Source organism: Lynx rufus, unplaced genomic scaffold (genome assembly GCF_022079265.1).
Source record: "Lynx rufus isolate CCGP_SWC_20201006 ecotype Redwood Valley unplaced genomic scaffold, mLynRuf1.p SCAF_16, whole genome shotgun sequence".
Classification (NCBI taxonomy): domain Eukaryota; kingdom Metazoa; phylum Chordata; class Mammalia; order Carnivora; family Felidae; genus Lynx; species Lynx rufus.
Genome location: NW_025814830.1, coordinates 24,190,546 through 24,317,407, shown reverse-complemented (window position 1 = coordinate 24,317,407; position 126,862 = coordinate 24,190,546). Strand labels below are relative to the sequence as shown.

Genomic DNA, 126,862 nt, shown 5'->3' with positions numbered 1-126,862 from the left:
CTCAGGCTTTCTCAGCATCAGCCCAGGAACTGGTTTCTGTTCACTCCAGGTGCCAGGGCGCAGGCATGGCCCCGACCCTCTTCTGTTCCTCTCAGGAACACCTGCCCTCCTCCCCATGGGCAGGACTCCTCTCTGGTGCTGCGGACACAAATGTGACTTGGACACAGTCCCCATCAGCCAAACCCCCAGGCTGAGACATGCCCACAACAGCTTGCCCAAAGGTCTGGGACAACCACCCATAAAGACAAGATACGTGGTCCGGAGCTCAGGGCGGAGAGACCTCAGCCACCTGGGAGCCACAGGCTGTAGAAAGTGGCAAGGCCATGAAACAGTGGGCAAGAGGGCGTAACACCGTAGCAAAAACAAGGCAGACAGGGCTGTCAGGCGGCCAAAGGACAAATAACGCAGAGCCCGGAGCCAACAGCTTGGCCTCGTTTGACACCAGATGACAAGCCCCTCCCTCGGGAAGAAACCCCATAGCACCCATCGCATTTTGGACTCCAGGCAGGCTTCTGGGAGGGGGTGTGAGCAGGGAAATACTTTTTCCTTCCCCTAAAGTCAGGGGGCTCACCATACCCGGAAAGGGGTCTGAGCAACCAGGCTGGCGATTTACCAAGCCAGCCTCTTGTCCCACGGATGCGAGATGAAGAGGCTTCAGAGCAACAGAGTCAGAGACCCCCTGAGCAACCTTGGCAGCCCAGGAACCCACCTGTAAAGTCACCCAACTCCTCAGAAGGCTGGGAGGCTTATGTGAGAAATGCGTATAAGGCACATAGTAAGCGCTAAGTTAAAGTCAGAAGCGGAGGGAGGCCAGAGGGTGTTCTCTCAGTTCCAAACCCCAGATCCCACTCCACTGCATGCCTGCCCTGGTCAGAGGCCTTCCGTGGCTTCTCTGTGCCTCCTGAGTCAAGTCCTGGCTCCTCCTCCCGACCCCCTACAACTCATCTTTCCATCCTCCCTGATTAGGAGTTAGAAGGCCCTAGCTCCATCCTGTAACTTGTAACCAGTTGCATGACTTCAGCCAGCCCCTTCTCCCCTGGAAACCCAGTTTCCTGCCTGTTGAGTGAAGGAGTGAGCAGAGCGTGTCCCTATGTTCCCAGCCTGGGAAAGAAAAGGATCCCAGCACATCCCCGAGCCCACATTCCACACCTCGTTCTTTCATGTCCCGACTCAGACCACCAGGGCACAGCCAAAATGAAATGGTCAAAAATGCCACCCATTGGGGCGCCTGGGTGGCTCAGTTGGTTGACCGTCCGACTTCGGCTCAGGTCATGATCTCACAGCTTGTGAGTTCGAGCCCCGCGTCGGGCTTAGAGCCTGGAGCCTCTTCAGATTCTGTGTCTTTCTCTCTCTCTGTGCCCCTCCCCTGCTCACACTCTCTCTCTGTCTCTCAAAACTAAATAAACATTAAAAAAATAAAAATGCCACCCATCTTGCCAAGACAAGTACAAAGGTCACCTCTTCCAGGAAGCCTTCGCCAGTGTCCCATCATTACCGCCTTTGGGCCACACAGTGCCACGGGCCTCTCCAGAGACGGTTTACAGTGCTACCCTCCTTCTGCAGCATCCACTTCCACTCTGGTAACAGCTCCTTGTTCCTGTGGAGAACCAGCCCTCCAGGGGTGGGCCCAGGACCACTGTCCAGTGAGGAATGGGCATGGAACTTGATCGAAGTGGCCCAATGAGATTCAGTTCTGGGACTTTCGTTGGAACTATGTGGGAACAAGATGCTTGCCATCTCTGCCACTCTGGTAGTCCGCCTCCAAACGAGGCCGACTCAGTGTTCATGCCCCTCCCGTACTACCTTCAGAAGCAACAAGATAGTGTAGAAATCACAACGCGTGACTTCTGAGGTCACGAAAGACACAGTGGCTTCCACCCTGGCCCTCTCTTGGCTCACTGGCTCTGGGGCAAGCCAGACACCATGTTGTGAGGACGCTCAAGCAGCTCTGCGGCAGGGAACTGAGGCCCCTCCCTCCAGCCAGCCCCACACCGCCAGCCCTGTGGCTGAGCCACCTTGGAAGCAGAGCCTCCAGCTCCGGTCACAGGTAGAATGACTCCCTGTGGCCACAGCGGCCCTGCCTGCTCAGGAGCGACCAAGTATCACCTCTTCTCTCCCATGAGACACACCTCTCCCCAGCACCAGGCACTCCAGAGGCCCTCAGGGACATTTCTGCCTAATTGATCCACACTCAGATTCTCCCAACAAGAGCATAGAGCAGAAACCCAGCACCCCCTCTGTGGCACCAGCAGCACGTATGTCCCCTTTTGCCCACCTGCCTGGGAAGACAGAGCAGGCTGGCTTAGCACTGGGAAGGCCCGTCTACTGGCCCCAGCTCTTCCAGGCTCTTGGGCAGGAGGGCTGTGGTGTGATACCCATGGAGGGTGACTCGCTGAAGCAGACACAGCCCTGTGGCCCCATTACTCACCCTACTCCCAGAATCATCTTTCACACTCGGCGGGGCCAGGGGTGAGGGGGGGGGGTGCATTCCAAAGCATCGACTCACCTCCAGCCCCTCTGCCTTCATCTCTTCCTGGCTGTGGCCTCAGGGATGTGCTGGGATCCTTTTCTTTCCCAGGCTGGGAACATAGGGACACGCTCTGCTCACTCCTTCACTCAACAGGCAGGAAACTGGGTTTCCAGGGGAGATGGGGCTGGCTGAAGTCATGCAACTGGTTACAAGTTACACGATGTAACCAGTGGTCCTGAGGGGCGACTTGGGGTGAGCCTCAAAGCCACTCCAAATGAACACATGTGCTAAGTAAACAGCACCTTAGCTATTAAACTCAGCTTCCCTCAACCACTGTCCTTCCTTGTGCAGAAATTTGCCGCCTGTCATAGGGCCAATGCCAGGACAAGGAGAGATGAACAACACTACATCATGTTGGTGGCACGGCCTACCAGAGCCCAGGGGGCTGGCTCCCACGACCCCGACGGCCCCAGCCCCTGCCAGACCCGGGCGATGGGGCTTTGGAGAAGGAAAGGGGCAGCCAGGGTCACAGTGCGTTGAGCAACAGCAGAGAATCCTCAAAGAACAGATGTGAAAGCTACCGCCCTGCCAACCAAAAGTCCTGATTTCCTTTGAAAAACTTGGCAGCTGGGCCTCACCAGCAGCCGCCTGTCCTCCCCCACGCCCGGCTTTGCTGTGAACTGCTAAGGGGCAGGGAGGAAGGCCATGCTCCCCGCTACAGTCCCCGGGAAGGAGGTGACCACCATGATGCCGCAGCGGGAAAACGCCAGCCCACGGACCTGCACGTCAGGTGCCATCTCTCATTTAACAACACCACAGACGTGCATATAGTTGTTTGCACACAAGAAAATCTAGAAGGATGTACGTAAATCTTGGGCGTTATCACCAAGTGACAGAACTTAGCAGTTTTATTTTCAGATCTGTCTTATTTATGACTTTTTTCCAATTTTCTCTAAAGAAAAGAAACTACCCATGTTATTAAAAGGTACCAGGTAAAACTACTGTGAAGAAAAAAAACAGGAATAAAAAAATATATAACAACATCCCGAGCTGGAAGTACGACCCCAACGCCAAACTCAGCCCCACTTGTAACCAGGTGGAAAACGGAAAGGTTTATAATTTAAAATGCTACTACCTTAAAGCCACGGGGCATCATTGGCTGCCAGCATCACAAAGGAGATGCAAACCTCCCAGCAGAAGTCTGCAACCCTGCCTCTGTCTCCAGCGTACTCTTGTGCAAACCGAAACTGAATTAGATCAAGCCTCCAGATCCAACTACACATTTCCAGGAGGTTCACAGGAAGAAGGAACGTGTTACACATGATAGAAGCTCTACTATAGGAAAAGGGACCCAGCTTCTGCTTCAATAAATAGATAGATAGATAGATAGATAAATAATAAAAAATAAAAGATAAAAAAAATCAACATGGCACCTAGGAGAGAATGAATGAGTATCAATCCTACAGAGGAAAGAAGACTTGAGAACAATACCATGCAATCTCATTATATAGACTTTATTTGGACTCAAATTTTTATTTTTTTTATTTTTATTTATTTATTTTTTGGACTCAAATCTTTAAAAACTAAAATACAGGGGCACCTGGGTGGCTCGGTCGGTTAAGCATCTGACTTCAGCTCAGGTCATGATCTCACGGTTCATGGGTTCGAGCCCCACATCAGGCTCCATGCTGAACACTCGGAGCCCGGAGCCTGCTTCGGATTCTGTATCTCCCTCTCTCTCTGCCCCTCCCCTGCTCATGCTCTCTCTCCTCTCTCTCTCAAAAATGAATAAACATTAGGAAATTAAAAAAAAAAATAAAATATATATTTGATGTGTATAGAACAATTGGAAATTTGAACTTTGAATGGATACTTACAATCTTAAGAGACTATTGCTAGGTTTTAGGGGTGGTAATAATACTGGGAGGGGGGCTAGTCCTTATCTTGTAGTAACATATATGACAACTTTAAATTTTCTTTGGTGTTTGTTTATTTATTAATTTGGGGAGAGAGAGAACATGAGCAGGGGAGCAGCAGAGAGAGAGGGAGAGAAAGACAGAATCCCAAGCAGGCTCCACAAGGTCAGCACAGAACCCAAAGTGGGGATCTCACCAACCGTGAGATCATAACCTGAGCCAAAATCAAGAGTCACATATTCAACCGACTGAGCCACCCAGGCGCCCCTATATACACTACAATTTGTACAGAGTAAGTGATAGGTCTGGAGGGGACAGCAAGTGGGAGCAGGGATGACTCCAGGCTGGCCAAGAGCTGGAAAGGGTGGCAGCTAGCGGATGGGTATACGGGGGTGGTCACGCTATTCTGTCTTCCCCTGTAGACATGTAATTTTTCCACAGTGAAATGCTGAAACAGCTCTGGCACGTGTCGTCTCATTTGAGTGTCAGCAGTGAAGGGGTCCACTCACGAGCGGCGGGGGGGGGGGGGGGGGGGGTCATCTCAGAACTAGAACCTAGTGACAAAACCAGACTCACGCCTGCTCCCTGCTGGAAGGGGGATGGGGCTGGGCGGAGACAGCTCCCCACCCCGCAAACCACCAAACCAGGGTGAGCTTCCAACCTGAACCCCAGACCGCTCTGCAGGAAGCAGGGGCGGCTGCAGGGTCCCAGGCTCCAACAGTCACCACCAGCACCGGGCACAGGCACACGGCCTCCTTGGCCTCCGCCTCCGCTCACCTCCCCCACGGGAGCTTAAAGGCTTCCAGTACCAGCCAGCGACAATTAACCCCTCTCCCCGCAAAGCCCCTCCCCGTCTCATCCTCTGACCACAAAGCAGTTTCCAGGGAGCGGAGCGCCCTCCACGCCCCCAGACGCCGCCTTCCGCAAACCTGCGTCCTGTCTGCAAAGCCGCCCCAGCCTCATTTTACCTTCCGGGAGAGAATCCCCACACCTCGCTGCCGGCTCTTCAGGGGACCGCTCCTACTGCAAAGCTATCAGGCACAACCTAGATGTCCAGCCACAGGGCACAGAGAAAATCCACCAGGGCGGCTCGTGTAGCAGATGCTGGGCCGGCCTGAGGGGTCTGAGAAGCCCAGCGACCGCACTCACAAAGCATGGGGGCGCGTTGGACACACCGAACTTTCCTTAGAGGACAGTGAAGAAACTTGTCATGAGCAGTTTGTTTTCGTGTCCTTTGTTTAAAAAAAAAAGAAAAAGTCCTCTGGAAGGACATACGCTGGTATGTTAATGGGTTACTTCAAAGAGTACAGATTCTAGTTTTTGTCCTCACTTTATTGCTTAAGTTTTCTGATCTTTCAATAATAAATGTGAATTATTTCTGTAATTAACATAAAAAATTAAAGCCACTTAAGATGCCAGCTGATTTTGTCCTCCTCCTGGGAACACAGCACAGAGCCTTGGGCCGAGGAGGGAGAGGCTGAATGGCTATGGGCCATCTGAAGGTCACATTGCCTTGCTAAGCCTCAGTTTCCCCATCTGTTGGGGAGACTCACCAAGTGAGCTCCTCCCACCATCCCCATGGGGCCTGCTCCCTCCTCTGTGAGATGGGGACTCTAAGGCATACATACCTACAAGGTCATGTGGACAATGCCTGCCCAGCCTTGCCCTCCTGCAGTCCCTGTGGACAGGCTTGCCCATTTCTGACCTTTGTGTATGCCTTCTCCTCCTGGGCACCTACTGACCCTGCACCCAGGCTGGTGGGGAACCAGGGGCTTCGGAGGCTGGACACTGGGGTGAACAGTCTGAAGACTGTGAACAGCCACATATGCAGAAATCCACCCTGCTCAAGGCTGACATGCTGGCCCCTTGAATCCTTCTGATCACCCTCCAGAAAGGTGGTAAAACCCCATTTTATGGAGGAAGAACTAGGGGTCCAGGGGGGATAAATGACAACCCACCTACACACACCAAGCCGAGATGAAGACTGCAGGCTGGGAACCCTTCAGTGAGTTCCTCCAGCACTCAAGTCACGGGGCAGGGGGAGAGGGGTGGTGGGGTGGGGGTGTCAGCCAACCATTCCATGCATCCCTTTGGAAAAGCCAGGCACACTGCTTAGGGCTGCAGGTAGGATTGAGGGAGGACCGAGCTATGACAGGGCATAGCAGGCTGAAGCCACAAAGCCTCAGGCTCCTCTCCCTCCTCCCTGGCAACCCCCAGCGCCGCCCCCCCCCCCCCACACACACACATACACACAGTGGTTACTTGAGTATGGGCCCTGTAGCACCCACTGGATGGAGAAGGGTGTGGGAGGATGCTCTGGCCACTATGCTGGAGGGGACCCCAGCCTTGGGCACGACAGGACGGCAAACTCAGAACCCCAGAGGCCAGACAGGATATCACAAGTGAGACTGGCTGGCCTCGTGGGAATGTAGGCAGTGCTACAGGCCCTGTGAATTGGCAAACGAGACTAGAAATCTGGGTTTTTGTGTAGAATCCCATAATTATGGATTCTGGCAACGAATCCAAACTAATTTGTACACAGTTCCCCTATCAGCGCTCTGGACTCACTGCTGTGTGACCTGGAGCAAACCACTTAACCTCCCTGGACTTCAACTGTGTCATCTATAGAGTGGAAAAATCACACAGGTTACTGTGACAATAAGATACACTTTGCCCATACTAATGACAATAAAAGGCAACAGTGACAATAACAGCTAATGTGTCCTGAGTGCCAGGCACCATTCTAAGTAACATGAATCAATCTCATTTCACTCTGACCATTAGATAAGCATTTTTTTTTAATTTTTAACGTTTATTTATTTTTGAGACAGAGAGAGACAGAGCATGAACAGGGGAGGAGCAGAGAGAGAGGGAGACACACAGAATCCGAAACAGGCTCCAGGCTCTGAGCTGTCAGCACAGAGCCCAACGCGGGGCTCGAACTCACGGACCGCGAGATCGTGACCTGAGCCGAAGTTGGACGCTTAACCGACCCGAGCCACCCAGGCGCCCCGATAGGCATTTGTTTTTAACTCTGTATTTTGAAATAAGTACTACTTTCAGAAAAGTTATAAGAAAGGCACAAGGAGTTCCCCTACACTTTTTTTTTTTTTTTGCAGTTTTGCCTATTTCTGTCATTTTGTCTCACTTTATTATCTGTCTGTATAGGTGTTTCTCATCAATATTTGAACTGTGTCCCTCTACCCCTAAATACTTCAGTGCATATTTCCTAACAACAAGGACCCATATAGATAGTTACCAGGATATTTAACATTGATACAATGCTTTTTATCTATAGTTCATATTCAGTTTCATCAACTGTCCCAATAATGTCCTTTACACGATTTTTTTTTTTTTTTTCCAGCTTGGGTTTCACATACTGTGTTTGGTTGTCCTGTCTCTTTGGTCAACTTTAATCTGGAACCGCTCCTTGGCCTTCAAGATAATTGCTCTTAGTGTCCCCATTTCATAGATGAGAAACCAGCTCAGAGAAGTTGAAGCACTTGCCCAAAGTCACACAGCCAGGAAATGTGGAGCTGAGACTCAAGCCCCAGAGGTCCCCTCCAGAGGTTGCCTTCTTGTCTGACAGGCACAGGCCTTGCAAATAATAGCCTTTGTTGTTAATAGCTGAAAACAGTGGCTCCCTCTGCAAACAGCCACCTCACTCAGCAGGTGGTCATTAACTGAAGGAGTGGCCTCCTGCTGCCAGCTCTGTGCACCTGGCAATGGCCCTGGCCCAATTCTCACCACCGCACCCTGTGGTGCTCCATTTAGCCCCCTCTATAATAAGCTGGAAGACAGAGAGGGCAGTGGAAGGCTGAGGGTGGAAGGGAACCAGGGCTCCTGCCTTTCTTCTTCCCCCTCTTAAAGTGACAATTCAGGCTCAAATGTCCATGTCCAAGAGGCAGAGAAAGGCAAATGTCCCAGAAACAAAGCCTGAGGTCAAAGGGGTCCCCAGGCCAGGTCCCTGACCCACCGACCCAACCCCCCCTCCCCCCGCCAGCACTGAATGGAACCCCTGAGGTCAGCTGTCTAAGAGGGGGCTGATCCCACACAGTCTGCTTCCTCAGTGAGGACCCTCAGGGATATGAAGTCATCAAGTGCTCTCTGGGCCCAGAGCCCCTATCCTCAATTCCAATCTAGGCCAGGCAGCAGCTTAGGAAACCACTCTCTTTGGCTCCCAAATGGATGTGGCTCAGGGCCTGGAAGCTGCCATCACCCCTAGCTCCCATCCACCTGCCAGCCAGCCCTCAGCAGCCCCCCAACAGGTGGTCGTGAGCCACAGATGCCCTCCGGACTCACAGTGGGAGAGACAACACTGCCAACAAGAAGGTCTGCAACAGACCAGCTAGGATGTGGTCTTCTGCTTGAGTTCCAGGCAGTTCTGTTAGTTCTGAGGCTAATCTGTGCTGAAATATTCAAAATCCTAGGACCTTCCCATTGGACACCCTATTAAATTTGCAAGTTTATGTCTGCCCCCAGACCAGACCTGCAAACTCTGGTGAAAGTTCCAGAGCCAGCAAGAACTGCCAGAATTTCTCCAGAGCAAATGAAAAGGGAAGAACGTTTTGCCTTTCTTCCTCATTGCAGACAACTTTGAAAACACAGAACGCATGAATGAGAAAATGATCTATCACCAGATTCCCCCAAAGATGTCCCAGTGTGGCCTCTCGCTGTCCATCCTCCTCCACTGTCCAGTGCACAGACTGGCCCGCCTGCTGTGTGAGGCTCTCCCTACAGAGGTGCTTGGGGTCAAGGTGCAACCACTTTGTCTCCCCAGTGGGCTAATGGACTTAGGAGGTCAGGTCCCCTGCCTAACTCAGCTCTTTGCCTCCTGCCCAGGCTGGCCACTTGAGGCTCCCTTACTGGAGTCAGCCATGGACCACTAGAAGCCACTATCCCCCAACACCAGTTCCTGTGTGCCCAGGTACAGAGGAAAAGGATCCAAGAGGTGGGGATCAGCAGCAAAGCCCCACAGCACCCTCAGGTAACAGGTAGGAACAGGAGGAAGGGAGAGGTGGCCAGGCAATGTGTTTTCCCCTTGGGGAGCATTTGAGACTCTTCCTGTTGGGGTGGGGTCAGGCTCCTGATGTATACTCCAACAGATTTCACCAGAGCCACACTAGAACAGGATGGAAAAACCAGGAGGCCAGGCCCTAGTCCCAGATCCAGGACTGACTTGTTACGAGACCTTTGATGACCTCAGCTTTCGCACCTATAGATGGGGCTAGTCATTCCAGCCCTAACTCACAAGATCAAACGATACAAGGGATGTTCCGGGGCCCTGTAAGCCATCTGGCCTCAGAAATCGGAGAAATCCCACCTCTCCCTGCCCTCCTCCATAAAGGACCCAAGAGCTCAAAAGCCTGAGAACATCGAGGGCTGAGGGAAGAGAACCCAACGTGTGTGTGTAGATCCTGAACATTCAGCACTAGGGGAGGCACCTAGTATCCACCTCTGCTGCCCCCACCCCACCCCAGGCGCAGCTGGCCCCTTCTGTGCGGCCTCCTAGCTACACCTGGGGTCTGCCCCGCACAGACCAGGTCCACACCAGACAAGTTCTCCTCCACTATGAAGGCAGCTGCCCATGTGTCAAAGCAGGGACTGAAATAACAGCCCAAAGCCCCCTCAGTCTCATGCCCTGAGACCACTGCAGTCCTGTTGGTCATTCATTCGTACCTCTGTTGAGCATCACCCCGGACCAGGTCTGAGGGTGCTTCAGTACGCTGGTCCAGATCTGGATGTTCTCTGCACAGCCCAACCACCCAGGACAGCTGTGTTCCTCATCTGAAAGGCTCCAATTCTAGTAACGGGGCCTAAACTCTCATGTCCAGCCTTGACTCAGAAAGCACATGAGTTCTTGGCCTTTGAGGGAGGGGACCCCACGTAAAAACCAGAGAGAAAAGACGTCAAGCCCCATTGAAAAAGGCTCCAGCATCTGGGCCCCAACCAGGGTCAACCCACTTTCTTCAGTGAAAGGGTTAGGTTTTAGGTTTCCCCCAGTGGGGATCCAAGGCAGGGGCCAGCAGCTGCTTGCCTTGCTGGCTTTCCCATCCCCGCCCCCCATTAATTGGTGAGGGGTCCTGCTCACCCTGGGCTGTGGTTGAATTGCATCCAACCCCATGCCCGGGTCTGGACCTCACTGAGCCTTCTCCCCTCGAGGTATTTTTACTTTAAACAGCTCTAATGGCCCCCAGAGTCCCGGGCCTTGTCCAAGTCTGGGAAACCTAACCAACCAGCCCCCTCTGTACCATCACAAGCCAACCAGCTTGCCAACAGAGGTCCGAAGGTGACGGGCCCGGGGTGGAGGGCGGGGAAGGCCCACAGCCGTGTCTCTCTGGCAGGTCTCAGTTTTGCCATCCGGAAAGTGGGGCTGGGCCCCAGCTCCTCCCAGCGGGGTCTCTGTCTGGGAAGCGTCTCCCGCCGCCCCAGCTGGGAGGGGGTAGAGGGCCCAGAGAGGGAGCATCCGAGAAGACCCACCCCAAACCTGGGGAGGAGGAGGAGGAGAGCGCAGGGAGCGGGGATGACTCCGAGGGTCTGGGGGCCGCCCCGCCCGGCCTCCGGCCTCCACTCCCCCTCCCTCGGAGGCTCCGCCAGGCGACACCGCCCCCACCCTACACCCCCCCGGGGTCTCCGCCTGGGTGGGGCCGGGCCGTCGGGCGGCGAGCAGCGCGCAGACACCCCGTGCGACACCCCCCACGACGCGGGGGCCCGGGGACGCGAACGGCGGCGCACGCTCCCCCCCACCCGGGGCCGCCGCCGCCGCGCCTCCCCCTCCGCTGGGGCCGGACCTCAGCCGCCGCCGCCGCCGCCGCCTCGGCCTCGCTCACCTGCCGCCGCCTCTCCCGCTGGCGCTCTGGCCGCCGCCGCCGCCGCCGCCTCCGCAGCCCGAGTGGCCCCGCCGGCCGCGGGCGGGATCCTGCAGCGCGGGCGGGGGCGGCGGAGCGGACGCAGGCGCCCCCAGCTGGCCGCCCGAGCCCCGAGCCCAGAGCCCCGGGCCGCGGCGGGGTCCGACGCCTGGTCCCCATTCAGGCGCCGCGGGCCACCGCCCTGCTCGATTTTCACCAGAAATGCCGAGGACGACCACCGTGGCCCCCCGCCCCCCCGCCAGGCCCCCTCAGAACGTGAGCAGGAAACCAAACCTTTTCCAAAATTAACTGTTTTCTCGAAGTCCCGCACGTGTTTGGACGCACCTGGTGCTGCTCCACCCCCAGAGGGAAACACTTTCTAGCAAACTCGTTCAACTGTTTCTGCTCTAGATCGGTCCTCCCTCCCTCCAGGAACGCCCCTTTCTAGAAGGAACTATAGACTTCAGGCTAATGCACTGCTGCCAAGATGAAGGAAGCTTAGGTTGAAACTTTCTGCCTCTCTCAACTCCTGGGGGGTCCGGAGGTGGGAACCGCCCTGAGCACCGGGAGACAAAGCCGCCTAAGAAAGTTAGGTATCCTCGGAAGGTAGGCGGCTAACCCCATGGTGACCCCACTCACAGCTGCCTACAACCCAGGGTGGGGCCCCAGAGTTGGCAGCAAAAACATCTGCCCTGTTTCCGAGGCACCCAGGCTGGGTGAGCAAGAAAGCGCTCCTGAGTCACAGCTGGGAGGGACAAAGGAGACCGACTGAAGGGGTAATCAAGACCAGGAGAGCGCTTAACTGACACCTTCATGAGTCCACTTGTCCAAACAGCACTTATGCCTGTTACGGAATCCTAGATGCCCACTTGGCTGAGAGTGGGGTCACGTGGGCAGGTGTGAGGCCCGTTTCTCCGGTCCCAACCCTAGAGGCCCCAGCCACAGTTCCACAGGAAAGATTACTGAGAATGTGCAGTTTAACAAACACGCAGGTGATCCTATGGCAAGCAGTTGGAGAAACTCTGGTCTACTAGGTGCCCCGTGATGAAATCCAGGAGCCGGGTACATTAGTGACCCTACAGGGAAGAGACACCCAGGGTCTGGTGGTTGTGCCTTGACCCTGCAGGAGGCCTAGAAGCCAGCCCAGAGGACACCTGCTTTGGAACTAGGCCGAGGAAAGGAATCGGATGGTGGGATGCTGAAAGGTGAAAATCTGATTTGCACCCCAGATGGTCCCCAGCTGAGACTCCTAGCTCTTAAATGCAGCAAAAGCGCCCTGATTCCCTGAGTTCAGTTCCCACTGCCTCTGGGCGTCCAGAGGGTGGCACTTGGCCTTGCGGGCCGGAGCTGGGCCCCTACCCTGGCGAGGTCACTGCTGCGTCCCAAGTGCTCACAGGTGAAGATCTGAGCAGCTGGAGCTTCCCTGCGCGGGAAAATGGGAATCCCCGCTGGGGGCGAGGTGGTGGGCGCACCTAATCTTCATCAGCCCGCTTCTGCACCTCGCCCCGCCCACCCTGCAGCTCCGCCCCCGAGCAGAGCCCAGGAAGTAAGTTTGCCCCAGACCTCAAGATCAGCGGGTGCCTCAATTCCGGGCTGGTGTGACCTGCGGGCCAAGGACAAGCCTGAAGAGAGTGAAGGGTGAACCCTGGGCCCCGGGATGGACGTGCCGGGCTCGCCCTCAGGTCTCTTCCTTCTGCCTCTTCAAGCACAGTGCAGGGAGCCCTGGGCCCTTTGTGGCACATGGGGGGTGTGGGGAGAGATGCTGTGACTTCCCACCCTGTGGTGTGTGTGTCATGTTTTTGCAATTCTATGACCAACTCTCCTGACAGCAGACAGGAAAACGGAGCTGGGGAAAGCGAGTTCAACACAATGCTTGCATCAGTGCGAACCATTAACTTACCACTAATTGCTGAGCGGGCTCCACCCTCTGTTCTGCGGCCAGCTCCCAGTGCCCCCTTGCATGTTGCCCTCGGTTAGTGACTGGAAAACTGGAGCCAACGTCAGAATGGAACGGAGGCCTGGTGGAGACACACATTGCTGGGCCCCACTCGGAGTCTGATTCAGCGTGTCTGGAGTGGCTACCAAGAATTTTAATTTCCACCAAGCTCCCCAGGGGTGCCAGTGCGGCTGGCTGTCCGGCCAGCCTGGGAGGCAAGGCTCGAAGGCATTGATTTCCAAATACAGTTGGAGTCCCACTCCCAGAGGTTCTGATCCTGGGGAGGGGTCTGCAAATATGCGTTGTTTAAAAATCCAGGTGAGTTTATTTAGTGACAAGGAGGGCACTTCAAATCCTAGAGGAAAAGGAGTGACTTCTTCAGTGTCTAAGTGTCGCATGAATTGCCTACCATTTGAGGAAAAACTGTCAGCGGGACACCATCAAGTCATGATCTCACACAGTTCATGGGATTGAGCCCTATGTCGGGCTCTGTGCCAGCAGTGCAGAGCCTGCTTGGAATTGTCTCTCTCCCTCGCTCTCTGCCCCTCCCCCACTTGCGCTGTCTCTTTCTCAAAATAAATAAATAAACTTAATTAAAAAAAAAAAAAGAGATGGGGCACCTGGGTGGCTCAGTCGGTTGAGCATCGGACTTCGACTCAGGTCATGATCTCACAGCTCGTGAGTTCAAGCCCCACATGGGGCTCTGTGCTGACAGCTCAAAGCCTGGAGCCTGCTTCAGATTCTGTGTCTCCCTCTCTCTCTGCCCCTAGCCCACTTGCATTCTCTCTCTCTCTCAAAAATAAATAAACATTAAAAAAATTTTTTTAAAAACAGTATCAGCTACCAACCTCACATCATACTAAGACAACAGTAATCAACCAATCGATGAAAGATCTTTGTGTTTGAAAACAAACCTTGTGAAAAACATTTTTTAGTAATTTTGGAGCAGAGAAGTCTGCATAGGGAATCAAATCCACACTGAAGGGCTGTGGTTAAATTTCAGTGTCTCTATCCAGGTGAGGGGGTAGTCTCCAAATGTCCACATCTACTGTCTGTGATCTTAATTATCCACTCTGTTGGAAAACTCCAGAGCACGTTTGCCTGAAGAGTCCCTTATTAACTGGCCCAGGGGCAGTGTCCACCGTGGGAGGCCAGCTCCTGCTGCTAGAGAACCATCAGCATTCGTTGCCTGAATGAATTTCTGGGGCAGGCAACAGTTCGGGGGCCTTGTCGCACTTGTGCAGAGAGAAGACTTAAAAACCTAAAATAAATCACTGTCACACAAGCTGTGAGTCACTTATTTCAGCAAAACCAGCCCTTCTCTTTAGCAGGCAACGGGCACTTCAGCCAAGGCGGACAGCGCACAAGGTTCCCGAGGGTGGTGCTGATCGCTTCGGTCCTGGTTCAACCTCTCGCTCATCACTACGTGGAGCAAAGCTGGCCTTCCCAGCCTGGTGGTCCTCGTTCCTCACCCCTAAGAGAGGAGGAGCTTCCTTCCATGAGGACCTATGGACGGGCTATGCAGCTAAGGAGTTTCAGTTAGCAGGGGGTTATGTACTTCACAGTAGAAAATGAAACAACCCAAAGATAAGAATTGGAAATCGTCTCCTCCATGCCACTCCCTGAGGTAACAGATTTTTAAGGCTTGAGATAGACTCTTTCTCTACCCTTCTCCCTGGCAATCCAGTTTTAGGTTAGAACACCAGCCAGGTCAAATCATTATGGCACACACCTTGAACTTACACAGTGCTGTATGTCCATTATAACTCCATAAAACTGGAAAAAAAGCAAATTGGCCAGAAAAGATGGTGGATTGAACCCATCATCTACATTTACTGTTCCCTTAAGCCCACTAGAATGGGTGTTAGGGTTCCAGCGCCCCTAAGAACGGAGGAAATGAGAAGAAACAGCAGTATGAACGTGAAAGGAGGAAAGTGAGTGGATCGGTAATACTGCCTTGGGAGACACAAGAAACACAGCCCTAAACCTGCGGCTGGGAAAACTAAGAAGCAATCCCAGTTACACTGGGGAAGCTCCAAAGGCTCAGAGACTGGAAGTGCCAGCTATCTCTGGCCACAGGGCAGAGCTAAATCGAAGTTGGGGGAGTGGAGGGGCACCTGGGTGGCTCAGTTGGTTGAGCATCTGACTCTTGATATCGACTCATCATCTCACAATTCATGGGTTTGAGCCCCCCATCAGGCTCTGCACTGACAGTGCAGAGGCTGCTTCGGATTCTCTCTCTCTCTGCCCCTCCCTCTCTCAGGCTCTTTCTCTCTCTAAAATAAATTAATTAGGGCATCTGGGTAGCTCAGTTGTTAAGTATCTGACTTCAGCTCAGGTCATGATCTTATGGTTAGTGACTTCCAGCCCCACATCGGGTGAGCTCAAGCCCCGCTTCTCTCTCTCTCTCTCTCTCTCTCTCTCTCTCTCTCTCTCTCTCTCTGTGTGTGTGTGTGTGTGTGTGTGTGTGTGTGTCTCTGCCCCTTGCTCACTTGTGCCCTCTCTCTCTCTCAAAAAAAAAAAAAAAGTCTAATTAATTAATTAATTACAGGCCAGAGGTTGAACATTTAAGGAGTGAAGAATCCCAATCTCTGGGGCACCTGGGTGGCTCAGTTGGTTAAGTGTCCGGCTTCGGCTGAGGTCATGATCTCAAAGTTTGTGGGTTCAAACCCCACGTCGGGCTCTGCATTGATAGTGCAGAGCTTGCTTGAGATTCTCTCTCTCTCTCTCTCTCTCTCTGCCGCTCCCTGACCTGTGCGTGCTCTCTCTCTCTCTGAAAATAGATGAATAAACTGAAAAAATAAAAAAAGACAACAGAACGAAGAAGTTCACAGAGACAAGGCAGGCAGGCAAAAAACTGTATCATTAATATCTGCAGAGATTCAAAAAATGTATTGTAATCACGAAACCAAATAGGATACTGTTTTTTAATGAGGAGCATCTGAGGACAAAAACAGAACTCACATGAAAAACATGGGAGCAGAAATTAAAAACCAACAGAAAGGTTGGAAGTTCAAGTTGAATAAAAAGTCAGAGATGGAAAATAGGTTAGAAGAGATAAGAAGACTAGAGGCTCAGCCCAGGAGACTCACTATCTGAGTAGTTGTGGAGTCCAGAGAAAACAGAAAGGAGGAAAATAAAAATAAGAATTCCAGGTTTCCCCGTCATCCAGGACATGTGGTGCCAGATGGAAAGCATCCATGCCACCAACGGCCTGGTACAATAGGCGAAAACAGACCCACCTAATTTCTGTAATAGTGACAATGCCAGAACATTGGGAACCAAAATGAAGACCCTAAAGGTTTCAAGAGAAAAAAAAAATAGGTTACAGTTAATTTTCTCATAACAACACGAGGAAGGATGAAGCAATGCTTTCAAATTCTGAAGGAAAAATGTTTTCCAAGCCAGAATTCCGTGTCCGGCAGAACTATCAGTTGACTCTAAATGAAGAACAGACAATTTGAGGTGTCGAGTGCCTGTGCATCCTTCCCCAGGGAGCCCCTGGGACTGTGCACTAATGAGAGCTTATCAACAAAAGAGGGAGACACGGGATGCAGAGAACGGGAGCTGACCACGGGGTGTGTGAAGGGGACCAGGTGCTGGTGGAGAGAGAGCAGGGCGGTGCGTATGCACCGGGCATGGCTGCTCAGAAGCTCCAGGCGTGGAAGGGGTTGGAATCCCTGAGCACCTGAGCATTTACAGAGGCTTAGAATAATAGTAGCATTTGGGGTGCCTGAGTGGCTCCGTTGGCTTAAGTGTCCGACTCTTGATCTCAGCTCAGATCTTGATCTCAGGGCTGTAGGTTCAAGCCCTGTGTTAGGCTCCATGCTGGGCGTGGAGTCTACTTGAAAAAAGAGAAGAGAAGAGAGAAGAGAGAAGAGAGAAGAGAGAAGAGGGAAGGGAAGGAAAGAAAATGGCAGTGTTTAGGGTGAATTACTAAAGTACATGGAAAACTAAAACCAAAAAAAAAAAAAAACCTCGAGAAAACAAACCAAAAAAACTTGTACAGAAAAGAGAAGAGGAAAGGAAAGAAAATGGCAGTGTTTAGGGTGAATTACTAAAGTACATGGAAAACTAAAACCAAAAAAAAAAAAAACCTCGAGAAAACAAACCAAAAAAACTTGTACAGAAAAGAGAAGAGGAAAGGAAAGAAAATGGCAGTGTTTAGGGTGAATTACTAAAGTACATGGAAAACTAAAAAAAAAAAAACAAAAAACAAAACCTCGAGAAAACAAACCAAAACAACTTGTACAGAGAAGAGAAGAGAAGAGAAGAGAAGAGAAGAGAAGAGAAGAGAAGAGAAGAGAAGAGAAGAGAAGAGGAAAGGAAAGGGAAGGAAAGGAAAGAAAATGGCAGTGTTTAGGGTGAATTACTAAAGTACATGGAAAACTAAAACCAAAAAAAAACCAAAAAACAAAACACAAAACAACAAAAAAAACCTTGAGAAAACAAACCAAAAAAACTTGTACAGAAAAAAAAAGGAATCTTTTTTAAGTATACAGCTTAATTGGTAAGAGCAGCATCTACACAGTCACGATAATGTAAACACTGAATATTGTGCTAAACAAAATCCAACGTAATTATTTCGGGAGGTGGGGGCACGAAAGGAGTTTGGGGGTGGTAAGAAGTCAAAACATAATTTTTTTTATGTTTATTTTTGAAAGCTAGAGCATGAGCGAGCGCGGGGCAGGGTGGGGTGTGGGCAGAGGATCTGAAGCAGGCTCAGTGCTGACAGCAGAGAGCCCAGTGCAGGGCCAGAACCCAATAAATGTGAGATCGTGACCTGAGCTGAAGTCGGGCTCATAACTGACTGAGCCAACCAGGCACCCCAAAACATAATTTTTAAATTTTATTTTTGAGTAATCTCTACACCCAACGTGAGGCTTGAACTCACAACCCTGGGACTAAGACACACATGCTCCACCGACTTAGCCAGCCAGGTGCCCCGAAACATAATTTCAGTAACTGAAAAGCAAGAAGTGGCATTAGAGGTACATCATTTAGAGACATCGAGGTAAACACTCCACCCGCCCCAAACCACCGAAAGTTGGAAGTGGCTGCCTCAGGACAGGGAAAAAGCAGAGGGAAGGAAGGGATGGCAAACAGACTTGTAGAACCTTTTGACTTGATGACAAAACTGCCGTCCTGCCCCATCCACCTGCTCTTCACCAAGTCCCCACGCCCCTCAGCCCAGCCCTGCCTGCCAGCCTTACACACACCTGTCTCCACAGGCTGCTCGTGTGTGACTTTCCCCTTACCTTCTGTGTTCCGGTGGCAATGTCTTGCCTACTTATGTGAAAGCACCGTTGTCTTGAATTGGACTTTAAAAACCAAAGACGCATGATGTAATGTACCTTACAGCTATTTTGAGTCCTTGTGCAAAGCCACATTCCTGAAGATACCTGCCAGGCGATTTAAGTACAGAAATGGTTTGCATTTTTGCACGGGTGAGCTACAGCTCTTTTGAAAATTGACACACCACTTAAACAGGTCATTTGATACGTTTAACCCTCTCCTGTTTCGTGTGAATAATGTTGGCATTAAACCTTGACATGTTTCTAACGGGTTTCTCTTCAACCCTGTAATCCCGTATTTTCACATAGGAGTCAGTTACTCGCTTTAGAAACATACACACATAGACACAAGTTTATGCCATTTCCTAGATGGATTGTATCATGGATTAGTTTGTTTGGGTTTTTTAAATGGCTTCTTAGACAAGCAACAAGTATAAAACGTTTTTTAAAGGTGAAGAATGTTCCCATTTAAAAGTCGTTGCATTCTTAAACTGACCTAACCTGGTAAATGTAGAACGTCTCACAACAGGTTTTTCTGAACACTAATGAATAGAAATCACAGCAGAAATTCTACAAACACATAATGAGAGCCTAAGAAAACGATTTCAAGGAAAATCTCTCCTAAAAAAAACACCACTCTGTTCCTAAGGATTAGGGAGATCACTGTCTGGAATTTCCCACAGCCACCTTCCATCCTCTTTTTCCAACAAAATTTTCCAGCAGATTTCCCAAACAAAATTCAAGGCAGCTCTCTGCCTTCTCTGACCCAAATAACTGGCTCCTTCTTCTCGCCAGAGTCCGCTCTCTTTGCTCACCATACGAGTCATTCTACTTTAAGACAGATAACTTCTTTTTAGAGACTTTCAGTTGCTGCTTGCCGTTGTTAAAGGACCTAAAACCTAAAATATCAAGTTTTGGGGGGCAGATGGTGGAGAATGGTCAATAACTGGTTTTTCAGCATCACTTTTGTCAACGGCAACATTTTCTAAAAAATTTCACATGACCACGTTGTGTTTACATTTCAATCTTAGCAAAAGTACCAAAGATGAAACACTTCTCAAAGCAACTCATGAAAATTCACCTAAAAGAAGATAAAACGGGGGGAATTTTTGTTTTTTCCTCAGAAAGCTCAGTTCAGAAGTAAAGTGCCATCAAATAGCAATACTTTAATAAAACTCCTATTCAAGATAAGCTCAAGTACTGGATATTTCATAAATCTATCAGTTTAGAAGGGCTCTGGGGTATCTGACATGTTAATGTACTAAAGCTACCTGCAAACAAAAGTCAGCATCATAAAAGGAATGAAATAGACCTCTGTCTGTGTAGAGAGGGAAAGAGCTCTCTGGAGGGTAGGGGGATTACAGAATACCACAGTATGTTACCACTTATGCAAAAGGGGAAGAGACTCCCTGACATGTATGTGCAGATAGGTTTATGTATGTAAATACATTTTAAAAAATCTAGGCAGCTACATCCGCAAATATTAAAACGGTAATGGGGCGCCTGGGTGGCCCAGTCATTTGAGTGTCTTGACTCTTGATTTCAGCTCAAGTCATGAGCCCAGGGGCATGGGATTGAGCCCCGTGTTGGGCTTTGTGCTGAGTGTGGAGCCTGCTCGGGACTCTCTCGCCCTCTAAAAATAAAAATAAATAAATAGAGCAGGTAGCTCCAGGGAGCTAGGTGGGATTAGAGGATGAAGGGTAACCAGATCCTTACATTTAGATATTTACATATTATTTACATCTCTTCACAATGGAGCATTCACACGTTAGTTGAGAAATTAAGTAAATGCACTGTGTCTAGGTAGATGGATAAAGTCGTCCTGTATATTCAGTTCATTCTCTAATTTACCATTTGAGCAACTTCTGGGATGCTAACAAGATATTTTGATTATACTCTTTAAAAAAAAAAAAAAAAAAGGGACATTTCCAGTACATGTGCAAGAAGAGACCAGGCTGGGGAGGGGGGCGGGAGAGCTGGCTTTACCAGCCTGTTGTCTAGACTGCTGAGCTACTCTTCACTCTAAGTCAGCTTGTGATGATCTGGAAGCAAACTATCCAGGATTTTCTTCACCACCACTCAGCTGGGTTCCAGGCAACCACCGTCAGTCCAAGTCCTAGGGCTGACGCTCCCCCCTTGGGAAAACACGCTCTGGTTGCACTTGGTTATTAACCCCACTTCTTTCTCTGTTCTTTGGAGAACCAAACATTTTCATTATTCTATTTTTAGTCTGTGTAACTCGTGGCTCCACAAAACCTACGGTTAAAGTATCTCAACTTCTTAGTACAGCAAGCATAACCCCTTGCGTCAAAGCAAAGGATACAAATGGGGCGGTATTTGCGAGTAAGCAGACTGTGGGGAGTTGGCTTCAGTCTTGCAGTGGCTGTGGAGACCCGTGCAGGAGAGAAAACAGCATCTTAAAGCATCTCCCACTCCATGACTGGCATTACAAAGGCTGGAAGCCCACAGAAATGCTATCTATGTACAGAAGAATCTCTCATTGGTCTAAACAGGGTCGTCTTTAGAATTACAAGATAATTTTTTTAATAGCCATTCAAGTCTTACATAAAGGCTCATACCAGAGGTTTTGAAGATAAATGAAAGCACAAAGCCTTTATTGAATTGCAGATTATGAATAATAAGCCCAATGGTAAGCACTGGGGGCAGATGTGCGTAGAAATGCAATTTATAAAATTTTCGAGGCAAACAATTGATGTCTTTGAAGAAATCGTCGTGAGCTTTAAAAAAAAAAAAAAAAAAAGCAAGCTTCCAGGTGTGCAACTCATTCATAGTATTGGTAACTGGTGCCCAGTGATAATGACCTCAGGAAATGTCGAGATTTCATAAACCATTTGTATCAAATCTCTTTTTCTGGTAAATTCCTTAGTGCCTCTGCAGCGGTAACTAGACAAGAGTGGAAAGCTTTCAAGATGACTCAAACCTCCAGCACCTCACAGGAGTCCACATTTCTTAACACAGAAGGCAATGCTGATCAAGGGAGGAAATAAACGAAAAGGTTATTAAAAACAAACACTGGCGGGCCAAACTTCTAAATATATACATCTATGTATATTTCCCTAAAAGATGTTTATCTCCATAGCCCTTCACGTTTTATATCCAGAAACTATACTTTCACCACACTGTGCGATAAGACAGTGCTTTTTAGTGGTGAGTGCAGTGAACACTTTGATACTCTTGTAATAAGTCTTTGGAATATTTTAGGATTATAGGACTTTCAAGAGACTCTTTTTTAAAAAGTGACTCCTTAAAATTTAAATATGTAAAAACCAGAGCAGGAGCTTCCATTTTGGAGATTTCAGTTTAGGGACAAAGAGACAGGTTATGACAGACTGCAACCAAATATAAAAGGTAATCACAAAATGATTTAGGCAACAGCCACGAACTGCACAGAACCCAAGTTGAAAGGGGAGATAAATTTCAACTCAAAGAATCTGGCTGATAACCAATAAATAATTTCATTCTCTTTGGAAGGTACAGGTCACTAATCCATGAGAGACGGCTTCACCAAGTCACTGGCTTTGATAGTTTCTCCTAGGCCTCTGTCTCCCCTCCCCACCCACCACACGATTCTGCTAATGCCCAGCTTGTGAGACTTCACAAGCTCTCATTATTACAGCATCTTGAAGGTAAAACAACACTCCTAACAAATTTATCCAGACTGTTTTCTTAGCGGAGACCCGGCCTGTAATCAGGCCACATGGAAACTGCTGCTTTGACCAGGAGTCAAGGCCGTGTAGAACCACAGAGACTTATGTTAGAATGCAAAAATAAAGATGATGTGCAAATACCAACAAACACTTTCACTGAAAATACACAAATTAAGAGACTGTCTGTTATTGTCTGTTCTTAGCGATAGGGCTAACATTTCTCTCAGCAAATCCTGGCGATTCCTCAAGTTCATAACCACCAAAGGGGATGTGCTATCTCCATCTGTCTGGTTCAGTCTCTTCTACGGTGTTCCCTCCTTCTGGCTAGTAGACTGTGGACTAGGTTACACTTAATAGGGCATACACTTAAGTAGAAAATGTAAAGGCCAAATACTTAAAATCAAAACCCTGCCTAAGAGTAAAACAAACATTAGCAGTGTATTAACTGAAAAGCTGCCCTTAAGTAAATATTTAATTCTGGATGTCAAATACATCCGCAGAGTTTATATAAAGCAATTCTTCTGCTTAATTCTGTCAACATTCAATTTATACAGATATTTAGGTCATTATCTTTGATGAAAAAAAAAAAAAGGTGCTCAAGGCATAAAGTTAAAACAGCTCACAAGAAGACGGTAAAGAACAAGGCTTCTGGGTCACATCAAGTTTCCGAGCCATGCAAATAACTTCCACAGTCAACTCGGACTAGTTTCTCAGTTATGTTAAATATCAAGTAGCGTATTAAAATATGTTCTTTTAATGTTCATTCCGCCCATAAATATTTTGATAAAATAGAGTCTTGAGGTTCAGAAGCTGAGGCAAGATACAGACGTCACTTCCAAGAACTGCTTTTACACATCTTTGTTCCCACTGTGATGCTGCACCATTCTCTAAATACATCACTAGATGAATTAGGTCACTGATGAAAATTAGGATAAAGAGTAACTATTAAATATAACTTCCTACTCAATTAAGTTCAATAGAGCCATTTATGGAATATTTTTCCTCACAAAATACTTGATGAGAATGTTACTCTCCACTAACCGAAGTCATTTAAATGAGCTCAGAGAGCAAGAACTGATGGATAAGAATAAACTCTTCTAATCATTAATTTAACATTTCAATATTTATCACAGGAAAATTAGGAATGTCTTTTTTTTATATGTTACCATTTAGTTCTTGAAAAGTTAATTGAGAAACAACCAATCTCCTATCAACATTCCTAGTCAGTGACTGAAACACTAAGAGATCAACAGCATGTAATAATCAAAGGAACTGATCAGTTTTGAACTGTACATCCACATTAAAATAAAATTGAAATGTAACTATGAACAAAAAAAAAATCAACAAAACTTATCAATAATACCCAATAATGATGATTTCTAGGGACTTCTACAGAGCAACCTTGATAACTACATCCTAGTCAGTGGGGAGGTCTTTGCAATGAACACATTGCAGTAAGAGGGCCCTACAGCTCACCGTGGCCATCCGCTCTCCTGGCAGGCCTACAGCTCTGGAAACCCCAAACACAAGTCCATAGGTTAAGACAAACACAACTCACACTAACCATGACACAGGGAAGGGAACGAGAAAACACATGGAGGTACGAGACTTCAGAGGAGAAAGACTATTAGTAACGCTCTCCCTCGCATGCATGTTTTTACCCTGTGAAGACTTTACCCAGGAATATCTGGAGCCACAGCAAATAATCCAAGTATTAATGACAGGCTCAAAATGCAAGTAAAAGTAAAACACACTCAAAATAGGACAAAAAAAAAAAAAAAAGAAAAATAGGCTGCTGAAGCCTGTAGGGCAACTGTATGTAAAACCAGTAGATCCCGAGAGCAAAGCTAGATTTGAAAACCACATGCAACATCTCCAAACAAGACAAAGACGCTAAAAACCAGGCTCCTTCACGGACACCTCAAAACTGCAGGAAAAAAATGCATTTACCTTTGTCATCAAAACATAACCATTCAAGTTTTATGCTGACGTGTCTATGACCCATCAACACTTCTGAAAAACAGTACTGAAATGTTCATCAGAACTTTTCAAGGAGCTCCAACACCGACCAGGCACACATACATGACTCCCCGAGAAATGTCACCACAGTGAGGCAGAATTGGTGAAATCCCATTCTACAAGTACGAGCAAAGGAAGGTTATGACTCATGAGTATGGATGGACTATAATATTTAAATGACACATTTCTGATATACTCACAAAATCTTCATAGAAAGTATTAAAACTCAAAAGAGAAAAAAAGACAGGAGTCAAATACAGAGATGAAATGTACAAAACAAATGAGCAGGCAAACTAAAAGTTCTTGAAAGTATTTTACTTCAGATTGAAAAATGAACAGCTTCCACACTGTTCATTGCAAGATACACAGTATTCACGAATACAATGCTGGTCATTTGAGGATATGTACACACCTCAATTTCTCCTTCATGCTTTTTCTTTTAGAAAGATACTGTTTACCAAAAAGAAACTTCAGCAGTACAGGAAAAACTATTTTCCCAATAAATTTACGAAAACCTAAGATTCCCAATGGAATCAAGATTATCTTCCCGCTACCACCACCTTAATATAATCACATGCTTATTGGAACGCTAATATCTGCACCCTAAGAGTACATTTACTTTCAACAATGAGGGTGATTCTTAAAACAAAACAAAACAAAACAAAACAAAACTTCAGTGTGGTAAATGTAACAATGGATCTCTGCAAGTATTAAGTGTCTGAAATAGGCAGCTAATACTGGATTTAATATCATTTTATAAATAATTGTTCCCTTAGCAGTAAACATAAGTCTACACATTCACAATAGTCCTAGAAAATAAATACTGTGATTAAGCACAATATGTTATGACAAACTAGTTTCAAAACACAAAAGCTCAACATCTTGATAAAAATTCTGATCAGAATAAAATGTGACTCTAAAATTTAAAACATTGTCAAAATAACATCACATTTAAAATTTTCCACGATTTACACAAGTATCATGAGTTTCCAGTTGTGGAACACATTTTCCCATTGTGAATTAAAATACGAACATATTGAAAACTGTCAATTTCAGTGATAACATCAGTTTTGGTCTTACTTTAGCATTATTTTCTTTATAAAAAGTTGCACTAAGTGTCCATTAATGATCTGATTGGTCTTCAGTATTTCATAAATGTATATAAAAGAAATTCCTAAAAGCCAATAGTACTTTATATGTATATATATAAAAGAATCTCATTTCCCAAATGGCTGTAATTAACAGAGCCACATACACTGATGCTAAACACAAGAGCCTTCACATTGAAAGAGAGCATTTTCAGAAATGTCACTTACATCCTATTATAGTCAACATTCCCGAGTTTCAGACTCAACATGTGATGGGTAACAGAATTATACATCTCATTTGCGCTCAAAGCTGACCACAACCAAAATTTACAGTATGATTGAAACAAGCCAATGTTTTAAAAAGTTTTAATTAAAGATAACAATTCCATGGAAGGAGAGGATAAAGAATGGGATGACAAGAAGTATTTGGTCTTAATAAGGCAATACAAAATAGATCCATTATCAAAGACCATTTAATTTTTAAAGATCAACAATACCAAAAGCATAAAGTGGAGTATAAGAAAATAGTTTTTTATAAGTATGATTTAATTAAAGCTGTTTACAGTTAATCTCTCCCACAGTAGTTAAGCATGGATTTAGAAAAGAAGAAGAGACGAGAGAACCAAGCACACGCTGCACACAGGGTTGGGAGCCAGCATGCAAAGTCTGTGGGACTCGGGGTTTCACCGCAACAGGAATGGGACCAGACGCGGGCGGCCTTTTTTTTTTTTTTTTCCCCTATTAGGAAGAAAAACAAAACAAAACAAGACTGCAAAGGAAACAAACACAAAGTCATGTAATTGCCCATTGCCCAAGACGACAGCACTATAGAAAACAGTTGCAAGTTAATTCTTAGAGATGACTAGAGCTTTTCAGTGTTTACACAAAAGTACATAGTACGTTTTTTTCTTTTTTCTTTCTTTCTTTTTTCTTTTCTTTTTTTCTTTTTTTTCTTTTCTTTTTTTTTTTTTTTTACAAAATAAAACGTCATTTGCCACCATAAACCTTTTCTTTAGAGGAAAAATTTTTGCAGCAGGTCACAAGGGTTCTAGAGTAAGTCATTTCAATGCTGAGGAAAACAAATTGAGTAATAGAACTAATCACTTCCCTATCTATGGATGTTAAGATGACAATTCAGATTATTTTTGAAACTAATCCTGAGAAAAATCTGTTTACAATTTAAACAGTAATGTTATGTAAAAAGTATTAACAAATCCACTATTACAAATATCAATTTCCTATATGGTCATCTATATATACACACAATAAAATGGTAAATATATGCAAAAATATTAAAAAAAAAAAAAGAAAACATGCACAGATCACTTTCCCCTTTGGAATCTGGACTTCCTATAAGATACTTTTGTTTTCTTTCCCCACCCCATCCTCTGAAATTGGTTTTTGTTCCTATCACCCTACCCACACTGAATATTATTCCCTATAACTCTGCATAAAGCCAATGAGAAATATATTTATTTTACATTCAAGCTTTAAATCTTAAAATGACCCTGTTGTAGCATATGACTTATCAAATGAGCAGCCTTTTTTTTTTTCCCCCTTTTTTGCTTGCTTTTTGTTTTTGCAGTTGTCAGTCTTCATGATCCATTCCGTGGCGAGCTGGGAAAAAACGCAGTTGCTAAATCAAAGTCTGAACAGTGTAAGGCTCCCGAGCGCCAGGAGTCCCTATCCAACTGTCCTGAGCATGAGACCATTGCACACAGAAGACAGTCCATCGCACAACGCCGACTATCTACAAAGGTCTGAGAGGGGGGCATCCCTCTTGTGTTTCCTCTTTTTGCCATGGTAATACTGATTATTTGATTTGCCTTGATGCTGTTTGTTTGTCATCAAGGAACCATGGCTCGTTTGAGTTGTACCTTGGAAGCCTTTGCTGGAAGAACGAAAGAGCCTTGCTGATCCATGCTGCAGAGAAAGAAAGCGGTCAAAGAGACATCAGTATTGTGAATTCAGCGGAGCACTCACTAAGACCTGACTCAGGGAGCTTTCAAATGAGGAATATGCCAAGTTACCCAGCAGGCAAAAAACGATACTTCAGGGATTCACTCTCCTGAGCTCTAAAACTTTTGTTTCTTTTTTTTCATGGAAACACTGGAAAACACAGACCACTGCCTTCCTTGCCTTGCCCTCTTCCCTCTTCAGAGTATATGGAATGTGAAACTTTTCTCAAGGAACCTATCCATCAATATGCCACATAATAAACAGCATTACCGAAGAAGCTCTTAGACACAAAGGTGTGCTGCCAGGTCAGGGGTCATCACGGACCCCTGATCACTGTCAGGTCACGGTCATCTTACATCCTGCTATCACCTGTCACTTTGTTGCTGTCTCTACATGGATGTGAGTTTGGTGCACATGACCAAGGTTGTATAGGTAAAGTAGATTCTGGGAGTCAGGCATGAGGTGACCGATGTAACAGTCCATCTCTACTCCAAGAGGCCTTCCCCAGGGTCTCCACCGTACTGAGAGAGGGTGAGATGGCCTTGGGTCAGAGCCCAGTATGAAATGGCTTCTTTCCTCATTTTGGTTCCTTACTCATGATTAATAAAATTTTAGACAACTACAAAACTGAAAATAGAGTATTCTCTGTGGCCTAAGTCAAAGCTGATGTTCATCGACAGCTGACCCACTATCTGATCATTTCAACACAAGCAACTAGGTACTGAATATTAAAATATAAAAAAGGTGAGGGTGCCTGGGTGGCTCAGTCGGTTGGGCGTCTGACTCCAGCTCAGGTCATGATCTCGCAGTCCATGGGTTCGAGCCCTGCGTCGGGCTCTATGCTGACAGATCGGAGCCCGGAGCCTGCTTCTGATTCTGTGTCTCCCTGTTTCTCTGCCCCTCCCCTGCTTGCTCTCTCTCTCTCTCTCTCTCTCTCTCTCTCTCAAAAATAAATAAACATTAAAAAATTATTTTAATATCAAAAAGGTAAATAAACATTAAAAATAAAGAAAAGAAAATATAAAAGAAGGATATATTACTCCCAGATGTGCACAACATTGCCATGAGGTCATGCAAAAGCTTATAGTGGGCTTACTTCATGTACAACTGAATCTTTTAAAAACTCAGTGCAATTGTTTAAATGCTGAGTCTGTACTAAGGTGGGGTGGCCGGGACGTCTTATGAGGACCAGTCGCTAAATGCCCACAAAGGTTTACATTACAGTGGCGTCTCATAATGATCTTCAGGACACCCTGTTACAGGAAGCATTGTGCTTTGGAACCTCTTAGAACAAAACAGGTTTGTTCTTCCAACCTAGAGTTTTCTTCAAACCCACAATGTGTATATATATTCACGCTTGAGAAATTCTAAATAGTCTGTATTGAACATGAACAATTAAAAACACACAAATTCCACACACCTGAGATTTGTTGGTGCTGTTGGAGGTGTTACTGGTCTGGGTGCTCTGCATTTTCCCAACCGCCTGGGATGATTCCAAGGACACATCCTGCGACCCTACCCGGTTCCCAGTGGACGGACGGCAGAGCAGCTGTTTCGGGGTTTTGCATGGTGTCGCATCAGAATCCTAACATAAGTCATATGAGTTATTATGTGACGTATTAGTAATTCAGATATTCATCTTTTAGACTAAATTTCGCCATTTGGGAGTTAAGGGAAGCACCTTGACGAATTAACAAAATTAACCGCTTGAGTTGCCTCCACAAATTTCCCTCCAAACATCTTAGGTGGCTTATTTTATCAGAAGGTTTCTGTTCGTTGTTAAACCTATTGTCTAGACCTGACCTTGTTAATAAGCCTGGAAGGGGCTCACAGAGGTCCAAGTTTATCTGCACCTCCACTGATAGGAAATGAACCACGGTACAGTGCAAAGAGCACGGCAAAGATAAGGCCCCAGGTCCCGGACTCAACGTCTTCAACCAAATACAAAACGACTGATTCAAAAGACTCAATTTCTGCGCATCTGTGATAAACAATCAGTGAGTGCTCCAACCGAACACCCCGCGTGGTTAAGAACTTCTCGGAGACGATGGGCTGAGCCCCACCTGTTTCTGGGCTGCCTGGGACACAACTGTGCTACTTCTCTGCTCAGGTCTACCCTTCACCTTCACACTCATAGTCCCTAAAGCTCGCTCTTGAGGCTGTCTTTGTGTCTGCCCCACTGTGTCTGTGACCTCTAGCTCAGCTCCGTCCTCTAGAACTCTCCCCTAGGAAGGAAAAAGGCACGCAGGTAGATGGTGCATATGAGGATTCATGATTCCATTACGATCCGTGGTCATCGCCAACAACATAAAATGATGTCCTTTCCACAGTTAGATTACTCTATATGTCACAGACTTAATAAAGTCAAAATTCAAATAATGGGTAAGCCCATTTTATATCTCAAGGAAGCATACTCACAATTAACCCTGATGAGGAACAGTAACTGTAGGTATAACTGTAAGTTAGAGTCAGAAAGCAGAGGTGGGGCTGCCGAGGGATTCGGGGAGGGAGGAATGGTTAAAGGTGGCTGATGGGTTTCTTTCAGGAGCGATGGCAATATACTGGGCTTAGTGGCAATGGCTGCACAACACTGAATATACTGAAAACCACTGAACTGTGTATTTTAAAATAGTGAACTTTATGTTATGTGAATTATACCTCAACTTAAAAAAATTCAATCAAGAAGTTCAAAAACATTACTGAGTGGAAGAAGCCCTACACAAAGGAGTATACACGACAATGATTCCACTTATGTGAAATTCTGGAACAGACCAAACTAATCTGTGGTATTAGAAAATCTTAAGAGTGGTTACCTCTGGGGTGGAATTCGGGACTGACTGGAAAGCATCATGAAGGGCCTCTCTGGGATGATGGTAACAGTCTGTACTTTGTTATAGTTGGGGTCACACATGTGCACACAGTGTTAACATTCACTGATGCACAATTTAGATTTCTTTGTACATCAATTTTGGATCAAAAGAAATAACGAACCAAATAGTGAATGCTGGTCACTAATGAGCACACTAGAGTATTTTAGGGGAAGTGTACAGATGTTTGTAGTTTACTTTGAAATGTATCAAAGGATAAGATGAATTAGTGGATAGAGGGATGGATGGATGGCTAGCTATGGGATAAGTACGTAACATGTTAATGGCAGAGTCTAATGGCGATGTATATGGATGTTCACTAAAATTCTCTCACTTTTGCTGTATGCTTCAAAATTTTAATCCAATGTTGGGGACATGTACAATCAATATAAGTTATTAAAATTTCCCAGTAATAAATAAGAAAAGGAATTAAGTTTAGCCCTCTAGACAGCTATCCCCCCAACAGAACTCCTAAGCATAGGTTCAGAAAAGCCACGTCCTCATACTTACGACATCACTAGAGCTGGACTGTGTGGCAGAAGAGGAAGACACTGGACCTGATGAAGAGTTTGAAGAGTGTTTACTAAGAGATTCCGAAGTTTTACTTCTACATTTTCCAAGGGCTTCATTTTCTTCAGATAGATTATTATTACATTTATCTAACTGCTGAGTATCTACTATCAAGGTAACACCATTTCCTGAAAGAGTGGCAAAAGATTGGAAAACGTTTCTTCCCATTAAACACACACAACACAGAAGAGCCACTAATGTTCGGTCAATCAATCAATGAAAAACTCTTACCATTGCATGAAGGCTCAGGCCTATTCTGCAAGCCCCACTGTTTTGATATCCAATCTCTGTACGTGGCAACTTCATCCGTTACTCTAATTATTCTACCTAATATGCTGCATGCGTTTAAAGAAAAAAGAGGGAGTACGTTAATTCGGAGATACGAAGCCACAACCAATTTTGACCCAAAGGGCTGTCTTTAGTTAAGCCTTTACCTCTCCGTTTCATTGTTGGGATAGTATTTCGCTATTGGTGATACAGCATGACTCAAAACAACATAGGCATAATCAAAGGCCTGTTTCACTTGCATGGCCCCATATGAACTCCTTCCAACATCATTACCTTTAAAAGAAACATATATAGAAGATAGTAAGCGTGACCAGTGCTTAATAAGAACTAAATGTGCACAGGCCCTCTTCCAGAAGAGCAAAGGCAATTGCTTTCCTTATACAGTTGCACAAAGAATCTGGGCAGGGCGGGTGGCCATCCCCACAACTCCCCAGGCTCTGAATGTGTGTATCCTGCAGTAAGTACATTATGGCATATAAATTGCCTCAATGTATTCTGGCCCCACAGGGACTATCTCACATACAGTCATGCAAACAAAGGAGTTAACTGCCTGCTCTCTCTTAAGAGTGAAACCAAGCTAAATGAGATATCCCTGTCTTTTGTTTCTATTAGCTATCTAAATATCTCCAGCACTAAATTATAAGCTCCTGAAGCAAGGAGCATCTTGCTGAAAATCTTTGTGCCCTTTACATAGAGAAGCTTCCTGATAAACATTTCCTCCATGAATGAACACGCAGAACTATTAAGGTTTATAATACGGCACAATAAGCCAGAGAAGGGCCCCTAGATGACTACTCTCTTAACTCCCTTTCCTTAATCATTTTCAAAGTTAACACAGTGAAGCAAACGACTAAAAGCATCTCCACTGAAGTCTGGTAATACAGAATCTAAATATCCTACAATGATAGCAAGAAAAAATACTGCCCAGAAAAACTAGGATACAAGCAAACAAACACAACCCCATGACAGCAAGGAAGGAATCTGCTGTTCCCTTTCAAGCCACCATGAAGCTGGAAAAGGCACAGGGAGACTGTGCAAAATTAAAAGAGGAAAGAAGGGGCTCAAAAGGAAAAGAGTCTCTTTGAACCCTTCTGCTCATCATTTCTGAGCTGTATTACCATGTTTATTGCCTCTTAGGGCTTCAGGAACCTCGCTCAAAGCCCTGACTGACAATGGTCTAAAATCAGGGCCAACAAGGTCACGACAAAGAAGAAAAAGGCCTGCAAACTGGAGACACGCACAAGGCACCCAAACCAACAGCTAGTATCTATACTCCTTTGCCTCTCAGGGCCAAACGGCCTCTACTCCCAGTTCACTGGGAATATGCAGCGTGTTTTTCTGGTGTGTGTGTTGTGTTTTCATGTTTTCTTGCAAGATATTTTGAGGAAAAATAATGAGTACAATTAGAAGTTAATTTTTTATTTTCACCTAAAGAGAGTTGTGGAGGGGCGCCTGGGTGGCTCAGTCGGTTAAGCATCCGACTTTAGCTCAGGTCATGATCTCACGGCTCGTGAGTTCAAGCCCCACATCAGGCTCTGTGCTGACAGCCTTGGAGCTGGAGGCTGCTTTGGATTCTGTCCCCCTCTCTCTGTCTGCCCCTCCTCCGTTTGCACTCTGTCTCTGTCTCTCAAAAATGAATAAATGTAATAAATGTTTAAAAAAAAAAAACCTATAAAGAGAGAGAGAGAGAGAGTGAGTTGTGGGGCTTTTAAAAAAGATTTGTTTAGTTATTTAAGTAATCCCTACACCCAACATGGGGCTCGAACTCCTGACCCCAAGATCAAGTCATACGCTCCACCTACTAAGCCAGCCAGGTGCCCCTCTTCTAAAAAGAGTTTAAAGTATAACAGTGGCAATGCCCTTTCTTTGAATGCCCACAAATTTACCTAATTTCAATACCTGGTTGTAAAGGATCTTCAATATAAAGCATCGATGGCCTGTAGCCATCAAGCATATTTTTCTGTACTTCATCTTTGGCCACATACGAACCACCATCCTTTATCCGGATGCCAGTCTTTAAATAATTGAAGTGTCGTCCGTATAATTCAAAAAATTCTATTAAAAGAACACCATAGTTTGTATTGGGGATGCAAGCATCTTCCCTGGGATGTAACTAAAACCAGGAAAAAAAAAAAAAAGAAATTATATTGGATTTTCTCTCAATTATCAAGGTGGGTAAAATAAGAGACATCCTCACTCCTACAAAACAATACTATTAGGATTCTGGTTAGGCTAGCAGCCAACAGGGAACTGGAGTAACGGCAGGCTGTACTGCTTCAGACAACACTAAAGCCCCACTGGTACAGAACTGGTGGGGGAAAATTTATTTACAAAATTCAAGGCTGAATTTCACAGCTGCCCTAGGATGCTAACAGGGCTGGCTTGGCCCAAAACGTCAGGGAATCATTCTGACTCATGAGCGGAGTCGGGCCGTTGATAGCACTGCGGCTCATGAACACATTCACAGACAACATTAAGACTTCTAAATCACTCCACCCAGATAGCAGATCTCCATTCCAGCTAAACTTCCAAGATTTGTTGCTTAGAAGATACTATTTTTGACATTTATACTACCACTTACACTTACAAAAAGCACGCCATACCTATGCATATTAAAATTTCAGTGAAAATTCTTAAAACCACTAGAACATATGGGGTTAAAAACAAACCAAAAATTATTTCCTGAGATTTAAAAATACTTATTTATAAAATTATAAAGAGTCCCATTTTAAAGTGAAAAGTCATAAGTAATTAAGGGAAGCATTCCAATTAGAGCTTGATTTAAATTTTTTTCCAAAATGATTTCCTGATGGATTAATTTTATTTTAGTGTACATGAGGCATGATATATAATCATACAACTTACCTGAAGGAAACTGACTGCCATTAAAAAGAGACTATAAGAACCAATTCCACCTGTAAATACTTCATTAAGGTCCCTCTGTAATAAGAATTGTTTCAATACTAAAACCAAGTACGGTAATACAGGATATTTCTGAAAAAGAAAATTGTATTTTCAGTGAATTCCTACATCAGTAATCGTGCTAAGCATCAACAGGAGCATAAACTGGGTCCTTATATTAACAGACTTTAGTGGAGATATCCAACACACTTAATTTTCTATTTTAAGAGCAAGCTATAAAAAAGTAAGCTATAAATAATTAAGGATTTTCTCCTCACAACGAAGGATCTAAAACATGTAGATGTAAATAATGGCATCCAAGCACTCACTATGGGACAGAAACACTAGCAATATATATTTGATGACACTGATTTATGGCCATTACCATATGATAATTCACTTGTAAACAGGTTAACACCAACAGTACACAACAATTCTCAACTTGTAAAGTACTACATCAGTGGGGTTTTAAAGAATCACTTTTCTTAGGTGGCCCTCTACCAAACAGACCAGGGTCCTTCAGAGGACGGTGCACAGCCCAGGAGCAGGGGCACTCAGGGTCCTGCCTGCCGCCTTCCATGTGGGCAGGTGACCACGCTTTACAGAGATGGTGAGGACACCTGAGCTGGCAAACATGAAGAGTGTGAGTCCATCCTTCACTCATGCACATACTCATTAAGTGCTCTCCACAAGCCAGGCCCTAGCTAAGGACACTGAGGGGAATACAGCAGGCCCAAACATCTAGAAAGAAGTCTTAACAGCCATCACCGAGGAGTGGTAGAACTACTAGTGACTTGTAGTTTGTTCTTGACACTCTGAACACACACTGGTACTGCTTCCAAAAGAAAAAAGTCTCTACTTTTGCAAATCATGTCAAAGTCGGCAAGCATGAGAAATAACTACAAATCTATGGAGAAATAATCATTTTTAAACGTTATGGCTGAAGTTGTAAACAGTCTCTTTAAAGAACAATCAGGCACATTTCCACCAGACTTTGATCTGCATGTATCCTTTGACTGTGAAATTCCACTTCCAGAATCCTCCTACAAACATTTTACAAGTGTAAAGAAAGATGGCAGGTATGGAAGGATGTTCAAGCACTTTCTACAATAGCAAAAAACCCTAGAAACATCACTAGAGGAATGCTACACAAAGCATGACATGTGCTGACAAAAGACTATTGTGTCGTCAAGGAAAAGAATGAAGGAAACCTGTCTGTGCTGATACATTAAGTATAAGACAATGTATACATAGCATGCTATTCCTTTTGTTAAAAATTTCAAGAGGATAAACAAGCAAAAAAGAGGATGACTGGGGTGCCTGGGTGGCTCAGTCAGTTAAGTGTCTGACTTCGGCTCAGGTCATGATCTCACAGTTTGTGAGTTCGAGCCCCATGTCAGGCTCTGTGCTGACAGCTTGGAGCCTGGAGCCTGGTTCAGACTCTGTGTCTCCCTCTCTCTCTGCCCCTCCCCCGATAGCACGCGTACTCCCTCTTGCTCTCTCTCTTAAATGAACATTTTTAATGTTTTTTAAAAAATTAAAAAAAAAAAAAAAAAGGTTGATGATGGCACATCCCATGAAACCGATCTAAGCATATAAGGTATAAAGTGACTTGCTTTTCTTTTCCTTTGATAGTGGTAAATTTTCTATCATGCACATTATTCTCAATTTTAAAAAGGTTTCCTTTCTGGGAAAAAGAAAATTTACATACACCCAATACCTCCAAAAAGAGTGGGATTATGGACAGTATTTTTCTTTTTCTGCTTTTCTATACTTTGCGCATTTACATGAGAATGTAATGTTTACAACATGACAAAGTAGTTAAATTTGTTTCTTACATGAAGAGAAAAAGGTGAATCTGTAGAGTTGATAAAAGTATTGTGAACGGACAGAAAAGATATTCTACATAAACCAAAGCAGTTAACATTTTTAGCTTAATGAGAAAAAGGCTGACACGTCTAAGCACGTGAATGCTTTGAAGATGTTGACAAATTCTACCCCATCTTGACAGAACCAATGAAAACAGACATTCTATCACTTCAAGACAAAGTCAGGAAACCTGCAGGAACTACCTTACAGGTGATTTGGGGGCCTACGGAGGTGCTTCACCTAAACTCTTAAGAGATTAAAGCAGATGACAAGAATCAACTGTTTGGCACGATTTCAGCCCTTGTCTCCCTAAAAGGAAGGATCTAGAGCAGAGAAGTTCTTCAAAACGCTTTCCCAACCTTTAACCTTAAGTCACGTTATAAATTACTGATTATTACAAGCAGATTCAAGGAAAGTAAAACCATCCCACAGAAAAGAGGCAATTGTCAGCAATACACACATAAGTATAGTTTAGCAATGCATATCAGGACACCACGACAGAATCACAAAGCAAAACTCCACTCCTAGTAGTTTCACTGCATAAACACTATGCCTTCTCTGACCTTGGTAAAATCTTTGATGAGGTCAGCTGCTCGCACGCCATTCTGTACATTAAAGCTGATATCAACTTTCACTTCAGTAAAAGAATCTGTCAATTTAATAATAGGTACCTAAAAGAGAAGAAAGGCAAAATTAAAATATGTGGACCAAGTTAAATAACACACCAGGGGATGGGAAAGGTTACTAGACTTGAGGTCTTGACCTCCTCATACGGACAGAAAAACTCTTGAGTGTTCTGATTACTACGTACTACACAGTCTGCTTGGTCTTCTAGATACTTCACATATTTAGCACGGAGCCTCACACAATGTATATTATCATTTCTATTGGTTGAGAATTTTGAAATCAGGTAACAAAAAACCTTTCTCAACCTTTTGTACTTTGGACCTTTCTCAACATTTTGTACTTTGGACAACAGTTTCCAACTCGGTCCTTATGATTAATGTCAGGTGTATCGGCAAATTGTTCGTAATAAGAAATCTGCTCTCTTAAGTCTGTTAATTATTGGTATTATTGGTCAGTTTTGCAAATAGCCCATAAAACAACCTACCAAGAGAAGTTAAAACCTGAGAATTATTCTCAAATAAAAAATCACTGGATGGTTTATAGAAGATATTAGAAATTCTCTTAAAAAAAAAAAAAAGGCTTGGGGCACCTGGGTGGCTCAGTCAGTTAAGCTTTCAACTCTTGATTTCGGCTCAGGCCATGTCTTGCGGTGGTGGGATCAAGCCACATGTTGGGCTCCATGCTAAGCTTGGAGCCTGCTTGCGATTCTGTTTCTCTCCTTCTCTCTCTGCCCCTCCCCCCTCCACCAAAATAAATAAATAAACTTTTTTTTTTTAATTTTATTTAAAAAAAGGCTCTAGGGGCGCCTGGGTGGCGCAGTCGGTTAAGCGTCCGACTTCAGCCAGGTCACGATCTCGCGGTCCGGGAGTTCGAGCCCCGCGTCGGGCTCTGGGCTGATGGCTCAGAGCCTGGAGCCTGTTTCCGATGCTGTGTCTCCCTCTCTCTCTGCCCCTCCCCCGTTCATGCTCTGTCTCTCTCTGTCCCCAAAATAAATAAACGTTGAAAAAAAAAATTAAAAAAAAAAAAATAAAATAAAATAAAAATAAAAATAAAAATAAATAAAAAAAGGCTCTATTTGCACTGTGTATTAGAAAACTCAGGTCAGCAAACTCTATGTACAGAACTGGGTTTTCAAATTAATAGCTTTTTATAAGCTGTTTTGTTCTAAGAAAACTTAACATACAAAACTCCGAACTTCTAAAATAGATAAATTTATCTCCATAATGAGCATCTATGAAAGTTTTTTAATGGCCATTCTAGATAAGAGTTAAAATATCGAGTTGCTTGATCTACAAAATTTCAATTACAGCTGACCCTTGAACAACACAGGTTTAAACTGCGTGGCTCCTCTTTTACACAATTTTACACAATACGGTACTGTATTTTCCTTATGATTTTCTTAACATTTTCTTTTCTCTAGCTTACTTTATTATAAGAATATAGTAGTATATGATATATATAACATACAAAATATGTGCTAATCAACTATTTATGTTATCAGTAATCCAGTCAACAGAAAGCTCTTAGCAGTTAAGTTTTTGGGGGGTCCAAAGTTACATGTGGATTTTTACCAGTGTGGGGAGTTGGGTCCCCTAACCCCCATGTTGTTCAAGGGTCAGCTGTATAAAGAATTTTTTTAAGGACACAAAGTAAGAGAGGACAGCAACATCCTCTGTGTGACTATAAACTGTTAAATAGATATCCAAATTTTTATTTACACTTTTTAAATATAAATACACTTGGGGCGCCTGGGTGGCTCAGTCGGTTAAGCGGCCGACTTTGGCTCAGGTCATGATCTCACGGTCCGTGAGTTCGAGCCCTGCGTCGGGCTCTGTGCTGACAGCTCAGAGCCTGGAGCCTGTTTCAGATTCAGTGTCTCCCTCTCTCTGACCCTCCCCCGTTCATGCTCTCTGTCTCAAAAATAAATAAACGTTAAAAAAAAAAACTTAAAAAAAAATAAATAAATAGAAATACACTTATATTTAAAAACTCTACAGTATTATGTATGATAAAATGGAGTACTATATTTTAAAGAAATATATAACGACAACGAGTTCATCTGTTTCACATAAGGTAGTGTGATCATTAATGAAACCAAAGAATCATTCACTAAGAATCCAACTATGCTCTCCAAAACTAAATTTTAATTTTGTAAGCTTCATGCATAAGTAACTAGAGATTTTAAGATGAAATGCTAGAAGAACTTACAGTTGCTTTGTCTAGAACTTTGACCGAATCCTCATCTGCAACTTTATGTTTCCGGAGAGCTTCTTCCAGGGTCCAGAGGGGAAGGTTCTCCCACTTCCCAAATACCACAAGATCAATGTCACTGGGCACAGAACACACACACGATAGTTGTTTGAAGAAGAAACTGTACCTGTTTTCACTTGCATTCGGGCTTACTTACAGACTTCAAAGTGCAATTAAAACCTATTTCTCACACTGCCCAAAGAAGACTAAATGTGTTGTTCATAGTTTTTTAGAGCAGAAATGGAGGGTGGGGACTTTAACAACCTCCTCCTCCTAGTTTTTTCACAGAAGTCAGGCCTCAGGAAATGGTGATTCTGAAAGAAGTTAAAACCTCAAAAAATACCAGTGAACGTTTCCTGTTCATAAAGGTTTCTGGGACTAAAAAACTTAAGACGTTCTTACATGGATGAGATTAACTAATTAACTCTGATTTAGATTATTAAGTGTAAAAAGAAAGTTGCAAATGGTTTATCTAGGATCCTACCATCTGTGTAAAAAAGGAAGAAAACATTTCCTTTTCTAGGTATAAAATGTTCCTGGAAGGATGTGCAAGAAACTGGTACCAAGGAGCAGGGGACAGAGGTGGGATCCACACTTTTCATTGTAATTTTTTGTGCCCTTTTCAATATGAACTATGTGAATATACTGCCTATTCATAAAATTCAATTAATTTTTTTAGAGTGACACAGGGTTTTGCTGAAAGTCAGAATCTAAATAAGGAAAAATATTCATGAACTCAAAGTTGAATACTTTACGGCCTCTGTAGGCCTACGATAGCAATGGGCAGAATAGAAATTGCGAGGATCCATCCACATCAACACACTTTTTGTTTTTAATTTGGGTAAAGTAGATCAAATCAAGCTCAAATAAAAAATCATGATGGATGCCTATAGTTAAAATCATACTGTACTGCACACTCAAAATTTTGTTAGGAGGTTAAATCTTACATTAAGCGTTCTTACCACAATAAAAGCAAAAACAAATACATGATGAAATTTCAGTTTGTAGAAAACAGGTATTTACACCTTGGGGAAGCCTTATCATCCCCAAAAGGTCCTGCCCTGCCCCAGACTTCAGGGCCATGACTGCCATGATTGAAGAAGACTAAAATTAATAAGGGACCTTCCTCAGAGAAGCTCCGGGTCAGGATGTGGGAACAAATCTAATAGTAGGAGTTCGTATTAAGAAATGACAGACCTGCCATTCCAGAGTAAATGCGGCTTTACAGTATAATCGGGTGTTTTGCCAGAATATTACATCAACCTCTGTGTTAGCGGGTTATGTTACAGAAGTGAACAGGCAGGGTAGTTCATTGTTAACTGATTCCATTTGCTACATGTTCCCTTTACATCTGACAGGATACAGATATCAGTTTGAGAAGATCATCTGAAGTGATGTTCTACCCCCAAGGTAATTCAAATAAAATACAGATAAAGTGAATTTTCATTCTGTAAATCTGTTTTGTTCCTACTCGCCTACATTCAACAGCCAAAATGAACACATTCTAGGAAAGGGCACAATATCCTGAAAGCTTCATAAATGTACTAACCTAGTAGGTAAATACAGGCCAGTTTTAAAACTTCCAAATATCTGGACCTGAAATAGAAAAAAATTATTATATTAAGGTATTTATCAGATGAAAAGCCACCATGCTTTAGAGAAAGGTTGGTTTTTTGCTCCCCTCTATTGGTATTTTTTGGTACTACAAGGGCACTTTTTAATAACACCATGCTTTCATGAAGCAGGAATACTGTATCTCATAGGCAGACATTAGGAATATAGTTTAAATTTATAAGGTTAAAAGAACAAATGTACAGACTGAAACAGAAAACTCTCAAAAGTAATACCCAAGTTACTCATGCTCCCTTATAATCTAGAGACATGTTCAACAAATCCTTAATTTTGATTCCCTAAGCAGGACTCTTGTCATGGGTTACTGAGTTAGGGTCAGACTACTTCAGCTGCAGGCCAGCTCCATGCAGAGCACCAGGCAGTGTCATCCCAACAAGAAGCTGTGGCATAAAACTAGACACATCCTATCCCAACCGTGCAGAAGAGTGGAAGATTCAGTGTAGGCGAGTAATTGCAATAAAGGATGAATGGTGAAAAAGCTCAGCCTCTGAGGTGAGATGCACCCAGGAACCTAATCACAGCTACATGTTTCTCACCTGTAAACAAAAATATGGTTAAAACCCCCCACCTCTAAAGGAGGAAGATTCATTTAAATCAGGGTTTCTCAACCTCAGCACTACTGACATTCAGGGCAGATAACTTCATGAGGGGCTGTTCTGTGCATTGTAGGATGTTTAGTATCAGCCTTGGCCTCTACTCACTATATGCCAGGAGCACCTCACCAGTCAATGATAATCAAAAATGTCTCCAACATCGCCAAGTGACCCCTGGGTGGCAAACTCACCCCCCAGCTGAGAGCTACTGATTTGGATCACAGAGGAGAATCAGTGTGAACACACAGAAGCTGCTCAATAAAATATTAGTGTCCTCTCCTCTTCCCTTTACCTACAGTATCTCATTTAAAGCTTTTCTGTTTTGCCACCTGAACAAAAGAAACTTCCCTGGCTTCCCCTTTATCATCCCAAGACAAAGTCTAAAGAAAAGCCATTTAACACAGAGTAACAGATTCTAATTTCTTTGAATGAATAAAATTGTAGAACAGACCCTCAAAAAAACCTCTAAAAAGTATTTAGTTTCAACAAGAACCACAAATAAGCAAAGAGGAAATCCTGGGCAAAAGTCCTATTCACTAGGTGGGTCTGCACGGGGAGACAAGGAGGGGCCAGAAAGAAGAAAGAAGGAGTGCCAAGATAGGAAAACAGACTGATGCCTGCATTAGCCTAAGAAAATGAGCTTCTTATGACCTAAGAGATTCCTACTTGACATTTTCATTCAGCTATGAACACTTACAACGGTAGGCTGGAACAAAACAGTAATGGGATTTTGATCTTTCAGATCCAAAAACACAGCTACTACAAAAAAAGGCCTGCCTTGTCTGTCTTCTCTTTGTACTAATGCTTCCTAAATATAGTTTACCTCTAGTCTTGCTCTTCAGCACTGCAAAGAAATAGTTTTAACTAAGTCATCCGATTCACTGCAAATAATTAGGAGGCCCAAAATTCTTTTTTTTTAATATGAAATTTATTTTCAAATTGGTTTCCATGCAACACCCAGTGCTCATCCCAACAGGTGCCAGGAGGCCCCAAATTCTAAAGGCTAGAGAAGACTATCGCCCCTAAGTGTACAGACGCCTGCACGTGGGGACTCTGAGACACCAACACGTGCCCTCCCCCGCTACAGACAGGGATGTTGCCCTCAGCACGCAGCAACCAGACAGATACTCACGTCAGCGCTGGGCCAGAGCTCCTTAATCACACTCTCGATCCTGTTCACCACCTCCATCCGCATCTTTTCTTCCTCCGGTCTCGGAGACATGTATTCATAAAAATCACTGATTTCTTCATGCAGACTGAAGGGGGAAAAAAAAGCAGAAAAGCTAATGTGGGCAGGGCCAGTCTAATGAGAAATCACTATCTTAAATAACCTTATCTAATTAAGTCTTACGACTCCACTGATGACTTTATGTTCATAGATTTCTACCTAAATGTTAATGCTATAACTGATGCTAGCCTAAAGTGGGAATATACAGAAGTTAATAGAAACTGCCAAAATAGTTACATAAAATAAGAAGTTCCAATAAGTCTTACCAGCCGCTCTCATAGCATTTATTATCTGCCTGTGCAGAACCTTGCCGGGTGTATGCATGCTGGTGATTTAAAAAAAATTTTAAATGTAATACGTAAGGCCTGGCCTCTGCCTTTATACTTCCAATCCAGCAGACACACACAGAATCCAGATGACACAGGCAAGCTTCCTGGCCATGGGGACCGGCCATCTTACCCCTCTATAATCCATTCCTCACAGGAACAAAACAGCCTATCTTTTGTAATGTTTGCTTAGTGAATCAAGAGTCAGATGAACAGGAGAGTCAGTGAGCATCAGCAAAGACCTGAAAAGAATGGCTGGCAGACAAGGCTCCATGGAGGAGCTAAAGACTCCCTGAGACCAAGAGGAACAAGGCTCATCCAGGAGGCACTGAGCAAACTGGACAGGCTGAGGACAACAGAGGAGGGAGAGAAGCCACCAAGGAATGCAGGCACCTGACCACAGTAGGCTCGGACTTTCCTAGGGGAACAAGGAGCTACTTCAATGTTTCTGAGAAGAACCAGGGAAAAAGACTGACTTTGAAAATGCAGCGTTTTAAGAAGATTCATCTGGCACCCGTGCAAACAATGGACTGGCAAAGAGACAAGACTGGATGCAGAGAGTAGTCCATAAATTACTGCAACTGCAGAAGGGCTGGATGAAGGCCTAAGGGAGGTGCTGGAAAGGAATGGGCTCCAGAGACATCACACACACACACACACACACACATACACACACACACACCAACACATACATGCAATGGCTGGGCTGCAGAGCTCAACCAACAGTAGGAAAAAGGGAGGGAGGAAGGGTGCCTGTGAGTGCTGAAGCCTGACAGACTGGGGAATCAACGAACAAGATGAAAGGAAAAACCAATGAGGCTGGCTACGGAGTTGAATGCAGTCAATTAATACCAGAGGACAGAAGAAAATGAAGGCAGCAGGTACAGCTCTGAGCAGTGACCTCTGGGAGGGAAAGCAAGGATGAAATGGAGGGAGATCTGCTAACCTTGTGTTGAATGGGGGCGACCCGGGAGGCCGGCTCCAGGGGCAGCCCTCGCAGGGAGGGTCTCCTCTAGTACAACTGTGGTGGGCCAGGAGGCCAGGAGAAAAGCACTTAACAGCAATGGCTGCCAAGTGCCTGGAAGCAAGAGGGGCACCCTGGGGAGGGGGGGTGGCCACGTAGGGTGGCCTTGTAGTAACACAGTCTTGAAGGATCCCGGTCTAGAGCAGCTACAGGATTCACAGCAAGCTGGAAACACCAGGAAACTAAAAATGGTTTTGAGGAAGGGAAAAAAAAAAAAGATGTCTAATTCCCAACCCCCACTTGGCTATAACATTTTAAACATGGCCAAGTAAGCAATCAACAGTTTCTGCCTCTTCTAATGTTTTCTTTATAGGCTAACAGTCAAAAAACCTTGAGTTCTAGACTCAGGCTTTGCCTGAGGGCAGTTGTGTTCCTTCAAAAAGTGACTGGCGCTTCCCAGCCTCGGTGTCCACAGGCACAAACTAGGGGCTGGGAACCAGGATCCTTTTCAGGCCTTAATGTCAAAACCTGGGCCATTCAGTAAGGAATGATTTGTAGCAGTGTTCTGCATGCGTACTATGCAATACTGCAGAAAAACTGGGTTTTAAAACTCCAGAGTCCTGCACATGAATCCAGAGACTCCCAGTGGGGTCGACTCTTCCCCGGTACGCTTTTGGGTACCTTAGGATCGTCACCTTCTGATTTTCTATAAGGATTATCCCCTTTTCTCTAAGGTATCCCTTTCAGCTTTTTTTTTTCCCTCCCTTTCAGCTTCTTGAAGACAACAGCTAAAATAATCAGTGTAGAAAGTTCAGAGCTTGCACTGCTCTTCTGCATGGGTCTTTGGAAGGATGAGGACCACAGAGAAAAAGGAAAACAGATTTCTTCTTATCTAACTGGATCGTTTGCTATAAATGATCAAAGCGTATTTGTGGTTCAAAAGCACTAGGGGATACTTCCATTTTAGCCAATGAGGAAAAAGACCTCCTAAATGTGACTGTATCTACTCCACAGAGGCCCACTTCCCGTTTCTAAATATAGACGAAAAATACGTAGCCCAACTTCCAGTTAATCTTCAAATCACAAGAAACTGAATAAGGATTTATTCTCTAAACATTACTGAGTGCCTGTGTTCAACACACTAGAAGGAAAGAAGGCTAGTCAAACATGATCCTTGCCCTTGGTAATTTCCATCTAACGAAAAGAAATATGCATTCAAAGTAGTTTTGTGATGGGTAATATATAAGTGCTGCACTGTTCCACGACAGGCAGGCTTCAGATGACCAGAAGGAGAGCTTGCCAGTGACAATAGCTGCAGGGAATGGAGTGAGTTGCCTTGCAGGGTAGTGAGGTCCCTGTCACTGTGAGTGTAAATAAAGAAGCTAAATGGTCATGAGGCAAACAAAGGTCTAATAAGACATTCTTTTAAGATTTAAATTTTTTTTTCAACGTTTTTTATTTATTTTTGGGACAGAGAGAGACAGAGCATGAACGGGGGAGGGGCAGAGAGAGAGGGAGACACAGAATCGGAAACAGGCTCCAGGCTCCGAGCCATCAGCCCAGAGCCTGACGCGGGGCTCGAACTCACGGACCGCGAGATCGTGACCTGGCTGAAGTCGGACGCTTAACCGACTGCGCCACCCAGGCGCCCCAAGATTTATAAGCAATCTCTACACCCAACGTGGGGCTCAAACCCACAACCCCGAGATCAAGAGTTGCATGCTCCACTGACTGAGACAGCCAACTCCCCCAAGACACTTCTGAACTTGTAAAAAGTAGAGAAGATTCTAAAATTCCCATTTATCACTAGATTTTAAGTTTCTAATTAGCATATTAAGTTATGTAAGCTTAAAAAAATTTTTTTTCCACGTTTATTTATTTTTGGGACAGAGAGAGACAGAGCATGAACGGGGGAGGGGCAGAGAGAGAGGGAGACACAGAATCGGAAACAGGCTCCAGGCTCTGAGCCATCAGCCCAGAGCCCGACGCGGGGCTCGAACTCACGGACCGCGAGATCGTGACCTGGCTGAAGTCGGACGCTTAACCGACTGCGCCACCCAGGCGCCCCAAAAAAATTTTTTTAATCTTTATTTATTTTTGAGAGAGAGACACAGTGCGAGCAGGGGAGGAGCAGAGAAAGAGGGAGACATAGAATCTGAAGCAGGCTCCAGGCCCTGAGCTGTCAGCACAGAGCCCGACATGGGACTCGAACCCACGAACCGTGATATCATGACCTGAGCCAAAGTCAGATGCTCAAACGGCTGAGCCACCCAGACGCCCCAAGTTGTACAAGCGTTTAAAATAAGACCACCCTAGGGGTACCTGGGTGGCTCAAGTCGGTTAAGCATCCGACTCTTGATCTCAGCTCAGGTCTTGATCTCAGGGTGGTGAGTCCAAGCCCTGCACTGGGCTCTGTGCTAAGTGTGAAACCTACTTAAAAAAGAAAATCTTTAGGGGCATCTGGGTGGCTCAGTCAGTTAAGCGTCCAACTTCAGCTCAGGTCATGATCTCATGGTCTGTGAGTTTGAGCCCCACTCTGGGCTCTGTGCCGACAGCTCAGAGCCTGGAGCCTGCTTTGGATTCTGTATCTCACTCTGCCCCTCCCCAACTTGCACTCTCTCTTGCTCTCAAAAATAAGCACTAAAAATAAATAAAAGGGGCTCCTGGGTGGCTCAGTTGGTTAAGCAGCCAACTTCGGCTCAGGTCATGATCTCACGGTCCATGAGTTCAAGCCCCGCGTTGGGCTCTGTGCTGACAGCTCAGAGCCTGGAGCCTGTTTTGGATTCTGTATCTCCCTCTCTCTGACCCTCCCCTGTTCATGCTCTGTCTCTCCCTGTCTCAAAAATAAATAAAACGTTAAAAAAAAAAATTAAAATAAATAAAATAAATAAATAAATAAAATTAAAAATCTTTAAAATAAGACTACTCTGAACATTAATATTCCATGGAACCATCTCCCTATTTAGGAAAAACTGGTTCCACAGGTTATCCGATTTCTTTTATTGATTTGCATGTGCAATATTGGACGAGGGAAAGAGGAACATGGAAAAAAGGAGGGCCATTAAAGCTAAAACAAACTTGAACAATAAGAACACAAGAACCCATCTCACGTCAGCCAAGGCCATCTCCTTCCCACACTGAATACAAACATGACTTCCTCTCTTGCCTATATGTAACTAGCTGCATGTAAAATACTTAAAGACCTGAGTGTGAAATCTTAGTACATTTAGGAAATCAACTTCCAGTATAGCTTTTACATAATCTTGAGGGGACTCTATCTCTATGGACTTTTACTGGCATGGCACCATGTATATCTAGGTACTTAAAGAATCCGGAAGGAACAGAATCCCATTTTTGGAGTGCCCACTACATGCCTGGCACACTTTATTAAGGTCAGCACAATGACCTAATAAAGACTGGAGACTAGAGACACTTTGTTAAGCTTGCTTTCACAAATTAACGGAACTTTATGCCTCTGAAATCCTCCACTTACACAGGGGAATTTTCAGTTCCTCCCACATCTGGATCAAAACTCAGTATGATTAATTAGTAAATACAGCTGAAGGCCTCATATCCAGTTTTACAGTTTCTCATTTTAACTAGAAAATATAACTCTTGATCAAAACTCATGTATGACCAAAGCACAGTGCCCTCTATTAGGACATCAGTGGAGGATGATGTGAGTTGGAAAAGTGAGCAAGAAAGCACACCACACCTCCTCTTTACAAAAGATAAGTATGTAATATAAAAGCAATATAAAGTAAGTGTCACTATGTAACTGGAAAGGATGCCATGCTCCAAAAAAAAGAATGAGAATCAAAATTAATTTGCTGGGGTAAAATTTACATTGACCTCAAAATTAATGGTAACACAAAAGTTTAATGTGACAAAGAAAGAGATATAAACAAAAAAAGTTTCTGTATTTTAAAAACTACAATGCACAGACAATTTAAGTCAAAATAGAGAAGTGAAAAAAATCACTTTTGCTCTGAGATAAGCTCTACCAGAGGAGAAATGCTAGCCTTTCCAAACTATACAAATTCCGTAATGCTTATCATATGGCCGGGGGAAAAAGGTTAAAAAAAAAAAAATGGCCCTCAGAAAGCTCAATTTCTTGCTACAGAAAAGGGAAGAACTTGTTTTCACCTGGACTGCCCAGGGATGGATGCGACTTAAAGCCAGAGGCAGCCTCCCAGATTCATCCCAGGCCAAGGCAGGCAGAGGAGCCCCCCGTTGGCCCCCACTGTGGCTCACCCCACATCCGTTCACGGGCTAACACCCGTTAACTGAGGGACACCTGCTGGCCTGCAACACGCCTGGGCCACCTCCACACATCAAGGTCCAGCTTTTCAGTTTTCAGAATTGAAGTCCTCATTAATTATTAACTTCAGACTCACATGAAGGCACTGGCAAAGTTCTATTTAATTACCGTCCATAACAAGATACCCACCCCCCTGCAAAAATGCTCAGGTTAATAATAACTAATTTTGACAAAGACATATGGAAAAGGCACCTGCATGCTATGTGTGAAGGTATAAATGACCACGACCTCTCCAACAGTTGTTGTATTCATTGATGATAAATAACATTTCTATGAATAATTTTTAAAATTCCCCTTCTTTCATTAAAATCAGGATTCTGAAGAGACACCTGCACTCCCATGCTCGCTGCAGCATTACTCACAATAGCCAAGATATGGAAACAACCCAAATGTCCACGGACCAACAGATAAAGAAAATGTGGTCTATACCTATGACATTATTTAGTCTTTAAAAAGGAAATCTTCAAAGTTGCAACATGGATGAACCTCAAGGACATTATGCTAAATGAAATAAGCCAGTCCATTTATAATGTGTTACCCAAAATAGTCGAACTCACAGAAACGGAGAATAGAATGGTAGTTGCCAGGGGCTGGGGAGATGTTCAATGGGTATAAAGTTTCAGTTAGGAAAGATGGATAAGCTCTGGAGTCCTGCTGTACAACAGACCTGTAGGTAACAATACTGTATTATGCACTTAAACATGTCTGAAGAGGGCAGATGTCATATTATGTTCTTACTGGAAAAAGGGGGAGGGGGACACAAGGAAACTTTGGAGGTGCTGGATATGTCTATTACCTTGATTGTGGGGATGGTCTCATGGGTGTATGCATATGTCCAAACTCATCGGGTTGAGTATTTGCATTAACCAAGCATAGTGTTTTGTATACCCACTATACTTTAATAAAGCTGATTTAAAAAAAAAAAAAAAAGTCACTTCCTGGGGTGCCTGGGTGGCTCAGTTGGTTAAGCGGCTGACTTCAGCTCAGGTCATGATCTCATGGTTCTTGAGTTCAAGCCCCACGCTGCGCTCTCTGCTGTCAGCGCAGAGCCCGCTTCGGATCTTCTGTCTCTCTCTCTCTCTCTCTGCCTCTCCCTTGCTCATGCTCTCTCAAAAATAAACAAACATCAAAAAAAAAAAAAAAAGTCCCTTTCTTTTCGTCCTTCAGAAGCATTTCCACGAGGGAATGATGATATTCACCACAGTATTACCTGGAATACGGAAAAACTGAGAAACAACTCAATGTCCATCAATGGAATCCAATTAAATAATCACAGCAGTACTCACTGACCTTCTCTTAAATTATAGCCAATAAGCCATAGAAAAGAATGAAGTAGAGCTATATGAGCCAATAGAGGAAAATCTGAGATTTGTTAAGTTTAAAAGAAAAAGCATAATGTGTTTCACAAGATTCATTTTATGTTCATTCAAAAGACACACACACACGTTTCTATCTTCATTCCAAATTTTCTAGGAGAATTGTTAACAGCAATTACCGATCACCTTAAGGACAGGGCATGACAGGACGGTTAGGGAGACTAAAGGTTTTTTTCACATCATGCTGTACTAGTATATGCTTCTTTCTAAACCACCAGTGTATATTTGTTTGTCTGCTTTTCTAAAGGGGTTATTATCAACTTAAAGAGCTTATAGGCCATTTGTCATTTTTAAAATATTTTCCCAAGTGTGTGTGCGTGTGTGTATTTCCCCACACCCCCAACCCATAAAACAGGATTTTATATACCATACTGTTTACTGTGATTAAATCTAGTGAGTGAATTGGGAGTGGGTGGGGATTCCCTTTTTTTAAATGTATACATTTATATAGTCTACCTTGCAAAAAATACATGCATATTAATTCCCATTATGCGTGCGTGCACATGCATGCATACACATATATTTAAAAAAATTTTTTTAAGTAAGCTCTATGCCCAATGTGGGGCTTTGGGCTTGAACTCATGACCCTGAGATCAAGAGTTGCATGCTCTACCAACTAAGCCAGCCAGGTGCCCCATGGTTGTATATTATTATTACTTTTTTTAAGTTTATTTTATTTATGTATTTATTTTGAGAAAGAAAGGCACAGAGAAAAAAGGGGAGAGAGAGAATCTGAAGTAGGCTCCGTGCTGTCAGCACACAGCCTGATGCAGGGCTCAACCTCAAAAAACCCATGAGATCATCCATGAGCGGCAACCAGCTGGACACTTAACCAACTGAGCCACCCAGGCGCCCCAGCCCACCACTGTATATTTTTATAACAAGATCTTTATAACAATTAATATTCGCTGAAGAAAACTAACATTTAAAGGAGAAAAAGACTCAAGTATCTAGCCTCACACATCAAAAGGTTATATACCTAGTCACTGGAGACCCTGAGCAACTGTAGAAGGAACTCAGGGGTCAACCTGTGAGCAGCATTGACCCCTGGGGACAAAGAGGGACCCCAAATTCACACACACAGCAACAGACACATGACACAACATTTGGGAAGCTACTACATGCCTGACACAGTATGTGTATTGAGTTTCTGTTGGTGTCTGACTCACCCTTTCTAGGGATTTACAGACTTAGATGTGTGTGTATACAAGACAAGTTTCTGGAAGAATACACAAAAACTGCTGCAGTCCTCTGGGGAGGGGGGACTCTGAGGTGCTGGGATTTATATGCTGTACAGTTTGATTTTTCTGAAATGCACGTAGGCACCAAGAGATGTAACTAACAGCAAGCCCCGGGGCGATCCTGGTGCAGTCTGAACATCTTCAAGGAGGCTCTAGAAGCCGATTTTTACAAAGAAATTGCCACAAACACACACACACACACACACACACACACACACACACACACACACACACACACACACACTGGTGCTCCTGCATTTCCAGCTGCCAGCTAGACACCCCTACCTAGATGTCACCACAAAAATCAATGAATCCCAAACTAAATTCCTTATCTTTCTCCAAAACCTATTCCTTTTCCTTGTGTTTTCCTCCTTGAATTACTGTTTCCCCAAATGGAAACTTCAATCTTTCCTGGTTCATCCTTCTTCCTCATCCTCTGGAGCTAACAGGTCTCCATATGCTGTCCCTCCTACAAACACACACAAACAAAAAACTTCCAAATCAGACTGTGTGCTGCCTTACAGCTCCAGTCCTTTCTCTCTCTCTGTCTCTCAGTGCTCAGACTCTACAGCAGCCTCCAAACTGGCCTCCCTGCCCCTGGCCTCTCCCTTCTTTAGGCCATCTTCCACTTCCTCAACCAACTTGCTTCACCTCCAAACTCCTTATCAGGACACTTCCTACCTTTTTAGGCTCTTCTCCCCAGTATGGCCACCAGAACTTCCAGGCCTTCTCAAGAACCCTAATCCTGCCTGGGCAGGACTGTGTCTGGAAGACCTTCTCACTCAGCCTTTGAGAGCTCAAGTGTTACCTCCTCGATCAACTTCCCAGACACGACATTCCTTTGGATCCTCTTCAGTGCTTCTGAACCGCTCTGGTCCAGTCCTGCTTCCCGCCTAGCAGTCAACCCCAGAGCCATTACCTGCCTCCAGGCCTCCTCATTCGGACTCGGCTCTCCTGGCTTCATTCAGCTGTGTGCCCAGATCCAGGATGCAGCACAGAAATGCCTCTTTAGGAAGGGACCCTCAGATCACTGGTGTACATCTATCCACACCCACGTCCACATGGTGATAAAAATGGCGATTATATGCCTTAAAATGAGCTCAGTACCAGGATCCAAGGAGAGGGACACCCACACAGTGTGGGTCAAAATGTCAGAACAAGAAAGGAGGGCAATTTGGCCCAAGAGCTAGAGATGTCCATCAGAGGTAAAGATGGCTCTTCTACTTTGTCAAATGCAGCCTAAGGAGACAAGTCTGCACATGCACTGAGATACGGCTGCAAGAAAATATCCACGGTGAACATGTAGGTTTTTTTAAAGCCAAGGCTTAGAAGTATTTCAAAAGTGGAATACCTTATTATCTTAAATTTTAAGGTCTGCACCATGTGTATGATCTTCTACAATATTGATAAGGATACAGCAAGGTTGCTTGAAAAAAAGCCATGCCTAAGTTAGGAAGATCACCAGTATCAAAGCTAAAGAAAAAGCCCTCTATCTCTTCTATTTATTGACAAGAAATATATTCATACCCCCAAATAATTCTCACTGTACTCTAAAGACGTAAAAGGAGGGAGAGGGGCATCTGGGTGGCTCAGTCAGTTAAGCGTCTGACTCTTGATTTCAGCTCAGGTCACAGTCTCCCCGTTAGTAGGTCTGAGACCTGTGTCGGGCTCTGCACTGACAGCGTGGAACCTGCTGGGGATCTTCTCTCTCCCTCTCTCTCTGCCCCTCCCCGCACTCTCTCCCCGCCAAAAAAATTAATAAATAAACATTGAAAAAATAAATAAATAAGGGTGCCTGGGTGGCTCAGTCGGTTAAGTGTTCGACTTCGGCTCAGGTCATGATCTCGCGGTTTGTGAGTTCGAGCCCCACTTCAGGCTCTGTGCCGACAGCTCAGAGCCTGGAGCTTGCTTTAGATTCTGTGTCTCCCCCCTCTCTCTGCCCCTCCCATGCTCATGCTCTGTCTCTGTCTCTCCATAATAAATAAATGTCAAAAAAAATCAAAAAGAAAAAAAAATAAATAAAAGGAGGGAGAAAATATGGATGATGGCATAAAATTATTCAAAAGGGAAAATGGTCTACGGTCTTACTTCTGCAAATTTTGCAGGCATTTAAAACTGTTACTCATGGGGCGCCTGGGTGGCGCAGTCGGTTAAGCGTCCGACTTCAGCCAGGTCACGATCTCGCGGTCCGTGAGTTCGAGCCCCGCGTCGGGCTCTGGGCTGATGGCTCAGAGCCTGGAGCCTGTTTCCGATTCTGTGTCTCCCTCTCTCTCTGCCCCTCCCCTGTTCATGCTCTGTCTCTCTCTGTCCCGAAAATAAATAAACGTTGAAAAAAAAAAAAATTTAAAAAATAAAAAAAAACTGTTACTCATAGTTAAGGAGTGTCCCGTTTGCCCTGTCAACCCCTTCTTGGTTAGGACATGGGAGTGAAAGTGCAGGGAACAGATCCTGCCTCTGTGTCCTAGAGTATAAAGTTTTCATTTTTCTTCATCTTTTCGGAAGCGCTCATACCTGCTTTCCTAGAAATGAGAGCATTCCTTTCGATGCCATCGTCTGTTGCTCTCGGTTTCTGGAGCACAGCTTTATTAGGCCAGTGTTTCACAAGGATGGCTTTTTCATTTCACTTCCTCTCTGTCCCTTCGCCCTTTACTGCTCTGAAGAGAGATAATGAAAACCATCTGACTTGTTTCCCCAAGACTCTTACTTTTGACACCCTCCCCAGGCACTACTTTCAAGCAATTATAAGGTAAAGGAGAAGAGAGAAAAAAGGGAAGGACTTGCTTTATCTAATTCAGCCATTAAATTCTTTCCCCTTCCAGTAAAAATTCTGAACAACTCCGTGACTCTGAGTACATCTAAGAAAATCGGGACAACGCTGGGAAGCCCAAAGAATAGTTGATAGCATTCCCCAAACGAGATCAAATATCTTGAAATAAAAGTTTAGTTATTAAGTTTACTCCCCAAAGGGGAGGTCTTCAAATATTTGCTGAGTGGAAAAAACAAATAAATGAGGTTGAATCTTTCCTTATTGGCAAGGTCCAAATGCCAATGAAAGTAGTTCACTCTACAGAAGTTTGTTACAGTCTTAAAGAGAACGATAGAGTGTGGATGTGTTTACATGCAACTCTGATACCAAAATTTTATTTTTTATGTATTCATTTATGTATTTATCTTTGATGGAGGGGCTGGTGTTTAAGAACAAACACTGCTCTATAAATATATAAGCACTGGGAATGTCTTCCCCTGTGCTGGGGTTCTGATAAAGAAGGCACAGAACCAACACAGAGGTACCTCACTTACGAGGACTACTACTCATGAAAATCCAGATATCTAAAACATATTAGAGGTGACTATTTGCTTAATAAAGAATTTATAGCAAACAGGGTAAACTCCTGATGCACATTTAAAGTACTGTAACTATGGATAATGATTACCTTGGCTAATGGACCTGGGAATTAGCCTAACATGGAGAAAGGCTTCCATAATCTACTGCTTTTTTTCCTGAACTGTTGAGATCTTTCAGATAAGTATTGGTATTGTTCACAGAACTTTTTTTTTTTTTTTTTTGAGAGAGAGTGAGCATGTGAGCCAGGGACAGGGGCAGAAGGGAGGAGAGAGAGAGGGAGAGACAGAGAGACAGAGAATCTTAAGCAGGTTCCATGCTCGGCCCAGAGCCTGACACAGGGCTAATCCCATAAACGCTGGAATAAGGCCTGAGCTGAAATTAAGAGTTGGATATTTAACCGACTAAGCCACCCAGGTGCCCGTATTGACAGACTTTTAAAGTTGAAGTGAAAAAAATGAAAACAAATGGATTTCACAAAGAATTTTACACATTCACAGAAAACCTACTGTATGTCAACCTAGGGTAACTTTATGAGGTCCTATATTCTTTCAGAATTACCAATATAATAAACTCTGAAACAAAGTATGGGAATTTACAGCTGTTTGGAAAAGTACGTGGGGGGGGGACATAAAAATCACCTATAGCTCCACCCCCTCTAACAGCAGCAAACACAATAGGGGGTGAGTATGCGCCAGACATATACACTGCCAAACACCTGCTGCAAATTGCTTTCTTTACTCCACACAATATGTTAGAGTCAGTGGACAAACACAGTGGTCATCTGATACTGTAAGGAAGAATCTTCAATTACCACATATTATTCCAGGATATGACTATACCATAATTTATTCTACCAGTCCTTTATCGCTGGGCATTCAGGCTGCTTCCAATTTTTCACTACTATAATTAACATGATAATGCTACCTTTGCACATAAATCTGTAATCAACCCTAATTTTTCTCTTAGAATAAATTCTTAGGGGGGAAAAAAAAGAATAAATTCTTAGGGGGCACCTGGGTGGCTCAGTGGGTTGAGTATCCAACTTGAGCTCAAGTAATGATCTCATGGTTCATGAGTTCGAGCCCTGAGTCAGGCTCGTGGCTGTTAGCACAGAGCCCGCTTTGGATCCTCTGTCTCCCTCTCTCTCTGCTCCTCCCCTGCTTGTGCGCGCTCTCTCTCTCTCTCTCTCTCAAAAATAAATAAACCTTTAAAAAAAAAAGAGAATAAATTCTTAGAAGTGGAATCCCCTTGGTTAAAAGTTATGAACAGTTAAAACTTTTGAAGAAAATTTCCAAAATACCCTCTACCAGAATGGACGCTGATGTAGCCTCCCACAGAAATACATGAAGACCCTTCCCCAAACTCCACAGCAACGGGAGGTATTTTGGGTTTAGTCTTTGATTCCTAATATGGTTAGAAATGTTCTCCATGTTTACTGAACATTGTATTCTTTCTTTTTCAACTCATTTCAATAAGCTATTTGATGGAATTAACATAGTAGCTTAAAGAGTATCAGTTGGAATCCGACCTGAGTGGGGGCTTTACGTCTCCAGGCCCGTGTCCCATCTGGGCAGTGAGGATCATGGCACTTATCTTGGCAGGTTTCTAGAGGGATTCAACAAGAGCACGGGCGGGATTTAGCACAGGGTTTATGGCTTACTTAAGTACGTAGTAAACCCTCAGTACGTATCATCTATCACTAATTATCATTAACAAATATTTGTTGACTACTACAAAGTGGGAGGCACTAAGCTAGGCACTGAGATACCACACTGAACAAGGCAGACATACCCCCCAGCCGTCACGAAGTTTATGGCCTATTGGGAATTAACCTCTTTTTTTTTTTTCTTTAATTTTAATTTTTATTTTTTGTGTTGTGTTTGTCTTATTTTCTTTCTGATGCATTAGCGTTCTTTCCATATTATGGCTATTAACCTTTTGCCACAGACAGCAAATACACTCCCTGTTAGTTTCTCCATGTTGTGAAGTTGCTTCAGTGAAGTTGCTTCGTAACTTACACTTATGAACCTTTATCTAAGAGGAAGAGACAGCTAAGGTAAATGAACCTAACTAAAATAAGAAAGGTCAACTCACACGTAACCTCACTGCTGGGAGGCACAAGAGAGTGTAGAGGAGGTGGTGTCTGAGAGCCCCACACCCCGTCTACAGGAAGTGGCTCCACTTAACGCGGCCAGTTGCTGCCACACAGGAATCTGAACCCATTGTTGCCAACACTTCCCATTTTTTCAAGATAAGCCAGAAATCCTGACTTGTAGGTAAAAGTTTTATTTTACAATCCTAGCACGGGGGCCCCTGAGTGGCTCAGCTGGATAACTATCTGACTTCGGTGCAGGTCACGATCTCACGGTTTGTGAGTTCGAGCCCTGCGTCGGGCTTTCTGCTCTCAACGCAGAGCCCACTTCAGATCCTGTCTCCCTTCCTCTCTGCCCCTCCCCAGCTCGTGCTCTCTGTCTCAAAAATAAACACATGAAAAAACATTTTTTTTTTAAATTTTTTTTTTTTCAACGTTTATTCATTTTTGGGACAGAAAGAGACAGAGCATGAACGGGGGAGGGGCAGAGAGAGAGGGAGACACAGAATCGGAAACAGGCTCCAGGCTCCGAGCCATCAGCCCGGAGCCTGACGCGGGGCTCGAACTCACGGAGCGCGAGATTGTGACCTGGCTGAAGTCGGACGCTTAACCGACTGCGCCACCCAGGCGCCCCAATGAAAAAACATTTTTAATTAAAAAAAAATAAAATTCCTGCACAATTTTCAAAAGATAAATTACACAAGACAAAACAGTGTAGGCAAAATAGAGCATGTGTGTGCAGTCTGCTCCAGTTATTAGGCTATCGGCCTGTAGTCTCTGCTTTTCAGCCCTCCTTTTTCTATGTCTCAAAAGACTTTTTTTACTTTGAGATTAGAAAAATATCTGACTATAAGGAGAATGAGAAGACCAGCCACAGACTGGGAGAAAATATTTGCAAAATACACAATGTGATAAAGGGCTGGTATCCAAAACACACAGTACAAATAACTCTTAAAACTCAACAATAAGAAAACAAACGACCCAATTAAAAAATGGGCAAAAGACGAATAGAAATCTCACCAAAACAAACAAACAAACAAACAAAAAAACAAAACAAAAAACCCACCACAGATGCCAAATGAGAGTATGAAAAGACACTCGACATACGTCATCAGGGAAATGCAAATTAAAACAACAAGAAGACGGTTCCATACACCTATCAGAATGGCCAAAATCCAGAACCCTGACAACATCAAATACTGGTGGGTGGGTGGAGCAACTGGAACTCTCGTACATTGCTGGTGGGAATACAAAATGGTACAGTCACTCCGGAAGGCAGTCCGGCAGTTTCTAAACACACTCTTACCATAAGATCCAGCAACCATGCGCCTCAGTATTTACCCAAATGAGCTGAAAACTTGTCCACACAAAACCTATAAACAGATGTTTAGAGCAGCTTTGTTCACAATTGTCAGAACTTGGAAGCAATCAAGATGTCCTTCAGTAAACAACCAGATAGAAAAACTACGGTACATCCAGACAATGAATATTACTCAGTGCTGAAAAGAACTGAGCTATCAAAGCCATGAAAAGTCATGGAAGAAACTTCAATGCATCTTACTAAGTGAAAGAAGCCAATCTGAAAAGGCTACATACTTTATGATTCTAACTACATGACATTCTTTCTGGGAAAGGCAAAACTATGGAGACAGTAAAAGGTTCAGGGGTCACCAGAGGCTGGGGGAGAGGAAGGGATGAACAGACAGAGCACAAGATTTTCAGGGCAGTGAAACCACACTGTATGATATTATAATGGTGAATACAGGTCATTATACATTTCTCCAAACCCACAGAAGGTACACCACCAAGGGTGAAAACTAATGTAGACTATGGACTTCGGGTGATACTGATGTACCAATGCAAATTCATTGATTGTAATAAATGTACTCCATGCTGGTGGGGAATGGGAAGAAATCTCTGTCCTTTCCACTCAATTTTGCTGTGAACCTAAAACTGCTCAAAAAAACAAAGTCTATAAAAAAAATTGACATTATTTCTTCTAGTTAGTTTTTTTCCCCTGTTTAACGATCACTTACTTATTTGGAATTTTACTGAATATGGTCAAAGGCAGGGATGTAATTTTTTTTTCTTTTTCAAATAGTTAACCAATTGTGCAGCACCCTTTACTGAATACTCCATCCTGTTCTTAATGACTGAGTATACATTTGCCACCCCAGTCTGCCCAATACTCTGCCTCCACCTTCCCCCAGTAATTCTGTCACCCCGTGCCGCACCCACCTTGGGAACAATCCCTCTCCTGATTGTTCCGTGTGGTTCTGGTGAAACTGCACAGCAGAGACAGCTGGAGTCCTGGATAGAACTGGCATGGGTGACCCTGTTAGTGCAGCATCCCATGGTCATGGCCCAGGGACGGGCACATGACCCCAGCAGCACACACTGCGTCCTTCCTTAAGATTTTACATACTGACAGCAAGAAAGGTCATTTTCTTCCTTGACCTCTGCTGTAAAAATAGAAGCCTGGAAGTGTCAACAACCACACCTCCTTTTCCTCTAAGCTGCAGAAAGGAAGCCCATCAGCAATAGGACAGAAAGGAGCCAACCCTGAGAAACAAGCAAAGTCAGGAGAGAGAGGGCATTTGAGCCTCCTCTGGAGTCACCGAAGCCAGTTATCACCCCAAGGGTACTCCAGGTACTTGACAAAATAAATGCCTTTGTTTGTTTTTTGCTTAAACCAAGATGATTGATTTTCTTTCTCTTGTACTTGAAAAAGTCCTGATTTATACACAAAGCCTTTGTCTATATATTAAACTCATGCATAGTTGGGTCAGGTGTTAGGCTTTCTTTTCAGATCTACTGCTATTTCTATCTATTCTAGGGCTCAGATACTCTTTAAAATTCTTGTATAAATCTATAAATACCTGATAGTACAAAACCAATCCTCCCCCAAACTCTTAGTTTTCAAAGTGTTCCTCGCTATTCTTGCCTGTTTATTCTCCTGGATGCTCTTCAAAATCATTTTAACAAGTCACTCTCCCCCGTCAGAAAAAATTCACTGGGATTTTTCTTTGAATTACATGAATTAAAAAATTAACGAGTTGGTTTAACATCTTCAAGTATTCTATGTCACCACTGTAACGTTTTTCGTTTTCTTCATATTTCTGGCATTGTTTTAAATTACTTTGGGAGTTTTGATGCTGTAGTGAGTAAAGTCTTTTTCTTTTTTTAAATTATATCCTCTGTTACACAGCAAAGCTATGGACTTTTGTATGTTTATTTCATAATCGACCAATTTTCTAGCCCTACTTCACAGGCTAGAATTACCAAGATAAGGCCAAATAATATAAATAATTAACAGACAAATTTCATTTAAGCCTCCCTCAGTAAACTTATTTTCAATAAACATGTGTTATACATTTTGCCAGTATAAAGCAACATGGTAGTATCTTTCTTTCATTATAACAACGATGACGATGACTAAAATAAAATAAAAGCCACAACTCTAAGTATGTGGCTTCCCTCTAAACAAATTTTACAAAGAAACCAGTAAAATACAGTAAGAAACAAAAATTCTTTAAATCAAACAGAAACCCACAACCCTAATAAAAAAAATAAAAATAAAATGTTGGCTCCTCCCCCCACCCTATTCCTAACTAGATAATTTTCTTAACAGAATAGCAAACAAAACAAAATAGAAACAATACATCTGATACTTTCATTGAGTGGCCAACCAGCATATCACAGGAAGACCTGTTTGCTGGATGTGCATAAAATTTAAAACATTTGATTATAAAAATGATCTGGACCCCATACTGTTTCATCAGGTTAAATCTCTCAGACCAAATTTATTTTAAATACAGTAGCTCTCTGTTTACCACCTAACTTCTCTTGAAAATCTGCGTAAGTCCTTAGCAGTCCCACCTCTCTGCAATGCACTGTGAAGTTCTTCGACACTATTTCTTCCACTCCAAAGTGAGGCCTGAGAGGACGGCTATTTTAAGAATATTTCTAATATGTCTACACTGGGCCACACAGAACTTTATCACAATAATGCTTACTCACCAACCGTGTTAAGACTCTCACTGAATTTATCCCTAATCCCTGAAAACAGTTTAGAGTTCTTAAGAACTACAGACAAAATAGATCTATTAGCCTGCGAAATTAAAGCGTATGTATTATATACACTTTGCATATGTACACATTTTTTGGAAGACATGAGTACTTTGATAATTTTAAAAGGCTTGTAATAGTAATAAAATAACGTTGCGATTATTCTTCACTCACAGAAGATGAAATATGTAAGTATTGCCAGACTTTCATCTCTACATGCTAAAGCTTTAATAATGGTAAAAATATGCTATATCACCATACCAGACATGATTTAAAGTTTTTCTGGGGCGCCTGGGAGGCTCAATCGGTTAAGCCTCTGACTTTAGCTCAGGTCATGATCTCACTAGTTTGTGGGTTCGAGCTCTGCTTCGGGCTCTCTGCTATCAGTGTGGAGCCCGCTTTGGACCCTCAGTCTCTCTCTGGCCCTCCACTGCTTGGCACGCACGCACACACATTCTCCCTCTCTCTCTCTCAAAAATAAATAAACGTTAAAAAAATGTTTACCTTTCCTCTTGGTTTCATAACTCTGGACCATCAGGTGCACACCCGTAGCTGTGCAGCATCCTTTGGATCAGCCTGGGGTCCGAATATGCCCTCTGGGGCTTTGCTATCAGCTCATTCTTACCTTGCCATTCTGACTGCCGCCCTTTCTCTCTTTTCAAGCTCCTATTCCACTTAATACAGGCATTAAAAAAAGTAAACTCACGAGAGCTTAAGGGCTCGGCTTCTCCAAAGAATCAAGCTCCCAGATCTGGTGCAAGGCTTTGAGAGCTACACAGACAGGACCAGAGTGCCCTGTGGAGGGGCCTCGCCTTGACAAAGCATCTTGCTTCTGTGTGGTACACCATATTTTTCAAAGAGCTCTTATCTATTCCCTCTTTCAATCACCTACAATAATTCTGTGAGGCAGGCTTGGCAGAAGTTACTCGAGCTAAAAGAATTTTTTCCTTCTTGGATGGAGAATAATTTCCCTAAGCTCACACAGAAAATCAACAGCAGAACCAAATCCGAAAAACAGGTCTCCTCACTGGAACACGCCAACCACTAGGATCAGAGAGGTAAACTTACTTTCAAATCCCAGCTAAAAGTTTTCCAGCTGAGTGACCTTTCAGAATTTACCAACTTCCCTCCGTCTCAGTGCCTGGATCTGTAAAACAGGGACGGTAATACCCACCCAGCAGCTCAGTGAGGCCCCCAGCCTGCTGCCTGGCACCTGGTACACTTTAGAGCCCTACTGACCCCAGGTTTCAGCTGCCTGGGGTCTTCGTGAACTCACACACACACACAAAGGCGATGACAGGGCACCCAAACAGCAGTCACTTAATATGGCCCAATCCTTCTCAGACCTTGTTCACCTTTCTCATCTTACCTACATTCCCACAGACACTTATGGAAAGCAAAGATGTGCCAAGAACCATGCCAGAAGTTAGCTGGATCACTTAATCTTTGTTACATAAGGCACACATCCCATCTGGGATTCCAGCATCTGCTACTCTGAGCTTACTATTCTTCCTTTCCAGCAGCCTGACTCCCTTAGCCCTTCGCCCTTTGCCTGGAGCAAAAGCTAACTCCAAAGTGTTTCAACAAATAACCCAAGTATCACAAGAGTTCCACAGCACCTCTAATACCCACTAATTCCTTCATACCACAGATCAACAAACCACACCCACAGGCCAAACCCAGCCCATCCACTTCCTACTTCTGTACAGCTCACGAGGTAAGAATATCTTTACTTTTTTTAATATTTATTTTTGAGAGAGAGAGAGAGAGAGAGAGAGAGAGAGAGAACACAAGCAGGGGAAGAACAGAAAGAGAGGAAGAGAATCTTAAGCAGCCTCCAGGAGGCTGGGGCGGGGGGCGGGGGGGAGCGGGGGTGTGTGTGTGCTTAATCTCATGAACAGTGAGATCATGACCTGAGCTGAACACAAGAGTCAGATGTTCAACTGACTGACCTACCCAGATGCCCCAGAATATTTTTACATAAAAAAAAAATTTTTTAATGTTTATTTTTGAGAGAGAGAGAGAAAGCCGAGTGGGGAAAAGGCAAAAAGAGAGGGAGACACAGAATCCGAAGCAGGCTCCAGGCTGTTAGCACAGAGCCCGATGTGGGCCTTGAACCCACGAAGTGCATGATCATGACCTGAGCTGAAGTTGGCTGCTTCACCATCAGAGCCACCCAGACGTTCCTGTTTTTACATTTTTAAGTGGTTTCAAATCAAAAGATGAATAACATTTTGGGACAGGTATGAGTTAAATGCAATTCAAATAACCGTATACAGGGGCGCCTGGGTGGCGCAGTCGGTTAAGCGTCCGACTTCAGCCAGGTCATGATCTCGCACTCCGTGAGTTCGAGCCCCGCGTCAGGCTCTGGGCTGATGGCTCAGAGCCTGTTTCTGATTCTGTGTCTCCCTCTCTCTCTGCCCCTCCCCCGTTCATGCTCTGTCTCTCTCTGTCCCAAAAATAAATAAACGTTGAAAAAAAAAAAAATAACCGTATACAGGGGCACCTGGGTGGCTCAGTCGGTTAAGCGTCCGACTTCAGCTCAGGTCACGATCTTGCGGTCCATGAGTTCGAGCCCCGTGTTGGGCTCTGGGCTGATGGCTCGGAGCCTGGAGCCTGCTTCCGATTCTGTGTCTCCCTCTCTCTCTGCCCCTCCCCCATTCGTGCTCTGTCTCTCTCTGTCTCAAAAATAAATAAACGTTAAAAAAAATTTTTTTTAGGGGCGCCTGGGTGGCGCAGTCGGTTAAGCGTCCGACTTCAGCCAGGTCACGATCTCGCGGTCCGTGAGTTCGAGCCCCGCGTCGGGCTCTGGGCTGATGGCTCAGAGCCTGGAGCCTGTTTCCGATTCTGTGTCTCCCTCTCTCTCTGCCCCTCCCCCGTTCATGCTCTGTCTCTCTCTGTCCCAAAAATAAATAAACGTTGAAAAAAAAATTTTTTTTTAAACAAATAACCGTATACATACAAAGTGTTACTTGTATAGCCATGCTCATCCATTTACATATTTTCCATGGCTGCTTTCATGTAGGACAACAGCAGAGTTGAGTGGTTGAGACAAAGGCTTAGAACCAACAAAGCTTAAAGTATTTACTACCTTTACAGGGAAATGCTGCTGACCCCTGCTCTATATGTAAACTCTATAATATATCCAACAATAACTTGATAGATCAAGTCTACCAACTTATATCAAGTACTGCCGTGCATTACCTTGTCCATGACTTTGGGGGAGGGGGGGGTAAATAAATCTATACAGTTAGACTTACAGTTTTTATTTATTATTATTTTTTAGACATAATTTTTAGAAGTACTATAGTAACAATGGTCTCCTCAACATTTTCGGTGCTCCCATCCCAGTTCATATCAAAGAGTCAACTGAGGTCATACTTGTTACTTATTAAAAAGACTTATGTTGGGGCGCCTGGGTGGCGCAGTCGGTTAAGCGTCCGACTTCAGCCAGGTCACAATCTCGCACTCCGTGAGTTCGAGCCCCGCGTCGGGCTCTGGGCTGATGGCTCGGAGCCTGGAGCCTGTTTCCGATTCTGTGTCTCCCTCTCTCTCTGCCCCTCCCCCGTTCATGCTCTGTCTCTCTCTGTCCCAAAAATAAATAAAAACGTTGGAAAAAAAAAAAAAATTAAAAAAAAAAAAAAAAAAAAAAAGACTTATGGGCACCCAGGTGGTCAGTTAAGTGCCTGACTTTGGCTCAGGTCATGATCTCACCCTGCATCAGGTTCTGTGCATATAGCTCAGAGCCTGGAGCCTGCTTTGGATTCTGTGTTTCCCTCTCTCTCTCTGCCCTCCCCAGCTCTCTCTCTCTCTCTCTCTCTCTCAAAAATAAATATTTTTTAAAAATTTGAAAAAAACTTAGTGTTAAGTGCTATGTGTTTGCCTATACAATGACATTTAATTATAAACTAAAATTTAAAATACATATTTCAAGTAGCCATTAGGATGGCACCTATCAAAAAAAAAACAAAAACAAAATAATAGGTGTTGGCAAAGATATGGAGAAACTGGAACTCATCTTGCGCATTGCTGATAGGCATGTAAAATGGTGCAGCCGCTGTGGAAAACAGTATGGTAGTTCCTCAAAAAGTTAGATATAGATTTACCATATGATCAGCAATTTCACCTCAGGGTATATAGCCAAAAGAACCGAAAGCAGGGACTCAAACAGATACTTGTACACCCACGTTCATAATAGCATTATGAGCAATATTCCGAAGGGTAGAAGCAACCCAAGTGCCCATCAACAGATGAATGGATAAACAAAACATGGTATAATACGTGCAATGGAATATTATTCAGCAACTAAAAAGCAACTAAAAAAATTCTAACATGCGCTACAACATGGATGATCCTTGAGGACTTTATGCTAAGTGAAATGAGCCAGGCACAAAAGGACAAACACTGTATGATTCTACTTTTCTTAAGGATCTAGAGTAATCAAGTTCCCTATCATTGAGACAGAAAGTAAAATGGTGGTTGCCAGGGACTGGGGGAGAATGGAGATTAGGAAGTTAGTATTTAATGGGTACAAAGTCTCAGTTGGGGAAGATGAAAAAGCTCTAGAGGTAGACAGTAGTGCTGATGACTGCACAGCAGTGTGAGCATACTTAATGCCAGTGAACTATATACACTTAAAAATGGTTACAATGGTGGGGTGCCTGGATGGCTCAGTCAGTTAAGCATCTGACTCTTGATTTTGGCTCAGGTCATGATCTCAAAGTTCATGAGTTCGAGCCCCACCTCAGGCTCTATGCTGTCAGCATAGAGGCCGCTTTGGATCCTGTCTCCCTCTCTCTCTGCACCCCCCTTGCTGCCCCTCCCCACTCTCTGCCCCTCCCCCTCGTTCTCTCAAAAATAAACATTTAAAAAAAATGGTTAAAATGGTAAATTTTAAAGTATGTGTATTTTAACATAAGTTTTAAAAATTTAGCTAACCAAAAGACTTGTCATTAATAAAATATGACATACTCAATACAATAGATATAAAAAGGAATGAAGTACTGATTTATGCTATAATATATAGATGAACTTTGAAATCACCAGTCACAAAAGACCACTTATTGTATGATTCCATTCATATGAAAGGTCCAGAACAGGTAAATCCACAGAGACAGAAGCAGATTATTGGCTGTCGGAGCCTAGTGGGGCGGGGGGAAGGGAAGTGACTTCTTAACGGGTATGGGGCTTATTTGGGGATAAAATGTTCTGAAACTACACAATGGCAATCATTGTACAACACTATGAATTACGTGCCACTGAACTGTACTCTTAAAAATGTTAATGATGGTAAATTTATTTTTGCGTATTTTACCACTATTTTAAAAATAAAATAAAAAATTGCACTGTTCAGGGGCCCCTGGCTGGCTCAGCTGGTAGAGCATGTGACTCTTGATCTTGGGGTTGTGGGTTCGAGCCCCATGTTGGGTGCAGAGATTACTTAAAAATAAAATCTTTAAAAAAAAAATGCACTATTCAAAAAAAAAAATTGCCAACAGCTCACTTAGACAGCAAATAGCTAAGCAGCAAAGACACATCACTGAGAACTAGGCCCTAGCCTACTACTAACACAGCAATATGTGTTATGTCACATAAATGCTATTAGTCTGGCCAAAAAGTGGGGGGGGGGGGGCATTTTCTTAATAAATGTAATTCTCTGGTTATTTCTTGACACAAATTTGGAAAACTATTATATTGTTAATAGGAAGATTTCATCACGTCCTGGAATTAGATTAGAGCACTACTTCATGTCACACACAGACGAGAACAGTTTGATTTTAGGTGCTATATATAGGAGTTCACGCCAGTAAGAAATGAGCTACACACTGGAACACTGGAGAGAAGGCGTGAAGGTGATCTCTTCACAGGAGGCAGCCCAGGGCCCCAGTTCATGTCTCAGCCATTTGCCCCCAGACCTGTCCACAGAAGGGAGAGGGCTCTTCCTCCAAAAAAAAAAAAAAAAAAAAAGCATCAGGGAAAACGCTATCTTCAAGTAGAAACAAACGCCAAACGCATTTAGAAGCAAAGGAACATGAAGGTTGTTGCTCTGCAGCTCTATCTCACTGTAACTCACTTCCAATATTTAAAATCAAACTGGCAGTCTCGCACTTTCAATAGGGACAGCTCAGTTGAGAATTTAAGTCAGAAGACATGGTCTTCAAGGGTTGTCACGTTAACCACATAAAACTAATGTAATAAAAGCCAACCTGACAGATTCTTGGCAGCAAAATTATTTGTAAACACATATATCATGAGCTTAGATTAAGAATAGAAGCTTTTGGGGCGCCTGGCTGGCTCAGTCGGTTAAGTGTCCAACTTCGGCTCAGGTCATGATCTCACGGTTTGTGGGTTCGAGCCCCACGTCGGGCTCTGTGCTGACAGCTCGGGGCCTGGAGCCTGCTTCAGATTCTGTGTCTCCCTCTCTCTCTGTCCCTCCCCCACTTGTGCTCTGTCTCTATCAAAAATAAATAAAAATGTAAAAAAAAATTTAAAACAAAAGAACAGAAGCTTTTATTTTGGTTGTATTCAAGGGAAGAAGCAGTAAAGTAAAAACACTAAAAATAAGCACTATGAGAAACCAAAGTTACAAGAATAACCAAAGCTAATAAATGCAATTAAGAAAAAGAGGCAGATGCCCAGCTCAGGGGAAGGGACCCTTTACCACCATCTAGGACAGAGGCAATACAGAAAGCAGGCAACAATGAGATGCCCTCTAAATGGTTACTACAGAAAAAGAAAAGGAAAACAAAAAAGCAAAACAAGCTCCTCCTGCCAAACTTGAAGGTCAGGATCCCTACCTTAATTGTTTAAACTTGAGGGGGAAAAATTAAATTCACCAGCAGCAGAGGAAATAAAACAGTGTTTGTCAAACATTGAGAAGTGCGTCTCAAACCAGGTCTGCGGATACTTCTCCCAGTCTATACACTCTCTGTGAGAATTTTTAAATTGTGTGTTTTCATTTTAATATTACCCTAAAAACATTAGCATAAGCCTGTTCTGGATCACCCAGACGCTTCCCTGGAAACAGAGAGCTGCCCAGGGATTTCCCGGCCCACGTGTGCTGTTGTGCCTACCACGAGGCTTAGGCCAAATAACAGGATGTTAACTGGTCTGTACCAATAGTCAAGAACAGAGTAAGAACTGATAAGTGCATAACGCACATATCCAACTAAAGGTCAAATGACACCCCTGCACAGTTTTATTGTTTTCAGACTTGAGAAAAGTGGGGAGAGAACAGAGGAGTCAGGTGGCCAGGTAAAAAAGGCATTCCCAAATTCCCAATGCATTCCCAACACCACAGCAGATAATACTATAGTCGCAGTAAATGTACCAAGTTGAGTAAAACATCATCTGTCCCATAAAATTGATTTTAATTTTATTGGTTTTGTCATTTTATCTATATCTAATTTGTTAATCTGTCTTGTTTTTAAAATCTTTTAAGCATAAGAAATTCATCCTTGCGTGTATTCTTACATTACAATAAAAATAACTTAAACTAGGGGTGCCAAGAGGAGTCAACTGGGGAAGGACAGTCTTTTCCACAAATGGTGCTGAGGAAAGATTTGAATGGGCTTTTCTTCAAAGAAGATATACACATGACCACTAAGCAGAAAAGATACTCAACATCATAAGCCATTTGAGAAAAACAAATCAAAAGCATTTCAACCCATTAGGAGAGCTATTATAAAAAGGAAAAAGAAAAAAGAAACAGAAAATAACAAGTATTGGTGAGGATGTGGAAAAAAATCAGGACTTCCCTGTACTGCTGGTGGGAATATAAAATGATTTAGCTGTGGTGGAAAACTGTTTGGCAGTTCCCCAAAAAGTTAAACATAGAATTATCATATGATCCAGCAATTCCACTCCTAGGTATAAATCCAAAACAACTGAAAGCAGAAACTCAAGATACTTATACACCAATGTTCAAAGCATTAATCACAATAACCAACAGGTGGAAACACGGCAAATATCCATCAACAGATAAATGGATAAATGAGATATGGTATAACTATACTGCAGAGTATTAGCGTAAAAAGGAAATGCTGATACATACCACAACATGGATAAAACTTAAAAACATTACACTAAATGAAATAATGAGCCAGATAACTAAAGGACAACTATTGTATGATTCTCCTTATATGTGGTACCTAGAATAAGCAAATTCATAGAACAAGTAGAACAGAGGTTAGTTGTTACCTAACAACTGGGGGGGGGGGGATGGAGCATAACTGTTTAATGGGTGTAGAGTTTCTAGTTGGGATGATGAGAAAGTTCTGGAAATGGATAATGGCAATGATTGCACAACAACGTGAATGTATTTAATGCTACCGAACTGTATGCTTGAAAATAGTTAAAATGGTACATTTTAGGGGTGCCTGGCTGGCTCAGTCAGAAGAGCATATGACTCTTGATCTCCGGATTATGAGTTGAAGCTACACATTGTGTGTAGAGATTACTTAAAAATAAAATCTTTAGGGGCACCTGGGCGGCTCAGTTTAAGTGTCCTACTCTTGATCTCGGCTCAGTCATGATCTCACGGTTCATGAGACTGAGCCCTGCGTTGGGCTCTGCACTGACATCACAGAGCCTGTTTGGGATTCTCTCTGTCCTTCTCTGCCTCTTCCCTGCTTGTGCTCTTTCTCTCTCAAAATAAACTTTAAAAACAAAAAAATAAGGGGTGCCTGGGTGGCTCAGTGGATTAAGCATCTGACTTCAGCTCAGGTCATGATCTTGCATTTCATGAGTTTGGGCCCCACATCGGGCTCTGTGCTGACAGCTCAGAGCCTGGAGCCTGCTTCAGATTCTGTGTCTCCCCCTCTCTCTGCCCCTCCCCTGCTTGTGCTCTCTCTCTCTCTCTCAAAACATGAGTAAATGTTAAAAAAAAGTTTTAATATATATAAAATAAATAATAAAAATAAAAACAAAAAATAAATAAAATCTTAAAAAAAAAGTAAATTGTATGCTATATATATTTTATCATACCACCAGAAAAACTTAACACCAGATATGTGCCAAAAATATTGTTTTGGTTTTCTTTTAATGTTTATTTATTTATTTTGAGAGAGAGAGAGAGAGCAAGGGAGGGTCAGAGAGAGAGGGAGAGAGAGAGAATCCCAAGCAGGCTCCACACTGTCAGCACAGAGCCTGATGTGGGGCTCAATCTCATGAACCATGAGATCATAGCCTGAGCCAAAATCAAGAGTCAGATGCTTTACCAACTAAGCCACCAGGCAGCCTTCCGTCAAAAATGAGAAAATTTGAGAGACACTGCTACAGTTAGAATTAAAAATTGAACTATTTATGTAATGTTTAAAAATACAGACATAATCAATATATATTGCTAGGAACATAAACACAGGAGCATAAAAACATAAATGAAAAGGACATATATCTACCTGTCTTGCAAGAGTGGTTACGCCTGAGAAAGGAGGGAGGTATATGGGAGGCGTACCAAAGGATGTTCAAGTGTATCCAAAAAGTTGCATTCCTTAAATTTCAAAACGGAGGGAAGGAGAGAAGGGGAAAAGGAGAGAGGCAGGAAAAAGAAAAAAGAAGTCAAATTTGTTAAATCCAGTAATCGGGTTCATCATGTTACTTTAGATCCTCTCCATACCTTTAAAGTAGTTAATAACAAAAATATGAAATGACTAAGAATCAAAAGTTACATAATGAGCCACTCTACACAATAAATGAGCAGACGGCCCACTGACAGGCCGACTTACCATCAACAGAACCTTCTACTTCCCTCCTCTCTCTCCACAGATCTAAGATGCCATCAACAGCAATCAGAACTGCCAATCAGCATTCACTAGCCAGACTTACCTCGCACTCTGAGCACACAACTGGTCCTACAATTTTTGCATGCCTCCCAACTGCCAGTTAAAGAAATTCTAGTTCCCATTAGCAGTAAAACTGCAGCCATTTTTACCAACGAACAAATAAATTCCTATCAGGCTAGCAATATAGTAAAGACTCTTTCATCATTACTTACTGTGAGTTATCTGAAAGTTGTCATTAATAAAAACTGAAAACAACTGCAACTTTTGCCAGTTATATCAAGACTGTACAAATATGATCAGGGTAGAAATAACCCTAGAGTCAGCCCCCACCCAACATATCCAGGCACACACACAGACCAGGTCTTTTCTCCTCCTTTGTAGCTGAAACACTATTTCTATTTCACTACTAACACTATTTCATACTGTGCAAGTATGGGAGATGTGAAAGCATACCAGGTCAAAATGAGACTAAGAACCCAAAGGGGAAAACTCCTAGGTATCTACCCACAAGAACTGAAAATGCAGCCCACACAGAAACCTTTCCTAGCAGCATTATTCACAATAGCAGAAGAATGGAAACAGCCCAAGTGTCCAGGACTGATGAATGGATAAATACAATGTGCTCTATCCGCACAATGCAATGTTACTCTGCCACATAAAGGAATGAAGCTCTAGCACCTGCTACAACATGGATGAACCTTGACAACATTATGCTAAGTGAAAGAGGACAGATACCACATATACCGTAGGATTCCATTTACAAGAAATGTGCAGAACAGGCAAATCTATAAGGACAGGAAATAGACTGCGGACAGCCTGGGGCTGGGGAGTTTTGGGGAAAGATAGAGAATAACTGCTAATGGATATGCGGTTTCTTTGGGGGGATAATGAAAATGTTCTACTTAATTCTGGTGATGCCTGCACACAACTCTGGGAAAACACTAAAAACCATTTGAAGTGTACATCTCCAATGGATGAACTATATGATTGTATGATTTTTAGCTCAAAAAGGCTGCTATTTAAAAAAAAGAAAAAAAAAAAAAGGAGGGGGGGGGGGCAGGACAGGCTGCCATCACAGCCCTAAAAAGATTCTGCCTTAATTTGTATGCACATAAGAGGAATAGAAGAACCTGTAAGTCAATAAAAAGATGTATACATCCAGGAAATTAATGACTTATACAAACCAAAATAAATGAAAACAACTTAACATTTTAGTTAGTACGTGGACTAAGGTAACAGGCAAATTGTTGCAGACCACATTACATTAGGACCCAAAGTGTCTAGAAATCCCAGGGTCACCACTTATCTGAGGCCATTCAGAACTTTTAATGTAAAAACTACCTAATACTTGAGTCCCAATAGCTTCTTACATGTCACTACAAAGTCCACAAATCTGTACCTGCCCATCTCAGCTCCCTCCTGGGCACTGCTGGTTTCACAAGACAAAGCATCCACAGAAGGTAAAAACAAAAACAAACAAACAAACAAACCACAGAAACCTCTTTTTACCATTAACTTTCTTTTATTTATCTATTTTTTATTTTTTTAATGTTTCTTTATTTTTGAGAGACAGAGTGTGAGCAGGGGACGGGCAGAGAGAGAGGGAAACACAGAATCCGAAACAAGCTCTGAGCTGTCAGCACGGAGTCCAACGCAGGGTTTGAACTCATGAACTGCAAGATCATGACCTGAGCCAAAGCTGGACACTTAACCGACTGAGCCACCCAGGCGACCCTCTTTTTACTATCAACTTCCTTACCAGTGAGCACATATTACATGTCCTTAAATTTCCCATTACTCAGGGAACTTTGTCTCATTCCATGGAAAGGTACATGGACCCAGATAATTCTTTGGCATTCTTCTTCACTGGACAACACAATCGCCCATTTCTGGAACTGCTGACTCCCTCACCTTACCTTGCTCCCGGTCATCTGATCTTCTGGCCAAGGACAAACAGCCACTGTTCTAAGTCAGTGGTGCCAAGTCCACCATCACCTCACTATCAGATATGAGTTGATAAGCATGAGAAAAATGAAAACATTAACACACTAGTGCGAATCCCACGTAAAATGACAAAACAACACACTGACATCGATGTCAAAACACCAACACCAACACCATAAACCCACGGGGCAAAAATCTCACAACCCTATACCAAGACAAAAATAAGTAAAATGATAAAAGCTCATCTACTTGGGGGCAGAAGAGAGGAGCCTGGGTAGCCCCCAGAAAGTGGTAAAGCTCCTCCCCCTTCACTGTTAGCCTCACAATCTTCCTGGCAACATAGAAGAAACCCAGCGATCTTATTTTGAGGAACACAGATGGAGAAAGTAGCTGAAAAGCAAACAACGCTTTGCGCAAGTATGCTTCCAGCGCTTTCTTCACACTAGAAAATCAAAAGTGACTTGGAAGTCCAACAACAGGGGAGAACTAAAGTAAAACTTTGTATATTCACATAGGAAAATATATTAACCCCCTCCAAGAAAGGCTGCATTTGTAGACTATGTAAATACATGGAAAAGACCACGCAAAATGTAAACTAAGGGAAGCACTAACACTATTTGTGTTGATGAAAATTATTTTTAAAAACGGATCTTTTGGGGCGCCTGGGTGGCGCAGTCGGTTAAGCGTCCGACTTCAGCCAGGTCACGATCTCGCGGTCCGTGAGTTCGAGCCCCGCGTCAGGCTCTGGGCTGATGGCTCGGAGCCTGGAGCCTGTTTCCGATTCTGTGTCTCCCTCTCTCTCTGCCCCTCCCCCGTTCATGCTCTGTCTCTCTCTGTCCCAAAAATAAATAAACGTTGAAAAAAAAAAATTAAAAAAAAAACAAAAAAACAAAAACGGATCTTTTACAATGACACAAATAAGAATTTATGGAGACTAATAAACAGTTGACACTTTATAATGAAAAGCTTCTTTGAAATGGCCAAGTTATTATTTTATGGTCAAATTGATCAAATATACAAGAAAACTTACAATATACCCAACCTAAAGTTTCTAATGCTATTGCAAAAGGCAAGCACCAAAGAAAATGCAGAACACATCAAATTCTCTTGATATTTCTTGCTGTTTTGACACAATTATTCTGGCTACCATTATCTGTTAATTGTCTTCACATCACTACCCTAATTCAGCATTTTTTACAAAATGTTTCCAAGTCAGCACCCAGCACACTGGCACTGGGTACACAGTTATTAGCAGACGTAATTCGGGGTCTACATGGCAAACCCAAAATACTCCTCGTATTTATGACAGTTACAAACAAAAAGCTGACACATGCTCTGCCATTTTGTGCCTTCACTCAAATACCTGCAAGTTCAGTGACGCCCAGCAAATTCTCCTGAGTCAGTTCAATCAGCTCCTGCAGCAGGGCCTGGCTGGAGGACGATTTGGCACTGAACCGTACAGCCCCTGCCCCAGCAATCACACTGCGCACGTGCACACAGAGCCATGCACAAGAATGCTCCCTGCAGCACTGGGAACGGCCTCTGTGTTCATCAATAGGAGAATGGCCTAAAGAACTATGGTACAGCTATACAGCTGCACAGAAGTGGACATGAAAATAAGCAAAAGTTATAGAATAGTATTTATTTTCTTTGCTCAGTCTACCTGATACAGAAAAGTTCTGGAAGGATCCACAGGACACTGGGAACCATCACTATCTCTGAGGAAGACGCTAGGACTCAGAACGGCAGTCATATGGGACTCCCAACTTTTCTGTAACGTTTCAGTTTTTACAAGGAGAATAAATTCATGCCTCATTTATATAATTAAAATTTAAGAAATATCTCTGGGTCACAAACTGCATGTGCTTTATCTAGTATTCCATTCAGGGAATTCAAATCCATATGAACGCAGGCAGCTCAAATCTAAGTGCAAAAGGACATTGAAGGCATAGTGTCTTCACATGTAAATACACAAACATTTCCCTCTATACTCCTCCAACAATATAATCTTCCTCGCTTAAAAACAAACCCAGACCCCGTCCTCTACAAAAAAAAATTTTTAAAAAGGTGCTTTTAGTACAAGACCAAATTTTTTAAAATTTTACACACCATCTCAAATTCTTTAAGAAGCAGTTTTATTTTTAGTCTAAAAAATAACAGCATTATAAGGCCTGAGCCAAGCTTCACTTCATTAAAATGATATCTGCTGCCCATGTAATGGTTCTGAAATTGTTTCATTCACTTGGTCTAGTTTTAAGCAACACAGAAAAATTAGTATTCCACCTTGAGTGTGGCCTCGGAGGACTTCCAGTACCTCACAGTCCTCCTGGACCAGGAAGGAGTCCTTGAACAGCAGCGGGGTCTGAGGGTTCTGAGCTCCCTAAGGGATTTGGGAATCAGCCAGGTTTGGGAAGCCATGCTTTAAAAGAACCTTTAAGCAGCACCTCTCAACTTGTGCTGAATATGATCATTATTTTTTAAAGTATGATGGGAAAGCCACCCTTCCCCCCTACAGACCTATTAAATCAGAATCTCTGGAGAGCAGGTTCCAGTCATCAGGAATTTTTCCCCCTCAGATTGAGAACGCTGCTTTGAAGTAACTGGTTTAGGAGTCACTGATCTCAAGCTCATTAAGCAGAACACCATTATCTGCATGGGTTGTAGAAACAGTGGCATGCTAGGGGAGGAGGTAAGACACCAATGCTGGTTTTATTTGAAATCAGAGTTTGGACTGATAGGGCCCAGACTACTGATACACAGAGACCTGTTATAAAGTAGGACTAAGAAGCTCTGGTTTCAGATAAAGATAAAGTCACTCCATTAGCTGTGAAACTTGGTAAAGTCATTTAACCTCTCTGAGGTTCAACTGATCACTTTTTTAAAAAGGATTGAAATAAGTGACCTCTGAAGATCCTTTGATCTCAAATCCCAGTAGCTACAAATCAGTCAAGGCCACAAGCAGGGTGGTCCTTAAATAAATGCATGAATATCTTCTATAAGTATCAGATTCATCATATATACATTTCTGTCTTGTCTACATAAAAATCCTATTCCTCATCACACCATAAGAAATCCTAACTGAACATAATTATGTTCTATCAGATCAACCATAAAAGAAATTAGGGGGGTGTCTGGGTGGCTCAGTCAACTGAGCGTCCGATTCTTGGTTTCGGCTCAGGTCGTGATCTCATGGTTCATGAGTTTGAGCCCTGCATTAGGCTCTGCACCTACAGCACAGAGCCTGCTAAGCATTCTCTCTCTCCCTCCCTCCCTCTCTCTCTCTCTCTCTCTCTCTCTCTGTCCCTCCTGCATACTCACTCACTCACTCTCTCTCTCTCTCTCTCTCAGAATAAGTAAACATTAAAAAAAAAAAAGAAAAGAAAAGATAATTAAACTAGTCAAATAAGTCCCAAGATAAATAAAAACATTTGGCATAAAAGAAAATTTTCAAATAACTCTTTAACCTTTTCCTTGGCAACATTCTAATTTTTAAAAAATCTTTCCATTTTAAAATATTGTATTAAAATACACATAACAGGGCACCTGGGTGGCTGAGTCAGTTAAGCGGCCGACTTCGGCTCAGGTCATGGTCTCGTGGTCCGTGGGTTTGAGCCCCGCGTCAGGCTCTGTGCTGACAGCTCAGAGCCTGGAGCTTGCTTCAGATTCTGTGTCTCCCTCTCTCTAACCCTCCCCCGTTCATGCTCTGTCTCTCTCTGTCTCAAAAATAAACATTAAAAAAAAAATTTTTTAATAAAAAAAAATACACATAACACAAAATTTACCATTTGAACCACTTTTCAGTGTACAGTTCTATGGCAGGAAGTACATTCACAGTGTTGTGTGACCATCACTACTATCCACCTTCTTTTTATTATTTTTTATTATTTATTCTTTTTATTTTTTTATTATTTTTCTATTTTTTTTTAATTTTTTACATAGGCTCCACAACCAGTGTGGAGCTCAGTGTGGGGCTTGAACTACTCACAAACCTGAGATCGAGACCTGAGCTGAGATCAAGAGTCTGACCAACGGAGCACCCAGGTATCCCTACAGAACTTTTTAAAAGACCACTTTATTGATTAGAACTTTGCAATCTTCCCCAAGTGGAAGTCTGTACCCATTAACACTAAAATTCTCCTTTCTCTTCTCCCGGCAGCTCCTGGCAACCATAATTCAACTATCTGGTTTCTATGAATGACTACTCTCTAGGCACCTCACAAAAACTGAATCATTCAATATCTGTCCTTTGTGACTGGGTTTTTTTTCATTTGGCATGTTATCAAGGTTCATCCATGTTGTAGCACATAGCAGAATTTCCTTCCTTTTTAAGGCTAAATAATATTCCATTGTATGTATATACCACATTTTGTTTCTCCATTCATCCATTAACAAATACTTGAGTTGCTTCGTTCTGATTTTTCTAACCATATGTCATTTTGAATGAAGTCACATACAGTAGAGATGAGAGAACCTTACATCACCAGCGTCTCTTATAAATAAATAAATAAATAAATAAATAAATAAATAAATACATAAGCAAGCAAGCAGACCACACTCTGCAACATAAAACAGACCTTCACATATTTAAAATAACAGAAATTGTACAAAGTATGCTCTTGAATTACACTAGACATCAGTAACAAAAAGATAACTGAAAAATCCCAAAATACAATATTTGGAGATTAAACACAATACATGGAGATTAAATAAAACATAGGTCAAAGAAGAAGTCTCAAGAGCTATCTCTAACTAAATGAAACTACAACTTATCAAAACTTGTGGAATGCAGAGAAAGCAGGACTTAGAGAAAATTTATAGCACTGAATGCAAATATTAGAAAAGATAACAGATCTAAAAATCTAAGAATCTAAGTTTCTACCTTATGCAACTAGAAAAATATGAGCAAATTAAATTCAAAGTAAGAGCAAGCAAATAAATAAAGCTGGAGCAGAAATCAATAAAAATAAGATCAATAGAGAAAAATCAAGGAAGCCAAAAGGTAATTCTTTGAAAAGACCAATAAAACTGATAAATCTCTAGCCAGGTTAATTGAGAAAAAAGAGAAGACACAAATTACTATTATCAGAAATGAAAGAACGGTCATTACTACTAAGCCCAAGGACATTAAGAGAATAATAAAGGATTATTATGAACAACTCTATGCCCACAAATTAGATAATCTAGATGAAACAGACCAATTCCTTGAAAGAGACAATCTATCAGAATTTACACAAGGTGAAAAGAACAATCTGAATAGGCCTATATCTAGTAAGGAAACTGAATCAATAACTAATAACCTTTTAAAACTGGAAACAGATGGGTTCACTGGTGAAATCTCCCAAAGCTTTAAGGAAGAAATTATCTCAAGTCTCTACAATCTCTTCCAGAAAACAAGAGAGAAAATACTGTCTAATTCATTCTATGAGGCAAGCATTACCCTAATCCCCAAACCAGACAAACACATTAGAAGAAAGAAAAACTACAGACCAATAGCTCTCATTAACACAAATGTAAAAATCCTGGACAAAATACTGGTGGACTAAATCAAACAATGTACAAAAAAAAAAAAAATTATATACCATGACCAAATAGGATTTATTTCAGGTATGCAAGACTGGTTCAAGATTCAAAAATAAATTTATGTAATCCATCCATACATCAATAGACTAAAGAATAAAAAAAAATCCCACAATCCTATCGATACAGAAAAAGCATTTGAAAAAATCCAACACTGAATCAAAATTCTCAACAAACTGAAAACAGAGGGGAAGTTGCTCAACTGGACAAAGAACATATACAAAAATCCTACCGCTGATATACTTAATGATGAGAAATTAGATGCTTTCCTGCTAAGATTAGAAACAAGGCAAGATGTCTGCTCTCACCACTTTTTTAAAAAAACTTTTTTTAATCTTTATTTTTGAGAGAGAGAGAGCGAGCAAGCAGGGGAGGAACAGAGAGAGAGGAAGACACAGAATCCCAAGCAGGGTCTAGGCTCTGAGCTGTCAACAGAGAGCCCAATGTGGGGCTCAAACTCATGAACCACAAGTTCATGACCTGAGCCGAAGTTAGACGCTTAAACCGACTGAGCCATCCAGGTGCCTCTCATTCTCACCACTTTCATTCAACATCATATTGGAAGTCTTAACAGATGCAACAATACAAGAAAAGAGAAGTGTACAGATTGGGAAGGAAAAAAATAAAACTTCCTTTGTTTGCTGATGACATGATGATATGTAGAAAATCCCAAAGAAACAACAAAAAAATTCCTGGAATTAATAAACCATTAAGGTTTCAGGATACAAGGTTAATAAAACTCAATTATTTTTTGTTCTATACCAACAATAAACAACTGGAATTTGAAATTTAAAATGCAATACCATTTACATTAGCATCCGAAAAAAAGCAGAAATACTTAGGTATAAATCTAACAACATACGTGTAAGATCTCTATGAAGGAAACCACAAAACTCTAAAAAAATCAAAGAAGATCTAAAGAAATGGAAGACAATTCCAGGTACATGGATAGGAATCAAGATGTCACTGTCATTTCTTCCCAACTGTATCTACAGATTCAAGGAAATCCCAATAAAAATTCCAGCAAGATTATTTTGTGTATTATCAATAAACTGATCCTAAAATTTATATGGAAAGGGAAAAGATCCAGAATAACCAATACAACACGGAAGAACAAAGTTGGAGGGCTGTCACTACCTGACTTCCAAGACTTAGTATAAAACTAATCAAACAAAACAAAGTAATCAAGACAGTATGGCTAAGAAGACAAATAGATCATAGAACAGAATAGAGAGCCCAGGAGTGCCTGGGTGGCTCAGTCAATTAAGCGTCTGACTCTTGATTTCAGCTCAGGTTATATCTCATGGTTTGCGAGTTCAAGCCCCACACTGGGCCCTGTGCTGACAATGTGGAGCTGCTTAGAATTCTCTCTCTCTCTCCCTCTCCCTCTCTCTGTTCCTCCCCTGCTTGTGCTTCTTCTCTCTCAAAATAAGTAAATAAAAAGAATAGAGAGCCCAGAATGAGACCTACACAAAATATAGTCTACTGATCTTTGACAAAGGAGCAAAGGCAATAAAAGCAAGAAAAGATGGTCTTTTTAGCACGGTGACAGAAGAACTGGACATTCACATGCAAAAAAATGAACCTAGACACTGATATTCCACCTTTCATAAAAATGAACTCAAAATGGATCACAGACTTAAATGTAAAACACAAAACTATAAAATTCCTAGGACATAACTTAAGAGAAAATCTAGGTGACCCTGTGTTTGGCAATGACTTTTCAGACACAATACTGAAAGCACAATCCATGAAAGAAAGTATTGCTAAGGTGGATTTCACTAAAAGTAAAAACTTCTGCTTCGCAAAAGACACTGTCAAGAGAATGAAAAGGCAAGCCACAAATTGAGAGAAAATTTTTACAAAACACGTATTGATAAAGGCCTGGTATCCAAAATACACAAAGAACTCTTAAAACTCAAAAATAAGAAAATAACCCAATTTAAAAAAACAAGACCCGAGCAAACACCTCACCAAAGAATATACAGAGGCAAATAAGCATATGAAAAGATACTTGACATCATACGTCACTAGGGAACTGCAAATTAAAACGAGACACTATTACACATGTATCAGACTAGCCAAAACCCAGAACACTGACAACATCGAATGCTAGCAAATATGTGGGATGGCAGAAACTCATTCATTGCTGGTGGGGATGTAAAATAGTACAGTCACTTTAGAAGACAGTTTGGCAGTTTCTTAAAAAACTAAACATACTCTTACCATAAGATCCAGCAATCTTCCTCCTTGGCATTTACTCAAATGAGCTGAAAACTTATGTAAACACAAAAACCTGCATACAGATGTTTTATTCATAATTGCCAAAACTCGGAACAACCAAGCTATCTTTCAACAGGTAACTAGATACATAAATTGTATTACATCCGTACAATGGAGTACTATTCAGCAATAAAAATAAATAAATAAAAGTAAAAAAAGAGCTATCAAGCCAGGAGAAGATATGGAGGAAACCTGAATTCATAGAGTGGAAAGCAGACACATACTACATGATTCTAACTACATGACATTCTGGAAAATGTAAAATTATGAAGACAGTAAAAAGATCAGTGACTGCGGGGCTCAGGGAGAGAGGGGAGGATGAAGCACAGATTTTTAAGACAGTGAAACTACCCTGTACGATGGTATGATGATGCATACAAGTCATTATACATTTGCCAAAACCTACAAAACGTACAAAACAAAGACTGAATCCTAATGTAAAAACCATGGACTTTAATTGTACTGCATTGATAATGCAGCTCATCAGTCATAACACGCAAGATGGTAATTATAGGAGAAATGGGATGGAAATAGGGGAGAGTGGGAGGATGAGGATTCTGTACTTTCTGCTCAGTTATTCTGTAAATACAAAAGTGCTCAGGGGCACCTGCATGGCTCGGTTGGTTAAGCGTCCGACTTTGGCTCAGGTCATGACCTTGCGGTTCGTGGGTTCAAGCCCCATGATGGGTTCTGCAGACAGGGCACAGCCTGCTTAGGACCCTCTGTCTCTCTCTCTCTCTGCCCATCCCCCACTCATGCGCACACACATGCTCTCTCTCTCTCTCAAAAACAAATAAACATTAAAAAAAATGCTCAAAAAAAATTCTAATACACACACACACAGATGCCTTGTGGTGGAGAAAAAATAGAGGAACAGCTACCTCAGGACAGAAAAGTCCTGGACTACCTCTATGTTGGCCAGGCCTCAGAGATGACCTTATGTACTGACTTCCACAGAAAGGGCTACGACAAACTCCTAAGGAAGCTGAAGCCACACTGTGACCGGGGGGTTGGGTTCTGGTCATCATCTTGGAGCCTTCTTTTACAGAGGCCATGCAGCCCTTTCTTTACACAGCTGCCACCATGCTTGCTATGTGGTTTTTATACGTAAATAGCGGCTTTTAAAATAAATATTTGATTGGGGGGTAAAAAAAAAATCACTTGATTTACTAGCGACAGGAATCCTTCCTATAATGCTGTATGGGTTATGTTAGCCTGAGGGGAGGAATGATTCACATTAAGGTAAAAGAATATTAACACAAGAGGAAGAAATACAATCCAAGTTTAATTTCAAGCAAAAATAAATGTGTTACTCCTGGTTGCTGGCATTAAGGCTGTGAGAACTCCGTTCCCTAAACAGAGGCTCACAGGCCACTGGATCTACCATGGTTTTCTTCAGCTAACACAAGTTGAAAGCAAAGGTCAGGTGTGGCTGCGGGCAAAGGGCTCCCTTGGCCAGTCCCAGCCACCGACCAATAGCCAAGCACAGCTCACTACAGGGAGAAGTACTGCTTTTTCCACACATGGTGCACTAGTCAGCCCAAAGCCATTTCAGCTTTTTGCATGCAGCCCACACGCTTCTCTCTGCTCACTAACAGAACCAGTTAGAAGTTATATCTCCTCTTCTCACTCCTATCCTGTGTCCCCAGTAAGAATTGTGCCCTAAGGATAACTTAATAGCTGAGGAGGAAAAGTTCCTCCTTTTAGGGGTGTTCCAGCTGACAACTGATAAAGGTTCAAGAGAATATCACAACTTTACAACCCTAATAATGAACTAGTAAATATATGCAATGATCATTAATGGCTACTAATATCACAAAAGGAAAGACACTCAGACATTATGTATCTTATGGGAAAAGTACAGATCATCATCTATGAAGTATACTTGCAAAAAAAAAAAACCAATAAAAAAACATAAATAAGCCGCTAGATCTAATTACAACTTTATAGAAAATACAGGGGGACAAAGGAACATATTAAATCGACACCACAGGAATGCAATCAGCAAAACTCAGCAGAAGAGTCTACAGGAAAAACTCAATTTCTTCAACAAATAAATTAATGAGGGAAAAGAGATGGCAGAGAACACTGTAGTTCAAAAGGCATTCCAACCAGGGCACCTTGGTGGCTCAGGCTGAGCATCGGACTCTTGATTTCCACTCAGGTCATGATCTCACAGTTTGTGGGATCAGGCCTTGCGTCAGGCTCTATCTATGTTGACAGCATGGAGCCTGCTTGGGATTCTCTCTCTCCCCGTCTGTCCCTCCCCCCACTCACGCACACACTCTCTCAAAATAAATAAACATTTAAAAAAAAATGAAGGCATTTCAACCAACAGCAATGCAAAACCTCATGTGGATTCTGATTTTAACCACTAAAAAACACTTATGGCACAACTGGAGAAACATGAACATTGGATATTTGATGCAACTAAGGAATTAATGTTCATTTGTTTAGGTGTAATCATGGTATTGTGACTATGGTTTCTTTTTAAGTCCTTATCTAGAGTCACATACAGAAACATTATACAAAATGATGTGACACTTGGAATTCACTCCAAAATAATGTGGGGTGGGAATGAATGCAGGGGGTGCTGGTGAAGTAGGCTGGTCCACAACTGATCACCGCTGAAGCTGCATGATGCGTACATGGAGGTTCATTATTCTATTCTCTCCACTTCCACGTTGCTTGTAATTTTCCACAGTAAGTAGATTTTACCAAATTAATTGGAATAATTTCAGATCTCAAAATTCCTTTGGTTGAGGTCAACCATTACAGTAGAGCCTGCTGACTATCTCAGTTATGCTAAATACCGTATAGCCAACCTGCTCTTTCAGAGCTTATCATTTGAAACCGATACAATCAGTTTTTCTTTTCCAACCCTCCACCACCTAACCGATCTTTCAAAACGTGAGCAAGGGGCGCCTGGGTGGCGTCGTCGGTTAAGCGTCCGACTTCAGCCAGGTCACGATCTCGCGGTCCGTGAGTTCAAGCCCCGCGTCAGAGCCTGGAGCCTGTTTCCGATTCTGTGTCTCCCTCTCTCTCTGCCCCTCCCCCGTTCATGCTCTGTCTCTCTCTGTCCCAAAAATAAATAAACGTTGAAAAAAAAATTTTTTTTAATTAAAAAAAAAAAAGAACAAAACGTGAGCAAAAATCTCCACTCAAAGCTTGCCCTTACATCACTAGTCAAAAGCAACCTCTCTCTCATGCACTGCCTATCCAACCAGACCATAATTTTCCAGAAGGCAAGGAATATGTTTTACTGTCATTACTTCTCACAAAATGTCTAGCACAATAGTCTGCACATAGCAGTTGATTATCCAACCAAAAAACGTGTGGATCAGTTCTGGCCTGTGCAGAGATGAGTGGCAAAACCAACACGTAATATAGTATCAAAAGCAGAGGACACATTTACAAAGTCTACAGGTCATGAAGAATGGATGAACACACTGTGGTGGTAGATCCATACGATGGAATACTAACAACAATATTACACACAACAGTATGGCTGAATCTCCAAAACGTTGTGGTAAGAGACAGAACTTAGGCACAAAAGACTACAGAGTGTATACCATTTCATTTACATGAAATCCTGGAAAAGGCAAGTGGTTGCTTAGGACAAGAGATGAGGTAAGGGGACTTGCTGTAAGAGCATCAGGGTACTTTTTCAGTGATGGAAATGTTCTGTATCTCTTCCTATATCTTGATTGTTATAGTTACACAACTATATATATTTGCCCAAAGTCCCTAAATGGTACAATTAAAATGGGTGGCTTTTATTATAAATCATGCCCTAATAAAACTATTTCACAATCATAAAACTAGATTTAAAAATTATAAATATTTATAATAGGACAGACCAAGAACTCTTACAAATCAATAAGACACACATAAAAGAAAGGTAGGCAATGCTCTTTCTGCCATCTTTCCGTGCCCCATAATGGTGTGCATGAATGTCCCAGCAGATGCGCTCCAGAGCACTAACAGTACTAAGAAGAGAGGCAAACGCCAAGTTCTTATTAGGCCATGCTCCAAAGTCATCTTCCAGTTTCTAACTGTGATGATGAAGCATGATTACATTGGCAAATTTGAAAATCACTGATGATCACAGAGCTGGGAAAACTGCTGTGAACCTCATAGACAGGTTAAACAATGTGAAGTGACCTGTCCCAGATTTGATGCACAACTCAAAGATCTAGAAAAGCTCCAGAATAATTTGCTCCCATCCCACCAGTTTGGTTTCACTGTACTGGCAACCTTAGTTGGCATCATGGACCGTGAAGAAGCAGGACGAAAACACACAGAAGAGAAAATCCTGGGTTTTTTTTTTCCTAGGGATGTAATACATAAGCACAGATAAAATGCCTCAAAGGAAGAAAGAAAAGAAAGGAAGGAAAGAAGGAAGGAAGGAGGCAAGGCAAGGCAAGGCAAGGGATGGGTGCCTGGGTGGCTCAGTCAGTTAAGCACCGGACTTCAGCTCAGGTCCTGATCTCAATAGTTCGTGAGTTCCAGCTCCGCGTGGCACTCTCTACTGTCAGCACAGAGCCCACCTCAGATCCTCCGTCTCCTTTTCTCTCTGCCCCTCCCCACTCACACTCTTTCTCTCCCTCTCTCAAAAATAAACAAACATTAAAATTTTTTAAAAACAGGAGCACCTGCGACACAAGAACAGACACTCAGATCAATGGAACAGAACAGAGAACCCAGAAATGGACCCACAAACATATGGCCAACTAATCTTTGACAAACAGGAATAAAGACAGTCTCTTCTGCAAGTGGTGCTGGGAAAACCGGACAGCGACATGCAGAAGAATGAACCTGGACCACTTTCTTACACCATACACAAAAATAAACTCAAAGTGGATGAAAGACCTAAGTGTAAGACAGGAAGCCCTCAAGGAGAAAGCAGGCAAAATCCTCAAGGAGAAAGCAGGCAAAAACCTCTTTGATCTTGGCTGTGGCAACTTCTTACTTAACACGTTGCCAGAGGCAAGTGAAACAAAAGCAAAAATGAACTAGTGGGACCTCATCAAAATAAAAAGCTTCTGCACAGAGAAGGAAACAATCAGCAAAACTAAAAGGCAACCAACAGAATGGGAGAAGATATTTGCAAATGACATGTCAGATAAAGGGTTAGTATCCAAAATCTATAAAGAACTGATCAAACTCAACACCCAAAAAACAAATAATCCAGTGAAGAAATGGGCAAAAGACATGAATAGACACTTCTCCAAGGAAGACACCAGATGGCCGACACATGAAAAAATGCTCAACGTCACTCATCATCAGGAAAATACAAATCAAAACCACAATGAGATACCACCTTACACCTGTCAGAATGGCTCACATTAACAACTCAGGCAACAACAGATGTTGGCGAGGATGTGGAGAAAGAGAATCTCTTTTGCATTGTTGGTGGGAATGCAAGCTGGTGCAGCCACTCTGGAAAACAGTATGGAAGTTCCTCAAAAAACTAAAATAGAACTACCCTACGACCCAGCAACTGCACTACTAAGCATTTATCCAAGGGATACAGGTGTGCTGTTTTGAAGGGACACATGCACCCCCATGTTTATAGCAGCACTATCCACAACAGCCAAAGTATGGAAAGAGCCCAAATGTCCATCGATGGATGAATGGATAAAGAAGATATGGTATAGATATACAATGGAGTATTACTTGGCAATCAAAAAGAATGAAATCTTGCCGTTTGCAACTACGTGGATGGAACTGGAGGGTATTGTGATAAGTGAAATTAGTCAGAGAAAGACAAAAATCATATGACTTCACTCATATGAGGACTTTAAGAGGCAAAACAGATGAACATAAGGGAAGGGAAACAGAAATAATATAAAAACAGGGAAGGGGACAAAACAGAAGAGACACGTAAATATGGAGAACAAACTAAGGGTTGCTGGAAGGGGTGTGGGAAGGGGGATGGGCTAAATGGGGAAGGGGCACTAAGGAATCTACTCCTGAAATCACTGTTGCACTATATGCTAACTAATTTGGATGTAAATTAAAAAAAAATATGTAGGTTTGGAGTTTGATCTCAATAGTGACTAAGGCTTTTTAAAAAACAAAAACAAAAAAAAACAAAACAAAAAGCAAAACAAAAAAAAGAGGGGCACCTGGGTGGCTCAGTTGGTTGAGCGTCCCACTTCAGCTCAGGTCATGATCTTGTAGTTCATGAACTGGAGCCCCACATGGGGCTCACTGCTGTCAGCCTGTCAGCGCAGAGCCTGCTTCAGATCCTCTATCCCCTTCTCTCTGCCGACCTTCCCCCCGCTTGCACTCTCCCCAAAAATAAATCTTTTTTTTTTAATTTTAAAAAAGAAAAGAAAAAGAGCTAGGCTAGGAAAATAAGAAATTCAAACAAAATTAATAAATAGCCAATTAATGTGAAGGTATATACAAATTACATCAGTAAAATACTATTTTCCCCTATAAAATTGGCATAAACTGTTTTCTTTATATTGGTTTTAGTAATTTAATATTTATTTTTTAAATTTTTTTAAACGTTTACTTATTTTTGAGACAGAGAGAGACAAAGCATGAACAGGGGAGGGGCAGAGAGAGAGGGAGACACAGAATCTGAAACAGGCTCCAGGCTCTGAGCGGTCAGCACAGAGCCCGACGCAGGGCTCGAACTCACGGACCGTGAGATCATGACCTGAGCCGAAGTCGGACGCTTAACCGACCAAGCCACCCAGGCGCCCCTAGTAATTTAATATTTAGCACTGGGAGGGTTTAGGGGAAACTGGGACTCTTACACACGGCTGACCCAATCTTTCCACAAGAAAGGGTGCAAAAGCCTTACGAGATACAAACACTGTCCAGTCTAAAACTATGTGTCAAGACAATTCACACAGAAAGAATAGTCTTTAACCCATGGTACTGAGATAACTGCATCTCCACAGGCTAAAGAATGAAGCTGGATCTGTACCTCACACCATATACAAAAGATGAACTCAAAATGGATCTAAGACCTAAATGTGAGGGTCGGTAGAACAGGCAATTCTTTAGGGTGCCTGGGTGGCTCAGTCAGTTGAGTGTCCAACTCTTGATTTCAGTTCAGGTCATGATCCCAGGTCCCACACTGGGCAGAACCCACATCAGGCTCAGCGTGGAGCCTCCTTGAGATTCTTTCTCCCTTCTTCTGCCCTTCTCTCCTGCTCATGCTTTCTCTAAAAAAAAAAAAAAAAAAAAAAAAAAATACTAAGAACATGGAACTCTTGGGACGCCTGGGTGGCTCAGTCGGTTAAGCACCGACTTCGGCTCAGGTCATGATCTCGCGGTCCGTGGGTTCGAGCCCTGTGTCGGGCTCTGTGCTGACAGCTCAGAGCCTGGAGCCTGTTTCAGATTCTGTGTCCCCCTCTCTCTGACCCTCCCCCGTTCATGCTCTGTCTCTGTCTCAAAAATAAATAAACGTTAAAAAAGAAAAATTAAAAAAAAAAAGAACATGGAACTCTTGATCTCAGGGTCGTGAATTTGAGCCCCATGTTGGGCAGAGAGATTATTTTAAAAAAATAAACAAAATTTAAAAAAAAAAAGACCTAAATGTAAGAGCTAAAACTATAAGACTCCTGGAAGTAAACCATAGGGTTAATTTTCATGATCTTGGATTAGGCAGTGGTTTCTTGGCTATGACACCTAAAGCACAAGCAAGAGAAAAAAATAATAGATAAACTGGAATTTATAAAATAGAAAACAACAACAACAAAAAACCCCTGTACTTCAAAGAACCTATCGAGAAAGTAAAAAGACAATCCACAGAAAGGGAGAAGTACCTGCAAATCATTTACCTAATAAGGGTCTAGTATCTAGAATATTTTAAGAACCCTTATAACTCAACAAAAAGACAACCCAACTAAAAAATGGCCTATAAAAGCACATGAAAAGATGTTCACCATTAGTTTTTGCAAATGCAAATCAAAACCACACTGACATACTACTTTACACCCCCTAGGATGGTCATAATCGAAAACACAGATAATGAAATAAGCTGATAAAAACATGGAGAAACTGGAAACTTCATACATTGCTGGTGGGAACAAAAAATGTTACGGCTACTTTATATGATCCAGCAATTCCACTCCTAGGTATTTACCCAAGAGAAATACAAACGTATGTCCACATGCAAACTTGTATATAAACGTCCATCGCAGCGCTATTTGTAACAGCCAAAAAGTGGGAACCCATTACCCCTCAAATGATAAATGGACACACAAAATGTGGTGTATTATACAATGGAAAATTCAGCCACCAAAAGGAATGAAATACGGACACATGCGACAACACGACGAACTGTGAGAACATTACACTAAGTAAAAGCAGCTAGACACAAAAAGCTACATATGATAGGATGATTCCATTCCTTTTTTTAAGGGCTTTTTTAAAGTTTATTTACTTGAGAGAGAGAGCAGGGGAGGGGCGGAGCAACAGGGAGAGAGAACTCAAGCAGGCTCTGCACTGTTAGCACAGAGCCCGACGTGGGGCTCAATCCCATGAACCGTGAGATCATTACCTGAGCCAAGATCCTGAGTTGGACACTTCACTGACTGAGCCACCAAGGCAACCCAACATGATTCCATTCTTATGAAATGTTCAGAATAACAAATCCATAGCAAGAGAAAGTCTGTATGAGTTTGCCAGGGGCTGAGGGTGAAAGGTAGAGTGGGGACTGATAATGGGTATGGGGTTTCTTTCTGGGGTGATGAAAATGTTCTGGAATTACATAACAGAGATGGTTACACAATCCTGTGTTATTCTAAAACCCCTGAACTGTACATCTTAAAAGGGTGAATTTGATGGCATGTGAATTACATCTCAGTTAAAATAGTAGAAAATGAAAGAAATAATCCTGTCTGGAGCAAAGACTCATCTAAAAATGAGATTTTTAGGGCCACCTGGGTGGCTCAGTCAGTTTGAGCGTCCAGACTTCAGCTCAGGTCATATCCCATGGCTTGTGAGTTCAAGCCCTGAGTCAGGCTCTGTGCTGACAGGTTGGAGCCTGGAGCCTGCTTTGGATTCTGTGTCTCCCTCTCTCTATCTGCCCCTCTCCTGCCACTCTCTCTCTCAAAAATAAATAAAAACATTTAAAAAAATTTTAGCGTGATTTTTATACAAAACAAAAAATTGGAAACAAAGTAAATGTCCAACGGGGGGATCAGTGAAATAAATTAAGGTGCATTAAATCCATGAATACTATGCCCACACATAGCAGGTACACAGAATCCTACTAAAGGTCATGAGGTATTAAAAATTGCCTTAGGGGGGCGCCTGGGTGGCGCAGTCGGTTAAGCGTCCGACTTCAGCCAGGTCACGATCTCGCGGTCCGTGAGTTAGAGCCCCGCGTCAGGCTCTAGGCTGATGGCTCAGAGCCTGGAGCCTGTTTCCGATTCTGTGTCTCCCTCTCTCTCTGCCCCTCCCCCGTTCATGCTCTGTCTCTCTCTGTCCCAAAAATAAATAAACGTTGAAAAAAAAAATTTTTTTTAAAAATTGCCTTAGAAATAAATTTTTGGGGTGCCTGGGTGGCCTGACTTCAGCTCAGGTCATGATCTCACGGACTGTGGGTTTGAGCCCCGCATCGGGCTCTGTGCCGACAGCTCAGAGCCTGGAGCCTGCTTCGGATTCTATGTCTCCCTCTCTCTCTGCCCCTCCCCAGCTTGCACTCTGTCTCTGTCTCTCTCAAAAATAAAATAAAAAATGTTAAAAAAATTTTTAAAAAAAGAAAGAAATTTTACATGAAAGATGTTTGTCCTATTAATAATTTTTTTTCAGTCAAAAAAAGTAGGCCCACAATATTCTAATGCCCTTCTCCCAAAGAAGAAAACAACCTTAGGGTAAAACCAGTTCTAACTTCTAGACTCCAGATTGTGAGACAATAAATTTTCATTATTTAAAACAATTTTTTTAACTCTTTGCACTAGAAAATAAATTCTAAGTATACTCACTATAGAAGTCCATATTAATAAAAAGAAAAAAGGAAATATATATATACGTACACTAAAAGTTTAAAAATACTCACACCAGTATGTTAACAGTAGTTCATATCCTGGCAATAGTATTATGGAGGCTATTTTTTTACTTCTTTGGTTTAGGTATATTTTCCAGTTTCTTGGCAATTAGTATTAATTAGTAGTATTTAAACTGTATGTTGATTTTATTTATTTATTTTTAAATGTTTATCTTATTTTTGAGAAAGAGAGAAAAGGAGAAGGGGGGGGAGGGCCAGAGACAGAGAGGGATCGAGAATCCAAACAGAGGATCTAAAGCAGGCTCCGTGCTGACAGCAGAGAGCCCGATACAGGGCTCCAACTCATGAACTGTGAGATCATGACCTAAGGCAAAGTTGGAGGCCAACCGACTGAGCCACCCAGGCACTCCTTTATGTTGATTTTAAAAACAAGTATTCTAAGGGACAGTGGTATTAACACCTCACACAAAGAAGTAAAAAAAGGATGAATAACTAACTTCAAGGAATAAAGATATCAAAATTTCGAACGTCATCAGACACCTAACACTTCATTAAATACCAATCATTGGAAATTAACTTTTAAACCTCCTTGACCACGATCCTAACAGATTCTTATTCCTGCTTTGGCAGAAATTTATAACACTTGACGGTACTGAAAGTAATGTTATTTTGACAAAATCAAAACACTAAGGGAAAAATGAGGGACCAGGTCCCAGATCTCAGTCCAGAAAATGGTTCTGATGAAACACAGTTTACTCTAGGATAAATGTGAAGATAAAAGTATTCACTCTGCACAGTCTGAACACATTGTTCAGATATAAAAATACTGTAGAAAAACTTCACCATTGGGGCACTTGGGTGGCTCAGTCAGTTAAGCGTCTGACTTTGGCTCAGGTCATGATCTCACAGTTCATGAGTTTGAGCCCTGCGTTGGGCTCTGTGCTGACTGCTCGGAACCTGGAGCCTGCCTTGGATTCTGTCTCCCTCTCTCTCTTCCCCTCCCCCACTCACACTTTGTCTGTCTGTCTCTCTCTCTCTCTCTCAAATAAAATGAACATTAAAAAAAATATTAGGGGTGCCTGGGTGACTCAGTCAGTTAAGTGTCTGACTTCAGCTCAGGTCATGACTTCACAGTTTGTGAGTCTGAGCCCCACATCAGGCTCTGCACTGACAGCTCACACAGCCTAGAACCTGCTTTGGATTCTGTGTCTTTTTGTCCCTCCACTACTCACATTCTGTCTCTCTCTCTCTCTCAAAAATGAAATTTATATTTATATTTATATTTTTTTAAAAAACCTCACCATCAACAACAAAAACCAACACTAACAATAGTGTTTACTCCCCAAAATATAGCCAAGCCAACAGAAAATAAAGCTTACTCATAACATATGAAAGGACAGGACTCTAAATTCTGAAATCAACTCTGCAGTTGTTTTTTTTTTTTAACATGTTTTTTATTTTTTTTATTTTTATTTATTTTTTAAAGATGGGACTTTAATTTTTTTTAATGTTTATTTTTGACAGAGAGAGAGAGAGAGAGACAGAGACACAGTGTAAGCAGGGGAGGAGCAGAGAGAGAGGGAGACACAGAATCCAAAGCAGGCTCCAGGCTCCGAGCTGTCGGCACAGAGCCCGACGCGGGGCTCAGACTCACAGACCGCGAGATCATAACCTGAGCCGAAGTCGGATACTCAACAGATTGAGCCACCCAGGCGCCCCTTTTACGTGTTTTTTTTTTTTTAAATATGAAAATAAAGCTCTACTTCATACTAGTTTCTAACTAGTTTCTAAGAAAAAGCAACATGTAAAGGAAACACTGCAAAGTACTTCAAAGATAAAACAAAGTAAAAGTTAAAATGAGTTTTACTTAAAAATTTTTAATTAAGGACATTCTCAATACTGCCAACAAGTTTTTAAACAAAAGTTAAAGTTAAAATTAGGTGAGGTTATTTATGAGGTTAATATGATAAAAACACAATGAACCATCACTACCTATAACAGAACAGCTAAAATAAAAAACAGCGATAACACTCAATGCTGGCTAGGATGCAGAGAAACTGGATCTCACAGGGCTGGTAGGCATGTAATATGATACAAAACTCTAAAAGAGAGTTTAGCAGTTTCTTTCAAAACTAAGTATGCACTTACCATATGACCCAGCACTTTTAGGCATTTATCCCCCCGCCCCCATGAAACCTTATGTTCACATAACAACGTGTATGTGAATATTTATAGCAGCTTTATCTGTAACAGCCCAAAACTGGAAACTTTTGGGTTATGTCCTTCAACGGGTGAATCATTAAACAAACAGTGGTACATCCACACTTTGGAATACTACTCAACATTAAAAAGGAATGAACTATTAATACATGAAAACAATTTGGATAGATCTCAAAAGAATTATGGTAAGAGGAAAAAAGCCAAAGTAACATACTGTGTGATTCCATTTATCTAACACTTTCAAAATGACAAAATTAGAGAGATGGAGAGATTAGTGGCTGCTCAGGGTTAGAGATGAGGGTGGGTGTGTGCAAGGGAAAAAAGGGGTAGCATGAGGGATCTCTGAGGTGATGGTACCTTGATCGTGGGGGTGTCACACAAATCTACACATGATAAAATTACACACACACACAAACACAAATGAGTGCATGTAAAACTGGGGAAATCTAAGTAAGGCTACAAATTGTAACAATGTCAATTTCCTGGTTTTGCTATGAAGCTACAGTTATATAAGATGTTACCACTGCATGAAACTAGGTGAAGGGAAGATGGGATCTCTCTGTACAGTTTTTTGCAATTTTCTGTCAATCTGTATTTCAAAATAAAAAGTAAAACAAAACAAAACAAAACAATCAGATGGGGCTATGCATGAGAAGCTTGATACAGCAAACAGAAAAAATTTAACACAGCATTTGGAACATGGTAAAAACGCTATCTACCATGAGCACTCTGACTTTATTGAGTACTTTTAATAAATCAACTAATTTGAAAACACGGGTTCTGCAGACTATTCATACTACTTCAGCAGAGAGAATGACTGAAACTAGAATTCCTGAGTTTAGTTATCAGATACCACATGAAGAATCTCTTACATACATGGCAAGATTTTTTTCAGATTTGAAACTGTTCAAGAAGCCAGTATACAACATAAACATCTCCATATTGTTTTTTCCTCAAACCTCCAGCTCCAATCTCATATGGCTTGAAGCCCTTAGTATACAAAAGTCTCTTAGATCATCAAATAACTTAAAAAATGAAAACAGATATATCACTTGCTGTTCGAATCCAAATTAATGTAAAGCCTAGCTCAGGGCCATCCTCAATTTCAATATTCTCTTAGGGGGAAAAAAAAAATCCATGTCATGTTCAAAATGGTAAAATGAATTTGAAGATGCTGGTGTCCTGAAGCAGCTGAGTCCCTAGCAAATATTCCTAAGGACAGAAAGAACATTCTACCGGCAGTCCTCTGAATTCCTCAAGCAGGCTCTGAGCTGTCCGGTCAGCTCTGTAGGAAAAGAGCAAAGACAGGAGTCTCAGACCAGCTGCTGGGAACTAGATTCTAATTCTTCAAATTAGCACCCTCTTTGGTTTATAGCCCCCTTCAGGATTACTCCACACCTATGTGTGTGTAAGTGATTATACATCCAGTCTCTAGTGCCGTGGGTGTGATCCTGAAATAGTTTCCTCCACTAAATATTACTCCAACGGATTCAACAGAAGGAAGAATAGAAAGCTGAGTGAAATTACACAACAGCTTGCTTTTCTATTTTCCATAGAAAAAGTGGCTGAAATTTTTCTCAGCTTCAGCAGGTATAAGAATATCTAACTACAACCATCTGACCAGTCCCATATCAGCAAGGGAGCCCCTAAATTTTCTTCCCATGGGTTCTTCTGGACTCCTAACACTAGGATTTACTAGTAGGGGTTTCATGGGAGTATTTGTGATATAAGGCCATCCGTCACACCAGGACCAGCACTGTTCTAACATGCACTCCGCCGTCCTCCTCCCGCTCCCCCGGCTACCCCACTGCCTTGGACTTTTCTAGTATCCCCTTCCTATCCTTCCTTCACTGCAATATATACTAAACCTTCTGTGGGAACCCAAGGTAGACTCCAAAAAGCTCTATTTACTCACTAGTCTTTTGTTTTTCAACAGCTAGAAACTTAATAGGGGATGAAAAAGATACCACATCCTGAAATACCAAGGAATTCTGACAGTGACAGTGTTCACTGATCACAGATTTTAGACAGAACACGAGTTGTGGCATGAAGTATCTTAGTCGAACACACCATACCAGATTTGGGGAAATTCTCAAATGCAAACTGCACTGTTAGTATAGAATCAACACTGTAGAAAACCTAATGTCTTTTTTTTTTCTTCCAACATTTTATTTAAAATCCAATTAGCTAACATAGAGTGTAGTATTGGTTTCAGGAAAACTTCCTGTCTTACTGAAATCACTTTTCAGTACCGAAATGCAGCAAAATTCAAAGACCCGAAGATTCTAGTTCACTAAAGAATTACTGTGGGCTACATTTGTGAATGCACAAAAATTAATACAGCAAGCACTTGGAAAAAGGCTTCTAAATTCTCTCATACTCAACCCACGTTAATCTATCGGATCACTTACTTTGGAGCCTAGCATCAACACCAACCTACTGATCACACAGTATAGAAACCAGCAGAAAGAGGCCACGATGCCAGTGCTGAAGAAGAGTGTCAGCATCTTGGACTTACTGTGATACAGTGTACAATGCATCTGAGGAAGGACCTGGCCCACTGCAGGGAAGACTACACCTTGGCTTGGCCCCCAAACTTCAACTCCCTGTTAGACAGTTCCACCTAAACCCCACCGTATTTTTCATTCCAAATCAACAATCCCATCCTTTATTGGCAATAATAAAAGCAACGTTTCCCCACTCTAGTTCAAAGCTGTGGTGTGATCAGTGAACCCGGGAGCCAGAATCCTCTCCACCCTCACCTTACAGCATTTCTCACACTCATTCATTCTTCACCAGTTCCCATCCCCATCATCGCAGTTCAAGAAATTATTCCTTAAGCCCAAGTTTTCCAACGGGGTCTTCTTGATGTCCCACCGTCAGATTCCTGCTCCAAAACATTATTTTGAACATGTCATCGAAGCCTTGAAAAAAAATATCTACAGATCTGGCAGTGCAGCCAACACAAACCTATCCTGATGAGCTTGGAGAAGCTCCAAGCACCTTCCACAAGAAGCTTCTAGAGACAGGGGGACTCAGGACCAAGGGCTCTGAATCCCCATATGTTAACTGCGTTCACTTTTTGTCATGGCTTCTTTCTCCATGGTAATGAACAATTAAATCTTTGAAAAGGGTTTCGTGGCTCATTTTCATGGACAACCAGAAGGAGCAGGTGGACTGCTTCCTACACCACAGCCAGCCTTGGAGGAGAATGAAGTCCAAGAAGTAGAATACTGAAAGCAACTTTAAAAAGGGGGGAAAAGAAAAAAGGAACATGAGCAAACCCCCTAGCTCTGCAGGTACATGGAGAAGGCTGAGATGGTGAGCTTACACGGATTTAACTTTGAAAGAGGAATATGAAAGCTTCAGGATGAAATCCAAATATCATACTCTACATTTAAGAAACGTCCATCCTAACTAGTGACCTAGTGGGTAAGAGGAAACATGTACATAAAAGGAAAAATAACCACAAGCAGGCTACAGCAAGAGCATGAGGCAAGTACTTCAAGAGTCCAAAGGAGGAACACCAAGAGAATCAAGGACCTGGACGATGGAGAAGTATCTTAGGATACTGAACTGTATCTTAGGAATGTTCAGGGAGTACGCTGACCACTTTGGCTGAGGCAGAGATCACAGAGACCAAAGATGCGCGACAGTATATGTATACAGCTGTCCTAGAGTTCCAGCCCGTTGTTCAATGTGCTGCCTTCTCCTCCCCCTACCTGGACTGTCAGCTCAGAGGCCAGGAACCACTACAATCTGTTGACCTATCAGCTAAATGTGAGTCCCAAGAACTCAGAATGTTAGTAACAGTTTTAGCAAATTTGATCTCAGCATAGCATAACATTGAGATGCCCTGTGAATTCAGATTTTTAAATACCTGTACTAAAAATAGCAAAACTTCTGGAAAAGTCAAGACATAAGGACCCACAAATCAAAGCAAGAATTTTTAAACACCCAGACACTCTTACAAAAACACTCTTACGAACTGCCTGATAGAAAATTTTACTACTGATATCCTCTAAAGGAAAAGGCAAAAGAATGGAAGGTCTGATGAAGTGATAAACAGTTTTAAAAACAGGTTTACAGTCAGTTTTTAAACAGTAATCTATCTGGGAAATGGAAATTCCTCCCCTAAATCCCTTTGGGGGCAATACATTTGAATCAGGAATAAGAACATCCTGCCTCTACACAAGTTCAAATGTGAGCCTTTTACAGTATCCCCAACATTACAAAGCAGGTAGAGGAGAGGACAATTTCTAACCCGTCAAAAAGAAAAGCAGCCAGTATTCTGGATTTCTTCTCTATCTCTGCTAGACATATATGCAAAAGCTTCGGTAAAATGAAACCAGGGAACTCCAAGGTTTTAGTTGACAGTGATTGCTTAACTGGAGCTTTTCCTGTGAAATGAAACTACCAGAACCTTCAAAACATCAATTTGCTTGTCGCTAAACCACAGGTTTATGCTCCGTCTTGGAAATGCTAACAGGATGGAACCCATGAGCCTTTTATTAAAACGTGATGACCATGGAGAGCGCCCTTGAAGCATAGCAACAGAGGACTCAACCCTAAAAGGTTCCCCTCTGGAAAGTGAGGACAGGTTTGACATGTAACCCCAGCGTGCCAGTCCTAAAACGCTGGACTGCATTTTCCATAAAAGGTGGGAGTTGTAATAGTAGCATATAGCAGACACCAGCCCACTAGAAGCAGATGGGAACCCACCAACTCATTTTACCCAGACCTCCAAAAAGGTACACAGAACTGTCTGTGCTTGCCAAAGCAGGGCAGATCTGAATGGGTGAATCTAAGAAAATGTTTCACAAAAGATTACTAATGGTAATTTCATGTGCCTACTGTAGCCCCCAATGTAAAACTGGATCTGAAAAATGAAAAGCAATTTGAAAGCTCATTTTCCATACTCAAGTGACACACACACACACACACACACACACACAACACACACACACGGCCCAAATTTTTTATTTTACAAAATATAAATGACTCAGTAACCTATTCCAGCACAGGGGCCCTTCTAGAAGGGAAAGCTAGCTGGAAACATTCCCTGCTTATGTACATAGTTCACTAGGGATCAGGTAAGATTCCATTTTGTAACAGCTGAACTTTAAACAGAAAGTCATTAATGGTGCAACATTCACTCATTAGCATAAAGTTGCCCCCTACAATGAAAAGCATTGGCTGTATCTGCCAGAATGACAACTTTACAGTAAGAAGCTGGAGCCAAGGTCCATGAACTCCTAGAAAGTTCTATCGGCCTCAGAAGAGCTCACCATCTCCACCAGCCTAAACTTAGCTGTCACCTCACTCCTCAATCCCCACAGAAAAAAAAGCATCGGTAATGCAGGATTTTTTTTTTTAATAAAAAAAATTAAAGATGGGCAAAAGGGTCAACAGCAGGCAAAGCCTTACGGGGCTGAAATGATTCCTGTTTGGGATTGGGGGAGGGGGAGGAGCTTTCTGGATGTTTCTATTCTTGGCAAGGAAAGCACCTCCAAGTCCTGTACCATCAAATGGCACTAACACAGGAATGTTCTCAGGAAATCAATGATTTGTCCATGCTAATAGATTTCATCTTGGGGTGTGCTGGTGGGGAGCAAGATGGGGAGGATTGGAGGGGGGAGAATGGGGAAGGTGTGTGTGAATAGGGGGGATGGGAGCAAAGAGTAGATGGATAAGGGGGCTGGGGAAGGTGTGGACTGTTAAGAGGGAGAGTGTGGATGACTAAGGGACGTGAGGGGAGGGTGTGGATGGCGGAGGGTATGTCCAGAAAAGGCCTGGAAAGCTGGGGGGGGGGGGGGGCGGGGAGGTGTGGACCGCTATGGAGTGGGGGAAGGTGTGAATGGTGGAGGGATGGAGGGATGGCTGGCCATCAGCCCCCTCAGAAGCAGCAACGAAGGCAGGCCAAGAGGGGTGGCCTCGCCCAGGCTCCCCCTAATCCACCTTCTGTGGGCGTGTGCCCGGATGCGCGTATGCAAGGGCCAGGCCACCAGGCCGCAGGGCTACCACTCACCCCACGACTCCCTGGTTGTAGTTCCTCCGCTTCCACGGGGTCCCGCTGTACACGCCCCCGCTGCCGTCGGCCCGGCCGCCCCCCGCGGCCCGCCCTCCGCTGGGCTGCAGCAGGCTGTAGTTGAGTCCGTAGGTGCTGGCCTTATTGTCGCGCTTCCTCTTGTTGCTGCTGCCCGATGCCGGGTCCGCGGGCTCCGCGGCGGGGACGGCGGCGGAGGAGTGTGGGGACGAGGACACGGAGGGGGACGGGGACGCCGAGGAGACCGCGGCAGCCCGGCGGGCCCAGGCCGCGGGCTGGTGGTGGTTGTTGTTGTTGTTGGTCGTCTCCAGGGGCAGGAAGTCCCGCTGCTCCGCGGACTGCGCGTGGCCGCCCAGCAGGCGCTCCCCGGAGCGGTACATGCCGGCCGGGGCCGGGGCCGGGGCCGGGGCCGCGCCGCCCGGACTGCCGGTGCTGCTGCCGCTCCCGCCGGTGGCCGTGCTGCTGCCGCCGCCGCCGCCGCTCGCGCCGCCGCTGCTGTGACAGTGGTGGTTGAAGTAGAGGTTCCTCAGCCCCTGGGTCGTCTCCCAGATCTGCATCCACAGACTGTTGGACGGTCCGAGCTGCTCTGGCTGGAACCAGGCGATCCTCGGATCCATCAAACGGCGGCGGCCGCTGCCCCCGCCCCTCCCGGCCGCCCGCAGGGCCGCCGCCGCCGCCGCGCCTCAGGCGCACGCCCGGCCTCGGCGGCTGCTGCTGCTGCTGCTGCTGCTGCTGCTACTGCTGCTCGGGGCCCGCCGCGGGCGGCGCGGTCGCGCAGGGAGCCCGGCCGGCGCCGGCGGCGTCGCTCCCGCCCTCGGGGGCTCCGCGGGCCCACCCCCCTCCCTCCGCCCCTCCGCCGAGCCCCTGTCACTGGGGTCCCCGTGCAAATGGCGGCGGCGGCTCTAGAGTAGGGCAAGCGGCAGCGGCAGCGGCGGCGGCGGCGGCGGCGGCGGCAGCAGCGGCGGCGGCGGCGGCAGGACGCGCCTGCTCCGTAGCGTCCTCGCTCCTCCGGCCCCGGGGCGGGGCCTCCGCCCGCTCCGCCCCGCCCACCCCCCGCCCCGCCCCGCCCCCGCCGCGCCGCGCCGCGCCGCGCCGCGCCGCCAGGCTAGCCCCGGCGGCCGCGGCGTGCGTCACAGAGGCCGTGGTGCGGCGTGGCGGGGGTTGCAACCGCCCGACTCAACCGTCCCCGTGGCTCCTGAGGAAGGGGCCGCTCGTACCTGGGCATTTAGGCGCCCGTGAAGCGTGCGCCGCCCTCGGTCTGGGTTTCTCGGTCCCTGAGACCGGGCGAGGCCGGACGGACACCGGCTCCGCAGGGAATGGATTGTGGGAGGCACCGCCCCCTCGTCGTCCCCTCCCCCACCCAGGGCCTCCGGTACCCGCCCCCCCCCCCCAACGCTCTCGCGACCCTCTCGAGAACTCCGCTCCAAGTCGGGTTCGGGCATGGGCGGGGGGAGGGGAGAAGATGCGCCCCACTCCCGAGCATGTGCTCGGGACCCTGCGTGGACGCGGGCTGCGCGGGCTCCCCCACCGGTCCCCGCGCCATGCGTGCAGCACCCCGGGCCCTGGCGGAGCATCCCCCGCCCCAGCTTAGACTGGAGAGACCTGCGCCAGCCCGCATGGATGTACGCGCATCTTCGTTGGGTCTGTAAGCCAGGGGCTCAGAACCACCGTCACACACCCAAAACCCGTTCTGCACACATAACGCACACAGAAGCGCGCACAGCTGCACAGGCATGGAGACTGGCACACAAGCTGCTCGGCGTGTAAAGAATTCTCACTTGCCATCAGGTGCACCGGCAGCCATAGAAAGCTCTCCTCGGTTCAGAATTAACTTAAAAAAAACAACCCCCAAACCTTTTAAGCCCAATATCGTTGGCATCAATAGAGATTTTCCACAAAGTAGTTATTTGCATGTCTTCCCAATTCCTGTGGTAAAAACTACAAGGAAAAGGGAATTTTAAGTATTTTAAATACTGAGAAAAAATAAGTGAGCATGTTTCCCGTGTGCCCTCTGAGGTTGGTCCAAAGTCCAGAAGGAGTCCCTGATGCCTGATTTTGACCTTCTATTTTGGGAGCTCAATATCCTGGAAAGTTGTTTGTTAAAAATTTTTAACGTTTATTTATTTTTAAGAGACAGCGTGAGTGGGGGAGGAGGAGGAGAGAGAGAGGGAGACACGGAATCTGAAGCAGGCTCCACGCTCTGAGCTGTCAGCACAAAGCCCAACACAGGGCTCGAACTCAGGAGCCATGAGATCATGACCCAAGTAGGGCTCTTAACCGACTGAGCCAGACAGGTGCCCCCCAATATCCTGGAAAGTTTTTATTGTTGTTGTTGACTGTTGTTGTAGTTTTGGGCAAAGATGAAAAAATATTTGTCAAATTATAAAGCACTGCTCTACCGTTTTTCTTGCTGAGAGAATAACGTACCCCTCCAAAAAACCCTAAAGAACTTTGGTTCATCTTATTGGTTGTTGATTTACTACATATCAGTATTAAAAGTGTTCTCAGAATGAAATTTGCTGTATACTGTGAATTACAAAGCCAGGAAAATAAGTAGTGGTACTTTTTAGGCTATACCTACTGACAAATGATATAAAAATAAAGCATTTTAGAAACAGGTTTATTTTGACAACTTCAAATTTGTTTTAAAAATCAACCAAGAAAAATGAAAAGCTGAAAAAAGTAAGCATTATCAAGGTCCCCACTGTCTAGATATAATCACCTTGAAGACTTTGTTAAACATTTCCAAAAATCTCTCCCTGCACATGTTACATGACAAGATAGCTGTTTTTATTTTTATTTTTATTTGTTTATTTTAAGCATTATTCAGTCTTTAAAAATATTTTTTCAGGCATCCAAGAACACGTTAAATGCCACTGATATCTAAGCAAGAAAGTATTCAAACTAAGTGTTCATGTCAGAAATTAATATTTGTTATATCTGAAAGCTCATTTCTTTAGACAAACCTCAAGAACTACTAAAGTTTTGGCAGAATGATCAAATGAGTTAATATAAATAAAAGAACCTTGTGAAGTGTGGGCTTAGAGGCAAGACATTACTGTTTGTTCACCTGCAGGGAATGCTGACTGGTTAGCCCCATAACAGCACATCCATGTTTCAGGGCATTCATTCAGTAAATCTTGGTTGAATGTCTATCATCCATGCAGAACTGAGCTAATTGCTTTAGAGAGGATCAAAAAGCAACCAGGGTCTTTGGCTGCCTTCCATGAATTTACTGTCTGGTTATGGAGGAAAAAAAGGTAAATATCTAAAGTCAAACTGCAATTTATTCAATTAATTTCAACAAATATGTCTTGAGCGAATTATGTACCAGTGCTGGGGATACAGCAATGAACAATACCGATGAGGTTCCTGCTTTCATGGACTTTACTTTCTAGTGGGAAGGCAAGCATATAAAGTCAGACAGTGGATAAGTGCTATGAAGAAAAAGAAAGCCAGCAAAAGGGATAGTGACAGTGTGCTATTTTTAGATAGGCTAATCAGGGAAGGCTGCTCTGAGGAAGTGATATTTGAGCAGGGACTTAAATGAGGCAGTGGGCCATGACCATCTAGGGAATGATCCATCAGGCAGCGAGAATAACAAGTGCAAAGGCCCTGAGGCAGGTATGTACTTTGTGTGCAAGATGGCAAGGAAATGTAATTGAGTGTTGAATGTATGCCATGCTATAAAATTGTAATGAATGTTGAATGTGTACCATGGTATAGAATTATAAAGTATCTCTTGCGGAAGTTTCCTCAAAAATCATCCAGTTTAAAGTAAAACAGAAGGGAATATTATATACACAAAAATGTATTCATTTCCCCCAACAAATCTGCAGTGTTTTGTCTCAAAATAATCTACAACTGCATCCAAAGAGATAGACTACACTAATTTCAATAATAAATTTTGATTACTCAACCTTTTCATTTTGCTATTTAGAACAAAAGAACAGACACTTATTACAGTCTTTAAAACCATCTGCATTAAATTGATGAGCCAAAAAAACACAGCTATCACAAACCCAGACATTTTGCTCCATAATCTAATGTCCTATTCATTCTCAGTATTCTTATTCTTAGGGGGGAAAATGTTGAGTCGATGGTTTCAACTTGAAAGATTCACTGAAACATCAAGTTTCTGCAGAGTCAAAACTGAGTGGAAAAATGAGAAGAAAGCCAGTTATCAAGCAAATTTAAATATGACTTCATTGATTTATCAACTTGGATAAAACTGAAGGGAAATTTCACACACATACTACTGCACGGTATTATTAATAATTGTCATTATAATTAAATCTTAGGCAGTATGTGACTATATTACTTCAGAGTTAACAAGAACCATGAATAGTAAGTCATAAATTATTAGTATCTTCAGCGTTTGGGCTATGACGTATTTGCTCCAGGTGTTAATAATCGGGCTTAGGCCCCATTTACGAACTTTCCCCTTTTGCACACAATATACATCATTGTACCATGTTTTTTTCTCCTTCATGAATACAAACAGGATTTCAAGTAGGAGAATCTGTTTCAATGACATTTCAAAATAATAGGCAATGTGGAAGCCCGTGTCTTGTTCCAGACAGTCAAAATTTCTTTTTTTTAAGGTTTTTTTTTTTTTTTTGGAGGTGGGGGAGGAGGGGGAGGGAAGTAGGGGAGAGGTGCGGAGAGAGGGAGAGAGAGAATCCCAAGTAGGTTCCTTGCTGACAGCCCCGAGCCCAAAGTGGAGCCCGATGTGGGGCTCAAACCCAGGAATGGTGAGATCATGACCTGAGCCAAAAACCAAGAGTCAGATGCTTGACCAACTGAGCCATCCAGGTGCCCCAGTCAGAATCTCTTCTATTCCTTAGAAACAAAATTGCTCAAGTTCTGTGCCATCCTATGATCTTTGAAGAGTGTGTATGTGTATGTGTGTGTGTGTATGTTTAAGAGCTTTATAGTATAATTTCTATATTATAAAATTCACCCATTTGAAGTATACAATTTAATGAATCATTTTAGTGAATTTACAGATCTATGCAGCCATTGCCACAATCTGATCTTGGAATGTTTCCAACCCCAAAAAGATTGGTAGGGCTCATTTGTAGTCAATCCATTTTCCCAACCCCATGCCCAGGCAAATATTAATCTACTTTCTATTTCTATAGATTTGCCTTTTCTGGATAACATCCATTTTGGTTGGTGTTTCTATAGAATTTGACCATAGCAGTGCTAAAGCACCCACAGAGAATTGCTTGCCTAGCCTAATGGCAACTAAAAACAAAACAAAAACTGCCAGAATTTCTGACCAATTTGTAAAAAATTCCAGACATTTTCCAGATTCAAGTTTATACAAGGCTGGTAAGGCAGCTCCTTCAACCATCTTTCCTATTGTACGGGAAATAGCATCCTTGGCCATGAGCTTGCAAAGCAGGCTGTCCCTGGACAGCCATTCTCCAGAGAGGAAGCCCAGAAACTCAGCCAAGATCCAGCACTCAAACAACCCTTTGCATTCTACCATTTCTCTTTAACATATCACTGCTGTGGGAAAGAGAGAATAAGGGGGATAAGGTGGTCTTGCCTAAGAAGGTACTCACCTGGGGCGCCTGGGTGGCGCAGTCGGTTAAGCGTCCGACTTCAGCCAGGTCACGATCTCGCGGTCCGTGAGTTCGAGCCCCGCGTCGGGCTCTGGGCTGATGGCTCAGAGCCTGGAGCCTGTTTCCGATTCTGTGTCTCCCTCTCTCTCTGCCCCTCCCCCGTTCATGCTCTGTCTCTCTCTGTCCCAAAAATAAATAAACGTTGAAAAAAAAAAAAAAAAAGAAGGTACTCACCCACAACTGCTTTTGTCAACTGTCATTGAGCAGCCGAAGCAGAGAAATTCCATTTCTAAAGACAAAGGCTCTTACTAACCATCAAAATCTCACTCCAGAATATTCTCTCGCTAGAACATACATAACTTGAAATGCAGTCCAGACCTTCTCCTCCAAAAAGTTATTTGGTATGATTATTAATTAATGTATCAACTTGACTGCCCATTGAGTGCCCAGATTAAACATTTTTTCCAGGTGTGTCTGCAAGGATGGCCCTGGAAGAAATTAGCATTTGAATGGGTGGATTTGGTGATGTAGATTGTCCTCCCCCATGTGGGTGGACCTTATCCTATCAGTTGAGGGCCCAAATGAAACAAAAGATAGAGGAAAGAAGAATTTGTCCCTTTTTTCTTGCCTTGCTGATTGAACTAGGACATTTCATGTCATCTTCTCTAGCCCTCTGAGCAATATTTATTTACACTGCTGGCACCCTTGGTTCTCACGCCTTCAGACTCAGACTCCATAGCACTCCATACCACTGGTTTGACTGGGTCTTCAGCTTGCAGATAGCAGATTGTGGGACTTCTTACCCTCCGTATCTGTATGAGCCAATTCCTCATAATAAATCTCCATATAAATCTCTAAATATGGGTATATACTGTACAACAAATCCAAATAGGTCATATATATGAAAATGAGAAGTGGGGGTTCTCCTGTAACAAATGTCTAAAAATGCAGAAGTGGCTTTGGAACTGGGTAATGGGGTAGAGAATGAAGTTTGGAAGTTCATGCTGGAGAAAGCCTACACGGCACAAACAGACCTTTATTTCTTTATTTGTAAGATTTTATTGTTAAGAAATCTCTACTCCCAACATGGGGCTCAAACTTACAACCCCAAGATCTAATGTCACACATTATACCGACTGAGCCAGCCAGATGCCCCATGAATATACCTTTAAAAGTAATTCTGGTGAGGGATGCCTGGGTAGCTCAGTCAGTTGAGCGTCCGACTTTGGCTCAGGTCATGATCTAACGGTTCATGGGTTCAAGCCCCATGTCGGGCTCTATGCTGACAGCTCAGAGCCTGGATCCTGCTTCAGATTCTGTGTCTCCCTCTCCCTCTCTCTGTTCCTCCTCCACTCGCACTCTGTCTCTGTTTCTCTCTGAAAAAATAAAAGATAAATAAAATAAAAATAAATAAAAGTAATTCTGGTGAGAGCTCAGAAAGAGAAGATGAGAACTGTAGAGAAAGCCTCAGTCATCTTAAGGAATCCCTAAGTGGTCAGGAGCAGTATGTTGGTAGAAATATGGGCAGTAAAGGCCATTCTGATGAGGTCTCACATGGAAATAAGGAACGTCTTACTGGAAACTGGAGGAAAGGCGTTCCTTGCTATAAAGTGGCAGAGACATGGCTGAACTGTGTTTGTGTTCTAGAGTTTTGTGGAAGGTAGAAATTGCAGGCAATGAAACTGGATATTTAACTGAAGCAATTTCTAAAAAAAGGGTTGAAGGTGTGGCTTGGCTCCACCTGGCTGCTTATAGTAAAATCCAAAAAGAAAGAAATGACTTGAAGATAGAATTGTTAAGCTAAAAGGAAGTAGAACTTCATGATTTGGAAAATTTTCTGCCTAGGCATATTGCAAAAAGTGAGAACATTAAGGATATGGCCAAGTAACCATTTGAGTTATTGGCTAATGAGTGTGGGTGTGAACCACAGATTCATCAGCCACCCCAGGAAGAAAACTGCCAGCAATAGGAGAGGGGAAAGAATGAAGGAAGGAAGGCTGTCAGACCTCAGGGGTTTCACAGGATGAGCCCATAGAACTATTTAGCTGAGATCATGCGCTATTCTTTAAAACAAGGGAAGAATGACCCAAGAGGCAATTTGGAGACTATTGGGGCTGTCTTCTTGGTTTCAAAATTTGTATTACTTAAACACATAGATGCATACAACACATGACTTCACATTTTAATGATTTCCAAAATAAAATCACTTCTTCAGCACTCACTCGCGTAACTGGTGCTCTGCCCTCCCTGTCCAAGCACCACCTACTCTATTATTCATTTCCACCTGATTCCCCTCCAGGACGTTTTGTGGCAAGCATCTTCACCACGAGAATTGCTACAGACAGAATTGAGTATGTTTGGAACATGTACATCATGCTTTGCCTCAAAAGGCAGCAGAAAGGCAAATTTTATTTCTGGACATATGTAAGTCAAGCCACAGGGGCCTTTTCTAAGGTAAAATGCACGACACAGGGTGCCAAGCTTTTCCCTTATTGTATATCTAGCCCAAAAGACATTTCATTCGGGAAAAAATTGGATAATTTAAGTTACAGAGTTACCCTGAAGTCTTTGGACAGTCTAATAGGCTTTGAAAAATGCAGCCAAATAGTAAGGGGAAATTTCTGTATTTGTTTGGTGGAAGTGAAAAAAAGCCAACTGAAAATTTGCAGGCTGAGAACAAATGGACAGGACCCATTGCACGGCAAGGAAAAGTGAGTCAGAGAATAAAGCACAGACTTCTGGGAGGTCACACACCATATGCCACAAATGGAAGCTGCTGAGGTTACCACCTATCAAAAACAAAACAAAACAAAACAAAACAAACAAAACAAAACAAACAACAACAACAACAAAAACCACTGCCACATCCTGTTAGTGGAACAGTTTCAAATTTGTTGCCCTGGTCTGCTTTGAAACTAGTCTATATAACACATTTACGATATAATGGAAGTCATGTATCCCAAGTCTGGAGAGAATATTTGAGACTCGGTTATTCATTCTCAGTCATTGTGAGGGACTGTGGCCACAGCAACACAAGATTATTGACCTCGTTCAAAGTTCGAACACTGGACCTGAAAACACACAACCAGAATGAATGTTCAATGATTAATCAACATCTGTGAATTGATGGCTAAAAAGCAGTGAGTTATAAGATAGCATTTCTATCTAGCTTTTTAAATCATAATTAGTTGTATGTGCATGTGTGTGTGTGTGTGCGCACGCGGGCATGTGTGTGTAAAAGATTACAATTTCTCACAGGTGACAAAAGCTGTATCAGCTTATTCCATCTGCTCAAGCCACACATCTTGCCAATGTGTGGCTGCAAGGTCATAACTTTGAATGCTGTAAAGATCAAAAGCTGCACTCAGCCTCTTGGCCAAAATAACATCCTTCCTCGGAAACATTCGGATACTTTAACTAATTGGTGTCTTTGCCATTCATTCATTCATTCCACCATCATTTTTTTTTTAATTTTTTTTTTAATGTTTATTTCTGAGGCAGAGAGAGACAGAGCATGGGTGGGGGAGGGGCAGAGAGAGACGGAGACACAGAATCAGAAGCAGGCTCCAGGCTCTGAGCTGTCAGCACAGAGCCCAATGCAGGGGCTCGAACTCACAAACCGTGAGATCATGACCTGAGCCGAAGTCGGTCGCTCAACCGACTGAGCCACCCAGGTGCCCCTATTCCACCATCATTTAACACTGGGGTATAAAGATGTGTCCTGGTGGCACATCTTTGGACTCCCAAGGGGTAAGAAGGAGGAAAGAATGATCAGGGAAATGGTCTAGCTCAATATATTTCAAAGTACAAAAAGTGCACACCCCTCCCATCCCTATTTGTAATAGTGCTGCATTCACGTGTAGCAACCACTTCTGTTCTAAAACTATTCAAATCCATTTCACTGTCATCAGGAAGTTGAGAAAATTTGACTCCAATGGAGGATTATGCTTATCTATATAGTGCTATATGACCTATAATACTATATGATTTTCCCAAATCACTAGGAATTCCATATCTTACTATCAAACATGAGAAACCCCTAAATAATGTTCTCTTACTTTTATTTCTTTTGTAGCCATTCCAAGTCATAAAATATGCAAGAAGCAAGAAAAAAGGAAAGTGCATAAGAAAGTTTCTTGAAATGTCCCTGTGGAGTTGGACCCGCCTTCATGTGATACCATATAATGTGCTTCCAGGGTTGGAGTAGGAAGATAAAAAGTTCACTCATTAGAAGTCACACACACATTTGGAAAAATCTCAACTTCAAGCACCCATTTGAATTACAATACACAAAAATCTGTGTTTCTCAGATTGTCAAAGATTAAACAGTATAATAATATCCAGTGCTGGTGAGGGTATGGGAGAAACTAGTCTTTTTCACTGTCCATGGAAAAATAAAGTGGAGAAAAAGCTTTAGAGGACTATCTTGGTCCTATCTATCAAATTTAAAATGTGGATATCCTTTGACCCAGTGTATTAACTTGGCTCCAGCTGCCGTAACAGAAAACCGGAGACCGAGTGGTTTCAACAACAGAAATGTATTTTCTCACAGTTTTGGAGGCTGGAAGACCAAGATCAAGGTGCCATCAAGGTTGGTTTTTTTTTTTTTAATTTTTTTTTTATTATTTTTTTTAACGTTTATTTATTTTTGAGACAGAGAGAGAGACAGAGCATGAACGGGGGAGGAGCAGAGAGAGAGGGAGACACAGAATCAGAAGCAGGCTCCAGGCTCTGAGCCATCAGCCCAGAGCCCGACGCGGGGCTCGAACTCACGGACCGCGAGATCGTGACCTGGCTGAAGTCGGACGCTTAACCGACTGAGCCACCCAGGTGCCCCTCATCAAGGTTGGTTTCTGGTGAGACCTCTCTTCCTGGCTTGAAACTGGCATCTTCTCCCTGTGCCCTTACATGTACACATGCAGAAAGAGAGAGAGCTCAGGCGTCTCTTCCCTTCTTGTAAGAACAGCAGTCATATTGGATTAGGGCTCTACCCTATGACTTCATTTAACTTTAATTACCTCCCTAAAGGCTCTGTCTCCAAATAGAGTCACATTAGGGGTTAGAGCTTCAACATATGAATGGAGAAGGAGGTCACAAATAGAGTCCCCAGCACCCAACAAATCTACTTTTAGAAATTTATCTTATTTGGGGCACCTGGATGGTTCCGTTGGTTAAGGGTCTGACTCTTGATTTCAGCTCAGGTTGTGAACTCACAGTTGTGTGAGTTCAAGCCCCGCATCAGGCTCAGTGCTGACAGTGTGGTGCCTGTTTGGGATTCTCTCTCTCCCTCTCTTTCTGCCCCATCCCTGGTTGTGCTCTTTCTCTCTCTCAAAATAAATAAATATTTTTTTTAAAAAAAGAAATTTATCTTACATGTTTGCATGTGTGCACAAAGATCTCTGAATAAGAATCTTCCAAAGTTGCTTTGTGTGCAGTAGCCAACATAAGCATACATCAGGAGGGGGCTAGTTAAACAAATTAAGGTACATTCAGTCTATAAAATATTACTATGCACCTGTTAAAATAAATGAACCAGCACTAAACATGTTGACATAGAGAAATCACTAATACATCATTAAGTGGAAAAAGCAAGGTGCAGAGCAGTGTATAGAATATGATCCAATTTCTATTAAAACAACAAAAAAGCTTAAGCACCAATATTTTCTGGAAGGATTTGTAAGAAACCATTGAGAGTCATTACCTCAGAGGTAATGGGGGACTTGGAGCATGGTGGGGAGGGGCTGTCCCTTCTACCCTTCTGTACTCTGTGTACTCCACCCGCCTACACTGCTGTGTGGAGGTATGTGACTTTTGTTTAAAAATTGGGGTAAATTTCACATAGCAAAAACTTCACCATTTTAACCAATGAGAAGGATATGATGCAGTAGAACTTAGTTCATTCCCAATGTTGTGCAACCATCACCTCTATCAAGCTCCAAACATTTTCATCACTCCAGGGGGGCAGGTACTCCTCATCCTCCCCTCCCACAGCCCTTGGTAACCACTAATCTGCTTTCTGTCTCTATAGATTCACCTATTGGGATATTTCATATAAATATAATCATATAATATGTGGCATTTGTTCCTGACTTCGTTCACTTAGGTTAATGTTTTCAAGGTTCATCCATGTTATAGCATGTGTCAGTAATTTATTCCTTTTAATCCTTTTTTTTATTTTTAGAGACAGAGAGAGAATCTTAAGCAGGCTTCACACTCAGCAAAGAGCCCAACATGGGGCTCAATCCCACGAGTTGGAATGAGTTGGGCCAACATTCAAGAATTGGGCACTCAACAACTGAACCACCCAGACACCCCAGTACTTTATTCCTTTTTATGGCTAAATAATATTTCACTGTATGAATATACTGCATTTTGTTTTTTCAGTCATCCATTAATGGCCATTTGGGGTGTTTCGTTTTGGCTACTGTGAATAATGCTGTAATGAATATTCACATACAAGCTTTTATTTTAATACCTGTTTTCAGTTCCTTTGGGTATATACCTGGGAGTGGAATTGCTGACTCATCTAGTAATTCTATGTGTAATTTACTTGAGGATGAATGTTGCTTTTTATTGTGTTTAAATATTTAATTTCAAGGGCACCTGGGTGGCTCAGTTGGTTACGCATCCACCTTGGGCTCAGGTCATGATCTTGCAATTTGTTAGTTCAAGCCCCGCATCAGGCTACGCGCTGACAGTGAAGAGCCTGCTTCAGATCCTCTGTCCCCCTCTCTCTCTGCCCCTCCCCAAATTGCATGTGCACGTGCTCTCTTTCTCTCTCAAAATAAATAAATTTTTAAAAAATACTTAAAAAATATTTAATTTCACACCACAAATTAAACTGTATAGGACAAGATATTTAAAGATCTTTTAGTATAGTTTTGTATTAAATGGACATTGTCAATGGACATTATTTATCTAAATTAAAACAGTAACTTGGATTTAACAATATATTTTGCCCTAGGGCCTACTAGATATCTTGTATAAAATGGACATCGATGTTCTTGCTGTCGAAAAGTGTCTCTCAAAAGTATTCTTTTGATAACCTTAATATCCTTAGATAAAATACAATGCAATAAATAGTAATTATTCTAATTTTAGAGATATTGTTTGCTCATTCAGAAAATAACTATTGACCACACCCATTCAGGACTGTTATTTCAAAAAACATATAAAATAACAAATGTCAGCAAAGACATGAAGAAACTACAACTTCTGTGCACTGTTGGAGGGGACAGAAGATGGTGCAGCTGCTATGGAAAACAGTATGGAGGTTCCTCAAAACATTAACAGAACTACCCTATGATCCTGCAATTCCATTTCTAGATATATACCCAAAAGGATTGCAATCAGAGACTTCATTATATAGGTACACTTTCATAGCCCCATTATTCACAGGGTAGAACTAACCCAAGTGTCCATCAACAGATGAATGTGTAAACAAAATATGGTGTGTATCTCTTGATAGATAGATGATAGATAGATAGATAGATAGATAACATAGATATAGATAGCTAGAGATAGCTGTATAGGAAAATACACACACACACACACACACACACACACTGGAATAATATTCAGCCTTAAAAAGGAAGGAAATTCTGATGCATGCTAAGACATAAATAAACCTGGAAGACATAATGGTTTTTGTTTGTTTTGTTTTGTTTTGAGACAGAGAGAATCTTAAGCGGGCTCCACACTCAGCACAGAGCCCAACCCCACGACCCTGGGATCATGACCTGAGATGAAATCAAGAGTCAGACACTCAACCAACTGAGTCCCCCAGGTACCCCTTGAAGACACAATGCTAAATGAAATAAGCCAGTCGGAAAATAACAATTATATGGTTCCACTTACATGAGGTACCTGGAGTAGTTAAATTCATAGAGAAAGGGAGTAGAATGGTAGTTGCCAAGGGCTGGGGGGGAGTTAATGTTTAATGGGGACAAAGTTTCAGTGGGGGAGAGTGAAAAAAGTTCTTGAAATGGATGGTAGTGACAGTTGCACAACAGTGTGAATTTCTTTGATGCCACTGAACCATACACTTTAAAAAGGTTAAAACGGTGAATTTATGTTATATATATTTTACCACAAAGAAAAGGAACATACACATACACACAAAAGTAAATAAAAATAACTACTGAGCCCCTACTAAGGGTCTAGTGGTGAACAAAACATATAAAACACAGTCCCTGCCTTTATAGAGCTTACTATCGAGTAGGGGAGACAAATAATAAATAAAAAAATCAATACACACACACACACACACTTATAGCCACATACATGTGTATCTTTATAAAATCATATAGTGTATTTTTAAAATACAGGTGAGCATTTTTTTCTGTAATGTTCTTTTCTCCACAGTCTTAGACATCTCTCAGTGTTAGTCCACGTGACTACTTGCCTCCTTTTTTAACTCCACACAGAACTGCACATGGAGACAGGGCTGTAGTGATATAGCCATACCCCTGTGAAAGCGACATGTAGGTAGCTGGCCATCTTTTGCTGGTATAAACACTGCTCTCAGGAAGATCTTCCTAGAAGCTCATGTCATTCTACCTCTTAAAAGCAGGTCGTTTAGGGGCACCTGGGTGGCTCAGTCGGTTAAGCGTCCGACTTCAGCTCAGGTCACGATCTCACGGTCCGTGAGTTTGAGCCCCGCGTCGGGCTCTGTGCTGATGGCTCGGAGCCTGGAGCCTGCTTCCGATTCTGCGTGTCCCTCTCTCTCTGCCCCTTCCCCGTTCGTGCTCTGTCTCTCTCTGTCTCAAAAATAAATAAACGTTAAAAAAAATTTTTTTTAAATGTATTGCTTAAAAAAAAAAAAGCCGGTCGTTTAATAACAACTTTATTTGTATTTTTTTAATGTTTACCTTTTTTCTGTATTTATTTATTTATTTTTATTTATTGATTACCATGTATATAGATTTTATTAGGATTCCAGTTCAAACAAGCAAACTGGGGAAAAAAAAGATTAAATACAGTCATTTTCAGACCATGAAAAGTGATAGGATTTGTTGCCAGTGGATCTGCACTACAGGCAAATACTAAAGGGTGACCTTAAGACAGAAGGAAAGTGAGGTGCAGGGAGGAACAAGGAGCAATTAAAGTGTTAAATATGGGAAATAATCTGAATGAAATGACTACGCAAAGTAACATTAACAAAGGTGACACATACAAAACTCAACTGCATTTCTAAATTCAAGTGGCAGTTTGCAAATAAATTTTATGAACAGGAACCATCCATAGCAGATTCAAAATATCAGATTCCTAGGAATTAGTTTAACAAAATCTGTGAAAAACTTCCTAACAGAGTATAAGAGAATATAGTGGTAAAATTTTTAAAGTCCTAAAGAGACAGAGATATATCTTGATTCTAAAGTAGAAGACTCATTATTGCAAAAGTGTTCAATTCTCTCCAGATTGCTTCTGCTTTCAAAACAATCCCCAATTTTTTTCTGTGGAATTTTGCAATATGATTTCAAAATAGAAATGCCAACATATAAGAATAGCAAAGACAATTTAAATAGACAAAACAAGGTGGGGAGACTTGCTGTACTAGATATCAAGATTTATTATAAAGTTACAGTAATTAAAACAATATTTTATTAGTATCAGATTAGACAGATCAAAAAAACATAGAACACTTCACGAATTTGCCTGTCAACCTTGTGCAGGGGCCATGCTAATCTTCTCTGTATCGTTCCAATTTTAGTATATGTGCTGCCAAAGACAGCACTTATCTTTATTTTTGAGAGAGAGAGAGACAGAGTGTGAGCAGGGGGAGGAACTCACAGAGAGGAAGACAGAATCCGAAGCAGGCTCTAGGCTCTGAGCTGTCAGCACAGAGCCCGACTCGGGCCCAAACTCATGAACTGTGAGATCATGACTTGAGCCAAAGTCAGACACTCAACCAACTGAGCCACCCAGGGGACCCTTTAATGTTTATTTTTGAGAGGGGGTGGGTAGAGAGAGCAGGAGATCCAGAATCTGAAACAGGCTCCAGGCTCTGAGCAGTCAGCACAGAGCCTGACTCAGGGCTCGAACTCATGAACCGCGATATTACGACCTAAGCCGAAGTTGGACACTTCACCGACTGAGTCACCCAGGGCTGACTTACTTTTATTGTTTAAATGAATCCCCAGGGGTGCCTAGGTGGCTCAGTCGGTTGAGCATCTGACTTCGACTCAGGTCATGATCTCACAGATCGTGAGTTCGAGCCCCGCGTCGGGCTCTGTGCTGACAGCTCAGAGCCTGGAGCCTGCTTCGGATTCTCTCTCTCTCTCTCTCTCTCTCTCTCTCTCTCTCTCTCAAAAATAAATAAACATTAAAAAAAATTTTTTTTAAATAAATGAATACCCAGACCTATCCAAGTAATCATCAAGGTGATCCCCCTTGACAGATGCAGAAAAGGAGGCTCGGTTTAGATAAGCAAGTTCTTATAAATTTTTTTATACTTGTTGTCTCTCCTAAATGAAAACACTGTTCTTCAAACCAGGGTTTATTATTGCTCTGATTTTCCAGGGTCTCACTTCATCTCATTCCTGCTGTGTAAGAACTTAGCAATTGGCTTTTCAGCTGTACTTTCACCCGTAGTTCAGCAAGAATTTCCATCCACACACTCCTAGATTAGATCTCAAAACGTAGCCTTGAAGTTCACTGTTTGGAGCTGAGAACCCACCGGCAATTTTCAGTTTGAGGGTGAGAGATTTCCCTCTTGAACTTGCCTCCCCTGTAACTGGCAGTGACATGACAAATGTGGGGCGTGTCGTCAGATTTTCCCACTAGAATTTTTTTTAATTTTTAATTTTTTAAGTTTATTTTTTGAGAGAGAGTGTGTGTGCAAGCAGGGGAGGGGCAGAGAAAGAGAATCCCAAGCAGACCCCACACTGTCACCACGGAGCCCGATGCAGGGCTCAAACCCATGAACTGTGAGATCATGACCTGAGCCAATATCATGAGTCCCACACTTAACTGACTGAGCCATGCAGGCACCCCTAGAATTTTTAAATACATTGTCTTCCCAGTTCAAACAACTATATTGTTCTGATCCTAAGTAGACGAAATATAATTTAATCTCAAATCAAATTAATTTCTATTAAATAGAGATATAAACTGACTTAAGTAATCTTTGATATCTGCAGAAGGAAATTAATTTGATAACTGGAAATGAGAATTATCTTCTATCCTAAGGCGAGAAATCTAAGATAATCGCCTTGCACATTGACTAACGCTATTCCATGAATGGCTAATGCACAAAGCTATTACACACCCTGAATGTAAATTTATGAATTTATAAATCTCACACATGCACAATTTTCTCCCCTAAAACACAACTTTAATATATGCTTTGTGTTGCTTTGGGTTCTCCCAGAAGCAGACACTGAGCCAATGTGTCAAGTGCAAGCAATTTATGTGGCAGGTGATCCCAGGAGACATCAGCGTGGGAGAAGGGAAATCAGATAGCGAAGGGAAGGCAGCAATAAAGGTTTGTTTTCAAACAGGGTCCCAGTGTGAGCGACTAAGACTTAATCCTGCGGGAGAACTCAGGGATCTCAGAGCCACCCCACAGAGGGGGCAAGAGTGCTAGGTATTTATTTACACACTTCTTCCTGCCAGTCAATGATGGAGGGATTTTCTCAGGGTGGCGGGTCAGGGGGTGGGTGAGTCATCCACTCCTTACACTTCTGAGCTGTCATGTTAGGGCCAAGGAGGACCTAGGGGCCAAAGAAAGACCTCAGGCAAGGAAGTGGCAGGGGACTGGCAGCTGGAAGTCAGGCCAATGTGCACCAAAGGGGTAAGGATGAGGGTAGATGTGTGCAAAGCAGCATTGCCACACCTTTCTTCCTGAAACTTCTAAGTAAACTTAATGGCCTCTTTTCTTCTTTTTCCCCCAGAATTTATTCCGCCGTCCATGTCATTACACAGATCACAGAGACTCACAGGTCTTTCATTCTCTACGGGGACTCTGCAAGCACCCCCCTCGCACAGACAGGGAGGAACAGGGACTTGCTCACCTCTTCATCTCTAGCAGGAAAGAGCGTGGTGAGAGCTACAGGACACGTGGCTTCCAGATGCCTGGTGCTTTCTAAAGCCGTCTTTAAAAATCTAGAACACAGGAAGTTTTCTCAGGTTGCTGGTTGTCATTTTTCTTTCCAAATGTTAAAAGAAGAAATTTGGGCCAATTTGGGCAATTAAAAATACAAAGTTCTTGGGGTGCCTGGCTGGCTCAGTCAGATGAACGTCCGACTTCGGCCTAGGTCATGATCTCACGGCTCGTGGGTTCGAGCCCTGCGTCAGGTTCTGTGCTGACAGCTCGGAGCCTGGAGCCTGCTTCAGATTCTGGGTCTCCCTCTCTCTCTGCCCCTTCCCCGCTCACGCTCTGTCTCTCTGTCTTTCAAAACTAATACATAAATATTTAAAAAATTTTTAAAAATACAAAGTTCTAAATTTATATATGTCAGGGGCGCCTGGGTGGCTCAGTCGGTTATGTGTCCAACTCTTGATTTCGGCTCAGGTCATGATCTCACGTCATGGGATGGAGCCCTGAGTCGGGCTCTGTTCTATCAGCGTACAGCCTCCTTCAGACTCTCTTTCTCTCTGCCCCTCCCCTGCTCACGCATGCTCTTGAAATAAATAAGTAAACACATAAAAAAATTAATGTGTATGTCAAATGGTTTTAAGTACTAAAGAAGAAAAATACATCAGAGAAAGGGTGTATATATATATATTATTTTTCTTTTTACCCTTTAGCAATTCAAACTCTAGGATCTTGTGCCCAGTCATACAAGTAATAGAATATTCACTGCAGCATTATCTGTAGTAGCAAAAGGCTAGAAACAATCTAGATATCCATCTACTTAAGAACATTTGTATAGCATTTAACATGTTAGGCACTGTTCTGTGTCTTACAAATATTCACTCACTCAACCCTCAACAACAAACTTGTTCAGTGGCACTGTCATTATTCATTATCACCTTTTTCAGATGAGAGAACTGAGGTGCAGAAATTAAGTCATTTGTCCAAGTTTACACAGTGAGAAGGGGGTAGAGTCAGGATTGGAGCCCACACTGTCTGGCTCCAGAGTCTAATCGTTTAGATTAGAGATCAGGGCTGGCTTCCTCTCTAAGACAAGACTAAATTATGGTTCCAACCCTTCAATGGAATTCTATAGAGCTGCCAAAAAGAATGAGGGCAGTTCTGTACATGTTGATACAGAAAGATCTCTAAGATATTAACTAACAGCATCAAGGTATTGAACAGTGTGAAGAGTAAGCTACCATTCGCATTCCAAAACAAGAGAAGAACAAATATATGTCCTTTGTTATGCGAAGAGAATTTCTGGAAGGCTGAATGCAAAACCAGTAGGGGTACCTTTGGGGGAGGAAATGGAAGACACAAAAATGTTTCACGGACTTTTCTGGCATTAATTATTTATCAGATACATGTAAACCTGTTTTATGATATGTATGTTAAATATAACGTTAAAAAATTAAAGGAGGGGCACCTGGGTAGCTCAGTCAGTTAAGCATCCGACTCTTAGTTAGGTCATGATCTCACTGTTCCTGGGATCAAGCCCTGCATGGGGCTCCATGTTGTCAGCACAGAGCCTGCTTGGGATTCTCTCTTTCTCCCTCTCTCTCTCTGCCCCTCTCCCACTATTGCTCTCTTTCTCTCTCAAAATAAATAAATAAACTTTAAAAGCATAATAAAAAAATAAAACTTATTTTAAAAAATTTAAAGGAATTATAACTTCTTTCAATAGAGCAATGGGAAAAGGTCATGTTTTGAATTTTCCAGAACTTATTCTACCTTATAATTCAACGTGAAAGACCAAAAGTGAAAACTTCCATATCGTTCATATGGCTTTAAATTTTGGAGGAAGGGGATGGTTTATCAGGATATTTTATCGAACTGTGAGATGCATTAAATTCATGTGCAAATTTTAGTGAAAATAATTGCATAATATAGTTGATTTTGTTATTAGAGTGTGTAATGTTTTAAACACTGAGACAATTTTAAACATTTTCTGACTTTGTACACTGATGTTTGTAATAAAAAAGGAAAGGGGTGCCTGGGTGGCTCAGTCGGTTGAGTGTCTGACTTTGGCTCAGGTCATGATCTCATAGTTTGTGAGTTCGAGCCCCGCATCCGGCTCTGTGCTGACAGCTCAGAGCCTGGAGCCTGCTTCAGATTCTGTGTCTCCTCCTCTTTCTCTGCCCCTTCCCTGCTCATGCTCTGTCTCTGTCTCTCAAAAATGAATACACATTAAAAAAAAATTTTTTTTAAAGAAATAAAAAAGGAAAAAAGTCAGGCAATGATTTCAAACAGTTTTGTAAAATCATTTCAGCTCCGTGTCCTGTACCTGTTCTGCTGTCTGTAATTTAAAATCTGGTGGCCCTAAAAACGATCCACTATTCCAATTAGTTCAATAGCATTCATTAAAAAAATTCTTAATTTCTTTTGATTTTACTTGAATAACTTTGTCTTTTATGTTAAATAAACTCCAGAAATTGGTCCCTATAAATGAGAGTAGCAAAGTGTTTTTCCTGATTTCATACTAAATGGAAGTAATTAAAGAAGCTCCTTTATTCAAAAGAATTTGTTCTTTTCATGGACAGGCATATATCGCTGAAAATGTTAAAATTTTAGGGCAGCTGTGTTCTCAAAATTAGGATCCCTATATAAGATTAGGGAGGATAAAAATACATTTAAGCAAATACTGGAAACCACTTGCTTATAATTTCTCACTCTGCATAGAAAAAGCATAACTCAATTTAATTCTGTTCATTAAATTAAGAAAATGCTCAATTAAGTGAGCCAAAATAGTTTCAATTAAAGATACAAATTTCTCTAATAGGGCAAAATTTGAGAATCTTCTACTATATAAAGACATAACATTTTTTTGGTTAGATAGTAAAACTAAGGTGAACTTTTTTTTTTTTTCTTAACTAAGGGAACTTTTAACTAGAAAAAGCATATAACCCAAGACCTGGAAACTCTCAATGCTTCTTACCAACAGAAGTAGTAAATGGGTTATGAGGATGGGGGGGAAAAAACCAACATCCTTAAAAAGGAAATTAAAATTTTCTAGGCAAATTCTTTCTCAACTCAAACTACAGGTATGTTCTACCACACTTGGGCCTTAGTTTCCCATCTCAAGAAATAGACCATTATATGATTAGTTCCAGAAGCTAGAAACCAGGTGTCCCCTTGGGATTTTTTTTTTTAAGTGTATTTATTTTTGAGAGAGAAACACGTGCTCACGTGGCGAGGGTAGGGGAAGTAGAGGCAGAGAGAAGGGGAGGGGCAGAAAGAGAGGGAAAGAGAGAGAATCCCAAGCAGGCTCCACACTCTCAGCGCAGAGCCCAATGTGGGGCTTGAACCTATGAATAGCGAGGTCATGTCCTGAGGTGAAATCAAGAGTTGGACCCTTAACTGACTGAGCCACCCAGCCACAGGATTTTCTTTTGCTCTATCGTCCACATCCAATGCATCACCAATTCATTCATTCTTTCATTCACTGAGAGTAAATGAGCAATGGTGACTCCAACCCTCAGCTGCCGGTTGGTCTCTTTTTGCCCTTGACAAATCCCCCTGAAGACTCCCCCCCGCACCAGCTTCACTTCCCCACCTTCCTCAAATCTGACTTCAGACCTGGAATCACTTTGTAGAGACAGCTGTTGCTAATATCACCAGTGACATCCATGTGCCTCAACAGTGGGACCTTCTTCATCTCTCCTCTCAGTGGACCTTAATCCATATTCCACATGATTGGCTCTGTCCATGTTCCAAAAGCAATCTTGTGGCTTCCCTGCCTTTTCACTCTTCTGGATTTTCTCCTACCTCTTAAGTTATTCCTTCTGCGTTTCTCTTCAGGTTCATCCTCCAACCAGGACATCTTCAAGTCTTGGTCTCAGTCCTCCTTTTCTCTTTTCACCTCTTTCTAGACTAGCAGTTCTCAAAGTGTGTTCCACAGATCCTTTTAAGGGTCCCACAAGGTCATAACTATTTTTGCAAAAATATAAAAATGTAACTGCCCTTTAAAAAAAATTTTTTAATGTTTATTCTGAGAGACAGAGAGAGTGTGAGTGGGGGAGGGGCAGAGAAAGAGGGAGTCACAGAACCCAAAGCAGGCTCCAGGCTCTGAGCCATTAGCACAGAGCCCGACACGGGGCTCAAACCCATGAACCGTGAGATCATGACCTGAGCTGAAGTCAGACGCTCCACCAACCGAACCACCCAGGCACCCCAATTTTTAAAGATTTTTAAGTAATCTCTATACTCAGTGTGGGGCTTGAACTTACAACCCTGAGGTCTAGAGTCGCATGCTCCACTGACTGAACCAGCCAAGGGCCCCATGACTTGCCTTTTTTGCTGTGTTGACATATTGATCTGTAGACACAAAAGCAAGGGCTCATAAAACTGCTTATGACTACTATGAATCAAGGCATTGGCACCAACTCTACTAATAGTAATTGTATTCTTCCCTATCATGCACTTACAGAAAAAAGAGGCAGCTGTACTTAAGAATGTGCTTGATGCTGTATGTTAAGCATACTGAAATTTTATTTATTTTTTAATGTTTATTTATTTATTTTGAGAGAGAGTGAGAGTGTGCATGCCAGAGCAGGGGAGGGGCAGAGACAGAGGGAGAGAGAATCCCAAGCAGGCTCCACAATGTCAGCACACAGCCCAATGCTCAGCTTGATCCCGATGAACCATAAGATTGACTCAAGCCAAAATCGTGAGTTGGACGCTCAGCTGACTGAGCCACCCAGGCACTCCAGTAGACTGAAATTTTTAAAAATGTGCTTAATGAATTAGTAAAAAGTATTAAATTTTATTAAGCCTTGACTCTTGAATACATCTCTTTCCATATAGATTTCAGTTTTTCTAGCACTTTTACTAAAAGGACTATTATTTCTCTATTGAATTAATCTGGCACCTTAGTGGAAAAGCATTTGGTCATATAATTATCGGTCTGTTTCTGGACTTTCAATTTTATTCCAATGATCTTTATGTCTTTCCTTCTGACAATATTGTACTGTCTCAATCACTATAGCTTTACAATAAGTTTTAAAATCAGGTAGTAGAAGTTCTCCAAATTTGTTCACCTTTTAAAATGTTGTTTTGGATATTCTAAGTCCTTTGCATTTCCACATAAATTTTATTTTTTTAATTTAAGTTTTTTTAATGTTTATTTTTGAGAGAGAGAGAGAGAGACAGAGAGAGAGGTAGGGAGGGAGGGAGGGAGAGAGAGATATCAAGTGGGGGAGGGGCAGAGAGAGAGGGGGAGACACAGAATCCGAAGCAGGCTCCAGGCTCTGAGCTGTCAACACAGAGCCCAATGCAGGACTTGAACTCATGAGCCATGAGATCATGACCTAAACTGAAGTCAGATGCTCAACTGACCGAGCCACCCAGGTGCCCCTCCACATAAATTTTAGAGTCAGGTTGTCAATTTCTACAGAAAAGCTTGCTGAGACATTGATTGGGATTGCCTTGAAGCTATACAGCAGTTTGGGGAGAGATGTCATCTTCCAATCCATGCACTTTTTCCATTCATGTAGGTTTTCTTTAACATCTCTCAACCATGTTTTGTAGTTTTCAATGTACATCTATTATGTATCTTCTATAAATTTATTCTTTCATACATTTTTGGATGCTAACACAAATACGATTATTACCTGAATTTCCTTTTTGGATTCCTCATTGCTAGTATATAGAAATACAATGGACTTTTTAATGTTGATCCTGTATCCTGTGATCTTACTAAGTTTACTAATTCTAGTAGCTTTTTTGTATGTTCTTAAGAATTTTCTAAATACATGACAACTGCAAATAAAGTCAGTCTTGCTTCTTCCTAATACATATTCCTTTTACTTTTTTTTTTTGTGCTTTATTACACTGATTAGGATTTCCAATATAATATTGGATATAAGTGGTCAGAATGAAAATCCTTGCCACATTCCTGATCTTAGGCAAAAATAATTCAATCTTTCACCATTGAGTATGACATCAGCTGTTGGGTTTTTGTAGATGTTATTTAAATGGTTAAGAAAGTCTTCTACTGCTAGTTTGCTAAGAGTGTTAGATTTTTTTTTTCAAATGTTTTTTTTTTTCATTAAGAGGGTCATATGGTTTCCACTTCCATTCTGTACAAATAACAGAAAATGTGAATCAACTGGTTTAAACCATAATGACTTTTTTATCTTATAAAAAATCCAGTGAAGGGGGTGATTAACTCCCTTCTGTGGCTGAAAGATGGCCCCAGTAAGTGCTGCTTTTGTGTTCAATCGTTTGCAACATGTTGTTCTGATTGAAGTATAGGAGGAAAATCTCGACTCACAGAGATATGATTAATATAAGCCAACCACAGTAATTCCATCCCCTTATCAGTGGTAGAAGCAGAAAGAGGTATTTGACCCAATTCTGCCTGCTGACATGTGAGGATACAACAGACTGGCTACATGCTGACCAATTCTGGCTCCTCTTTTGGGGCACAGACTAAGACTCCATTTCTCAGCCTCCTATGCTGTTAGGTTAGGGTGGGGAACTGGTTTTGGCCAATGCAATGTGGGCAAAAATAATAGTTGCCACTTTGGGCCTTAGCCCTAAAATGCAAGTGAGATCCTTAGGTCACTCTCTCCTTAGTCACCCATAAGGCTAAAAGAAAATGACTCCAATATCGTGGAAGCATGTAAAAGAAGGATCCTAGATTCCCAAGAGAGCCACCCAGCTTGCACAGAACTGGAATGTGAGTGGGAAATACATTTTTATTGTGTTGAGCCACATGGTCATTGGGATTGTTTGTTACAGCATATAACACCAAGTACTATGGCTGATACAGAGGGGAGGTTTGCTGCGGGGGGTTCTGGGACAAGTATTCAGCCCTTAAAGAGACAAAACAAGGAGAAAGTCCCTTTCCTGCCTCTGGACACTGATGTCTCCAGCCGTCTTCCAACCACAAAAGGGAGCTACCCTGTATGCTGAAGAAGGAAGAAAAAAATGGGGAAAGAGACTGGAGATCTGATGATGCCAATGAGCTTCTGAATCAACCAGCCCTCACTGGATTTTAAGTGAGATAGTAAGCTCATTACAATTTAAGACAGTAGATCCATGTTTTCTGTTGTTTACACTCAAAAACATCTTATCTGATACAATAACAGAATAAACTCATCAGTTTTCCTCCAGCCTACTCCTCTTCTGGTGTTTCCTATTTTGGTGACAAGCCAGAAACTTGAGTCAACCTTGATGCCTTCCTCCATCTTGCTGTTTTCCCCCTTGTGTCTAATCCATTACCACCTGCTGTTGTAACTTTCTACTTCATCAACACCACCCTGATCAGAACCAACACCACCTATTTCCCAGACCACCCCAGTAACCTCCTGGCTGGTCTACCTGTTTCTCTCTGGCTCACCTCTAATCTTTTCTTCACTTCGTAGCCAGAGCAGAGGTTTCCAAGATTGTAGTGTGATCATATCATCCCTCTTCTCTATCCGTTTCTGCTGAAAAGTATTTGAAGGACTTTATTTTCCCATTTGCTTGTAAGATAAAGATGCGACATCTTAAAAAACCCTGGCAGTCTGGTCCCCACCTGCCTCACTGGTCATACCCAGCAAGGAACACCCACCACAGGGGAGCTTCTACTGGCCCCTCATCCTTGTCTCACTCTCTCTAGCCCCAGGATCTTTGTACATGCTGTTCTCTCTTCCTGGAAACTATTCTCCCTGCTTTTTCCCTTAGTTAACGGCTTCTATCGTTTCTCAGGAAAGTCTTCCCTAGTCTCCCATGTAGCTTCGTAGCATCAGGTACCCTCCCCCTTGGTAGCATAGCATTTGTCATATCTGTAATTTTACATAGATTGTATGTCTCCTACTAGCCCTTAACCTCTGCGAGACAAGGGCTGTATTTGTTTACCTTGGTGTCCTCGGTATCTAGCAGAATGCCCAGCACACAGTTAGGAGCTTCAATAAATCTGAACAAGAATGAAATGCTCTTAGGGCACCTGGGTGGCTCAGTTGGCTCAGTCGGTTGAGCATCCGACCTTGGCTCAGGTCCTGATCTCGTGGTTCATGAGTTCAAGCCTCACATCGGGCTCACTGCTGTCAGCCTGTCAGCACAGAGCCTGCTTCAGATCTTCGTCCCCCTCTCTGCCCCTCCCCTGTCTGCACTCTTCCAAAAAATAAATTTAAAAAGAAATTAAAAAAAGAATGAAGTGCTTTATGAAGAAAGGGTAAACGCTCTTAGTGTCTAGAATAGTGACTCCTGATCTTGTCTAAAGGGTTAGAGAAAGTTTCCCTATGGAATTGCTAATCGAACTGAGTTTTTGTTTGTTTGTTTTTAAGATTTTATTTGTAAGTAATCTCTACACCCCACGTGGGGCTCCAACTCACAAGCCTGAGATCAAGAGTCGAGTGTTCTACTGACTGGGCCAGCCAGGCACCCCTGGGAGTTCTGAAGGATGATTAGATAACTAGATGAAAGGGGAGAGGGGGAGGGGGCCTGGGGCAAGGAGGAAGAAGCCCGGTAGTGGGTATGCATATACATGCTCACACAAATGAATAAAGGACAGAATGGCTGAAGCTTAGAGTGAGGCAGAGAGCAGAACAGGAGACCAGAAGGTCAAGCAGGACCAGGCTATGCAAGGAATTACGGGTAGGATAATCCTATAATTTAATGTCTAAACTAGAGTACTTTTCAGCCTTTTAAATATTCATTTTCTAAGTTTTTATTTTAATATAATTTCAAACAATGAGAAGTTGCAAGGATAGTTCAGAGAAGTCCATGTACCCTTTCCCGATTTACTGTTTGTTTACCTTTTGTCCATTTGCTTCGTGATTCTCTCTACATTTATATATAAATGATTATTTTTCGGGATCACTGGAGAGTAAGTCAAGGGACATCCTGCCCCTTTACAAGGACATTCTCTTTCATGACTACAGTGATAGAAACAGGGAATCTAACGCTGATAAAACGCTATCATCTACTCCACATCGCAAGTTGGACATGGTCAGTTGTCTCAGTCCATTGTAGCTCTTTCTATCCTGGTCCCATCCCCAATTCTAGATTTCACAGTGTCTCATCAATTTATTTTAATCTTCATCCAGGGCCGTTTTGGCAGTCAAATACAGTGCCATCAATAATTATGCTGGGGAACGCCTGGGTGGCTCAGTCGGTTAAACATCTGACTTCAGCTCAGGTCATGGTCTTGCGGTTCATGGGTTCGAACCCCACATCTTTGTATCTTGTGAGTAACGGAAACCATTGAAATGATTGCACATAAAAGCAAGTTAGAAACTTGAGTTACTTCATGTTTCTGGGGCGCCTGGGTGGCGCAGTCGGTTAAGCGTCCGACTTCAGCCAGGTCACGATCTCGCGGTCCGTGAGTTCGAGCCCCGCGTCGGGCTCTGGGCTGACGGCTCAGAGCCTGGAGCCTGTTTCTGATTCTGTGTCTCCCTCTCTCTCTGCCCCTCCCCCGTTCATGCTCTGTCTCTCTCTGTCCCAAAAATAAATAAACGTGAAAAAAAAAATTAAAAAAAAAAAAAGAGTTACTTCATGTTTCAACTACTTTCACTTCATTCATTGGGAAGAAAAACTAAAACGGTGGTAAATATCTGTGTAATATTTATTAAGAAACAATTGCATCTAGAGTTGCTCAGAATACCTTCTAACTTAAACCTTGAAGAGTAACCAACTGCAGTACAAAATTGCAATTCTCAACCTGATGCCCATAAATCAGGTAAATAAATCAAATAAATCAAATAAATCCAAAAACACTCTGAACCCCTAAGCGAAATATAAAGGTATGTGCAGGTGGTGATTTCAAAATATGTCTACTGGGGCAGCCAGCCGGCTCAGTCGGTAGACCATGTGACTCGATCTTGGGGTTGTAGGTCCAAGCCCCACATCAGGGGTAGAGATTACTTAAAAATAAAATACTTTGAATACGTACAAATAAAAAACTTTGAAAAAAAAATATGCCTACATCTAACAATTCTTTAATACATCTCACTTCAAGAAGTGCAACTTAGGGGTGCCTGGGTGGCTCAGCTGGTTAAGCATCTGACTCTTGATTTTGGCTCAGGTCATGATCTCATGGTCTGTGCATTCAAGCCCCGCATCGGGCTCTGTGCTGACAGGGCAGAGCCTGCTTGGGATTCTGTCTCCCTCTCTCTCTGCCCCTCCCCCGATGGCGCACCAGCTCTGTCTCTCTCTCTCTCTGTCTCAAAAATCAATAAACATTAAAAAAAAATTTTTTTTTAAAGCGCAACTTAATTTTCCTCTACATGAGTATGGACTGGACTTAGTGACTTAACAAATAAAAATGTGGCAAAAGAGACGATGTCACTTGTGAGACTAGCTTTCTCCTCCTCTCTCTTGGAACACTGACACTGGGGGCAGCCAGGTGCTATGTCATGATGACACTCACAGTGAAGAATGAGGCCTCCTGCCAGCAGCCATGTGAGTGAGCCACCTTGGAAGAAATCTCCCAGCACCGGTCAAGACTTCAGTTGACTGCAGCCATGGCCAGCATCTTTGCTGCAAGCTCGTGAGACCCTGAGGAAGAAACACCCAGCTAAGTGGCTCCTGAATTCCTGGCCCACAGAAACTAAGAGATAATAAACTTCATTATTTTAAGCTACCGATTTCAGGGTAACTTGTTACACAAAAGATAATTAATGCAGTGCATCTAGTTGAGGAGTCTATGATTTTCATCAGATTCTAAGTGAAATTAATGACCTGAAAAAGGGTGAGAATTACTACTGTAAAACCAGTACTAGATTTCTAAGTCTTTGGTCCTCATCCCGGAGTTTCTATGGGCTTATGTATGTATTTATTTATTTTCCTATGAGTTTATTTTGTATACAATTTGGGATTAGGTTCAACAAATGAGAAGATTAAACTCTCCAAACCACCGGAAGACTCAAAAGAATGTTTAAAAATGCTGTCTCAAGAACAGGCAGAGAAAAGCAAACCTTACCCCAACCTATCAAACTAAGATCTAACAGAACATCTAATAGAAATGAAGTAGTTTTCATTTTCAAAAAGAAAAGGCTACCATTAGACCTAACGATGATTCTGACATAACAATACATTCATAAATTACTGTTAAAGAAAAAAGCCAAGTTATAGAACAGTATGTTCCCATTACAGAAACAATGTATTATTCGATGGATGTATAGATGGATATGTCCAGAAAAAGTTCTAGAAAATTACAGGCATTTTCCGGCTATACGCAGCAAAAATTCATGGTGGCTATCAAAAAAAATAAAGTTTATTATAAAATTCTAGGGTAGGTCACAAAATTGACAAGAGGGGAGGCAGATCAGGATTTATAAGTGTACAGTAAATACAGGCACAGGGCACAATGGACCCAGTGCAGTCATAAGGATGGTCTAATAAGCTGCCCCAGAAAAGAAGACACCATTTGTCCACAGGCTTCACAACTTTCCAAGTCCTATGGTGGAATCATCCAAGAGGCCAAGAATTTCTTTGGTAACAGACAATCTATGAGTATCATGGTCTATTTAGAAGACTTAAAGCATTAATAGGACAGAAACAATGAAAAACTTTCTTTTGAAGGGACGGATGTATGGGGCTACACATGTACTAGAAATCCATACTTCACAAAAATCAAATGGCACAGACAAGGAGTCTTCTGCTCAAAGTGGATATTTTAAAATACTATAGTATGAT

At 42.6% G+C, this 126,862-nt stretch overlaps 2 protein-coding genes and 1 non-coding gene across 4 annotated transcripts; 1 reads left to right on the top strand and 2 right to left on the bottom strand.

Moving 5' to 3' along the window:
• Positions 1–10,909: 10,909 nt before the first annotated feature.
• Positions 10,910–12,876, top strand: LOC124510747 (basic salivary proline-rich protein 1-like). The gene is made up of 2 exons (XM_047077397.1): positions 10,910–11,510; positions 12,755–12,876. The coding sequence occupies exons 1-2, from the start codon at positions 10,910–10,912 to the stop codon at positions 12,874–12,876; spliced, it is 723 nt and encodes a 240-aa protein (XP_046933353.1).
• An 11,575-nt stretch (positions 12,877–24,451) lies between these two features.
• Positions 24,452–98,222, bottom strand: TENT4B (terminal nucleotidyltransferase 4B). 2 transcript variants are annotated; one of them, XM_047078374.1, is made up of 12 exons: positions 97,571–98,222; positions 41,928–42,051; positions 40,120–40,166; positions 38,529–38,649; positions 36,257–36,364; positions 33,789–33,917; positions 32,823–33,036; positions 31,070–31,196; positions 30,867–30,970; positions 30,576–30,763; positions 28,619–28,783; positions 24,452–27,162 (listed from the first exon to the last, which is right to left on the bottom strand). In XM_047078374.1, the coding sequence occupies exons 1-12, from the start codon at positions 98,203–98,205 to the stop codon at positions 26,986–26,988; spliced, it is 2,139 nt and encodes a 712-aa protein (XP_046934330.1). In that variant the 5' UTR covers positions 98,206–98,222; the 3' UTR covers positions 24,452–26,985. The 2 variants fall into 2 exon arrangements, with proteins under 2 accessions (XP_046934330.1, XP_046934331.1); XM_047078375.1 differs by having other exon boundaries at positions 30,576–30,622.
• A 14,568-nt stretch (positions 98,223–112,790) lies between these two features.
• Positions 112,791–112,897, bottom strand: LOC124511977 (U6 spliceosomal RNA). The gene has a single exon (XR_006962014.1). It is a non-coding gene; the product is annotated as a U6 spliceosomal RNA (small nuclear RNA).
• Positions 112,898–126,862: the final 13,965 nt, after the last annotated feature.

What these genes read in the sequence shown, in the direction of transcription:
- LOC124510747 (XM_047077397.1), top strand. Translation starts at nt 10,910, where the DNA reads ATGACTCCGAGGGTCTGGGGGCCGCCCCGCCCGGCCTCCGGCCTCCAC. An exon ending in CCGCCAGGCCCCCTCAGAAC is followed by an intron (nt 11,511 to 12,754) that starts GTGAGCAGGAAA and finishes CCCACCCTGCAG; the next exon opens with CTCCGCCCCCGAGCAGAGCC.
- TENT4B (XM_047078374.1), bottom strand. Translation starts at nt 98,205, where the DNA reads ATGGATCCGAGGATCGCCTGGTTCCAGCCAGAGCAGCTCGGACCGTCC. An exon ending in TACAACCAGGGAGTCGTGGG is followed by an intron (nt 42,052 to 97,570) that starts GTGAGTGGTAGC and finishes TTCCCCCTTCAG; the next exon opens with TCTGCATGAAGAAATCAGTG. An exon ending in TGAAGATCCTTTACAACCAG is followed by an intron (nt 31,197 to 32,822) that starts GTATTGAAATTA and finishes TTTCTTTTAAAG; the next exon opens with GTAATGATGTTGGAAGGAGT.